This window comes from Gallinula chloropus (genome assembly GCF_964237585.1).
Source record: "Gallinula chloropus genome assembly, chromosome: 9".
Lineage (NCBI taxonomy): Eukaryota > Metazoa > Chordata > Aves > Gruiformes > Rallidae > Gallinula > Gallinula chloropus.
The window spans coordinates 4166250-4304661 of record NC_140094.1 but is presented as its reverse complement, the minus strand read 5'-3'; the positions used below and the strand labels follow the sequence as shown (position 1 = coordinate 4304661).

The following is a 138412-nucleotide window of genomic DNA, read 5'->3' as shown; positions in this document are numbered from 1 at the left end:
CAACCAGCCTCCCAGCATCCCACATCTCCACCTGAACTAAACACTTTTATCCTATTTCCTAGCTATCCCAGCAGCCACAGGAGTCCAAGAGTCCACAGGAACCTCTCCAACCTCCTCCTCAGTAAGTGCACAGGGAAACACAACCCAACAGTCAGTCCACTCTGATTGCAGCAGAGGGAAGCCCTGTCCTGGAGAACATCGTTGCTTTCTCCAACATCAAGTCCAAGACAGATTGAAGTCACCATCACTGTGCTGCTGACTGAAGGACCAGGAATTTGCCCTCCCTCTGCCCTGTACTTCCACAGGCTTGTTGCAAGGCTACAAGTCACCTACTGGCTTCTCCAACAGCATTTGGGACTTCTGCCCTCAAGAAGCTACAAGGATTGCTCAGTGGCGTTGCAGGAGACTTCAAAAGTCTCCACGAGCTCCCAACAGCGCTGTCTTAATTAATCCTTGTCTACAATTAGCTAGCACCAGCTCCAGAACAAAGCCAAGCACGGGGTGAGGAACACACCCCGCCGCTCCATTCGGGTGCACGTGGCGAGTGACACCCATTCCTTGGGGATGAGAGGGCGCGAGTAGATCCCTGCCATTAGGGTTATTACAAAGCCAACCTTTTGTCCTACTCCACACTAACGCTCTCCTGAGGGATCTGACCGGGTCAGAGGCTGCAGAGAGGGTGAGCCAGCCAGCCCTGCACCCAGCTATAAGGAAGAGGGAGCAGGAGTGCCCACGCTCCCAAGGAAGGCCCGCGGCTCTGACATCACGAGCCTAACAGCGCTCGTGGGCAAAGGAGTCACCCAGCAACACGACTGTCCATGTATTTAAAGGCTGAGCACCCTTTAACCCGGTGAAGCTCGCCCTTCAGCCACACTGAAGGTGCCCCAGCTCCACTGAGAAGGAAGACCCAAGAGCTGTGCATAGACATTCCAAATGGAGCTCATGGGCCGGAAGGCATCTCGGTTTCTTTACGTCAACACCCACCTCAGGGAAGGGGTGGCACATCCAAACAAGGAAGCTGAACAGGAGAGCACCCAGAGCCTGCGCCACGGTACAATGATTTACTTCAGGAGTAAAAGCCAATAAATCCTTCCAGCCACCCTGCTGTGGCTCAGGTTCAAGCCAGAGCTTGGGGAACGTTCCCATTCTACGTGAGGAACGAGGGGATGTGCCAGCCAGCCCCCACCACTTCCTACTAGCAAGGCCAGGTGACAAAAGCCTGTCCCCACCCCACAGAAAACACCTACCCACAGATCTTTTGACCCGTGGCTCAGCAAACACATCTCCTCCCACATCCATACGGATGGGACTGCAGCATCTCAGGAACACACATGGCTCTGAAGGCAGAGCTCACTTCCCATCCTTTCCCAGCCACACACAGACAGCACCGGGCTCACCCAGAAATCCTGCCCAGCAGCACGATGGCTGAAGCAACACACAGAGGATTCAGCCCACGTCAAGCCTGGATGAGAAGCCAGGAACCTCACTTAGCTGCCAGCATGGCATGATGCTGGAGGCCACCAACTGTGGCCAGAGCAGCAATGGTTAACAGGCACAGCATGTGATCAACCCGGTCTCAGCACTAGCTGAGCTCCAGAATGTCCCTTTCCAGAAAGCCTCACTGCTCAAAACCTAACATTATTGGTTGAAAGGACCCTCAGTGCCCTCCCTGCCACGGGCAGGGACACCCCCCAACCAGCCCAGGGTGCCCCAAGCCCCATCCAACCCAGCCTTGAGCCCTGCCAGGGATCCTGGGGCAGCCCCAGCTTTTCCAGGCACTCTGTGCCAGGGCCTCCCCCATCCCAGGGGAGGATTTCCCCCTTATACCTAACCTCAGTCTACCTTCCTTGGGCCTACAGCCGTTACTCCTTGGCCAGAGGACCACGGCCCCTCTTGAGGGGGGAGACTTAAGGAGTCCAGAAGAGTTGCTGTGAAGGACGAATGACCACAGAAGAGGCGGTCGGATGCCACAGACACAAGAAGGAGCCTTTTGAGCTTTTGGCAGATAATTAACCTTTTTTTTGTGTGTTTAATTAGTACCTCCAGCCACAGAGCCCATTTCCCGTGACATCTCCTTGACGGCATCAAGCCATCAAGCCAGGCCTGAGGCTTGGAAACGCGCACGTCCTCTTGAACCCAACAGACCGCGGCTTTGCGCGACGACGCGGCCGTAACAGGGAAGCCGCCGCTGGGATTGCTGCCCTTCCTACCAGGGAACGGGCTGCAGGAAGAGGTTATTTATCTGACAGAGTGCCAAAACCAGGTGGACACAAAGCCTTTGGGGTGTGGAGCTGGGCACGGACGGGTCCCACACACCTGTACTGTGGACACGCTCCTCTGCATCGCTTGACGTAACCTTGGCAAAGCCGTTTCTTCTCGGCACGCTGCCAGCAAGCAGCGCCTCTGCCCAGCCCTCAGCGGCCACGGCCTTCAGATAAAGGGGTCCTACAGGGCCGTGGGAGAGGAGCCACAAAGATGCTCAGGGGCTGGAGCCCCTCTCCTGTGAAGCCAGGCTGGGGGAGCTGGGCTGGCTCAGCCTGGAGAACAGAAGGATCTGGGGGAACCTAATTAGGGCACCCCAATCCTTAAAGGGGTCCTACAGGGCTGTGGGAGAGGGGCTGGTCACCAGGGAGTGCAGGGACAGGACACGGGGCGATGGCTTCAGGCTGGCTGAGGGCAGGGGCAGGTTAGACCTGAGGAAGGAATTCTTCCCTCTGAGGTTGGGATGCCCCAGCACAGGGTGCCTGGAGAGGCTGTGGGAGCCCTGGGATCCCTGGCAGGACTCAAGGCCGGGTTGGATGGGGCTTGAGGCACCCTGGGCTGGGGAGGGGTGTCTCTGCCTGTGGCTGGGGGCTGGAGCTAGATGGGCTTTGAGGTCCCTTCCCACTCAAAGCGCTCTGTGATTCTATACATCACGTCGGCCAGAGAAGCCCCACAGATGCCCAAAACCTCTTCCTGCTGTCAGTGAGAGAGCACAAGGGTACACCAGTAGCCTCACCAAATGTTTCCCCCATCACTTTTCAAAGCGAGGAGCAGATGAAAAGCTTGTTTCAGTTTCAGAGTGAAGACTGACACGCCTGAGGGCAGCTCGTGATGGGATGATGTTTGCTGCCTTAGAGCACAACACCAGCTCTTCCATCACATCTGGGGGCCAGGAATATCTGTGCCAGCCTGAATGGAGACACACCATTTCCAAGGCACAGTGCTTGGAAGTTTGGGGTTCACCAAGACACTTTCTGGGTCCCATGCTGCAGCAGAGAAGGTGGCTCTACAAGTCCATTCCTCATCAGCTCTCTCTGGGAGCTGGCACAGAGACAGTTTTTGGATCTCCTGTTGTTACTTTACTAAGTTAGCAACCAAACCCCCAAATAATGCTAAAAAACTCCCAAACCTCATCATCTTTAGGCTCAAGGCATTTAGAGTGGTATCGAGTTAGGGCATGGAAACAGCATTAAAATTCCAACCTAAGGGACACTGCCCTGCTCCAAAGTCTTCACCTCGCCCAGCACAGGGCCCTGATAACATGAGATGAAGGAACATAAACCTCAAAGCACACAAGAAGCTCCAGCACTCACATCCAGCTCACTCAAGGAGAGCTTTGCTCCACAGTGCACTGAACCTGAGAAGTGGCCAGGAGCAGGTTGAGAGCCTGTGGGTCAGAATTAGGGATGGGGCTAATAAAGAGCAGCTGGTGATAGGGGTCTACTACAGGCCACCTGATCAAAGAGAGACTACTGGTGAGGCTTTCCTCCTTCAGCTGCAGGAGGCATCGTGGTCACAGGCACTCATCCTGATGGGGGACTTCAACCACCCAGATATCTGCTGGGAAAACCACATGGCAAGCTGCAAGAGGTCCAGGAGACTCCTGGAGTCTGTAGATGACAACTTTCTGGTTCAAATAGTGGATAGACCGTCCAGAGGTGATGCACTGCTGGACCTGGTGCTCATCAATGTGGGGGAGATCATTAAAGGTGTTAAGGTTGGAGACAGCATGGGCTGCAGTGACCATGCCCTAGTTGAGTTTGCAATCAAGGAATGTGGGCCTGGAAAAGAGTGGGATCAGGACACCGAACTTTAAGAGAGCAAACTTTAGGGTTTAAGGACTTGTTGGCCAAGATCTCCTGGGAGGTGGTCCTTAGAGACAGAAATGTTGAGGACAGTTGGCTACTCTTTAAGGATGCCTTTCTGAGAGCTCAAGGACTCTCTGTCCCTCTGAATAAGAAAGTGGGCAGGAGGGGCAGGAGGCCAGCAAGGACCTGCTGGTCAAACTGAGGGAAAAGAAAGGCAAATACAAGCTCTGGAAGCAAGGGTGTGTAGCCTGGAAAGGATACAGGGATGCTGTTCGGACTTGCAGAGACAGGATCAGGAAAGCCAAGGCGCAGATGGACCTGAACTTGGTGAGGGATGTTAAAAACAACAAGAAGGGATTTTACAGGTACATTGGCCAGAAGAGACTGGCCAAAGAGAACGTACCCCCCCTTGGTAAATGAGAAAGGAGAATTGGCTGCAACTGATGAAGAGAAGGCTGAGGTACTGAATGAGTTCTTTGCCTCGGTCTTCTCCGGCAGTCAGGATTCTCATAATTCTCAAATCCCAGAATCTTGCATCCCTAGAACTCTAGGTGGGAACTGGGGGAGCAAATCCCCCCCCACTGTGAGTGCAGAGCAAGTCTGAGACTGCCTCATGAGACTGAATGCCTACAAGTCTCTGGGGCCGGATGACATGCAGCCCAGGGGCCTGAAGGAGCTGCTGATGTGGTTGCCGAGCCGCTCTCCATCATATTTGAAAAGTCGTGGCTGTCAGGAGACGTCCCTGGGGACTGGAAAAAAGGTCACATCACTCCCATTTATAAGAAAGGGAGCAAGGAAGACCCAGGGATTTACAGGCCGATGAGCCTCACCTCTGTGCTGGGAAGATCACGGAACAGATCCTCCTGGATGACATGTTGGAGCACATGAGGGAAGAGCATGTGATCCGGGACAGCCAGCACGGCTTCACCAAGGGAAGGTCGTGCCTCACCAGTCTGGTGACCTTCTCTGATGGAGTGACAGCATCGGTAGATAAAGGGAAGGCGACTGATGTCATCTACCTGGAGTTGTGCAAGGCCTTTGACACAGTCCCCCATCACATCCTTATCTCTAAACTGGAGAGATGTGGATTTGATGGGTGGACCATCCAGTGGATAAGAAACTGGTTAACAGACCGTAGCCAAAGGGTAGTGGCCAATGGGTCTGTGTCCAGGTAGAGGCCGGTGACAAGCGGGGTCCCCCAGGGGTCTGCCCTGGGACCAGTGCTCTTTAACATCTTTACCAATGACATCGATGATGGGATTGAGTCACCCTCAGCAAGTCTGTGGATGACACTGAGCTGAGTGGTGTGGTTGATGCAATAGAAGGCGCAGAGCCATCCAGAGGGATCCTGACAGGCTGGAAAGGTGGGCACGGGTGAACCTGATGAGGTTCAACACTGCCAAGTGTCAGGTGTTGCACTTGGGCTGGAAGAATCCCAGACACAGATAAAGACTGGGAGAGGAGCTCCTGGAGAGCTGCCCTGCTGAGAAGGACCTGGGGGTGCTGGTGGGTGAGAAACTCCCCATGAGCCAGCAGTGGCTCTGGCAGCTGGGAAGGGCGATGGGATCCTGGGTCCATCAGCAGAGGGGTGGCAGCAGGGACAAGGAGGGGATTGTCCCTCTCTGATCTGCCCTGGGGAGGCCCCAGCTGGAGTCCTGTGTCCAGAGCTGGGGCCCCAGTACAGGAAAGATGTGGGACTGGTGGAGAGGGGGCAGAGGAGCCACGGAGATGCTCAGAGGGCTGGAGCAGCTCCCCTACGGAGAGAGGCTGAGGGAGCTGAGCTGGTTCAGCCTGCAGAAGAGAAGGCTGTGGGGGGACCTCATTGCAGCCTCCCAGTCCCTGAAGGGAGCTTATAAGCAGGAGGGGATTTTAAAAAGGGCAGACAATGGCAGGACAAGGGGGAATGGATTAAAACTAAAGGAAGGAAGGTTTAGATTAGATATTAGGGGGATGTTTTTTTTACAGAAAGAGTGGTGAGGTGCTGGAACAGGCTGCCCAGAGAGGGGGTGGATGCCCCATCCCTGAAAGTGTTCAAGGCCAGGTTGGATGGGGCCCTTGTATAGCTCCAGGCCTGGAGGTTGGTGTCCCTGCCTGTGGCAGGGGGGTTGGAGCTCTGTGACCCTTTGGGTCCCTTCCAACCCATGCCATTCTGTGATTCTATTAACCTGAAGCTCTCCAGGAACAAGAGCTTCATTTGGAGAAGGGACCCATTGGTCCCGGATCAACAGATTTCCCACCTAAGCCTTCCACACCCAGATGGGCAAACAAGGCGTCTCCGGACCGTTCCTGATATACAGGGAAGTCTTTGCAGGAGGCCTGACTGCTGTCAGTGTGAAGCTTTAAACAGACTTCTGTTCCAAGACAAATCAGGGCTATGGGTTAGTAGAGGACGTGTATGGGTGGACTCGATCTCCAAGATCTTTTCCAACCCAGGGATTTCCATGAGATATATATATATACACATATATAATTGTTCAAAACCCTCAGCTAGAAAAGGAAAGCTAGCAGGAGCATCTTCATGCATTAAAGCCTCACCTCAAATGAGTGAGCTCCCAAAGAACAGCCTGCCCAACGGTTCAGATCTGTGAGCAGATGAGTTTGTGGCAGGAAACATCCCTGTGCTCTTCTGCCGAGACATACGGAACAGCTCTTCGGGGGGCGGGGGGGGGGGGGGGGAGAGTGAGGGGGGCCTGATTCAGAAAGTCCCACCTCCTGTTCTGCTCCATCTGATTTCACAGCAGAACATGTGGGCCATCCTCCCACACCCAGCACTGATGATTTTGAGGACCCCACCTAAGGCACCGCTGACTGGGGGGTGTCAGCCAGACATAACTAACTGCACCTTGTTGTGGGGGGGAGAGTGAGAGCTGAGCTGAGGGCAGCATGATGTGCCTATCAGTGCTGGTAAATAAGTGATATTACCCATCAATTATCAGCCAATAGTGAAACCTGCATGTAGCATTGTGTCCAGTTCTGGGCTCTCTGGTGTTAAAAAGCCAGGGATCTCCTGGAGAGAGTCCAGAGGAGGCTACAGGGATGGTTAAAGGCCTGGAGCATCTCCCCTGTGAGGAAAGGCTGAGTGAGCTGGGGCTGTTCAGCCTGGAGAGAAGAAGCCTGAGAGGGGATCTGATCAATGGTTATCAATAGCTGAAGGGTGGGACACAAGGGGACATGGGCAGCCTCTTCTCAGTGTCTCGCTGCTCAAAGCCTAACATTATGGGTTGGAAGAACTCTCAGTGCCCTCCCTGCCACAGGCAGGGACACCCCCAACCAGCCCAAGGTGCCCCAAGCCCTATCCAACCTGGCCCTGAATCCTACCAGGGTTCCGGGCGCAGCCCCAGCTTCTCTGGGCACCCTGTGCCAGGGCCTCCCCATGCTGAGGATTTATCCTTCCAACAGCAGCCCCTGCTCCTGAAACTCCCAACCCATCTGATACAGGAAGAGCCCACCACCCAAGGAGTGTTGTCCCACTCCCTTCCAGACGATTTAACTCACCCCCTGAACCCACACCCGCTGCAGACACCTCACAAGAGCCCACAGCCATGAAGAGAGCACGAGCAGAGAGAAGGGAGCGAGCCACCAGCTCCCAGAGCACCTGGACCTGAATGTTTCGAGGGGGATTCTGATCCCTCACTCCCTTCAGCCCAAGGAGCACAAGCTCCAGGTGCCCCTGCCCAGCACAGGCTCCCCAGGCTGCCTCAGAACCACGCCCCAGCCGGAGCACACCCGGCATCGCTGCGGGCACGGTGCCCTTTGCTCCCTGGCAGGGCTGTTTGCACAGCTTCAGTCCTTCTCCAAGGAGCCCTTCCCGGTGACGTGAGTCACGTGGCCGGTACACCCCCAGCATCTGCCCAAGGAACATCTCCACTCCCAGTCCATCAGGAGGAGAGGTGACCCCCTCCTCCTCAGGCAAGCCTAAATGAAGCCCCAAATGCTGTTTGACTTATTGGAGGCAGCCACCTCCAGCCTTGCAGGCTCCCAGCCCAGCCTGGACCACGCAATGGCACTGAAACCAGGAGAATTCCAAGGAGTTTCCTCGTAAGACCCCTTTGATTCATGGCTGAAGATGAGTCTCTTCAGTTCCTCGTAGGCTTTTGAGGAGAAGGGTGATGGAGCTCTGCTGGAGAGCACTTGGCTCTCCTGGCCTGCACAGCAAACATTGTCTGCTTGGCATTCCCCTGCTTGCTACGCTGGCTCACTAAATCATTAACAGGCTTAATTGGAGGCTCTTTAGAACAGCCTGCTCAGCTGACACTCCTCTTCAAGCCAAAGCACAACCCCAGCACAGGTATCTGAGATCCTTTTTCCCCTACCTGGCTGGCTCAGAATGCTCAGCATGTCCTCTGATGACACCCTCAGAAGGGACCAGGTGGCACTTCCCAAGAAAAGCCCATTCATCTGCATTCACCGAGGCCTCTGCTGCTCCTCAGGAGGTTCTGGAGACTTCTGCAGGTTCCAGTTGTCTCTCCTGGCATTCTCCCCCATTCCCAAACCCCATTTAGGGGAGACAACCCACAAATGCCCCTAAAGCTGGGAAGATGCCTGCCATCTGAAGCCTGCCCCTGGATGAAGAAAATACTTCCGAAGGAAAACCTGAGCATGTTCTCCATAAAATGGAGCAACCAAAGAGCTGTGGCAGCCCCCAGCAGGAATTCCTGCTGGTGTCTTGTCAGCCCAACTTGGGAATGAGTATAACTCATTCCAGCAACAGGAGACAAACCAACCCAAGGATGTCTGGAGAGCTCTGTGCCAGGTCAGAGTCCAGCTGGCTCTGGAACAGGTTTGATGAACACAGGGGAAAGGCAGGAGCAGAGCCTCTCCTCTCGGGCACAGAGGTCACCACCACAGCCACACAAGCTGCCAACACTCCACATTCCAATGCTGAGCCAGGTAGCAAACCCCAATTCTCCACGTTTAGGTGCAAAACTACACCCACAGCTCCTCAACGGTGCTGAAGGACCTACCTGAAAGGCTGGGTTTTAGCAGGCTAAGAAACTGGAAAAGTCAATCCCCAGCTGGTCAAGCACGACAGGAACGTGAGCAAGACAGCACCAGGGAAGCACTGCAATCATCACTGTACGTATGGGCCACATAATTACAGGACATTAATATGCACATGCTTCGCTGGCCGTTGTTGTGTCGACCCAGTTCTGGGCTGTCAGCCCATCGCCGCCTGCAGAGGAACGCCCAGCCACTCACTGGTCATGATCCCACACTAGGAAAGCTGAAGAGAAGCATTATGAACATCTCCTCCAGCTTTCTGCATAAAAAGGTGGAATTTCAAGAATTTTTCCCCTTTTAAAGAGACCAGGGACTTCATGGACGGTTACTTTCTTCACCCCTTACTTCTGATTTTGTATTTGCCCGGTTTCAGGTTCTCCATACCCCCCCTTAAAATGGTATCACAAATAACCTGGGGGGTTTTGTACCTCAAACCCCCTTTGTGCAGCACCAGAGCCCCGTAGGGACATGCAGAACACAGGGAAACACCCAGATTCTCCTCCCAGCAAGCCATGCCGTAGAGCTCTTCAGCAGTATCACCTCCTCAGCCTGCCCCAGTATTCCAGAGGGTCATCAAGTTGGAAGAACTGAGATGAGAAAGCCTTTCCTGCTATTGTATCTCTATCCAGAATGACCACAGATGCCACAGGGAGCAGGAAGCTTCCACAGCCTCCTCCAGCATCCCATTACAGGTGTCAGTGTGAGCACACCTGCCCAGCCCTATCAGTAGTCATGGACCTCCTGACCAAGGGGTTGTCCAAACACTTTCTGGACACATCTAAACCCATCACATATTCCTACAACAAAGATAACAGAAGTTTGTTGCCCACTTTTAAGAACCTTTCCAGCCCTAAAGAGTCTTGGGCATTTTAGGCTCCCCAAGCCTGGTAGCTGCTCTACCACCTTCAACTCAACTTCTCTGTAGGTTTTCCACCCCTGCTGAAGGTGGAAGGACCAGAAACCCACAACACAACAGACTGAGTCACACGCTCACCTACTGCACTCGCTACTCAACCACCTCAGTCCCTTCATCAGATGAGCCTTTCAGCCCACAAAACCAAACCACATGTGCTACCTGTTCCACACAAGCAACAACCACCAAGTCAGCGCCAAGGAGATGAATCCCGGCGATCCCAAGCCGTGCCCAGACCAGGCTTTGCCCACTCGCCTGCAGAAGGAGTTGCTGTCACAGCGCTGAGAACCCACACCGCTCGCCGCGCTCCTGACCGTGAGCAAGAGCCATGGCAGACACCTGAAAATCCTGTTTGACTTCCCAGCAACAGCTCTCCCCATCCTGCTGGCAGCATCCCACCGACTTGGTGCCGGTTGGTGTTTCTCCAGGATGGCAGAAGATCTCCAGCAGCCCGTCTGCACGTCGGAGGCACCTTCGTTATGCTCACAGTATGAATTCTGTATTTAATTAGAAGCAGCCTTAACGAAATACTGCTAAATTTGAACGTGGAGAGTGAGTCTCACGTTGCACCAGGAGGCGAGAAGCCCACCCCAGGACGCAGTCACCAGGACCATCGACCTCCATGTGCCATCTCACGCCCTCTAAAGCCTTCACCCAAAGCTGGAGGAAAGACCAACTCTGCACCCACAACCTGAACTTCACCTCAAAGGCAAACATCACCCTTCACCCAGCCTGGAAGCTGCAGCTGTACCAAACCTCTTTGATTCCACTTCCGCCTCTGCGCCCTTATCTTCAGCGCAGCCGCCGCCAACTCCAAACGGTCATGACCAAGTGATCTGCCCTCCCAGCCAAGTCACATCTGTCCCCTGGGAGGCCCAGCACGCACCAGTGAGGGTGGCTCTGTACCAGCACATCGCCTGCAGACCTCTGGAATGGCATTCAGACCCGGAGTTAAATCGCTGCCAATAGCAGCGCTGGAAGCATCATAGAGTTGTCCTGGGTGGAAAGGACCTCTACAGATTGAGTCCAACCATCACCATAACCTGCCAAAACCACCAAGCCACGTCCCTCAGCGCCGCACCCACCCATCTTTTAAATCCCCCATGGGATGGTGACCCCACCGCCTCCCTGGGCAGCCCATCCCAACACCCAACAACCCATCCTGGGAAGAAACGTGTCCTAACATCCAACCTAAACCTCCCCTGGTGCAACTGGAGGCCATTCCCTCTTGTCCCATTGATTGTCACAAGGGAGAAGAGCTCAACCCCCACCTCTCCACAGTCTCCCTTCAGGGAGTACTAGAGGGTGATAAGGTCTCCCTGAGCCTCCTCTTCTTCAAACTAAACACCCCCAGCTCCCTCTGCTGCTCCTCATAACATTCATCTTCCAGGCCCCTCAGCAGCCTCATCACCCTTCTCTGGACATGCTCCAGGATCTCAGTGTCCTTCCTGGGATGAGGGGCCCAAACCTCAACACAGTACTCAAGGTGTGGCCTCACCAGTGCCCGGCACAGGGGACACTCACTGCCCTGGCCCTGCTGGCCACACCATTGCTGATGCTGGGCCAGGATGCCATTGGCCTTCTTGGTCACCCGGGCACAATGCTGGCTCATGTTCAGCCAACTGCCAACCAACACTCCCAGGTCCCTCTCTGCCAGGCAGCTCTCCAGCTGATGATCCAACACAAAAAGCTTTTCAACACCACCAAGCCCCAAAGCTCCATCCACCACAGAAAAGCAGCCTTTACACTTTGATGTAGACACAAACAAAGCTGTCCTTGTAGCACGAGGTCATACCTAGCTCGCTGGAAGACTAAATTTAGCCACCCGTGCCTCAGGCGAGTCTGTGAGTTCGGGCGAGCTCAGCTACTGGTGTTGAGCACCAGTCCAAGGCCAAATTCCTTGGAAGACTCAACTCCACTTCCCTGCAAATGATCTCAAAGCTGTTAATGGGGAGATGTATCTGAACACCACACAACGCTGGCATGGGGACACCGCAACACCGGGCCGGCTGTTGGGTACCACAATGAGGATCATAGAGTCACAGGGGTTGGAAGGGAGCTCCAGAGATCATCAGGTCCAACCCCCTGCCAGAGCAGCTCCCCAGCTCATATTGCACAGGTCGGTGTCCAGATGGGGCTGGAATATCTCCAGAGATGGAGACTCCACACCCCCTGGGCAGCCTGTCCCAGGGCTCCCTCACCCTCACTGGGGAAAAGTTCTTCCCCATGTTGGTGTGGAACTCCCTGTGCTCCAACTTGCAGCCATTGCCCCTTGTCCTGTCCCCACAGACACTGAAAAGGGGCTGGCCATTTCCCCTGCATCCCATACTTCAGATACTTATAAACATTAATAAGGTCCCCCCTTAGTCTTCTCCTCTCCAGGCTGAACAGCCCCAGCTCACTCAGCCTTTCCTCACAGGGGAGATGCTCCAGGCCCTTCATCATCTCCGTAGCCTCCTCTGGATTCTCTCCAGGAGATCCCTGGCTTTTTTATCTCAGGGAGCCCAGCACTGGACACAACACTCCAGGTGGGTCCTGACCAGGGCAGAGCAGAGGGGGAGGATCCCCTCCTGTGACCTGCTGCCCACACTCCTTTTGATGCCCCCCAGGGCCCCATTGGCTCTCTTAGCCCCCAGGGCACACTGCTGGCTCATGGCCAACCTGCCTGGGGGGTTACCAACGATGGTAAGAGAAGAGCTCAAGAAGGTTCAACAGCTGGGGCTTCAGCACAAGCGTCTTTCCCAGCACCCCCTCTGGAAGTGTCCCTCCTCCTCTCAGCGCGAGGCGTGCTTCAGCTCCAACGCGCGGCGCAAGAGCAGCTCAACAGGAACGTGGGGATCACTCCGACGTGGAGCAGCGTGTGAAGACCAGCCCCAGTTTACCACAAGGTGTCAGAGTGAACGGCTTTGTCAACGTTTAACAGCTCTCCAAGCCAAGACAGACATGCTAACTCAGGTGCTTCAGCTGCCTTGGGTCTCAGCATCAGGAACACGGTGCCCAACTGAGGTCCCACAGTGGGGATTCACTGTGAGCATTCCACAGAATCTTCACATAGGAAAACCAAGAATTGGGTCTCAAGGCACCACTGGGGAACATCTACACTCTACCTAAGGCAGCCCCAAAGGCCGACCCTGAAGAACCTACTTTGATACAAGAAGCTGGAGTATTAGCCCAATCACAGCAAGAAAACCAGGAGTACCAAGATGACAAGGTTTCTTGCACTAAATGTTGAGTTTCTACACCCCAACCAGACACCCATAAGTCACCCTCCATCCCCACGAGTCTCTGCACACAGATGGTACCACAGGAGGCTGCCACTACACCCAACAGTCACCCCACACGGAGCCACTCATCTGCCCAAACCCACCCCAGCATCACCCCCAGCTGGTAGGATGCTGAGACCCTCCAGCCTCGTTGCATCTCCCACCAGTGCAGCTGAAGCCAGTGCTGCACCAAGCTTCTGCAGACCTAGAAACCTGGCAAAACCTTTCCAATCAGAGGAACCAGCTGTGAAGCAGGATCAGATGCCAAGGTGGCTGCAGGCCTGATCTGAGCTGCAGGATGATCATCCAGAGAACCTGAGGACCTCCAAACCCAGCATGGATACTAAACCAGCTGAGACAGTCCATGGCTGGGGAACTGGCAGTGCAACCAGGGAGCAAACAGCGCTCAAGGGTGGGGAAGAACCTCACTACCTGATGGACGCACTGATAGCAGGTGTTTTGGAAGGGTTTGTTTCCATCAAAGAAGTTAATGAGTGTGTGTGTTGCCACAGTCCCTCCCTCCCAGTGCAAACCAGTGTGGCATTACCCGCTGCTGCGGCCCTGCCAACCAGCAGCAGCAAGAATGAGTCTTCCTGAGCCTCCTGAAGGTGAGACCTTTGAAATCCAACTTGGACTAGAGAAGAGATAACACCAAAGGACGTGGTCTCTACTGCATTAAGATCAGACAGCACAGGTCCTTCAGTTTCATGTGTTCAGGGAAACTTGTTCTTTCAAGATCTGGGGAATAAAAACAAGCTGCAGAAACCAGCCATGCATGGTACAAAGGAGGACCCAAACTTCACAGAGTTTGGCCAGGAAGATGCTCAGAGGGCTGGAGAGAGGCTGAGGGAGCTGGGCTGGTTCAGCCTGGAGAAGAGAAGGCTGTGGGGGGACCTCACTGCAGCCTTCCAGTCCCTGAAGGAAGCAGAGACACAGGAGGGGAATCAGCTTGTTAAAGGGCAGACAGGGGCAGGACAAGGGGGATGGGGTGAAGCTGAAGGAGGGAAGAGTTAGAGGAGATACTGGGGGGAAGTTCTTTGCAGAGAGAGTGGTGAGGGGAGGGAACAGGCTGCCCAGAGAGGTGGTGGGTGCCCCATCCCTGAGGGTGTTCAAGGCCAGGTTGGCTGGGGCCCTGGGCAACCTTGTGTAGCTCCAGGCCTGGAGGTTGGTGTTCCTACCTGTGGCAGGGGGTTGGAGCTCTGAGACCCTTGGGGTCCCTTCCAACCCAGACCAGCCTGGGATTCACAAAAGCTGAACTACAGGACACACAGCATCCAGCAAAGCAACACCCAGCTCCTCATCACTTCTACAAATGAGACATTACCCTAATTATGGGTGCAACAGAGAGGTGTTTCAGGGGAAAAGACCACCCCACCAGCAGGTTTCAGCCTCCCAAGCACACGAGGTTTCCTGCTACGTTAGATGAGGCAGAGCCGAGGGTTAGGATGGAAGTGATCGGATTTCACAGCATCAAACAAACAGCATCAAGAAACACCCACTTCAGGCTGGTTGGCTTCACCAAGAGGTCAAGGAGGTTCCTCCTACAACTTCATGAAGTGAGCTTCTACACCAGAGTACAGCGATTCCTCGTGGGTGGGCAAGAAGGAGGAGGTCTATAGAAAGCAGCAACTCCAGAGGTTTCACAGCATCATCACAAGCTGCGTGGCCTCACCAAGCTCCATCCACAGCCACGAACACACGGGGATGGGGAGGGGGGATTGAGTCCCCAGAGCCTCACCTCCTCAAACCCCTCCACAGGTGGAACAAGAGTCAGGCATGGAAAACAAATCTGGAGCTGGGAAACATCTATAGGAGTAAAACAAGATGGAAGGAGCAAACCCAAGGTACCAGCGTGTTTCAACACCAAGGGGGAGGCCTGGGGGGGAGGCCTGGGGGGGGGGAGACCTTGGGGGGGGAGGCCTGGGAGCAGGGCTGACAAACCCTGGCTGGAGAGTGGCAGTACAGATGGAGCGGGGTCATCGGAAACATGGCATTGGGAAGACAGGCCCACGGGATGCTCAAAGCCTGCGAGGACTGAGGAAGGTTCTAGAGGGTCTCAGCTTTCTCTGGCTTACTCCACCATTGGAGCCACCTGAGCTTGCAGCAGGGAACACCCTGCAGATGGGAATTCCAGCCTTAACCTGGACACACACAGCATCAGCCAGCCCAGCGGCTGTCGCTGGGACAAGCAGGAGCTGCAGCAGGACACAGGGACTTCAGACATCCCCTGGAACCCATGTGGTGCCTGGGGATGGCCTGGCTGAGGTCAGGAACACTGGATGAAGTTCTGAGGTAGCACCAAGCAGCTTCTCCCCAGCAGTGGATGAGAGGAGTGGAAACTCCTGCCTTCCCCCTGAACAGCAGCGGGGACACCGGTGTGAGTCCCAGCTGGGTGAGCTGAGGCAGCAGAAGCTGATCCAGCTGGTGCAACATGGCTCAGGGTTCCAGAGGGGAACCAGGTAACAGTCATTAAGACTGGAAAGAAGTCCTGGGATTCCTTCCTGGGAGACAACACCTCCTGAAAGTTAAGCCATGCTTTACACCCAACGTGCTGGGCTTGGCCATCTCTACTTGCCCTGCTCCAGCCAAGCAAATAAGGTGTCAGCTGGCCAAGGACCCCAAAGGACCACTTGGAAGAGAAGGTGACAGCAACAATCACCTCACCTGCCATGCACAGTCATCTGGGAGAAGGATGGGGAAGTTCCACGCACAGTTCCCTGTGTCCAGCTCAGGGGTTTCCAGGACAGGAAGGACACGGAGCTGTTGAAGGGAGCCCAGAGGAGTCACAAAGATCCTCAGGGGCTGGAGCCCCTCTCCTGTGAAGACAGGCTGGGGGAGCTGGGCTGGCTCAGCCTGGAGAAGACAAGGACCTGGGGGAACCTCATTGCGGTGCCCCAATCCTTAAAGGGGTCCTACAGGGCTGTGGGAGAGGGGCTGGTCACCAGGGAGTGCAGGGACAGGACACGGGGTGATGGCTTCAGGCTGGCAGAGGGCAGGGGCAGGTTAGACCTGAGGAAGGAATTCTTCCCTCTGAGGGGGAGAGGCCCCAGCACAGGGTGCCAGGAGAGGCTGTGGGAGCCCTGGGATCCCTGGCAGGGCTCAAGGCCGGGTTGGATGGGGCTTGGGGCACCCTGGGCTGGGGGAGTGTCCCTGCCCATGTCAGAGGGCTGGAGCTAGATGGGCTTTGAGGTCCCTTCCCACCCCAAGCGCTCTGGGATTCTATGATGCTCAGTTAAAGCTGCACCAGGGCACCCTGAGGGAGTCACACACCAGCTTTCCCTGAGCGACCCCGAGGTGTCAGAGCGGTGGCAGCCCAGGAGGCCACACCAGTTGGTGCTGCCCCAGGACTGGGCTCAACGGACACAGGGCTAATTATATTTTCTGAAATGAAATCACGTCTCAGGAGTCAGTCAGAGGGAGGTCGGTGTCTCTCCGTGCTCCTTTCACAAGAGGCAGAGCACACAAAGGAGGAAGCCCTGGATGCTACGCTTCACCCAAAAAATCCCACCAACCCCCCACCAACCCAACCTCATCAGGCCACAAGGTCCTCCTGAGCCCTCTGGAGACCAAAACTCCAAAGGATAAGAAGGAAAATCCTTCATGTCAACAACCCACCGGTTAAAAACAAACCCCCACAATAAAGTGGGGGGCAGAAAGGCATCACGGGGGTCGCAGCGTGGAGGACTCAGCCCCTGCTGAGCTCCACGGAGCTGGGTGAGGGATGGTGGCGCGGGGATGGCGGCGTTCGCTACCCTGAATAATTCAGCACGCGCCGTAGACGCGAGCGAGGGCTCCCAGGAACTGCAGCGCAACCGCGGGATCCGAGGGGGTGACACAATTCCAAGCACAGAGGGACGGGGCTCCGGGGCTGGGAGCCCACAAAGAACTGCAGCTCCCTGGGGTTATCCCATGAGCAGCATGTCTGTAGGGACAGGGACACCAGGTCTTGCTCCTTATCACCTCCATCAGTGCCACTGATGATGGACTTGAGGAGCAGCCCCACTGGTGACACCGAGCTGAGTGGTGTGGTTGATGCAAGAGAAGGAAAGGAGCCGTCCAGAGGGATCCTGACAGGCTGGAAAGGTGGGCACGGGTGAACCTAAGGAGGTTCAATGCAGCAAAGGTGTTGCACTTGGGCCAGGAGTGCCAGACATACTTACAGACTGGGAGAGGAGCTCCTGGAGAGCTGCCCTGCTGAGAAGGACCTGGGGGTTCTGGTGGGAGGGAAGCTTCCCATGAGCCAGCAGTGGCTCTGGCAGCTCACAAGGGCGATGGGACCCTGGGCTCCATCAGCAGAGGGGTGGCAGCAGGGACAGGGAGGGGATTGTCCCTCTCTGCTCTGCCCTCCAGAGGCCCCAGCTGGAGTCCTGTGTCCAGAGCTGGGGCCCCAGTACAGGAAAGATGTGGGACTGGTGGAGAGGGGGCAGAGGAGCCACGGAGATGCTCAGAGGGCTGGAGCAGCTCCCCTACGGAGAGAGGCTGAGGGAGCTGGGCTGGGTCAGCCTGGAGAAGAGAAGGCTGTGGGGGGACCTCCTTGCAGCCTTCCAGTCCCTGAAGGGAGCAGAGACACAGGAGGGGAATCAGCTTGTTAAAGGGCAGACAGGGGCAGGACAAGGGGGATGGGGTGAAGCTGAAGGAGGGAAGGGTTAGAGGAGATACTGGGGGAAGTTCTTTCCAGAGAGAGTGGTGAGGGGCTGGAAGGGGCTGCCCAGAGAGGGGATGGGTGCCCCATCCCTGGGGGTGTTCAAGGCCAGGTTGGCTGGGGCCCTGGGCAACCTTGTGTAGCTCCAGGCCTGGAGGTTGGTGTCCCTGCCTGTGGCAGGGGGTTGGAGCTCTGTGATCCTTAGGGTGCCTTCCAACCCAGACCATTCTATGACCGTTCATCTGATCAGCATCACCCCTGACATTCCCCCTTCACTCATGGCAACCCTCCAGCCAAGCTGGAGCAGAGCTGGCAACAACACAAAGAGCATGGAGAAGATACGTGGAACAGGAAGTCTAAATGGATGAGGAGAATCCCACCCCTCCGAGAGACCACCAGGAATGGGAAATGGGAGTCTCCTAAAGTCACAAACATCACGGAGAAAACGAGCAAGGAACTGGCTCTGGGCTCTTGTGAGGTCCTGTGGACACCCCTGAGTAGGCACAAGCAGTTCCCAGCAGGCAGGACACTGGGCAGGTGGATCCCCCACTCCCACCTGGCACTGCTCTTTGGGGCATGATGCTGGATTTAATCTGTCACCCCAAGAACAGCAGCAACTTCCTCCAGGGGAACTGGAAACCAGTTTAAAAGCCACCATGAAGGGGCAACCCCTCCTGTAGCAGGGGTCCCCAAACCCACCCGATCGGTCCCACCAGAATATTGTCCCTTCACCAACTTTTCACAGCAGAATCAGTGTCCCAACAGAGCTGGAACAGCAACAAAGCTGCAGAAGAGCAGGGTGGATGGATGGGCAAGCCCTTTAAGCCAAACAAAGGGAGACAGGCAAGGTGTTGGCTTGTCACCATGACCTGCAAGCCACCATGGAGACGGGAAGGACACCAGCACAAAGAAATGACCTGCAGTATCGCACTGGCTTGTGACCTCCCTGGGGCTGTCCCATGCCCTGCTCTGGTCAGGGATGTTTGGGAATGGGCTTTGAGCAAGAAAAGGTCTACAGAGGACCTGGAAAAGTGTGGCCACGAGCCTGGTTGGACAATAAGAAGCTGAGTGTTGCATGCTCTCTGGAAGCACCGAAGAAGAAGAGGTCTCCAACCATCGTTTTCCAGGTGAAATACACAGTGTGAAGCCCAAACTGCACCCAAACTGGGAAGGGCTGCAAGGCCTGTGGCTGGAAACATGCCAGTGGAGACTCACGGAGTTAGAGCAGTGAGCTGTGCCTCACCTTCCCCTCAGCACAGCACCTCTCCAAAAACAATGGCAACACCAGCCAGACCCTTCACTGAGCCCAGGAACAGCACACACAGGACAGGACAGGAGGTTCTGACTAAGCAGAGTGTGAGGACCTGTGCAAGGACTGGCACTGATTTCGGCACAGAGGTGGTCTAAGGTTCCACCAGAGTCAGTGGCATCTTGCCAACACGCTGACCGGGGCACCGCTACACCGGCCACCAGATCCTCACCGTAGGGAAACGGCCTGTCCTGGCTGTTTCTCCCCACGATCCTCCGTGTCTCCTAACCGTGCCAGGGCTTGGAACTCAGAAGTTTTCTTCTTTATTTATTCCCCCCACAACTCCCAACATCTCAATTCCTGTTCAATCTGGTCACACCTTACCAGTGGCCACCAGAACTCTGGCTGCTGGTTATCACTGGCAGCACCTCCAGCTCATCCCCGACCCAAAGAGCTCTGGTATCAGCCTTCACATGCAGAAGGCCACCCCGTAACTCTCTAGGATGGCAACATAAACGCCTCCCCATGCACCCCCAACCCCAAATTCTCCTTCACCACACCAGCAACGCTTCCAAAGCTCCCACAGCCGGGCAGGCAGCGAGGAACCCTCCACGGCTTCGGCGGCACGAAGGAAGCACCATCTCAACTCCCAGCTCAAAGCAGCTCTTTGTGTTTTTGGGAAGGCGCCCCTGGGAAAGCACCGCTAACGGTCCACAGGGGCTCCTGGAGGGGAGCAAAGCACACGCTTCCCAGCCCTCCCCCAGCGGGTTGGCAGAGGCCGCGTTCCCAGATGAACCAGGGATGGAGAGATGGTTTATTTGGGCGAGTCGCAGCCTGGGAGACAGGAGAGGTGAGTCCCCAAGAGCCAGGGGAGTGGCAGCCACAGGCTGGTGACACATGCGTGAGGTCACCGATCGAGGGAAATCGACTCTGAGGTCGTGGCTGTGACAGACTCCGGGGCAGGCAGCTGTCAGCCTGGTGCCAGGAACCTCATGCTAAGTCGGGATGCGGGAGGCAGGAGGTGCCCTGAGCAGGAGCTGGGCCCCGTGGGCAACACTCCAGCCATGGGCAGCGAGACGGATGGGGAAGGGAAGGGGACAACCCCGCGACTGAGGAGCTTTGGGCAAGGCACCCCCCAGCCCTTGGAGGTCCACAGCGTGTCCACAGGAGCGCGACGCACAACTTCTTGGCCCAAAGAAGCCGTTGTAACGCCCGCGGCTTCGCCCCCCCAGGCCTGGGCGCACGGCGGGGCCTGGGACGGGCCCCCCCGCGCCCCGAGGAGCCCCCAGGCAGGGGCGCACCGCCCCGCTCTCCCCCGAGCCGCACCCCCGCCCCAACCGCCGCCTTCCCGCTGGGTCCGGGAGCGCCCGGCACCGCCGCCCTGCCCGGGCCCGAGCGCTGCGCCCGCGGCCCCGGGGCGAGGAGGGACCCCGGGACACCCCCCCCCCAAAGCGGGGGCTCGGCTTGGCAGCAGCCGGACCCCCCGGGGGCTCTCCGGGGACGCTCCAAAGCGGCCCCTGCTCCCGCCGCCGCCCGGCCCCGACCCCGCTCTCAGCGGCAGAGCCGAGGCCGCCCCAACGCCCCATCCCCGCGCCGCCGAGGACTGAAGCGGCGGCGGGAAGGGAACGGAGGGAGGCCCGGCCCGGCCCGGCCGCCTTCCCGGGGCCGCGGAGCGAAGCGACCGCCCCCGCCCCATCCCCGGAGCGGCCCCGCTTGCTCCCCCCCCCGCCCCGGCCCCCCGCGCTCGTACCCGTACCTCGCTGCTGCTGCGGCGGCTGCGGCGGCGGCGCGGAGCTCCCGGCGGGCTGGGCCGAGCCGGGCCGGGCCGCGCTGGGTCGGGCCCCGCCGCTGCTCTCCCCGCGCCCCGCCGCGGCTCCTCCCTCCGCCGCTCTGCGCGGGGACGGCCCCGACCCGGAAGCGCTCGGCCCTGGCGCTCCGCCCCGCCCTCGCCGCGCGCCGGCGCTTCCGGGGCCGCTCCCCCCTGGCAACCGCGTCGCGTTGCTACGCGGAAGTAGCGGCGGGGAGGGGCCGGGGCCGGGACCGGGGGCCGAGACCGGGACCGGGGGCCGGGACCGGGGGCCGGGACTAGGGGCCGAGACCGGGACCGGGGGCCGAGACCGGGAGCCGGGGGCCGAGACAGGGACCGGGAGCCGGGACCGGGACTGGGACCGGGAGCGGGGGCCGAGACCGGGACCGGGGGCCGGGACCGGGGGCCGGGACCGGGGGCCGGGACTAGGGGCCAAGACCGGGACCGGGGCCCAGGACTGGGGGCCGAGACCGGGACCGGGGGCCGGGATCAGGGGCCGGCGCTCAGCTCCCTGGGCACCCCCGCCACTGCCCGCCCGGCGAAGAGGGGACCGGCCGAGGCGGGGGGAGCCCGAGGGGTGCCGGTGCCCCCGGCTCAGCCCCGCTGCGGCCACCCCTGGATGTCCCGTCCGGTCCGGTCCGTTCCCCTGGGCTGCGGGACAGGGAGCCCCTGGGAAGGGCCGGCACAGGGCCACGGAGGTGATGAGGAAGGGGAACCCCGTCCTTGGGAGGAGAGGCTGGGGGAGCTGGGGCTCTTTAGCCTGGAGGAGACTGAGGGGTGACCTCACCAATATGCAGAGGCTGAGGATCAGGGGCCAGAGCCAGGCTCTGCTCAGGGGTGGCAGCGACAGGACAAGGGGCAGCGGGTGCAGCTGGAGCAGAGGAGGCTCCATGGGAATGAGAGGAGGAACTTTGTCACTGTGAGGGTGATGGAGCCCTGGGACAGGCTGCCCAGAGAGGCTGGGGAGTCTCCTTCTCTGGAGACATCCAAACCCACCTGGATGTGTTCCTGTGGGATTTAGTCTGGGTGATCCTGCTCTGGCAGGGGGTGGGGCTGGGGGAGCTTTCAAGGTCCCTTCCAACTCCCAACATTCTGTGATTCTGTGATCATCCAGTCCCACCCTCTGCCATGGGCAGGGACACCTCTCCCCAGCCCAGCCTGCTCCAGGCTCCATCCCACCCAGCCTCAAACACCTCCACGATGGACGATCCACCACCTCCCTGGGCACCCTGTGCCAGGGCCTCTCCACCCTCAGAAGGAAGAATTTCTTCCTAATATCCCATCTAAATCTCCCCCTTTCCAATTTAAACCATCCCCCCTCATCCTGTCACTCCAGGCCCTTCTAAAAAGTCCTTCCCCAGCTTTCCTGGAGCCCCCTCTGGGACTGGGAGGTGCTGTAAGATCTCCCAGGAGCCTTCTCTTCTCCAGGCTGAACCGGCCCAACTCAGCTCGTAGGAGAGCTGCTCCAGCCCCTGATCCTCTTTGCAGCCTCCTCCAGCCCCATTCCAACAGGTCCCCGTCCTTATGTTGGGGACCCCTGAGCTGGACCCAGCACCCCAGGTGGGATCTCTGGAGAGCAGATGGGCAGAATCCCCCCCAGACCTGCTGCCACACTCCATCTGCTGCAGCCCAGGACACGGTTGGCCTTGTGGGCTGCAAGCACGTGCTGTCACCTCGTGTCGAGCTTCTCATCCCCCAGCACCCCAAGTCCTTCCCCGCAGGGCTGCTCCAACACAGCATCCCCCAGCCTGTACTGATGGCAAGGACTGTCCCAACCCTGGCACGAATCCATCATGGGTTGGGATCTCCCCTGCCTGCAGCAGCACCCCTGGGAGTTATTCTTTGTCACAAGGGCTCTGAGGTGCTCTGGGAGGGAAAATGGGGCTCCCAAAACACATCATGTCCTGCTAAAACCTGGGGTTATCTCTGATTTTAGTACCCACTGAAGGAATGTGGCCAGAACGGGGCAGAAACCCTCCAGGGGCCGTCACCCTGATGCTCCTGGTGAAGCAGAACCCAGTGTTTTCCCAAACCAATGCCCTAAATCAGCACAGCAAGCCCTGACAGGGGTTAAACTGCCCCATGAGGGAAACCCTCATCCCTGGCTGCCTGCTGGCCCTCAAGCCTTGTTCACCAGTTCTGTCACGGCTCCTCAGGGACCAGCCATGGATTCATTTGGGAAAATCACCTGGAAACTTTTATTTACACCCAGAATTCAGGTGTTCAAATCACACATCACCTCCACTGCTTCACATACCTGAGGCTGGGCTGCTTGATTTTCCCTCAGTGCCACAATTAAGCAGAAAATCAAGCCCAGTTTTAGGAAAAACTTGCTAATATTTGGCTTTTGCTGGTTCACTCAATGCTGCTTCTAATGCCCATGTCCAGTCTGGGGTGGCTTGGCTATGATAGTGCTCCTCCTAAACTGGTTTAGTCCAGCCTGTCCCAGCACCTCGGGGTCCAACATGATCCTGAGCCTCCGTGTCCCGGCACCCTGGTGTCTGACACGATCCCAAGCTTCTGCTCCAGGATGGGTTTGGTTTATTTTGAAGCTGGTAATGAAAAAGCCCCAATTCAACCCAAACCCAGCTCAGCATCAGCCCATCTTCGAGCCATGGAAGAGGGACCAGGGGTGAAGCCCTGGTGCAGTGTAAGGATTCAGCCCTCCTGGGTTTTTTGAAGGAGAAAACAGTTTGAATTCACCCCATCAGCAAACTGGTGAGGCAGGAGCATCCCCCTTCCAAAATGGCTTTGTTGCTCAGGTCAAAGCTGTGGCGGCACCTGGCTATTCCCTTCTCCCTCTGAACCCCCCCCGAGAGCTCCCAAGCAGCATCTTGAACCTGAAGGGTGACCCCAAAAAATGCTCTGCCTGAGTTACAACCACCCCAACAGAGGCTTTCACCAGCCCACGCTCAGCTCCTCATCCCCAGGCAGGACAGGTGAGGCTCCAGACCCGACTCTATTGGGAACAGAAAGGAAACATCCCGCTTTTATCCTCCAAGCCGCATCTCCGGTCGGGATGAACCGTGGGGCAGCCAGCTGGAGCTGGTGGGCAGGACAATACTCCTTTGTCCAGGCAGTGGGAAGGACAATGGAGCTCCTGTTTGGGATCAGGCACAGGGAGGCACCACCCCGACGCCGGAGCAGGGTGGGCAGGGGGGGGACACCCCACGGGACACGAGCATAAAATGACCTCGCAGCCTTTTCGGTGACACTGGCTGGGGGTGTGTGTGAAGAGGAAAAACCCCAAACAAAGCTAAGGGAAGGATAGAAGGAAGGCTGGGCCAGGGGGTTGTGGCAGGAAGGTTGGGGAAGGGGAGTGAGGAGGTACCAGGCTGCCTTGGTTTTAATTATTATTGATAGGAAGAGCCTTGAACATCAGAAAAAGGGCTGGAAACAGAATCCCAGAATCACAGAATCCTCTTGTTTTACTTTGAAGTTGGTAATGAAAAAGCCCCAATTCAACCCCCACCCAGCTCAGCATCAGCCCATCTTTGAGCCATGGAAGAGGGACCAGGGGTGAAGCCCTGGTGCAGTGTAAAGATTCAGCCCTCTTATCCAGGGGGTGAGGTACCCAAAGTTTGGTTTCCCAGAGCGAAACACGCAGCCTGACAGCTGATAACCCCTTTCCCCCCCCCCCTCCCTCCATCCCCTCTGTCTGCATCCCTGCAGCAGGGACATCTGCTCTCGCCGCCCAACAGCTGCCCTGCTCCGCGGCCCCGGCTGTGGGGGAGACGGGAGATGCTGCCAGACCAGCCCATCCCATCCCAGCACATCCCATCCCAGCACATCCCAGCCCAGCCCAGCACATCCCAGCCCAATCCCAACGGAAACCTCCTGCCTCTCCCGAGCTGGACACGAATTGGGAAGGACTCTGTTGGGAAAAGCCTGGAAATGCTCTGGAGCAGCAGGACTTTGTGTCATCCCACATCACCCGACGAGGGAAAGGCCTGAGGCCGTGGGGATGGAAAAGGATGGGGCCCATCCTGCCCGACTCTCCCACCCAGACAAACTTTGCCCCCTGAGATATCATGTCAGAGCCTCTGGATTTCTTTGGGCACCTTGTGCTGGGGTGGGAGGTGTCCCCCCACATGCTGGGGAACTCAGAGGTCCCTTCCCACCCAAACCAGTTCTGAGACCCATGAGCACCTGCTGAGCCACAGGGTTGATGGTGCCAACAGTGAGCCCTCCATGCTCCACATCCCCCCTGCCTTGCCTGCTCTCCCCCCTTCCCATCTTCCTGCCCATCCAAGCCCCAGCGTGGATGGAGATGGGAGTTTTGGGGCATCCTGTGGGAAATCAGCCTGCCAAAGAAACTTGTGTCCTGCCAGCTTGAGGGACCAAGAGCTGTCAAGGATCTGACACCAAAATGAACCGTGTGTCCACTCACATCCTCCTGGAGAAGTCTGGGTGCCCAAACCTGGGTCACAGGGGTCTCTTGGACCTCGCAGGTGTGGAGAGGAGGCCATCAAGGGTGGTTTGATGGGTCTTGGTGCTCTTGGGGCTGCGATGTTCTGGAGATCAGGGATCAGGAACTGGTGGGTGACTTTGCTGACGCCGTTTTCCTGGGAAGACCGTGACCCAGTGAGGCAACGAGAAATCTCAGCCCCTCATCCAAGCACTCTCATGTTCCCTTCCCAATCCCTGGACAACTGTACTGGAAGAGGGGGGGGGAAAAGAAGCGTTGAGCTGGCCCCCAGCACAGTCAGGCGCTTGGAGAGGGCGCTGCTGCTGACATCTATTGTCAGCTCAGGGTATTTCATTTTTTTTCAAAAGTAGATGTTTCTGAGCATGGTAATTAATTGAGATTAGTTAATTGGGCAGTGCTGGGTTGCAGAAGTGGGTCTCACTGCTGCTGTGAGATCTCAGCTCCCTCTGGGCTTTGTGTTCCCCTCTTCCCCCACTCTGTCCCGTAAAGAATTGGAGAGCCGCAGCGCTCAGAGGGATTTATCCAAAAGTGGCCAAAGAATTCCATAAACTTCCAAGGAATGAGCTCAAAAGTGACTTCATAGTGCTGGAGTAATGACATCTGATGGGTTTGGTGGCTGATTGCTGCCCTTGAGGGGTTCTCCAGACTGTTCTGAGCCCCCAGGCAAGTGGTATTCCTCAGGGCTCGGTACTGGGACCGGCACTGTTCAGGTGACATGGACAGTGGGATCGATACACCCTCAGCAAGTTTGCTGATGACACCGAGCTGCACGGTGAGGGCAACATGCTGGAAGGAAGGGATGGCATCCAGAGGGACCTGGAGAGGCTGGAGAGGTGGGACCATGCAAACTGCATGAAGCTCAACAAGGCCAAGTGCAAGGTCCTGCACGTGGGTCAGGGCAATCCCAAGCACAGCGCCAGGCTGAGGGGGGAATGGATGGATGGAGGGAGGAATGGATGGATGGATGGATGGATGGATGGATGGATGGATGGATGGAGAGCAGCCCTGAGGAGAAGGACTTGGGGTTCTGATCAATGACAATCTGAAAGTGAGACAGTAGTGTGTGCCGGCAGCTCAGGTGGCCACCCGTGTCCTGGGCTGCACCAAGACCAGTGTGGCCAGCAGGTCTGGGGGGGATTCTGCCCCTCTGCTCCACTCTCGTGAGACCCCCCCACAGTGCTGTGTCCAGCTCAGGGGTCTCCAGGACAGGAAGGACATTGTGCTGTTGGAGGGAGCCCAGAGGAGCCACAAAGATGCTCAGGGGGTGGAGCCCCTCTCTTGTGAAGCCAGGCTGGGGGAGCTGGGCTGGCTCAGCCTGGAGAAGAGAAGGATCCAGGGGGACCTAATTAGGGCACCCCAATCCTTAAAGGGGTCCTACAGGGCCGTGGGAGAGGGGCTGGTCACCAGGGAGTGCAGGGACAGGGCACGGGGCGATGGCTTCAGGCTGGCAGAGGGCAGGGGCAGGTTAGACCTGAGGAAGGAATTCTTCCCTCTGAGGGGGAGAGGCCCCAGCACAGGGTGCCCAGAGAGGCTGTGGGAGCCCCGGGATCCCTGGCAGGGCTCAAGGCCGGGTTGGATGGGGCTTGAGGCACCTTGGGCTGGGGAGGGGCGGGGGGGGGGGGTGGGTGTCCTTGCCCGTGGCAGGGAGCTGGAGCTAGATGGGCTTTGAGGTCCCTTCCCACCCAAAGCATTCTATGATTCTGTGAAATCCCACTGCACAGGGAAAGCCTCAGCTACACCGAGTACAGCAGGGCCATGGTGTTTTACCATGCAAAGCCTGGCTCATAACCATAGTGCCAGATCAAAACATGTTGTGGCTGTGGATAGAAACTGTTTGGAGACACTTTTGGGACAGCACAGCACCAGAAGAGCTACCCAAGCAACCAAAGAGCCACATGGTGCTGGTTTGATGAGGAGGGTTCTTTTATTAGAGCAGGGATATCCTGGGAAAACCCCAGGGATGATGGGGAAACCTTCAAGACTTTGAGGCCTTTACCTAGAAACTTTGTTTTGAGTAGCCTGGAGCCCTTTTGCTTCAGTAATTTCTCCTCATTTTTGGAATAGCTGAGTGTTGCTCCAGTTTCAGCCTGCAACAGTGGTACAGCTGGAGCCGAATCAGCTGCCCCCACCCTGGTGCAGCATCCCTGCTCACATCCCAAAGGTTACACTCTCCTATTCCCACCAGGCTGGGAATGCACCAGAGCAAACCCCTCTTTCTGTGCTTTGCCCAGGAGCTGGTGTCCTGTGAGAAAGAACCAATGGCCTCGGCGTTCTGACCGCGCTTCCCAGCACAAACCCCTGTGTCCCCTCTTTGCCTGTGTGGAGCGAGTGTGTTCCTTTGAGAAGCAAATCCAGCTCCAGCAGCCGCTCAGCACCAGGCATCACTCTTCCATGAGGACTGATGGCAGGGCTGATGCAAGCCACCTTTGGGCCAGACCTGCTTTTGTGTGTGATGTCCGAGTTATCCGGAGCCTCCTTGCTGAGATCTTTCCCAGTATCTGTCTCTGTCATCAGCCCGGGAGAGCAGCCTTGATTTAATTTTGCTGGGAATAGCTCTTTGTCCTTATTTTGGGTCTGCATGGCAAGGTTTTGGGAGCAGTGGGGGCTGCAGGGGTGGCTCCTGGGCAAAAACCGTGGAAGGATGGACCCAAAGCTGACCAAGGCCGAGCCCATCAGCCATGGCAGCAGCTCTGAGGAACGGAGTTAGGAAGGAAAAGAAAACAAACAGTGGAGCTGGGGCTAGAGAAGGGAGTGAGAAGGTGTGAGGGGCTGTGCAGGCACCAAGGGCAGGGAAGGGGGATGAGGCCAGACAGAGAGATGCCCCTGCAGCCCCTGGAGAGACCCATGGTGGAGCGGGTGTCCCCCCACAGCCCGTGGAAGATGATGGGGAGCAGAGATCCCATCTACAGCCCGTGGAGAGACCGACCCACGCCGGGGCGGGTTTGCTGGGGCACTTGTGACTCTGGGGGGTACCAGGCTGGGCCTGAGGGACTGAGAGGCGTCCAGGCCCGGAACGGTGCCGCTGCGGGCGGGTTGCCGGGGGGAAGGCCGTGCCGTGGGGGCGGTCCGGCGCCCTTTCCCTTCCCCCGGCGGAAGATGGCGGCGTCCGGGACGCTCCTGGCCTGGTGCGTCCAGCAGCTGCGCGGGGACTTCGGGCTGGACGTGGGCGAGGAGGTGGTGAGGTGAGCGGGAGCCGCGCCCGGCTCCGGGCCGGCCGGGTCCTTTCTTCCCCCGGGCTGTGGCGGGGAGGGGATGGCGGGGGAGGGCGGCCGGCGTTTTCAGAGCCGCTCCCGGAGCTCCGCGTCCCGGAGGGCAGCGGGAGGCGGCCGGGCCGTGGCCCTGCTGTGCTGGGGCTGCTCGGAGGGGCGGGTTCGGGGTGGGCTTCCCCGTGCTGTGCCGGGGGGCTGGGGCGGCACATCGCTGGGGGCTGGAGCAAGATGGAGAGTTTTGGGGGGGGGGGGGGGGGGGTGTTTGGGTTTGGTTTGGGGATTTTCCTTCCCGGTGAGACAGCCCCAAGGCGGTGCCTGAAGTGCCGCCACCAGCACTGGCGTGGGGGGGGGGCTCCCCTGAGACACCCGCCTCGCGGTTTGACCGGCAGCCCCCTCTGCGGAAGGAAGGGAGGTGACAGGTGACCCCCCCCATGCGAGCGACAAGCCCCCTCACCCGTGTCCCTCTGTCCGCGTCCCCTCGCAGGTACATCTTGTCCATCACGAACGAGGACGAGCTCCGGGAGTATGTCATTGATCTGCTGCAGGGCACGGACGGGAGGAAGAGCGGCTTTGTGGAGGAGCTGCTGGCCAGGTGGAGGAAGGCCTCCCACCCGGCGCCGGAGCCCTTGCCGGCCTGTCGGAGAAGGGACGGTGAGTGGTGATGGGCAGGAAGGAGTTGGTGTCTCAAATGAGACATTAACGTCCCTGTTACGCTGCTCAGGAGCAAGTATGGGCTGGGAAGGCCCAGGACTGGTCCCATGGCTGCTCGTTGTGCCAACACAAAGCTCGTTTTCCCACGCAGCAGTCTTGGGAAATCAAGGAAGCGCAGGATCGCCTGGGTTGGAAGCAACCCTTTAGATCATCAAGTCCAACCACAGCCTAACCCTGCCTGGCCCACCTCTAGATCATTTCCTTAAGCACTTAATCTACACCCCATTTAAATCCCCCCAGGGATGGTGACCCCACCACCCACCCCAACACCTGTCAGCCAGGTCAATACTGAAATTATTCCTGACCTAAATCTCCCCTGGGGCAATTCTAAGCCATTCCCTCTTGTCCTATCACTTGTCACCCAAGAGAAGAGACCAACCCTGACATCTCTGCAACCGCCCTGCAGGTAGTTGTAGAGGGTGATAAGGTCTCCCCTCAACCTCCTTTTATCAAGGCTAAACACCCCCAGCTCCCTCAGCCACTCCTCACAGGACTTGTGCTCCAGACCCTTCACCAGCTTCGTTGCCCTTCTCAGCATCTCAACATCCTTCCTGTAGTGAGGGGCCCAAAACTGGCCAGAGCACTCGAGCTGCAGCCTCCCCAGAGCTGAGTACAAGGGAACTATCACTTCCCTGCTGCTGCCTGTCACACCATTCCTGACACAAGCCAGGATGCTGTTGGCCTTCTTGGCCACCTGGGCAGACTGACAGCTCACGTTCAGCCAGCTGCCCACTAACACCCCCAGGTCCTTCTCTTGACCTCCTGCCTGTGTTGGGTGGTGGTAGTGTCCTTCTGAGGATGGTGCACATCTTGCTTTGGGTGGTGGTAACCCAGCCTTTCTTTGTGCTTCAGCAGAGACTTTGGAAGTGCCTCGGGCTGGAGACCAAGTGAAAAAGGGGAAGCGCAAAGGGAGGAACAGGCAGGAGATGCCTGCGTACGCTGAGCCCAGCGCGCACGTGGAGGAAGTGAAGACTCCCCTTGACCTGGCCAAGGTGAGTGTGTCATTGGTGTGGGCAGCTGTGTGTCACTGGGTGCTGAGGGAACACTCAGCACCTGTCTCACGGGCCAAAGTGACAGGAACAGTAACCAAAGACGTGGTTGGAAAGTGGAAATGAATGTGCTTTGAGAAATGGGCACCCCTCGTTAAGCAGAGCGCTGATGAAGGGGGTGATGGGCCTGAAAACAATGTGTTGGTGTTTTCCAGCTCCATCTCTGGGTTGAATAAATGCTTCTCCCCCTGCTGCAAACCCTCTCCTAGGTACAGCACGGCTTCTGCACGGCATGCTGTGGTGGTGTGACCCTGGCTGGAGGCCAGACACCCACCAGAGCCTCTCTGTCGCTCCCCTTTGCAGCTGGACGGGGGAGAAAATAGATATCACGAGTCTTAGGAGTGAGATAAGGGCAGGGAGGGATCATTCCACAGTCAGCATCACGAGCAGAACAGACTCAACATTGAATAAAGGACAGAAAACTCTAATTGATGGCACTGCCCTGCACCCCCAGTGCAGAATGGGGAGGGGGGGCACAGGACTGGAACTGCTGCACCCACTCTCACTGAACCAGCAGCCTGCTGCTCTTGAGAGCAGAGCTGGGAAAAAGCCACTCAAGGTGTCCTGGTGGCACTGGGGACAGCAGTGTGGGAGTCTGTGGGCTGTAGCGGCGCTGAGATGTGGGTCAGGGAGTGGGACTGATCCTCTGGCAACAGTTTTTCTGCTGAAGCTGGGGTCTCTGGTCTGAGTTCTGTTCCAGACAGGCAGAACAACTCTTGCCTGCACCTCCCCAGCTCCTCATCACTTTCTCCTTGCCTCTGGTGTTGTGCTGGGGGGTGCTACTTGTCGAAGTTTTGTTCTTGTTTTGCCCCTCAGGCCCAGGAGCACGGCAGCGGAGGCAGCGGCGCTACCACCTCCTCCAAGAAGAAGCCCAAATACGTCAGCCTGTACACCAAGGAGGGTCAGGACAAGCTGGCTGTCCTGATCCCCGGGCGCCACGCCTGTGAGTGCCTGGGCCAGAAGCACAAGCTCATCAACAACTGCTTGGTGTGCGGGCGCATCGTCTGCGAGCAGGAGGGCTCCGGGCCCTGCTTGTTCTGCGGCGCTCTGGTCAGTGCCGGCGCGGGTTGTACCTGCCCTGCTCCGGTGGGGTGTAGTTTGCTCAGGGCTTAGGAGCTGAATGAGCCCCTCGGGTCCAAATTCCTCTAGGAAAGGGCTCCAAGCTCTGAAGCCGGGTGGGGAAGGACCTGTGCTGTCTCCTAAGGGAAGGAGAAACTGGTGTTTCCCTCCTCGTTGGCGATGAGGAGGGAAATGGTGGGCGATGGTCTCTTCAGCCAGGGGACAGGAGACAGGACAAGGGGCAATGGGCTCAAGCTGTGCCAGGGCAGGGACAGATTGGATATTAGAAAAAAATGTTTTACTGAAAGAGGTGTCAGGGCCTGGAACAGGCTGCCCAGGGAGGGGGTTGAGTCACCTTCCCTGGATGTGTTCAAAAAAAGGGTAGATGAGGTACTTAGGGATATGGTTTAGCACAGGATGGGAATGGTTGGACTCGATGATCTTCAAAGGTCTCTTCCAACCTTGTGATTCTGTGATTTGGAGCTTGCCTGGTGGAAGAGTCTCCTGGAGTTGTTCTGTACGCTGCAGTGGTGTCTGAAATGCACATGAGGCTTCAGCCCCATCCTGGGCATGGCCCCGGTGGCCTGGTAAGGGGCAGGAGACACAGTTGCAGCCAGCGTGCTGCCTGTCCTTCCTTCGGCATGCGTGCTGTATGCATCGTTTGGGATGCCTGCTGCACCCTGTGCTTGTTTGCACGGGTGCCTTTTGGAGAGGGAGGCACAAGTTAATGGCCACAGGTTCAGTGAAGTCAGCTCCAGGAGAGAGGAGAACGTTGGTTGGGTGAAGAAGATGTTTTAAGTTGGATTGGTTGCTAGTTTAAAGACCTGCTATATCCAGCCAAGAGAGGAAAGCTCTTTGTTAAGCATTCGTGATCTGCTTGGGGAGGCTCTGAGAGCATTTCTCATCCTGTCAGATTGCCCAGCACCAAGAAACATCGGGCTGGACATTTCTCACAGGCTGCTTTTAGGAAAGATGAAGCTTTGGGGGTTGGACCTGATGATCTCTTGTGGTCCCTTCCAACCCCTACAGTTCTGTGATCCTCTCAGGATTCTCCCTGTGCAGCTAATGCCACAGGGAAGGGAGGTGTGGGCCACCTCTGCCCTTCTAAACAGTTTGTTGGGCAAAGCGCTGAAGCTGGCCAAGCCTCCTAAATCTTCATTTTCTCCTTAGGTGTGCACTAAAGAGGAGCAGGACATCCTCCAGCGGGACTCCAACAAGAGCCAGAAGCTGCTGAAGAAGCTCATGGCAGGTCAGTAACGATTACCTGCCTGGAAGGTAATGAATCTCTTTGGTTTTGTGACAGAAATCTAAGGGTCATTCCCTCTTGGGAGCTGCCACTCACATGTTTCTCTGGCACACACGTTGCCAGGACAGGTTGTGATCCCCTCTTTGCTCCAGAGCTCCCTGGGTGTTAAAAGGGTGACCAGGACGCCGGCTCCTTGTATCCTCTCCACAGCTGTGGACTTCAGCAGAGGTGGTAACCACATCGAGTGGCAGCGTGTAACATCCTTACCCAGCGGCCCTGCGGCCGCTCGTTAGGCATTCCCCAATCAATCACCCCAACTGGACCCCTGCAGAATGCTCCTTGAAAATGAGGATGAGGCTCCTATGGAATGTGTGCTGTGGAAGATGAAGTGCTGCTGTCTGATCACCGGGCCCAGAGAGGTGCCGGTTAATGTTTTCTGATGACTCTTCTTGTCTAAAGCTTATCTCAGGAGCTAAGAATAGGAATGTAGCCAAGGAAAGCTGGAGGAGATAAACCCCACTCTCCCAGCACAGACCTGTGCCTTACGAGGGTGTTTGTCTGAGTTCAGCTGAAATACAGCCAAGGTCACAGTGTTCCTTGGTTGAAAAATACACTGTGCTGAAGAAACAGGGAAATATTTACTCCAGGTCTTGGTGTCAGCTTCTCTTTGGAGCTGCCGAGGTGGCAGGAGGTCCTGGGAGTTCTTGAGCTGGTTGCAGAGTGGGTGTGTTTATAATCTTCCCATAGGGGTCAGGATCCCCTTTTCTTACCTGTTTTATTGGCCCCCCTCCCACCCCAGCAGGTCTTCCTCGTGTGTGGGGGGCGTGTGGGTGAGAGCTGAAGCACGGGGAGCTGGTTGTCTTGGTAGGGAGGAGTGTGGGTTGGGAATGCTGAGGGACTATGTACAGGCTTCTTTGTTCTCCTGAACTAAAGGTGTTACCTGGTGTGATGTCAGCTGTGGAGTAACATTGTTTGGCTGCAGCTCCGATGCAAACCTTCCCCTTCCCCACCCCGGCTCTTTTGGTGGGGTGGTTGGGTTTTGGGACCCAGCCAGAAGCGGTGGGAAAGAGGAGATGGTGGCTAGGGATAGGCTTCTCCATCTCCAACAACAGCTGGTCTGAGAAGCCTGCTGAGGTGTGATGGAGAGGGGGTGGATTTAATTGGTGGGAGGCTCATCCAGCGGCAGACATAAGGAGGTTGTCAGTGACCTGTCGTGACCCAAGAGCCTCTTCGTGGAGGTAATGACACTTCAGAGAGAATTTGGCTTTCAGGAGAGGACTCAAGGCCTGTGGTTGACGATGAGCTGAATTTGGACTGCCCAAATTCTCAGGGAAAGGGGAGGGAGAGCCAAAGACCTAGACCTTCCCTCTAAACACTACCTAGACATTGTCACAGTAGTGGTTAAATGCTTGCAAAGGGGCTGGCCTCGGCCTGAACCTCTTCTGTTGGCTCCTCGAGTGGCATTTGGTTTAGGGGCTGTTTCTGGAGCCAGCTGGGCCTTAAACAACCACCCTGTCCCCAACTATTGAGCTGGGATTTATCCTTCTCTCTCAGGTGCTGAAAGTTCAGGGAATTTGGATGCTGGAAGCAAGGATTTACTGCCTCGACAAGAAGCTAGGCTGAAAGCAGGCCTGGAGATGGCTCTGAAACACAAGGACAAGTTGTTGGAATTTGACAGGACAAGGTGAGATGCTGGAATACTGTGAATGATCTGGTGGCTGAGCTGCCTTTAGCAGAACTGTTAGAGGGTCCCTTCTAAAACCTGGGCTTGCAGCCACAGGCCCCTTAACATTGGCACTGGGTGGGAACAGGCCCTGTTTGGATGTCTTGGCTCTGTGTCCACGATGGACCAGCTCTGGAGAGAGACCAGGAGGGAGCTGTAGGTGGGTTTGGGGTGGGCAGCGGCCGTGCCACTGCCTGGCTCTGCTCACCCTCTCGGGTTGTTTCTCACAGTGTGCGCCGCACCCAAGTCATCGATGACGAGTCGGATTACTTTGCCACGGACTCCAACCAGTGGCTGTCCAAGCAGGAGAGGGAGGCCCTGCAGAAGAGAGAGCAGGAGCTGCGGGAGCTGCGCCACGCCTCGCGGCTCGCCAAGAAGATCACCATCGACTTCGCCGGCCGCCAGGTCCTGGAGGAAGACACCAGCATGGCTGAGTACCACAGCAAGTGAGTGCCAGCTGGCAGGGAGGGGGCAGTCTGGCTGAGTCTAGGAGAACCAAGTGTGAGGAAGGCAGAGGGAAACAGCTAGTCTCTTCTCTGTGTCTGTGGGGACAGGACAAGGGGTGATGGGCTCAAGTTGGAGCACAGAAAGTTCCACACCAACATGGGGAAGAACTTTTCCCCAGTGAGGGTGAGGGAGCCCTGGGACAGGCTGCCCAGGGGGTGTGGAGTCTCCTTCTCTGGAGATATTCCAACCCCAACTGGACACCGACCTGTGTGACCTGTCCTAGGGACCCTGCTTTGGCAGGGGGTTGGACCCAGTGTGCTCTGGAGGTCCCTTCCAACCCCTATGGTTCTGTGATTCTATGAAAGCTGAGCAAGCTGTTCCCTTGAAAGGGCACTTCCCACACTTTAGATGCAGTTTTGTGTTCCTTTCTCCCTCGAGGAGCTTTCTGGCCTGCATCACATCCTCTCTTTCAGCACAACCCTGCTGTGACCCCTCCAAAGCCCAGCTGTGCGAGGCTTCCATGCGGTTTCGGTGGCTGGTGGGTCTGCCAGAGATAGAGCTGCCCTGGGAAGGGGTGGCACAGGTACCTCAGCAGAACCAATCCATCTCAAATCCAAACTGGGATGAGTTTCCACCATGGATATGCAACCATTGGAGTTAGGAATGGGAGCTGGCAAGGAAATCAGTTCCCTAGGGGAGGTGGTAAACAGTGCTGCAGGCCAGAAATGTTTGTGTGGGGAGGGGGAGATGCTGCCAGGGGGAAGCAGGGAATCTTCATGACTCTTGGCTTTGCTTGCAGGCTGGATGAAGCCATCGAAGCCATTACCTGTGGCACGCTGGGCAAGCCGGCTGGGAGCCCAGAAGCGCAGACAACGCTGAGTTCTGGTGCTCTAGTGAATCCCCGTCTCCTTCAGCCTGCTCCTTTGGTGAGTACAGGTAACAGCAGAGTAACCACTGGCTCTGGGAGGGCTGACTCATGACTCTGAATTCTAGAATGTGTGTGGGAACTCTTTCCTCCCCTCTGCCTGAGAGATCCTCAGTACCCACCTGAGCTAGGGACAGAGAAGGTCTGTCAGTGCCCTGCTCTGTGCCCTGCCCTTGGTGGGTTTGATGTATCTGAGCTTTGCTCTCCTGCCTCCTTTGGAGGAACTTACCTGCCTGAGGGTAGGGAGGATCTTCAGAGGGATCAGGCCAGGCTGGATCCATGGGCTGAGACCAATGGGATGAGGCTCAACAAGTCCAAGGGCAGAGTGCTGCACATGGGACACAACAGCCCCAAGCAGTGCTACAGGTGGGGGCAGAGCGGCTAGAAAGCTGCTGGTGGAGAAGGACCTGGGGGTGTTGGGTGACTGCAGGCTGAATATGAGCCAGCAGTGTGCCCAGGTGGGCAGGAAGGCCAATGGCATCCTGGCTTGTGTCAGACACAGTGTGGCCAGCAGGTCTGGGGAGGGGATTGTGGCCCTGGACTGGGCACTGGTGAGGCTGCACCTCGAGTGCTGGGTCCAGTACTGGGCTCCTCACTCCAAGAAGGACATTGAGGTCCTGGAGCAAGTCCAGAGAAGGGCAACCAGGCTGGGGAAGGGGCTGGAGGGCAGATCCGCTGAGGAGCAGCTGAGGGAGCTGGGGGTGTTCAGCCTGGAGAAGAGGAGGCTGAGGGGAGACCTTCTCTCCACCTCCCCTGCCCTGCCAGGAGGGTGCAGAGAGGTGGGCGATGGTCTCTTCAGCCAGGGGAGAGGAGATGGGACAAGGGGCAATGGGCTCAAGCTGCCCCAGGGCAGGGTCATCTCAGATGGGAGGGAAAAGTTCTTCCCTGGCAGAGTTGTGGGTCTGTGGCACAGGCTGCCCAGGGAGGGGCTGAGTCCCCACCCCTGGGTGTGTTTAACAGAGGGGAGATGAGGTGCTCAGGGATCTGGGTCAGCACAGGACAGGGACAGTTGGACTCAGTGATCTTAAAGGGCTTTTCCAACCTGGTGATTCTGTGATCCTGTGAACTTGGAAGAATTTCTGAGAGCCACCCTATGTCCCTTTTCCAGCTTATTTATAAAACCTTTTCTTCCAGATCCTCAGTTTCCAAAGGGGATAGTCTCTTCCCTCTAGTTCCACTTTACTCACGGCGTTCTTGGCGTACGCTGGGTGTTTGGAGATTGGGCCATTCCCAGCTTTGGGTGCTGGCAAGGAAGGGTGACACCTCTGTCCTTGGGCAGAGGAAAACTTAGGTGGGATTTACACCTGATACACATTTTTCCTAGAAAGGAGCTAAACTCTTTTCTTGTTTCCTTTGAACACGCTGAAGTGGGTGGATCAAACTGGTTTGCACAGGAAAACTGCCCATTCCACAGATGCTGGAATTGAGCCTGGCTCGGAGCGCAACAGGTTGCGGATTCAGGATCGAGAGTTGCTGGAGATCTCAGATGATGGTTGGTGCCTCAGCTTGCACCAGCCTTGGGCTTCCTTACTCGTGAGAGGAATTAAAAGGTAATGGCTGAACTTAATTAAAAGAGGGTGGGCTGAAATTAAAAGGGACGGGCTGAACTGTGACGTATCCTGGCCAGCTCTTGCTTTGGTGGCAAGGTGGAGAGCTGTGTTCCTCAGAGGATGGGCAACTGTCTGCCTTGGAGGTTGGGCAACTGTCTTCCTCAGAGGTTGGGCAACTGTCTTCCTCAGAGGTTGGGCAACTGTCTTCCTCAGAGGATGGGCAACTGTGTTCCTCTGAGGATGGGCAACTGTGTTCCTCTGAGGATGGGCAACTGTGTTCCTCTGAGGATGGGCAACTGTGTTCCTCAGAGGATGGACAACCGTGTTCCTCTGAGGATGGACAACCATGTTCCTCTGAGGATGGGCAACCATGTTCCTCTGAGGATGGGCAGCTGTCTTCCTCAGAGGATGGGAAACCATGGTCCTCTGAGGATGGGAAACCATGTTCCTCAGAGGGTGGGCAACTGTCTTCCTCAGAGGACCTCTGTGGACTCCCTTGCTTTGTGTGGTGACCGATGACTACTGCTAGCTCCAGGTCTGGAAGCCGTGCTTCCACATCTGCTGTGCAGGTGGTTTGAGGGTAGCTAACCTGGGAAGTACAGATCTCTTCTCCGAGGCTGAGATTTCCACAGGCCAGTCAGGACAAACCCTTCTGGAACTGGAAAGGGAAATAAGCCAAAAATGTGGCTTTTCACTCTAAAAAAGCTCTAAACCCTGATGTGCCCCAGCTCCTGTGTCCATGTGGTCCGGGGATGCTCTCAGCTGCTCCAAGTGCCCATGCTGGGATCTCCACGAGCTGCAACTGATGCCCACCTTGCATGGATGTGTGGCTCCCTAGTGCTCCCTAGATCCCAGGCTTGCCAGCTGTAACCTTATGGAGCTTGTAAGGGAACTGTGCAAGCAGATTGTCTGACAGACTTGCAGGGGATTGATGGGCTTGTTCTCCCCCTTCTTCCCCCTTCTTCCCCCTTCTTCCCCCTTCTTCCCCCTTCTTCCCCCTTCTTCCCCCTTCTTCCCCCTTCTTCCCCCTTCTTCCCCCTTCTTCCCCCTTCTTCCCCCTTCTTCCCCCTTCTTCCCCCTTCTTCCCCCTTCTTCCCCCTTCTTCCCCCTTCTTCCCCCTTCTTCCCCCTTCTTCCCCCTTCTTCCCCCTTCTTCCCCCTTCTTCCCCCTTCTTCCCCCTTCTTCCCCCTTCTTCCTCCTTTCTTCTTCTCTTGGCACTGCCCTAAAGCAGTGAGGACATGACCTGCTCGTGGCATTACTTCTCACCCACCTCAGCTTTCCTCTGTAGCGCTGACACATCGCTTGAACTTAAATAGCCAGGGGGAAGCTTAGCAGTAGGAATTACATAGAGAAAGGTTTGATTGGGGGGGAATAATCAGTCCACATGGGTGATTTCTGCTGGAATTTAAGTCCAAAATTCTCCTTTGTTCTCCAGGGTGGAGGGCAGGACCTGGTACACGTCTCACAGAGGGCGCTTGTGGATCGCAGCTACCGCTAAAAGACCTGCCCCTCAGGAGATCTCTGAACTGGAGACCACCTACAGAATGCTGCTTGGGAAAGGTGAACCCCTCCCCTTGGATCTCTGTATTCTTTGCTACGTTGAGCAGTGTCAGGAAGCCCTCTGTGCTGAGCAGTTATCCCTGCTTCCCTTTGTAACCTCCTGGTCTTGACACTCTCCTCATCCTTTCCGTGTTCCGCCAGCCCGATGAGTACAGTGGAATAATTTAACTCCATTCTTCAGTCACACACCCTGAGCACAAACACCACTGTAGATTCCCCCTGACTTCTGTGGTAGCAGGAGGACTTCCATTCATGCCCAGCACAAGCAGCACGCTCTCAGCTGTGTGCTGGTGTGTGCGTGAAGCAGTTTGTGCTCCAGTCTGCTCACAGTGATGGTCAAAGCTTTCCCTGTGTTCCAAACTTGTGGAAACACTGTGAAGTGTCAGGTGTTGACTTCGGCTGCAGGAGTCCCAGACATGGATACAGACTGGGGAGGACCTCCTGGAGAGCAGCCCTGCTGAGAAGGAATTGGGGGTTCTGGTGGGAGAGAAACTTCCCATGAGCCAGCAGTGGCTCTGGCAGCTCGGGAGGGCAATGGGACCCTGGGCTCCATCAGCAGAGGGGTGGCAGCAGGGACAGGGAGGGGATTGTCCCTCTCTGCTCTGCCCTCCAGAGGCCCCAGCTGGAGTCCTGTGGCCAGAGCTGGGGCCCCAGTACAGGAAAGATGTGGGACTGGTGGAGAGGGGGCAGAGGAGCCACGAAGATGCTCAGAGGGCTGGAGCAGCTCCCCTACGGAGAGAGGCTGAGGGAGCTGGGCTGGTTCAGCCTGGAGAAGAGAAGGCTGTGGGGGGACCTCACTGCAGCTTTCCAGTCCCTGAAGGGAGCAGAGACACAGGAGGGGAATCAGCTTGTTAAAGAGCAGACAGGGGCAGTACAAGGAGGATGGGGTGAAACTGAAGGAGGGAAGGGTTAGAGGAGGTATTAGGGGGAAGCTCTTACAGAGAGAGTGGTGAGGGGCTGGCACAGGGTGCCCAGAGAGGGGGTGGGTGCCCCATCCCTGGGGGTGTTCAAGGCCAGGTTGGCTGGGACCCTGGGCAACCTTGTGTAGCTCCAGGCCTGGAGGTTGGTGTCCCTGCCTGTGGCAGGGGGTTGGAGCTCTGTGACCCTTGGGGTCCCTTCCAACCCAGACCAGTCTGGGATTCTATGATTCTATGAAGTCAGGATGGAAAAGCTGCAAGTCCTCAGGAAGATGTTACTCTGGTGTGGTGTAGGAGGATGCCACTGGCCACCTGGCTGTGTGGTGTCTCCACACATCACCCAGCTTAAATCACGCTCAGCGGGATCGGCCGCTCCCTGTTCCTGCACCGTGTGTGGCTCTGCCTGAAGCTGAGCAGGGAAGGGTGCAGACACACATAACTGGGTCTCCCAACCTCCGTCCAGTCACAGAGCTGGAAAAAGGACAACAGGGTGTTAACATTGCTGGGTGTTCCCTAAAAAGCAGGAGTAGGTAGTGGGAGGGAAAGGCACCTGGGGGTTAGCAGACCCCAGAGACACATGTGGGGCTGCAGGACCCCTAAAAAGGTTCCTTCTTTTGATGCAGATGTGGACTTTCCAAGTGATTATCCCTCGGGCTGCCTCCTGGGCTGTGTGGACGTGACCGATTGCTTGTCACAGGAGCAGTTTAACGAGCAGGTGAGTGCAGTGACTCGACCTTCTGGAGCATTCCTTAGCCCCCAGACTTACAAAGCAGCGTAACTCACCTCGGTGAGGTGCTCTGGAGAAGGCCTTGAATGGAGATTCTCTGTGGTGTTGAGAGAAAGCACAACTACTACACGGTCTTACGTAGCTCTTACGTGGAGAATGTACCAAGGAAATGCCTTTGAGTGGTGGTGGAAGGAAACACTGGGCTGATACAGCCTAAATCCATCCTCAGCCACTCTGGGAGTGAGGTGGTTTGGTCAAACTGAGTTTCTCCTGGGTTCTGAGAGTCTTTTCTTGACTCAGGACTCAGGCCTGTTTAATTAATCCAGCATAAGATAATGAGGGCTCCTGACAGCCGCTGCTTCCCCTGCTGCAAGGGTGGATGTGCCACGGGAACGTGTAGCACAGGAACCTGTGGTGCATTTCTGGGTTTCACTCTTGTTTGGCAAACTCAGGGGCTTCTGTCCCATCCAGACATGGTTTCTACAGCACAGATTGTTTCTTTAAAGGAACTTCATGGGGTTGTAACAGGAGGGGTCGCTCCAAGGCCTGCCCAGGGTTTTCCTACCACCTCTGGGTATGACCGTGCAGATCTTCCTGTCTCAGGGAGGAGTCTGGATTAGGAAGAGGTTGAGTACCTGTTTGGGTGCTTCTGGGGTGCCACAAGCACCTCCTTGGGCACAGCCAGCAGTGACTTTGCAGTTATTGCAGCAGAGGGTGTGAAATGGCCTGGAAGCATGGAAAACTCCACAGCAGTGGTGGTGATGGGCCATGGGACCTTCTCCCTGGCCCTGTGGTGTCAATGGGATCAGCCACTCTGGTTTAGGAGAGGGTAGCTTGGCTCAAGCAGGGGTGCTTGTGTCTGTAGCTGCTGGGATGGACTGGTGGTCCTTCCTGGAGCTGGAGGTCACAGCAGCCTCACTGCTGAGAGCTGTGCTTTGCTTGGGGTGCTTGTGGCACCAGGAGAAAAGCTCCACCAGGGAGGACAGACAGGAGAGCCACAGGGTCTTCACGGAGACCCTGCAGAGAAGACACCCAGAGCTCCTACATACAGAGAAGGAGGAGCAACAGGAGATGACAGTGGATTCAGACTCCTGAGGGAGCCAAAGGACATTAAAGTGTCCTACTTCTGAATGAGGCAGGTGATTCGGAGACCAGGGACTCAGATAAAGTTATGGGGATGGGGAAGAGAAGGGAAAAAGCTCGTGGGTTGAGATGAGGACAGTGTGATGGGGTAGTGGGGATGATGGTGACGGTCATTACAGCAAAGTGGTGTGTCAGTGTCATTGCTCACTGCGTGCAGAGGGAGAAATAAACCCAACCTGATGCCTGCCCTGTTTCTGAGGAGCAATCCCACCTCCCAGCTTGCTCCCACAGTTCTCTCCGGAGCGAGGCATGGCAGGGAGTATCCTTCTCCCAGTCTGGGTCAGCTGTGCTGGCCGGGCTCCTCCTGCTGCTTCTGCACCAGGCAGAGTGTGAGAAGCTGAAGAGTCCTTGACTTGTAGACAACACAACTGCTGAAACCACCGGTGTGTTATCAGCTCCTCCTCCTGAATCCGAAGCGCAGCACCGCTCCAGCTGCTAGAAATACATCAACCTTGGTAGAAACAAAGACAAAGGGTCACACATTGGAAGGGAAGGTTTCAGCCTGACTTCAGGAGCAGGGGTCCCTGTGGAGGACCATCGAGTGCTGGAGTGGGTGTTGGGTTGTGCAGTCTCCACCAGTGAAGGTTTTCCAGACCTGGCAGGACGAAAGCCATGAGGAAACACTCCTGAATTCGGAGCTTGATCCAGAGGTTGGACCAGAGACCTCCTGAGCTCTGAGTCTGTGATGCTGCAAATGACATTGTGCCCCAAGTCTGGAGCAGCAGCTGACGCTGGGATGGGTTTTATTAACCCCCAAAGCCTGCCCTTGGCACCAAGGGGCGCAGCACGGCTCTTCCTGACACTGCCTCATGGCTGGTCGCTCCACGGTCCCTGGCGTGAGTCAGGGGTGGTCTGGTGAGAAGCACCAGACCATGGAGGGCTTGATAGCAAACCCAGATGGTCCTGAGAGGTGGACTAAAGGGATTCCCTGGGATGGAGGAGAAGGGCACACCAGAACTGTGGGCATCTTGCCAGGAGCTGTTGGAGAGGCAGAGACATCTGCAGGGGGGCTGCTCTTCTGGATTCTCCAGAGCCCGTGGAATTTTTTAACAGAGGGAGCTAGAGATGGGGCTAGAGGTGAGGAGACAGCTGCAATCCTGTCTCTTCCTGGTCATGGGTGGAATGGGGAGAGGTTGGAATGCGAGCAGCAGAGGGAGCTTTGGGACCGGAATACAGGGAAACCTGCAGGAGAATTCGGTCTTGTATGGGAGCGAGCCTTGGGAGAGGGAAGAGGAGAGGACACTGGGGCCAGTGTAGGGTTGGGGTTTTTCTCCTGTAGCACCCACTCATTTACAGTTCAGCTTTGAGTGTCTCCAGGTCTCTCACAGGCCTCTCTGGCTTTTAGCTGCTCCCACGGTGGGTGCTACCTACAGTTCCTGCTCCCTCACCTCCTCAGCAGCGTCTGCTCTTTCCAATTGACTTCGGGGACGCGAGCGCCCTTCGGAAGTTGCTTCATGAGGAGTTGTGTGTGTGTTCCTGGGCTTGTCGTGAGCAGCTTCCAAAGGGAGCAGAGGTTAAATCAATCGTGGATGGTGCCAAGGTGAGGAAGCATGCAGTGCCAGCTCGGGAATCCAAGTTGGATCTCACTGGGAATAGGAGATCCCTGTTGCTCATGCTGATGATTCAGCCCAGGTTCATCACCAAACCAGCACTAAAGCCACTTGGCAGCAGCGTGATCCAGCCATTTCTCCCGGCGTTCCGGGACTCCTCGCTCTGGGAGGGGGTGGTGTGTCGCTGCCTCTTAGTGCCGTGCGAAAAGCACCGAGGGTCTTTCTGAAGGGTGAGGAGTGAAGGTGATGTGATATAGCAGCAGGGACCTCTCGGAGGATGGAGCCACCGCAGAGCTCTTTGCAGCTCGCTGTGCTTTGACTCACACCTCTCCTCCTCACCAGCTCTTTTCCAAAGCTTCTGTGTTTTCCAGAAGAAATCACTCCACGAGCGCAGGGCGGGCTGCACTTAGGGGTTATACCGTCCTGCTCGTTGCCTTTTGATGCCTCCAAAGTTTGTTTTGCCTCCTGTGACTGTTCATTTCCACACAGGCAAGGGAGACTCCTCCTCTTCCATCCCTCCTGTGACTTTTCCATTACTTCCCAAGCCTTTTGATGCCATCACCCACTCCCTATTCCATTCCACCGCAGGTTTAGTTTCCATGCTACTTGTGCCCTCTCACAGGTTGCTAATGAAGACGTTAGTGGCACCCTGAGGGTATTTTGCTGTCATTATCCTCATTTCATAAGATTTTATTGGGGGTTTTTTCCACACTTGTGCTCAAAAAGCCCCGAAATCGGGCACCGAGGTCCCGTTCCACTGGATGCTGCTCCAGCTGGCTCATACCATATCCATGTCGTGTCCTGTCACCCCACAAGCTCTTGCTTTATTATTAGGAGCCAGTTCCTTACCCCAGTTCCTTACCCATGTTATTACTGGCTGCATAAGTAACCCTGTAAGACTGACTGTCATTGTTGGGGTGTTTGCAGATCCTGGGGGCCCCGTGAGGAGCAGCACCAGGCCAGGGATGTGCCGTGCTGGCAGGGAGCAGAGGAAGCTTCACGGAGGAGAGGTGTCCTTGCGATTAAAGCCAGCGTCACATCGCATGACGTTGGCCTAATCCCAGTTGCGCGACTTATCTGCGCCAATGGGTTAAACCCCTTCCCCAGGTCTCCTTCCCACGTGGAAGAGGAAGCCGTGCTTCCCGTCAGGGGCTGCACATGCCTGATTTTGTGGCTCTGAGCTCTGGTCCTTGTGTTGAAGCTGCTTGGGGAGCAGGGCGCCAGTATCATTTGGGCAGGTCTGCCCCAGGCCCCACGCCTCGCAGGCCCCACGCCTCGCAGGGTGCTGAGGCTGGAGCCACTTTCTGCCTCAGGCCCTGTGGCTGCAGGCGGGTGGTTGGCGGGTGCCGGGAGGTCCCCCCCGGAAGGCTCCCACCCCGCAGTGTTTCCAGTTGAGCTTTGTACATCTCACACCTCCTCGGAGCGCGTTCTGGGCTTGTTTCCTTCCCTTCGTGGCAGCCGCCCAAGAAGCCTCAGCCGGGACCAGAATGATGCCTTTGTTAGGCTGTTCGGTGCTAGAGGTGACCTGGAAACTTCCCCTCACCCCAACTCCCCCCTTCCCAGTGAGATCCGAATGTTGAGGACGGCTTTTCCTTGCTCCGGGGCTGACGTCGCCGACACCTCGAGCAGAGCATGGAGCTGCCTTTCTTCCCCCTGCCATCTCCCCGTGAGGTGTCGGTGACCTCAGCAGCGCTCGCTGGGCTTGGCAAGGGCCTGGAGCAGGGAGGGAGCGATATCCATCCGTGCCGGTTTAACACGCTCTGGAGCCCGCGTTCGTTTTGCTAACGACTCTGATCCCAGAGGCTGTTCCTGTAGCTGGGAGAGGAACTTTTCCACTGCTGCTCTCAGTAGCTGGTAGGTGTGCTCGGGCGCACTGTGAGCATGGCTCACTGGTAGGATTTTCCCAAGAAAGAGAGAAGCAGGAGGGAAACCCACCGGCACGTATACGTCGCCCTGTGCTGCGGGGAGAAGTGTTACATTACATAGAGCCTTTCTACGAGGCCCTCCTCCCCAAAATGAAGGCTCCCTAGCCAGACCAACACGCAGTGCGGTGCCGTGGCTGGCCTGGCACCATAGCTCACCACCCCCCACCCTGCCCTTCCTCACCAATGGGGCAAACCTCATTCCAGAGGTTTGGTTATCTCACCTCTCCCCGCGCAGGGGCTGGAGCTGGTACGCTTCCTCCTGCACCGATCCCAGGGGCTGTTGTCAATGATGGCAGCCGCCGCGAGGACTTTGAACCTCACAGCCCCCTGAGTTTTCCCAAGCTGGATCTGTCTGTTGCCTGCAGCCCAATGCCAGGCCAGGCAGAACTAGACCTTAGCCAGGCTGATGGGGGCCAGCGGGTTACTCGTCGCTTTGGTTTCTCACCGCCTAAAGCATCCGCGTGCGTGTGGTGTCGGCATCCGCGTTGCCCTCCCCATGTTCGTGGTTCCAGGAGCAGAGCAGAGCGTGCAGCTGGGTTGGATTAGAGCCGGGAAGGGCTGGGGGAGTCTTTCCGCCTGGGAAGCGCTTTGCTTTCCATCAGAGGCTCCTGCGAGGCTCCAGCTGCCTCCCATAAGCTGGCAGGTTTGCCCAGGCCGTCGCTTGGGCTGTTGGGATGAAGGAGAGATTGTCACTTGATGATGATTAATTTAGGAATGCATTAACATGCCAAAGAAATCGAATGATAGAGGCTAGCGTGCCCTCTCCTCTGGTTTCCTAGGCCCTAGGGAAAAACCGAAGCCAAGGCTGGAGCGTATGACTTAATTAACGATGACTACGGCCTTACCCTCTGCTACCATGCCAGCACACCGGGCGGTGAGCTGGGATGGGCGGCTTTGGGTTTGATTTATTCCCTGCTTTCAGATCAGGGCAACTTGCTGCCTTTCCTGGTGCTTGGCTGAGGGTTTGGTGAAGCCGGCGTCCAGCTGGGCTGCTGCTCAGGTGCCCCACACCCTCACCATCTGGTCACAGCTCCACCGGGTTGAGCCGTGACCCCCATTTCGGCGGTGACCCCAACCGCCGGGGGAGCTGGCAGCCACAGAGGCTTTCTCCAGCCTGGTGTTGATTTCCCAACCCTGAACAGACCAGTCGCTCCAGCAGCGTATCCTGGTTCTGCCGCACGTCAGGCTGTGGGAAGTCACACCCCTCCTCAGGGAGCAGCAGCGAGGGGTGGCATGGGGAGCAGTGGGGCCGTGCGGGCTGTATTGGCACAGGGCTGTGTTCACTGGAGTGAGGGGTTTTTTACCCTGAAGTTTGGCTGATGTCTGTGGCCTGCTGTGCTGTTTTTACCCTGGGTGCTCTATCAGCATCTCAAGCCCTTCCTGTGCTGCTCATACAGTTCCTACAGGTGGATGTTTTCTTGGGCTGCAGAAGGGTGTCAGCAGATGCAACGCTGGTTCAGGGAGAGAAGGGTGGGTTGCAATGTGCCCCGTGGACTCACAGAGCTACCAGGTTGGAGAAGGCCTTTAAGACCATCGAGTCCAACCGTCCCTGTCCTGTGCTGACCCAGATCCCTGAGCACCTCATCTCCCCTCTGTTAAACACACCCAGGGGTGGAGACTCAGCCCCCTCCCTGGGCAGCCTGTGCCACAGCCCCACAACTCTGCCAGGGAAGAACTTTTCCCTCCCATCTGAGCTGACCCTGCCCTGGGGCAGCTTGAGCCCATTGCCCCTTGTCCCATCTCCTGTCCCCTGGCTGAAAAGACCATCACCCACCTCTCTGCACCCTCCTGTCTGGTCAGTGGAGGTGGGGAGAAGGTCTCCCCTCAGCCTCTTCTTCTCCAGGCTGAACACCCCCAGCTCCCTCAGCCACTCCTTGGAAGGTTTACTGACCTCCAGCCCCTTCCCCAGCCTGGTTGCCCTTCTCTGGACTCACTCCAGGACCTTGATGTCCCTGTGTGTGCCCACACTGTCGATGGCCTGCAGGGAAACCTGGAGGGAAGATCCCCAGCAGGCTGAAGCGCAGCAGCTCGAGTTGGAACATTAAATGAAGATTTCAAAGCCCCGTTAGTACTTAATACGTTTTAATTGCTTCCCCTGCCCTTGGAATCCAAGCACGGCTTGTGCTGTCGGGACGCGCCGAGAAGCCGGGCTGGGGGCTGGGAGGCCGAGAACACCCACTGGAGACATCCAACCGGCCGCGGCGGGAAGGATCCCGTGGTGATCCCAGCCTGCCGAGCCCAGATCCGCTGGTGTAGCAGCTACGTGTGCGAGGGGCAGAGCTGGCAGGGAGAAGGGCAGAGGAAAGGCAGGCTAGCAGAATTCCTCGTGCGCCCTGGCGAAGGGAGCCGGTGCCAGCGCAGGATCTGCCAGCAGCAGATGTAAGCTCTCAGAAACAGCGGGGAGGATGTTGACTGCAACAATGCATCAAGGCTGCGGTTTGTAACCTCAATAGTGAGGCAGTTAACTTTTCTCTTTTCTTTTTCCTTTTTTTTTTGGTAACAAAGACATCCTGATTGCCAAATCCATAACCATTAGCAGCTGTGGTTTCGAGCTGTTCCTTCCTCACACGTCTAGGTCTAGACCTGACAGGCTTTCAAACAAAAGTTTGGCTGCCGGCTTTTGTTTGTGTTTCTCTGTGATCCTGCTGCTTTTTTTTCCTTCTTTCTTTCTTTTTCCCCTCCCTTTCCCCTCCTGTTTGAACGTTGGCGGGTCCCTTCTTCTGAGCCTCTGCTGGGTGGCTCCTCCACATCCGCACGGTCTTCTTCCGTGGCTGAGGGTGGCGTGGAGAGCTCCTGGGGTCCGTGTTCACTGGGTGTTTCTGCCTTGGGCTGGAGGATTTGGTGTCTGTGATGGGGTTTGTGTTTAGGAGAACGTTATGTCCCTCAAGGGCCTGTGGCTGGGCTGCTGCGCTGAGGCAGAGGGAAGGCAGGGGGTGCTTGAAAGATGGTGCTTGGAAACATGCTCTGAGTTGAAAGGGCGATGCAAGACCGTGTTGTGATGGAGACCGAACCTCAGAGGGAAGCGTTGGATGCTCTCCAAGCTCTCTGCAGAGCCAGAGGGCTGAGGCAGGAGAAGGTGGCACAGGGCAGTGGCTCCTGTTGCCAGTTGGTTGTCACCTTTGTGATGCCCAAGGTCAGGTCTGGGTTGGGATATGGGCTTAGATAATCCCCACAAGCGAATGTCCTCGTGGAGAGACACCACCACCCTGGGAAACGATGCTTCCACTCCGCTGTCCTTGGATAAGCGAGGAGGACGGACGCCGCTTGGGCACGGCCGCTCTCCAAGGCTGGTGCCACAGATTGTGGGGATGGATTGGACTGTTCTCCTTCTTGATAGGAAATAATTCCCACCTGCACATGGGCTGCAGAGCCAAGGACGGAGCTCTGAGTGCTGGGTCAGGTCTGCCTGCAGCTGTATCTGGGCATTTCCGCGGGATATACGTGGGCAGGAGTCGGGGTTGTCGCTGGCTGGGGGTGCCCAAACCAGAACTGGGGGGGTTCGCAGCCAGAGAAGCAGCACCTCTCACACTTCTGAGAGCTCTGGTTCTCCTGCACCCGTAGGCGTTGTGGGTGCCCTGCTTTGGCTGTGGCACCCCTGTTTGCTCACCAGAAACTCCCCATGTTCTTTTCCCCTTTGCAAACCACTAAAGAAACATCTTCTAGCTGGATGGTGAGCGATTTCCCTCCGGAGAAGAGGGAAAAGATGGCTGCTTAGTGGTTAATTACCTGTTACATTAGTCTGACAGCCGTGAAGCTTCTGAGGCGTGGAAGAAGAGCAGATCCGCCTTTCCCACAAATCACCAAGGAAAGGGGGTGAAGGATGCAGCGGGACACCTGGTGGCATCCCACTCCTCTCCCTCGCACGTGGGGCTTCTCTGAATGCCCCAGGGAAGAGCCCGCTGCCTGCTGCAGAGAGCTGATTTATCGCCCTGCTCTTTCGGGGAGGGGACGCCGCCTCTGCCAAGATGACTTCCTCCCTTCCCCAGCCTTGAAAGCGTTGCCCGGTGAGCTCTCTTGCCAACACATGGGCTCCTCTCGCTTTGATTCTTTCCAGGCAGCGATTCTTTCCAGCCCAGGCTCTTGCAGAGCAGCGGGGAAGCGCAGGCTGGAGCTGGTGCCCGGGCAAGCCGTGTTTCCCCTCTTGCTCACTGCGGAGGCGCGCCAGGAAAATGATGGGAAGCCTTTCCGTTGTTAACCTCCTGATGGAACGCCTCAGCCGCCCCCTCGCCGCTCGATGCCAGCGCCTCAAGGCCGCTGTAAGATGGAGAGGGTGGCAGAGACCTGCCAAAGGGACTACAGGTTCCAGCGTGCAGTTCTCTGCTGAGATAACGCGCTGGAGCGGAGCGGAGGAGAGGAGAGCTCAGGCTGTGTTACGGGGCTCAGGAGGCCAGGCTGCTCCCGCCCCATGTTTGTGTCTGGTCTCTGGCAGCGTGTTTGCTCCAGGTCCTTTTGTGCCCAGAGAGCTTGATGGGAGCGAAAGATGCTCCTGAAAGGGGAGTGTTGTGGCTTCGTGCTGCGCGGGGCCGCGGCTCCATCGCACGCGGTGCCTTTGTTCCCCCCCTCGGATGCACTCGTCTCGTTAGCGATGCTTTGGCACTTGGGCTCTCTCTGCTCCCCTGCCTTCAGTTCATGGCACCTGGGTTCCAGCCTAACCCAGTTTTGTCTGGGAGGGGTGAAGGAGCCAAGGGGCTTGGGACAGCCCTTCCCCACTGCCAACGCTGCAGCTGGGCCGAGGGGTCCTGAACCCCAGATTGTTACTGGGGGCAAGCCTGCACGGCCCCTGCATCCCCGCATCCCGCTGCAGGTCTCACCCAAATCAGGACAAAAAATGCTTAGCAGACTGGAGGAGGGGGCAAAAAAGAAATAAATCAGTAGGATTTTAGCAGGGTTTGGGTTTTTTTTCCCCCCTCAGATGCCAAAGAAGAGGGGTGCTTGTCGCTGCTGGCTCCAAGCCAGCTTGTCCCACCCCCCTTTGCTTCTCGCTGGGGACTGTGGAGAGGGAGGCTGGGCAGCCCTGCTGCTATTTCTGGCGGCGACGGGAGGCGAGGGATGGTGAAAACAAAGTGGAGGGAACATTCATGAGCAATTATCCCTGCTCACAGCTTGATTGGGGTGGCTGTCGGGGGACATCTGATAGCCACTTAATGTAGCTTCAAAGCGCCGGCTCCGGTGAAAGGGCAAAATCTGGTGGCTGGTTTTTGGCGGAGCCCAGTGCTCGGGTCCCTTTTCCAGCCCAGACTCAGATGTTACACTTAACCTTGAGCTCTTCCCGAGGGTGTTAAGCTCCCTCCAGAGGCGCTTTTTTCCCCTTCCCCCCCTGCTAATCTCACAGTTACAGACCTTGCAAACCTGTCGCAGCAAAGCGAAGCCTGAGGCTCTGGATACGGCTGCAGAGAGGGGACGAGCACGGATGCTGATCCTTGGAGAGCCTACGTGGGGTTGGCACCAGCAGTTGGCAAGCTGGTGCTGGCTGCTTGCAGCCCACAGAGCTCACCATCCTCTCAGCCCACAACACGATGGCACAAGGGCTGGAAGGAGGCTGAATCATCCATTTTTCTTTTCTATTTTATGTTCCATTGTGGAACTCCTCTCTCTTGAGCTTCCTGCTCAGCTGCAGGATTGGAGGAGGGTGGGCTTTCTCCTCCTCAAGAGACAGCCTGGCCTCTGGACCTCTTTTGTTGTAGAGGGCCTCTCAAGCCACCTTCTCCTTAATGCTGGGTGGCAGGAGGTGACGCTGAAGCTTGGAGTACCAGCACCCATCATATTTACACCCTCCAAGATGATAAAGCTGAGTGTCATGGAAATTAGGGAGGCATGTTCCCTGTCAGGCTCCCAGCTGGGTTTGATTCTCGCCCCTTCATAGAGGGGGGGAATGTGGGTTCACCCTAAATGGACCCTTTACTGAAAGAGCTGCTGCTGCAAATCCCCTTCCCTGGGGTTCTGCTGCCATCTCTCTCCCTGGCACACTGGTGAGATGAGGCTGTGGGTAGCTGTCTGGCTGTGTCTGTTCATGTTGTGGACTGTGGTTTTGAGAGACACGAGGGGCACATCAGCCTCTTGCAGCTCTCTTAGGGAAGGAGGGAAGTCGCTGTTCCCTCCAGCCACTCGCCTGCTTCACTGGACAGTTCCTTGAGTGCTTCAGCCCAGTAGGAAACAGGTCTTGCCCAAAATCTCCCTCGATTTCTGCAGGGAGAATGGGTCAAATTGACTTGGGGGAAGGGGCTGGGGTGAGAGCGGAGGTTGGCTCAGCCCCGTCTTCTCCTCCTGAGAGCATGTCTCCAGGCAGAGGAAAGCTGGGAGGATGTGTGGATCTGCCTGAGGGTAGGGAGGCTCCTCAGAGGGATCAGGCCAGGCTGGATCCATGGGCTGAGACCAACAGGATGAGGCTTAACAAGTCCAAGGTCAGAGTCCCACACATGGAACACAACAACCCCGAGCAGCGCTACAGGCAGGGGCAGAGCAGCTGGAGAGCTGCTGGCGGAGAAGGACTTGGGGGTGTTGGGTGACTGCAGGCTGAATATGAGCCAGCAGTGTGCCCAGGTGAGCAGAAAGGCCAGTGGCATCCTGGCTTGTGTCAGACACAGTGTGGCCAGCAGGTCTGATGAGGTGATTGTGCCCCTGGACTGGGCATTGGTGAGGCTGCACCTCGAGTGCTGGGTCCAGTACTGGGCTCCTCATTCCAAGAAGGACATCAAGGTCCTGGTCAAGTCCAGAGAAGGGCAACCAGGCTGGGGAAGGGGCTGGAGGCCAAATCCTCTGAGGAGCAGCTGAGGGAGCTGGGGGTGTTCAGCCTGGAGAAGAGGAGGCTGAGGGGAGACCTTCTCCCCACCTCCCCTGCCCTGCCAGGAGGGTGCAGAGAGGTGGGCGATGGTCTCTTCAGCCAGGGGACAGGAGATGGGACAAGGGGCAATGGGCTCAAGCTGCCCCAGGGCAGGGTCAGAGCAGATGGGAGGGAAAAGTTCTTCCCTGAAAGAGTTGTGGGGCTGTGGCACAGGCTGCCCAGGGAGGGGCTGAGTCCCCACCCCCGGGTGTGTTTAACAGAGGGGAGATGAGGTGCTCAGAGATGTGGGTTAGCACAGGACAGGGACGATTGGACTCAGTGATCTCAAAGGTCTTTTCCAACCTGATGATTCTGTGATCCTGTGAAAGGGTTATGGCTTTTTCTCAGCTCGGCTCCGTGGGCAGGAATGTTCTGCTTTTGTTGTCCACCAGGATGGGACAGGAGATTTCCGGGTTAAGGAACAATAGGAAGCCTTAAATGTGGCAGCTCCAGGCCGGGAGGGGCTCCTTCCCTGCCTCCTGGGAGTGAGATGCCAGAGGAAGGACCGAGGCTGTTGAAACACAGGCCGTGGTCGGGTTTGGCCGGCGCACAGAAACGTACCCTGGGAGGGAAGATGAAAGGCTGCGGCGTGGAAGCCTAAACCCAAGTCGCAGCTGCGGCATCCGCCTTGGCCTTGGGATCAGATTTGAGCTGGAAGCTTTTGGAGCTGAAGGTTTGGGGCTGGTTTTACCTGGAAGCTGTTGGTGGGGGAACCTGCCCAGCTCTCGCCTCTGCCCTGGATGCAGGAGGTGTGTGAGGATGCGGCGCACGGTGGGGCCTGGGGCTGCCTGGGAGGCAATGGCTGAGGAGATGCTCTCCAGGTGGTAAGGTCTCTGTGTCACGCTGGTGCAGGGCATGCAGCATAGCTGGAAGAGTCCCTGGCTGGACCGTGTGGAGGGGAGCAGGGCTGTATCACCCCTGGGATGAGGTCTGGAGGGTGACTCATCCCTCACTGCTCAGCAGTGTGACCTCAGCACGGGAGCTGCTGGTTGAGCCGGGCCATGGAGGGGTCACCAGCCACCCGCATGACCCCGAGAGCGGTGGGGTGACACCGGCGCTTCGCACTCACCGGGCCTTGGCCAGGGATGTTCACAGTGGCTCTTTCTAACCTTCCAAGATCCTCCTTCGCTGCAGATGGGAAGTGAGAATCCTTGGCGTCGGTGCGGAGCGGTGGAAGCGAGTCAAGCAGTGTGGCCCAGCCAAATAAAAAAGGGGGGGGAGAAACCAGTCTGCACAGACCAGGGCAGCTCCTTCTCCCCCACGGTGGGCATCATACGGAGCAGCTTGTACGTCTGTCCTGCTTGCTGAGCAGCTCTTACACGCTGTTGTAAAATGAGAAGGGTTTGGAACTGGTTTTGCACCCCCCCCCCCCAGTTGATTCAATCCCAGCGTTGGGCTTCCGTAAATCTCCGCTAACCGCTGGCAGCGCTGCCAAACCCCACTGCCATGGAGGCGGGTTGCTCCCTGCTCCCCTCTCCGTGCCCAGCTGTTCCAGGGCAGATCCAAACTCATCTTGGCAGGTCAGTGAGAGCTTTTCCAAACGCTCAGCCTTTGGAGTCATTTGTTAGTAACAAGCGGGGGATTTGCCAGGACACGCTGCTCCATCTGCTCTGGCATCCCGGCCCCGACAGCCGCCACGGTGGATCTGCTCGAGGAAGGCAGGGGAGAGGGAAAAGAAATCAATACATCAATAAATCCCAGCAGTTTTTCCCTGGGAGGGGTTGTTGGAGCAGGGTTTCCCGGGCTGGAGCGCCTTTGCTGCGTGCCCTTGCCTCTGTGCCTGTCAGCATCTCCCGCTCTGGGGACTTTATTTAGCCCCCCTCCTTCTCCACCCCCTCAGAGGGAGTGACCTGTTTATACTCCTACTATACAATTCCCCATGCCTTCACCACAGGGAAAGCTCTCCATAGGCTCCTAAATCTCAGAGCCCTTGGGCATGGAGTGAGCTTTGCGGGGAAGAGCCGTGGGGGATGTAGCCATAGCTGGGACCGGTGTTTTGGTAGACGAGGTGCTCACCTTTCGGTGGTCATCATCGTGTTGGGTTGGCCAAGGTGTTCCAGTTGGGGTTTGGAGCTTAAGTTGGGCTTTAGAGCTTATGTTAAAGCCTGACACTGCACCTCTGAGGTGGCCGAGGTTGGCACTAAAGGGGCTAAGAAGGGCTATGGGAGGGGGGGGGGCACATGGAGAAGCAGCTCTGTGAGCAGGTCCAAAAAGGGAGCAAGGTCTGGCAGAGCCACATCTACGGGGGCTCAGCGAGGGGCTCACTGGTTGAGAACCAAGCCGCTCCCCACCGAGCTCGTCTCACACTCGTGGCCGTCTGTCTGACTCTGTTTTGCCGTGTGTCCATGTTCACAGCATCCAGATCTGAGCCAGGAGTCCGAGTCCCCGTTTGTCTTTCTCTGCACCAATCCCCAGGAGCTGGTTGTGAAGTTCCCCATCAAAGGAAAACACAAAATCTGTAAGTAGTCAAGTTACCCTGCTGCCCCCCTTGGCCCCCTGTGCCTGCTCCCATCGCCACCTCTGCTTCCCCACAGCCTTTGCCCCGCGCTCTTTGATCTGGAGGTGCCTGTTTAAGGACTCCAACGCATCTCTATTAGTCTTTCCTTTCTCTTCTTGGCATCTTGGGTTCCCCTTTCCCCAGCTGCTGCTCCCTTCCAAACTCCCATCTCTTCTCATCAAGGAACACGCCAGGTCCACAGCCGGTCCCGCCGCTGGCATCAGCCCGGAGCTGGCGTGGCGATGCTCGTGCAGGCCCCTCACTAGCTCCTTGCCCATGGATCCAGCTCACCCTCCCGCCCGCGAGGGCTTTGAAGCAGCCGGAGCCGCAGGGCCAGATGGATGCTCTCCATCCTCAGGCCGGCAGGATGGGATGTCCTGGCAGAGCTCGCGGGGAAGCGCGGCAGCATCTGTCCGCGCTCCGCTTGCCAGCGTCGTTAGTCCCTTTTATGAGCCACCAGCCCCTCTGCGGGCTGCCAGTTATTCCTGCCCGCTGCTGTAAAAAGGATGGAGCAGGGAGGCAGCAGCTGGGGAGCCCGGAGTCAGCTCCGGCCTTATTAGCGGCCTCTGCGGCGCGCAGCCCGGGGAAGGCTCCGTGCACGCTTCCCAGGGATGTGAGAAATCAATTTGACGGGCTAAAAGCAGCCCAGGCAGAGACAGGCTGGGCAGGTTGTGTCGCGGGGCTGTGACTGGGATGTCTCCTGGTTTATGGCCCGGCTCTCCGGGAGGAGTTACCTCGCGGCGTGGGAGCAGCAGGATCACTCGGCACTGGTTAACGAGGGTGTTTGGAGCACAGCGTAGGGTTGTTCTCCGTGGGTTCCAAGTGGTTTCTCCCCCTCTCCGCTCAGGGAAGCGCTGTTCTCCCACATCTTCAGTCTCTTCCCAGGGAGTAGAGGTGGGGATGGATACCCTGCCAGCTGCAGGCATCATCCTCCCTCCAGGCACAGGTCCTTCCCGGCATCACAGGGTGAGCAGGCAGGGCTGTGCCCCAGTTATTTAGGACGCAGACCTCCTCGCTGCGGCAGAGCAGCCTCGTCGCTGCCGTTGGAGCTGTGCTGGAGCAGCTGCTGCAACCTGCTTGGCTTTGGGGGTGGGTGTTTTTATTCCCCTTCCCCTTGTTTCACCCTCTCGGCTCTCTCGTGCCGCGGGGGCTTGAAGGAGAAGCTGCCGTGGTGGTGCGAGTGCGGGGCCGGCGGCTTCGGCGCGTCTGCCTTCCCTTGGTGCGGGCGCTGCCAGTCCCTTCCCCATCTGTCACATCAGTCTCCTTTGTGCCGTGACACTTTCCTGCTTGGAGAAGGATCAGTCTAACAGCCTGGAAGGCAGCTGGCTGCGCTGCCTGCTCCTGCTGCTGGCCCTGCTTTTCCTGCCCTCGCTCCAGATCAGAGCGGCCACGAGAGCGGCGGAGGGTCGGGGGGAGGCTGCTGAGTTCCACGTTTCCCCCTCCCCGAGGGGACGTCATCTGTCTGGGTGATATTTGTGACAGCCCAGGGAAGGAGGAGGGAAGGCTTTGAACTTTTGTGGGGATGAAGGTGCTGGCGTCACATCCGAGGCATCGCCGGGCTGGGAGCAGAGTGAGGGGAAGGGCTCCAGCTCACGGCCCTGCTGGAGCTCGCCAGCTGCCCCGCTCTCCCCAGAGCCCAGCTCAAGCCACGACCATACATGGGAACCCCAGATGGATGATGCTGGGGGGCATGGATGGGGTGCCTGCCAGATCTGGCTCCAGCCACCTCCCGGGATCTCGCTGCACCGGGCTGTCCTTGGGACCAAGCTCTGATCCCTTTGCTTCTCCTCCTGATGGTGTGACCAGGGTGGATGCCCACAGAACTCTCTAGGGACAGGGTTCACCCTCCTCAGCCCACCGTGGTCAAGCCCCATCCCTGCTTCTAGCCCTGTCCCTACTCCCAGCCCCGTCCCTGCTCCCAGCTGCAGAGGCAGACGGGATGAGCATCCCTGGATGAGCATCCCTGGTGTTCAGAGGATGGGAAGATGAGGAGATGTGGCATTAGCAGAGGTGGCTGGAGCTGGCTGATGGCAAAGCCTGTCTAGGAGGTCACCTTCCTTTTCCCTCTCCCTTTTTTTGAGGGACCTTTGCCTGGGGGAGCGGGAGCATCCTTAGTTTTTACAGGTAGGCAGAGGGGGACGAGGACGCTCCTCTGATGCACCCTGTCACCTTCCTGACTTCCAGGCCTTGCCTGGTCTTTCATTTCCACAGGAGCTGTCCAAATCCCATGTGTAGGTGTCCCACTCTTCTCCCAGGTGGGCACATGGCGGTGAAGCTCTGTGGGGTGAGGGGAGGCAAGGTTTTATCTCCAGGTCCCACCAAAAACAGCCAGCCACGTGCGCCTGGGCTCCCCAAGGTGCTGCCGTGTGGCAGGGGCATCATGTCCCCCATGGATGGTGGCCTCTGAGGTGGCCACCAACCCATCCTGTTCCACGCATTATCATCCCCAAGCTGGGGCTTTCATGTCCCCAAGCCTGGCTTTCCACCACCACGGTGCTTGATGGTTCCCCATCTCCTTCAGATGCGTCGGCATGCATCCTGCGGGTGAGCGAAGGGATCAGTTCCTCCCCCCCCCCCCCCAAATTCCCACCCCTGGTAGCGGCGGGTGGGTGCTGGATGTTAATTTCCTCTTCTCCTTGCTGAATTTCCCCCTCTCCGGCGTCTCTGTGCCGCGTCGGCCGCGCTTGCCCCCGGCTCCCCGGTGTCGCGCCTGCGGAGGAGAGCCAGGGCGCCTGGAAACGCCTGGCTCCTCAAGCATGGTAATGGAATGTGACAGGAACACACTGACGAGGAGCCCTCGCTGCCTCCAGCTGATTTGCATTGCAAATAGGATTTAAAAATACGGACTGACGAGGGGGTTTTGGGGTTGTTTTTGTTTCCTTCTATCCGCTCTTTCCAGGGAAGCTGGATGCAAAGATCCATCAGGGAGCAAAGAAGGGGTTAATGAAGCAGAAGGCGACGGGGTGAGCCAGCAGCCAGAGCAACACCGAGTTCCCACGCAGCACCTGACTGCCACTGAAGGGTGCTGGGACTGTCCTCGACTCCGGAAAGCCAGGTGCAAGATGGAATCCTGGAGTGCTTGGAGGTTATTGTGTGACCTGCTGTATTCCCGGAGCATTAAAAGAGAAAGACAGGCTGGCTTTCCCAGAACACTCACCCCGCAGCCCCCAGCTTCCCAGGAAGTCACCGAGCCCTTGTCCCGTGGCCCCCAGCTTCCCAGGAAGTCACCGAGCCCTTGTCCCGTGGCCCCCAGCTTCCCAGGAAGTCACTGAGCCCTTGCCCTACGGACCCCAGCTTCCTGGAAAGTCACTGAGTCCTCGCCCCGTGGCCCCCAGCATCCCAGGAAGTCACCTAGCCCTCATCCCATGGCCCCCAGCTTCCCAGGAAGTCACTGAGCCCTTGCCCCACGGCTCCCAGCTTCCCAGGAAGTCGCCCAGCCCTCGCCCCGTGGCCCCCAGCTTCCCAGGAAGTCACCCAGCCCTCATCCCATGGCCCCCAGCTTCCCAGGAAGTCACTGAGCCCTTGCCCCACAGCCCCCAGGTTCCCAGGAAGTCACCCAGCCCTCGCCCTGCGACCCTCAGCTTCCTGGGAAGTCACACGCTGCACTGCTGGGCAGTGGCAGGTGGGAGATGGAGCTTGGTGGGCTGGGGTTCACCCAAGCACTGGCACCTCCAGCTCCCAGGAGGGCAGCCAGCCCCATCTCTGTGGGTGGGAGGTAGGGCTCCAGCCTGTCTTTGGCAGCGTTTCCCCTCCCCAAAATGGTCCTCAAGGTCTTTTGGCTGGGTGAGGTCTGAGCTGTCATGGTGCTGGCCCCACAGGGGAGTAATGGGGGACCAGGGGGTGGCTCCGAGCAGCCAGCGAGCCGGAGCCTTTCCCAGCCTGTGCTCTGGGAAGCTGGACTCGGGGTGAGAGTTGGGCTCCATTCCTGCTCAGAGGCTTTCTGCTCACGGCTCTTGTCATCCACCCTGACATCCCTCTCTCCAGATTTGTACCAAAGCAGCGGCCACCCACAAATGCCACCCCCTGCCCCCCCCCAGCAGCCCCCACAGACTCTCACACCCAGCATCTCCACCATCACCGCATCTCAGCTGGTCAGCGCTGTGCTCGCTGGGCTGCAGCCTTCCATGCCACGCTGCTCTGGGCTCCTCGGTCCCCTGAGCCTGGCCTGCTCCAGGGGTGTGGGGGACACACACACAGAGTGATGCCCCGAGCACTGCCGGAGTCTCTCCTCCTCCTCCTGGGGGGCAGAGCAGGGCTTCCTGCTTGGTGTGGGTTGTCCCAGCCTTCTGCTGCTGCTGCTCCATCCCAGAGGAGGAGGAGAAGGGTGCGAAGGCTTCGCGCTGGCTGCCCACCCACCCTGGAACTCGGCAGCTGGACACTGGGGTTCTGGTGCGTGCCCTGGGAGTTGTTATCTGGCTCTTTCACGGGATCTCTGTGATGCTGGGCCTGGATCCATCCCTTGCTTGGGAAGCCCTCGCAGGCCTTGCGGCTCGGAGGTGGCCGCACTTGGCATGGACGAGATGGGAGCTGCAGGTGGGGATGGAGTTCTCCCACCTCCTTCCTCCTCAGGCTGCATCCCACCATCCCTCATCTCCCACTGGTATAGTCCTGATCAGCTGTGCTGGGGCTCCTGGTGACATCCCTGCGTGCGTCCCTCTCCTTGTATCGTTGAGGTTCTCCTCTCTTGGAGAGCAAGGAGAGATGTTCCTAGCGCGGCGTGTAGGGACAGAGCCGAAGAGGGGTAGGAGAGCTGGGGTGACACCCAGGATCCTGGTGCCATGGGGAGAAGGAGGTGGGAGAGGGGTTGGCCTCGGTGGCTGGGTGGGAAAGAGGTGGGACATGGAGGTGGGTTTGGCCAGGAGAACCTCTCCTGGAGATGGAGGAACCCCCAGGCAGCCAGCCTGAAGGCAGCGCTTGTGCCACAGAGGTGGGGGAGACACCACTCCAGGCAGAAGGCACCATGGACAATGCCTTTGATGGCTCTGCTGACCAGCATGGCCTGGGATGAGTGGGATGCACCTGGCATGGAATTCCAGCTCCTGAGCCTGGGACCAGGCCATGGCAGGGTGGGATCGCGTGCCACCCCCAGGGGATGCCGAGATGGTTTCCCAGCATCGCTGGGCAGCACCTTTATTTACCTCCTGTATTAATGATGTGGTTTCTGTTTGCAGGGGCCTGAGCAGGCCAGAGCAGCGCCCTGGCCCCGGCTGGCTCTGTGTTCCTGCCCTGGTCCCAGCTGGGGCTGTGTTCCCAGCAGGAGCTCCTTTTCCCACCCTCAGGAGCATCCTCCCTGGCCCGGGATGCACTGAGTGCTCAGGATGCCTTTTGCCTGGGTATTTTGGTAAAAGCCAACCCGAGTTTGGTACCGCAGCACCCTGGGGCTGGGCCCTGCCAGGGCAGCTTCTCCTCCTGCTCCTCGTTGGGGGTGGAGAGTTTATTTCTCATCTTCCTCTCTTTTGGGCCAAATGAGCATCCTTCTCACCCCTTGTCTCCACCTGCTCTAAGCCGGGTTCCACTCCCACCTGCCCCAGCCCCAAAAGTCAGAGGAAGGAGTCGTTGGCACCCAGACCCCGGCCCCTTGCGGGGTCCCAACACCTTCTCCGGGGGTTTGGGTCTGGCGTTATCCTCACTTGGGGGCAAGGAACAGCTGGGAGACCATGGCATTTCCCTCTGTGTCTTCCAGAAACCGCGTCCCCAGGGTTTGGGGCGCCTCTCCGGGCTGGGGTGCCCCGAGCTGCAGATGGGGCAGGTGGGTGGGTGGGGGCAGGGGTCCCCTGCTGCCCCCATGGACCTGCGCCCTGCCACCCAGGGAGGATGATACCCCTGGGGCGAGGAAGAATGACCGTGTGGGGCGTGACGTCACGCGGTTTTGGGGTGGGTGCGGGTGCCCCGAGGCACGTCCTGGGTGGTGATACCCCCTCTCCACATCCCCCCCCTCCTTCATCCTCCTCCCACCCGCGCCCCTGCCCACGAACCAAACCGAAGAGTGCGGCCGGTGCCGACAGCCCAGCCGGGGGGAGCCGCGCCGGGCAGAGCTCTCACGGGGGGTGTGTGTGTGTCCGTCCCCTCAAAAGCCTTGCGCTCCCCCCGTCCCGCCCCAGGGGCGCCGCTCCGGGCTGCTCCGCTCCGCGTTTTCCTGCCGCCGCCGCGGCCCTTTGTGCGTCGGCCGCGCCGGGTTTTCCTACTCTTCCGTCCGTCCCGATCCACGCTCCACGCTCCGGCTCTTCTCTCCCGCCCGCGGTACCCCGTCTCGGCTGCCGGCCGGGCCGAGCCGAGCGGTGCCGAGCGGAGCCGAGCGGAGCCGCCGAGCGGAGCCGAGTGGTGCCGAGCGGTGCCGAGCAGAGCGGTGCCGAGCCGAACCGAGCGGAGCCGAGCGTAGGAGCCGAGCGGAGCCGATCGGAGCCGAGCGGAGCCGAGCGCCCGCCCAGCGCCCGCCCCGCCCCGCCCCGCCCCGCCCCGCCAGGCGGACACCGGCGCGGCCTGCGCGGCGCGGCGCGGCCCACAGGCGCGGGCGGCATGGCGGCCCTGGCGGCCGGCCCCTGAGGAGCTGCTGCCGGCGGCCCGGAGGAAGCGGTCGGGCGGCCCCCATGGAGGAGACTTAGGGCCCGCCCGGGGACGGGGGAGAGGAGCCGGGTGAGTGCGGCGGCGAGGCGGCGGTGGCGGCGGCGGTTGGGGGGGGGGGGTAGGCGGCGGGGGAGGGCTCCTGCGGGGCCGGGCCTCGGCCTCACACTCGACCGTTGGGCCCCGGCCGTTCGCCCCACCGGCCGTTGGGGCCCTTCGGCCGCGGGGCCTCCCCCCCCCCCCGCCCCGTCTCACCCGCCCCGCGGCGATCGAGACGGTTTCCACCCCCCCCCCCCCACTTCTCCTCGGTTCGGGCCGTTGGGAGCGGCCCCTCCCGGTGCGGGGTCCCGCGGGGGTCGGGTTCCCCCCCCCAAAGGCTGCGGGCCGTGCTCCCGCCGCGGGGAAGGTGACCGCCGCGGCCACCCGGGGGGGGGGGGGGCGGAATGGGTTTCCCCCCTCCCCGGCTGGCCGCGGGGGTCACCTGCCCCGTGGCCCACAACCCCCCTCCCGCCCCCACCCCCGTCGTGTGTGGGGTCACCGCCGGGGCAGGTTGGAGGGGGGGTAACATCGTGGTTTGGGGGTGCGAGGGGACAGCCGTGTCCCGCGGGGAGGAGGTGGGGGGGGGGTGTCTCCTCCCCGTCCCCCGTCGCCGTTGTCGTCCCGTCCTCCCCCCGCGACTTCTCTGTTTGTGGTGGGGGACAGGTTCCTCTGGGATGGGGCTGGGGGGACGCGGTCGCTGTCCCTCCTGGGGTGTTTTCAGCCCAAATCTGCGGACGGGGGAATTTGTGTGTGTGTGTGTTTGGGGGGGGTGGTGCACACCAAACACTCCCCCGGCGAAACGCCGGGCTCTAGCCCTCCCATAGCCCCGATTTGGGGGTGCCCGTGGGGGTCCCTACGTGCGCCGGTGACCGGGTACAGCAGGACGCACGGGTGCACGCGTGGGGCCGATCCCGACCATGGGGGTTGGTGGCTGGCGGTGTGTGGGGGGGGGATGTAGATGAGGCGGGGGGTGACACCCCGAGTGACAACGTGGCTGCGACATCGGCTGTCCGGTGGCGGCAAGGGGGATGGCGGGGGGGAGGGTGGGGGGGGCGAAGGTCTCCCACCCGTGGCGTGCACGGGGAAGGTCACCGGTTCAGGTCTGGGCTGCCAGGCTTGGCTCCCCTCCATCTCCCAGCAGCCGCCTTTATTTCCCTATTATTTTTTCCTTCCCTTCCCCGCACACCCCCCCCCCTTCCCCTTCAATCTCTGTTTCCTCGGAGGAGGTGTGAGACGCACGCGATTTTCACAGCACCCACAGAAGAGCTCACAGGGCCCCCACACCCCCCTCTCCCAACCCCCCAACCCCCCCCCTCCAAGATGCCGGCTTTCAGGCCCCGCTGCTCTCAGCCTTCCTCGCCTGGACATCCTCAGGAAAACCTATTTCCACGCTTTGTGCCGTGACTCCGGCGTCGGATTATGCTGCACATTCTACCTCTTTGTTGGCAGTACGCGGCCGCGCGCGCACGGCGCTGGGGCAGGGAGAAAACCCAGGCCAGCTTCTTTTTATTGATCAGCTCTTGACCAGAAATCATTCCTCCTTTATTATTTGGAAGCTGTTCCAGGCTGGGAAGCAGCAACCCCTCACCCTTTTTACCCCCATCCTGGTCCATCTGGCGGTGTTTTCCCCTCTCCCTGCGGGAAGGGAGGCGCGGGCAGCCCCGGGGGAGGGAGCGCGGCCGCCTGGGTGCTGCGAAGGCACCGAGGATTTAACGTTTCACCTAAACTGGCCTCGCGCTCCGGACGGCGGCTCCCAGCCAGCTGCAGCCACCGGAGGAAATTAATTATCAAGCGAGTTGTAATGAGCTGTAATCGAGCACGGCCGGGACTTGGGGAGGGGGTTTTCACCTTTTTCCTGTGGTTTGAGGGGTATTTTAACCCCCCTCTCCCCCCCTCCTTTCCTTTTTTCCGCTCGGACTTGGTTCCAGCCAGAGGGTCTGTGTGGGTTGCGAGTCGCCATTAGCCGGAGGGGCTGGTGCGTGCGCGTGTCCGCACGTAGGTGTCTCGTAATACACGTGTTATCCTCTCACTGCGTGCTAAAAACGGCGGTGGGTATTATTTTTGGGGGAGGGCGAAGGTGGGGAGAAGCTGCAGTGAACAGGGGCCGTTTGTCTGTCCGCGGGCTGGGCGGCGGCGGATCAATCTCCTCCTTGGCCGTTGCGAGGTTGCAAAGTCTCCTCGCTGCACCCTGCGTGTCGGGATGTCAGCAGGCACAGCACCTCCTGCTGCTTTTAAAGCTTCCCCCCCACCCCCCCACAACCCTACTCCCCTTTCCCCCTTTTAAATCCTTAGGATTTGGGATTGGGGTGGGAAGGGTCTGTAGGCATTTGGGGGGTTCCGCATCGGAGTGGCCTTGCGGCTCATGGCCCATGTTAGGTGTGAGGGAGAGGGGAGGGCCGGAGCTGTCTCTGCCTCATCCCCTTGCTGAGGACCCAGCCACCTTACACCAACATTTGCCTCCAGGTCACACTTGCAGCATCTTTCTCAATTTAATGGTGTAAATTAAAGGAAATCAGGAGCCACCTCGTCTTTGGGCACGTGGGCCTTGCGCCTGCTGAAACAGAAGGCGATGTCTGTTGGCCGTGGGGGTGTCCTGGGGCAGGAGGGTGGTTGGGGACCTGGCACTGGGCTCCAACTCAAGGTTTCCCAGGTGCCTGCTGCCTAAAAAAGGGATCTTCCCCACTCTGGAGGGGAGGCTGGGCTCCATCCCTCCGGCTGCTCTCCACGCGCCTCGCCGCCGTCCCCCTGCGCCAAGGGGCTGCAGTTGGGATTAGGGCCTCTGGGCGCTGATGCAACGCTAGTCCCTGCTGTAATGCAGTAAGCCTCTTTGTCCCCTTGATCCAGAGTATTATGTAAATAAGATGGTATTTACGGTCCCAGGTATGTTGTTTGGGGATGGGTGATGGTGCAGGCACCACTGTGCCCCTTGAGTGCTGACGTGGTTGCGTCCGGCCGGCTTCTTGTTGGGAACGGATGCTCACGGTGAGGGGAGCATGTCACGTCCCAGCTCCCCACTGAAAGGAGCTGAGCCCACAGGTGACCTTGCTGGCAGCAGGTGACGGTTGAACCGCGCTCGGCGACCGGCTTCGGGCAGGCAGCGGGAGATGGGGTGGTTTCCCACAGAGTTCAAGGTGAAGCCTGTGTTTGTCTTGGCAGGCTCACCACGGGACACAACCCGCCCTCTCCCCATCCCTGCGCGGCGAGAGCCCGTCCCCAAACCTCCCCCGTGTTTCTTTGCAGCTGAAGGTTTGTGGGGAGATGTTTTTCTTCCTTTTTGTTTTCCTCTCTCAATGTACCAAAGCCCTGGAGCTAAACAGGTCTCTGTGCTGCTCTCCCGCATCGTCCCTACTTCCGACACTTCATGGGCACAGATGGAGTGTGGGTCCCATCCCCATGGAGCTTGGCTGGTTATTCAAAAAAGTCCTAATTCGGATGCTTGTGGAAAGTGATGCCATGGCCAGGGGGTGCCTGACTCTGGCGGGGTTTTCGGGGGGTGGGGGGGGATGTTGTGGAGCTTATTAGGATGTTGAAGGATCTTCTGGGCTCATGTGTAGCTACTGAAGCAGAGCTTTGGCCACCACTCTGCTCCACATCCCCGGGCCAGGATGGCTCAGCCGAGGAAAAGAGATGCTGCTGGGTTCCAGGGAAGGGGATAAAAATGAATCCCACTGGGATGTGGCTGCTTTGGCCGAGCAGTTGCCTGGAAAACAAGCTCTCCTGCTAACGAGGTTCAACAGCGCGATGTGCTTTCGGAGGAAGGAGGAAGGTTTTGCCCTGACATTCCTATGGGAAAATGAATAGGGAATGGCTGCCTGCTTGGGAAGCTCGCTCCCTGCCTCTGGTCACTGGTGTGATTCCCTGTATTTTCTGTATAAATCTGTATCAGCCTCTTGAGCTGCCTATTTCACTGCTGGGTTTTGGAGGAAAAATAAACCAAATCCCTTTTCCAGGTGATTTTGCTGCAGCTGAGTGTCCTTCCCATGCCCAGGAATTCCTGGTGTGGCCGCCCAAGCATCAGCTCTGATGTTCCCGGGGTGGGGGGGTGGGGTGGGAAGGGTGGCAAAGGATGTGGGTGTGTTTTTGGGCATGGATGAGGACAATTTCAGGAGGGTGTTTTGTCTAAAAGCATTACATGAAAACAGCAATAAATTTGCCCCACTTTTCTTGGGGATTTGGGTTAGATGGAGTGTTCCTGGTTCCAGTGAATCCAAAGGTTGGGCTGGGAGTTCTTCCAGTGCTTCTCCAGCAGGAGAAGGGGCTCCTGGACACTGGAGGGTTTTGAAGGCATGAAAATGAGGTGTGTGATGACTTAGCTGCTGTGAATTCAATGGGAGAGATGGAGTCCCAAAGATATCCTGTTTATTGCAGTCTTAATCTGTACCTGTTGCCTTGAGCAGGGAAAGGTGTGATAGGACATTTGGGAATAGGCCTGGTGTGCTCTGGTAAGCATGGCTCTTTCTGGGTTTTAGTGTGTTCCAGCTGATTCATGAACTTTGGGCAATTCACGATGGGTCCCTGTCTGCCTGTGCTTTCCTCCTCCTGGTTGGGGTTTTTTATTCCCCTCTGAAGCCTCCCCAAGTTGATGGTTGTGGCTGCACAGATGGTCCTGTGCCACAAGTGAAGCCACGACTTCTGTGGCCAAGGTGCCCTCACAGGTTGTTTGGTGAAGGGAATTAAAGGCGTCTTGATTTTTGGAGCAGCAGAGGGGTGGCCATCCTCTCCTGGAGTGTGGGATGCAGCTGGGACTGCTGGTGTTCTCTTCTCCCTCTTCCCAAAAAAAGCCATCAGCTCTCCCTTCCCTGGGAGTGAGCCAGCGAATAGGTGATAGAATCATAGAATCCCAGACTGGGCTGGGCTGGAAGGTACCCCAAGGATCACAGAGCTCCAACCCCCTGCCACAGGCAGGGACACCAACCTCCAGGCCTGGAGCTACACAAGGTTGCCCAGGGCCCCATCCAACCTGGCCTTGGACACCCCCAGGGATGGGGCACCCACCCCATCTCTGGGCAGCCTGTTCCAAATTATCTTCTCCAAACTGTGCCCCTGTCCCGTGGCGGTAAGGCTGGGGCTCGGAGCTGTCGCTCAGCTGGGGTCATTCCCATGGTGTTCCTTTGGATGGAGAAGACGGAGACAAGACATTGACTTGGGCTCCGAGTGCTCCCCACGTCGGCCAGCACAGCTGGTGGTTTCCCCTTCCCTCTGTAGGTTGGCAGAGTGTGATCCGCATCAGAAATGCGTGTGGTGGCAACTTGGAGAGCCCCAGCTTGGGCCTGGGACCACTGCAGGGATACTGGAGTCACTGGGAGCATGCTGAGGAGCCCCACTGACTCCAGAGCCGCGTACAGGAAGGACATGCCTGGCTCTGCTCCCACCGACGCCCAGAGCTCGGGCTGCTGCCAAAACCTTGGGTGCCTTTCCGCAGCCCCGCTGATGGCAATGGGCAGGCGGGGGAACAGGGCGAGAGGGGGTTCTTCTGGCTGCCCAGAGAGGTAGTGGATTCCCCGTCCCTGGAGGTGTTCAAGGCCAGGTTGGATGGGGCCCTGGGCAGCCTTGTGTACATCCAGGCCTGGAGGTTGGTGTCCCTGCCTGTGGCAGGGGGGTTGGAGCTCTATGATCCTTGGGGTCCCTTCCAACCCAGACCATTCTATGATTCTGTGATTCTATGATTCTGTGATTCTTCGTGCCCCTCAGTTGTCTTTTGGTCTTCACCAGCTCTTCTTTCTTCCCTTCTCTGTGAGTGATGCTTCAGGGATCTTTCCCAGCCACGTCCATCCTGCTGCTGCCTCTCTCGTGCTGACAGCTTGGCCTGTGCCAAGCTTCAGCTGAAATTCCAAAGCTTTTTTGGTCCTTTTTAGGTGCTCTCTGCCCCTTTCTAGGCTGCTTGCGAGCATGGGCTCAATCTACAATCATTCTACATCATCTCTCCCTCATAAATCGGTTCCCTTTGGCCTCAGCCACCAGTGGTGGCCTGTGTGTCACCAGCTGAACCCCCGTGGTGCTGCCCACGTGTTGGTGACACCTGCGGTCGCACAGGGTGACATGGGAATGGTGTGGGGAGCAGGGGTTGCCGAGTTAGGGTGAAGACAGGGCTGTAATTCTAGTTATTGTTAAACCATTGTGGGCAGGTCTGGGCACGGCACTTGGACATTGGTATCTTCTGGCACGCAGGCACAACGCTGAGGGGTGAATCCCTGCTGGGCATCCTTAATTCAGGATTGATCCGTGAGCTGTGCTTTTGGGGAGGAAGCTGGCTCCCTTGCTTACCCACCAACCCCTTTTTCTGCTCTGCACCCAGGTTTCTTGGTTCCCCTTTCCCAGCAGGACTGAACATCGAGAGTGCTGGGTGCCAGGTTATGGTTATGGATGTGGATCCGCTGCCGGGTTCGCTGGGAAAGCTCCTGGCTGCTTTCCATTGGAAAGCTCCTGGCTGCTTTCAGCTGTTGGAGTGTTTGAGGTCTGTAAGGTCGTGCTTGCTGGAAGAAGTCTAGCCCGGCGTTTTTGGATGGCCAGCCAGCATCCAGAGGAGGAGCCAAGCATAAGCTTGGAGCTCTTCTGCTCCCTCCTGCTGCTTTATCCCGCGCAGACCTGGCTCCTGCCTGGCAGGACGTCTCTCCGCTCTCCACAAACAAGTATCTGGACTTCAAGGGGGGCATCAAAGAGGATGGAGGCTCTTTGCAAGGAACCACTTGGAGAAATCAGGGGGCGGCTGGTACGTGGTGCACTAGGAGAGGTTTTATCTCAACAGAAGGCTGTGAGAACAGTAATTCACCGAAACAACCTCCTGGGGACGTGGTGGAGTCCCCGTCGCTGGAGGTTTTCAAGATGTGAATGGATGGAGTGGTAGGTCATCTCATCTGGGCTTCCTTTCCCACGAAAGGTTGGAGCAGGTGACCTTTGGAGGTCCATTCCAACCTGCCCTGCTGTATGGTTCTCTGGCTCGAGCCGCATCCATTCCTGCTTGTGTGTGCTGATGGTGTTTGCTCGACTTCCTGCTGGAGGAATGGCCCCAGCAGCGGGGGGAAAGCTGGAGGACAAGAGAAATTGATGTTTACCTGCCATCCTTCAGGGGGTGAAATGAAGTGATGTCCGTCCGTGTGGGTCTGTAGGTGCTGGGGTGCCTCCTGCTTGAGCCGAGGACCTCGAGTGACGTTTGTCTCACTGTGGAAGCTTCCCTGCACATTGGTGGGGGAAAACAGAGTCATGTTGGTTTGGTATGGAGGGAGGTAGCTGGAAAGAAAACTAAAAATCCCAGGGTTGAGAGACATCAAAGTCAAATAGGTGGAAATCTGAGGAGCCGCCGGCTCTGGAGGCACAACAAACGGAGAGGGGGCCTTTGGTGGTGATGCTTCTGAGAGCGATGGGCGGATTAAAGAGGAGCTTGTTCCAGTTCTTCCCGCTTTGTGATACATAGGAAGGCCCCAAAGGTTTCCTCCCTTCGGTTTCCCCCCTTTTTGTGTCCCTGGCAGTGGGCACACTGCCGCTGGTTGAGTTTGGCGATCTGCTGAGGGTGGCTCTCTCAGTGAGCCACAGCCAAGAGCTGGGGGGCTTTCGGCCCTGCATCGGGGTTTCTCCACTCCCTCTGCTTGGCTTGGAGATGAAGGAAGGTCAGGAGGAAGTGAGCGCTGAGCTATAGCTCGTCTGGTGAAGCGTCTTCTTCAGAGGCAGCTGGGTTGGGGTCTGGCACCGTGGGCCCTGATCTTGTGCCTGTGGCTTTGCTGGGCTCTCTGTGTGCTGTAGACTCAGTGAACGTTGGTCTAAAGGTCGTGTTTTAAGGCCGTGAGCAGAGCGGGGTGGACACGTGAGGTTGAATTCGGATCCAAGCCGTGTCTTCTGACGGACGGTGAATGTCAGCTCGGCGCTTGAGCATGGGTGTTTGTGGTAGCAGGTGGGTGTTGTGACTGATGGATCTCCAGAGGTCCACTGCAGGTAGTGTGATGGACACAGGGGTGGCGAGGTGAAGAGGTCTTCGCTCACCTCGCCCATCATCTTCCATCATCCCTTGACCTCCTCCATCCAGCTTTTGTGGTACCCAGACTCAAACATTTTGGGCTTTCCTCAAGAACACCGACAGATGACACGCGACTCGAGTCCTGCCCCGCGTCAGGTTCATCACCAGCACCAAGGCTGAGCCTATGGAAACTCAGGAGTCCCACCACAAGTTTCTGGACATCTCTCCAGGCGCTCCGGTTGCAGTGCATGCTGGAAGATGTAGTCTCAGTGGGGTGGGGTGCACCTCCATATTAAAAATAGAAGCAAGAAGAAGAAGAAGCAGCAGCAGAAGGATGGCTCCATTTTATTCAAATTGGGTTCAGCCTTCTCCCTCCTGGCAGCGCTCCGGCGCCGTCCCGCTCGGCCCCGGGAGCCACCGAAGTTCTCCCGGCGCCTTGTGTGAGCGAGAGGAGGCGGGAGCGCGGCTCCTCCATTCAAAAAAGAAGAAGAAAGAGAGCAAGAAAGGAGAAAGAAATCTTGCTTAATTCCACATTGAGCAGCTTGTTTTGAAGCCCTGCGCTTGGCCGTGTTTTGCAACAGCTCGGACTCCCGCCGGGCAAAGGCGATTGAGGGCTCCTGCCCCCGTTGGGTGGCAGTTCTGGAGGGTGTCATGGTAAATCTCCTTTGTCTACCACGGCTTGACTGATGTATGGGGAGAGCAAACCCTCCTCCCCTGCGTGATTTCTTGAGCTGAAAGCAGCAAGTGAGTGAGGAAGCTCCTTTGTGCAGATTTCTCCGGCTCCTCTCGTGCGTGCCAGCTGGCTCCCGTTCAACATTTCCCTTTTTTTTCCTCCTATTTTTTTCTTTCCTTTTTTTCCCCCCCCTCCTCCTATTTATTTTTCCTCCCTCCTTTCTCCTTCTCCCCCATCTCTAGAGAGAGGGGGCGGGGAGAGGGTGGTGGTGGGGGGGGGGTGGCGGGGGGAACCAGCCCAAAAAGAAATCCGCAGAAAAGACATGGGAGTTACTTAACAAAAATCCAACCCAAACAAGCCCAGCTGGGGGATTACAAACGCGGTGGTAGGAGCCGAACAGGGAGCGAGCGCGGCGGCTCGGGAAAAGGCAGGCGTGTTGTTCTCCCCCCCCCACCCCCCCTTTCCCTTTCCCTTCCCTTCCCGCCCCGAGTTTCTTTAGTCGTAAAAGGAAACAAAAAGGGATCTTGTGCGGAGGCAGCGTATGGGGAGAGCTGCCGGCTGGCTGCCAGCGGCGGGGCGGGAGGAAGGGCCTCGGCACCACGGCCCCTCGTGCCGCTGCGCCGGCGGATGCGGGGCCGGCAGCTCGTGGGGAGCCCTTGAGGGTCTCAGTGAGGTTTTGAGGGCGGCAGCATCTTTTCCATGGGCGCTCTCCTCAGCGCTGCCTTTGCTATCCCCAAGCAGTGGGGGGGCTGTTTGTTTGTGGGGGTCGTTCCCGGACGGGGCAAGAGCATCTCTCTGAGACCCTCGCAGCCTCGCTGGAGGAAACGCTGCGTCCTGGAGAACTGTGTTGTTTTTTATTCTTTCCTTTTCCCCCCCCTTCCCCTTGGTCCTTCTTGCGGGCATTCCTGAAAGTTAATCAGGGTGAAAATTGCAGTCGGTCATGTCTGGAAGCCACCAGAGGCTGATCCTGGAGCGCTGCAGGCTGGAGCACATGGGTATGAGACAGTCTCCCTACGTGTGGGCTGGTTGTTGCCAGGAGAAGAGCTTTCTCCACTCAACTCGCTGCCCCTGGGCCTTCAACCCTTCCCTGGTTGGTTTCTTGGCCTCTGGTAACAGGCAGAGAAAGATGGGGTGACACAGGCTGCAGCCCCAGCATCCCCCCTGCGTGTTTCAGCACAAAGAGCCAGGGCTCCACGAGGTTTCCCTGCTCAGATTTTGTGGGCCTGCCCTGATGTTTGCACAGCTTTCCCCAGGTGTGTGTGTGTGCAGCTCCCAAAGTGAACTTTCAGGTTTGTCTCTTAAGGCGTCTGGCTCCAGCCCAGCCCCTGGATGAGGACTGGAGAGGTCTCGGCACCTAATGGAGCTGAATTATTCATGTCTGGTGCTGTGTGTGTGCAGCATTCCCAAGCAGAAAGCTGTCTCCTTGTAGGATCCGCGCTCCAGGACTGCTCTTAAAACGCTTTGTTGGCAGGTCTCCAGGCCAACAAGTGAGCACATGCTTTTCATGTTGCGCGGGGATCAATCCCACGATGGCAGGAGGTAAGGGGAAGGACACGTTGCTGGCTGAATCAATCTCCTCGCTCTGCTTTCTGAGCTGCGGTGATTTGTGGCAGCGTTACTCCCTCCCTGGCAGGAGAGCGGGAAGGATCCGGACAGCAACCTGGTGCTTCTCCAGCTCAGACTAGAGTGGTGGGAAAGGGATCTCCTTCTCCTGACCCAGGGGCTGTGGTAGCCAGGGGGTTCCCAAAACAGCAGCGGTGCAGCGGGTTGGGAGGGTGGGAATTTCAGGGTGGGAGTGGAAGGGAAAGGGTTGTTTGAGCTGTAGCAAGCACCATAGAGCCACATGCGATGGGTGACTTGCAGGGGATCCCCCCCACCCACCCCAGATGGTGTTCTGGGATCCTATCCCTCAGCCCCGGGCTGGAGGGGGCTGCTGGCTGCTCCGGTCCCTCTCCCCACAGTGGCACATCTCGAGGTCTTTTGCGCCACGCTCGTCAATCCGGCCTGTTCTCGCCCGGCCTGTTTGCGGTTCCCTTCCCGCGGCTCCCTCGACGCCTCCTCCGTAGGGTGAATGGGTTTTTTTCCTCTCTTGTTTTCTAACCCTTTAATTGTTGCTGGCACTGAGATCGCTGGGGACCCGCAGGACTTCTGGGCTGCTCCTTCCTTTTGTTGTGGTAGGGATTGGCAAGCGCTGCCGCTCTTTGCATCATTTCAGACCCGGGCCCTGCTTGCCCGCTCCCTCCTTCGGTCTGGGGATACAACATTGGTGTGCCCACCCCAAACAGCGAGGCGAGCTCCCTGCCACCAGCTGAGAGCTGGCTAAGCTGGTGGCGTGGGACAGGTGATGCTGTGCATGTCACAGTCCAACCTTGTCCTGGTCTGTCTGTCCCTCTGAGCCAAGCTGGCCGTGGCCCTTTGTGTGCTCCCACCTTCGGGTGGGGGTTAGAGGCTGAGCCTCGTCTCCTCTCCCGGAGGAGCATGTCCCCGAGCCCTTGGGTCACATGTGGCAGGACACCATGCCCAGACTTTGGGCTGGGAAGGGGCTGGTACCGCCTAAAAATCTGGTTCACCCACCCCATGACCAGCTTCGCCCGTCCGGACAAAGGAATGGCCGCGGATCTGCCGCACAAAGGGAACCGGATAGGGAGGGCTGTGCAGGGACACGATGGTGGCCCCCAGTCCCATTGGTGATTTGGAAGGGGGGTGTCCAGAGGGAGTTGGGCGCTCCAGCTCGGGGTTGGGGTGCTGGAGCAGGAGGAGGAGGAAGAGGAGGAGGCAGGCGAAGCACACGCAGCGCGGCTTTGGGAAGCCGTTAGCGACTCTGGCGTACAAAGTGATCTCCTGATTCGGCACTTTGTGTGTCGCTGAAACGAGAGGTCAGTGCTTTTCATTTCCAGCTCGCATGCTAGCCCCCGGCTCCTGGGGTTAAAAATCTCCGTAATGACCTGTCAGGGAGCGGATTATTAGCTGTACAGAGCCGAGGATGCTGTGGGGAGCAGATGGAAAATGGTCTGGCTGCGGCAGCCTGTCTGATGAAAGAATCCCTGGCATTTTTACAGTGTTTGCATCTCTGGAAACGCACCACGGAGCCGCTTTCCAGGCTCCTGCCTGCTGGGGTTTGAAGAAATCTGTGTGTGGTTTGGGTTTTCTGGGGGGTTGTATTTTTGGTGGGGTTTTTCCCCCCCACTTCTCCTTTCTCTTTGTCACCTGTTTTGGAAGCATCGCTCGTAAACAGTGTGAGGAGCCGGCAGGCCTATGGCTCAGCTCTGTGGGGAAGGGGGGGGACAGTGCTGATGGAGAGGAGCTTCCTCCAAATGGGTGGCCAAGGCTTTGCCGAGAGCAGGCGGCTGGAGCCCAGTAGCTGACCAGTTGGCTGCTGGGAAGAAGCCGTTTCATGTGTTAATTATGTCTCGTCTGTGTAATTGCCATGAGCTAATCTCAGCCTGTGACTCCGGCGCTTTTTCGGGTAGCGCGTGGGTGTCTTGGTGGCTTTTTTTCTTTCCCCTTTAATTTTTATTTCCCTCCCGCCCCCCTCTCCCTGCCTCAGGGGACGGAGCAGCGTACGATGCGGCTGAGAGCAGGGAGGGCGAGGGGGCTGCACAGCCAGGACAAGAAAATTTGGGCTAGCTGGGGTCGACCACGGCCCATGCAGGTGCAGCTGGTCCCTCTTCTCTCTGCTGAGAGCGGGTACCCTCCGTACCTTCATTTCCCACCCTTTGTGTCCCGCTGAGTGAGGTGGAGGTGGCTAGAGGTCCTAAAGCTGGGTGCTGTGTTGTGCTGCCTGGGAGTGCAGGGTGGAAACCCCGCTCTCCACTGCTGTTTGCCCTTCGGTGACCAATTTGATGTGTCTGAGCGGCGCGGGCTCTCCGAAGCCTGGGATTTATTTCCCACCAAGGCACTTGACTTTCCCGGCGAGCAGCTCTGGTCCCTTGCAGCGAGGCTGGTGTGGAGAGGAGCCCTCCCCCCGGGTGGCATCGGCGGGAGAGGAATCAATCCTCCCTCCCAGGGGCAGCGCTCGATAATTCAGAGGGAAATGGCGAGCGGGGAAACGTGTGAGTAATGTCTTGTTGGAGCCGAGAGCCGTGACCTGCCAGGGCCGGCATCGATCGAGGGACTGGTGCCAGATGGCTGCTGCTGCGGGGACAGCTGAGGAGCAGCCCCCAAGCCCAGGGAGGTGGGGGGGCGTTGGCAGGAGGATGCTGCCTTGTGCCATGCAGTAGGGGATTTGGGAGGTTGCGGAGGGCTTTCGCCCTGCCTGGGACCCCTCCTGCCTGCCCATGGTGGAGGCAGATCTGCCTGCCCCAGAACTCTTCACATGTAACCTTGTTGTCTTTGCTCTCCATTCCAGCAGCGATGCCGTCACCTGGGCAGACCCCGACCGCTGGAAGCCCCCGGAGGACGTAGGTGACCCCCAGGGCGTGGAGGCAGGGAAGAGCCTTGAACTGTGAGGGGCTGTTAACTCTAAGATGTCCTTGAGCAGCGGAGCTTCCGGAGGGAAAGGAATTGATGCGAACCCGGTTGAGACGTACGACAGCGGGGATGAGTGGGACATTGGCGTAGGGAATCTCATCATTGACCTGGACGCTGATTTGGAGAAGGATCAGCAGAAATTGGAAATGTCGGGATCCAAGGAAGTGGGGCTCCCGGCGCCCAACGCGGTGGCGACCCTACCGGATAACATCAAGTTCGTGAGCCCGGTGCCGGGCCCGCAGGGCAAGGAGGGCAAATCCAAGTCGAAAAGGAGCAAGAGTGGCAAGGACAGTGGCAAGCCAACCCCGGGGACCTCCTTGTTCACTCCTGGTGAGGGAACTGGCGGCAAGAAGGAGGCTCAAGGACGCTCTGGGGATGGCGCGAACTCGGGCGGCTTGGTGCCCGCCGTCACCCCAAAGGGCTCGGAGAAGTCGGCCAAGGCGTCTCGCAGCGTGGCCGGCTCCAAGAAGGAGAAGGAGGGCGGCTCGTCCAAAAGCAAGAAGGAAAGGAGTGAGGGCGCGGGGGCTGTGGCTGAGAAGGAGCCCAGCGTGCTGCAGCCCCTGGCCCTGGCAGTGAGGGTGGGACAGTATGACGGGGGCCAGGGGACGGAGCCTGCTGCTGCCGAGCAGCTTGGGAGTATAGCTATTGACACGGGAGCTGCGCTCAACCCCTTGGGAGTTAAGTCGGAGCTGGAGGATGGGGAAAGCGAGTGCCGGCAGCTGAAGAAGGTGAAGTCGGAGAAGGTAAGAGGCGCGTCGGGGTTGCTCCTGCGCCGGGATGTGCCGCTGTGGGTACCGAGGGAGTGGGAGCCTGCAGTGGGACTTGGGCCGTTGGGCACCAGCAGCAGAAGGCTGGTGTCTCCTGCTCCTGGCGTGATGGGAGCTTATCTGTGTGACATGGCAACGGGAAGGGACTGGTGAAGCCGTGCCTGGCTGCTGGGAGCCATGCTACGGCGAATCGCCCGCGGTCACGGTGTGATCCTGCTGTTCCCTAGGGGATCTGGTTTCTTTGGTGCTGCGCTTGTGCCCAGTGGGTTCACACCCCTCCTGCTCCTGTCGCTTGGCAGAGATGACATCCAGGTCCTGTCCCAGCAGAACAGGGCAGCGCCTGTGGCTGTTGTGCTCTGCTTCCCAGCAACTTCACCTTGAGCCTCAAAGCTCTCCGTGGTTCCCAAGGGGCAGATTTCTCCCCAGTTGCATCATTTGCTGAGGAGGAGCCCTGACCGTGGCAGTGAACATGGGACCTGTGTGGGCAGCACGCGGTGTGGGGCTGGCAGGAGTCACTCCCGTCGGGACGTGGGCTTTGTCCCGCTTGTGGTGACGCCCCGCCTCGGGCCCTGGGCTTGCCATGGGTTTCTGTACACATCGCTCCTCCACTAAGGCACAGCAGCCATGCTGAGCTGGCGAAGCTGCTCTCCTGGGTCACCAGGGGCATGAAGAACCGTGCTGGTGGGGTGGGATGCTGGCTGCCCATCTGAGTGGTGGGGGGTTGACCTGGTTCTGGATGTGGCTGTCGGAGCGGCACCTCGGTTGGCTCGTTGTGTCTTCGTAATCGTGGTGGCTGATGCGGTTCCCCAGTGTCGCCAGCACGTGGGTCTGGGCTGGCTCAGCCCCGTGCTGGGTGCCTGCGGCTGCTGGCGCCCCAGAAGGATCTCTGTTTTGGTGTGGGGGGTGCTAGTGGTTTTGGAGCAGTTTCCAAGCCCATCAAGGTGTTTGGGACAGTGTTGGTATTTCCCATCCACCGCAAGAGCGTGTGCAGACGGAAGGCCAGTTGGTGATGGGACAGCACCCAGAGTGGTGCTGAGGAGGTTGGTACTTCCTCTGCTTGAGAGGAAGAATCCTGGGGCAGGCGGCTTGGAGCCTGTAAAATGAAGGAGTGGTGTGGTGACGATGTGTCCGCATCGCTCCCAGCAGCGGAACCGCAGTGAATGAACACGGGAAGAGGAGCAGGTGCTTCTCTGTGTGATGGACTCAAGCAGGGATGCTGGAAGTCCCCTGGTCCTCTGGGTTTGTGGAGGAGGAACCCGCTGGGGGGTTGTACAGCATAGTGTCTTTCTGCTTGGGGACAGCTCAAAGAGGGCTGGGGCTGGGCAAGTGATGTGGGAAGTATCTCGGCATGCTTTTGCCTGTTAGGTTCCTCAATGGCCATCTGCTTCTGTCTGAGCCAGGCGGGGCTGGCTGCACCTTGGGGCACACCCTGCGTGGCTTTTCCCAGCTTTTCGGGTGGTTTGACTCCTCAGGATGTAGAGGTGGGGATGCCAGAGGGAGGTGGGGATGCCAGAGGGAGGTGGGGATGCTGAAGAGAGGGACCAGCCGTCATGGGCCTCAACAGGCCTGAGGAGGGGGCTTGTGTGAATCTTGGGAAGCTCAATGCCGAGGGCAAAGTCCTGCACGTAGGTCAGGATAGTCCCCAGCACAGCGACAGGCTGGGAGGAGAATGGATGGAGAAAAGCCTGGAGGAGAAAGACTTAGGGGGTTTGGGGGACAAGAAGCTCTAGGTGACCCCGCACTGTGCACTGGGAGCCCCGAAAGCCCCCTGTGTCTTGGGCTGCACCCCCAGCAGCAGGACCAGAAGGGCTGGGAAAAGGGGGATTCTGCCCCTCTGCTCCATTCTGGGACACAGACCCCCCCGTCAGCGCTGCCTCCAGCTTGGGGGTCCCCAGGACAGGGGGGACACAGGGCTGTGGGAGTGGGTCTGGTGCAGGGCCATGGGAATGGTCCAAGGACTGGAGCAGCTCTGCTCTGGAGCTGGGTTGGGAGAGCTGGGCTGGCTCAGCCCGGAGGAGTTTCTGGGGGGGACCCCCAAGCTCCTTTCCATACACAAAGGGGGCTCACAAGACTTTCTTCCAGGGCCTGCAGCATTGGGATGAGGGGTGGTGGCTTTGCAGGGAAAGGGAGGAGGTTTGGCTTGGCTGTGAGGAAGATGAGGGTGGCGAGATGCTGGCTCAGGGTGCCCAGAGACAGCGTGGATGTCCCACTGTAGGAAATGTTAAGGCAAACCTGGTTTAGTGGAGGGTGTCCCCGCCCATGGCAGGAGGTGGGACTAGAAGGTCTTTGAAGGTCTCTTCCCACCCATACCAGTCTGTCATCCCCGTACTGACACCACAGGAGGATATCTCTGCCATTTTGCTTGTCCTGATTCAGGTACAACCACGTCCATGAAGGCTCAGCCTGGAGGGTTGAGCCCGTCTTTGGGAACTGATGTAAGGTCTGGATCTGCAGGAAAACGTCTCAGGTTTGGGCTTGGGAGGAAGTGTCAGTCTCCCAGAGCCAGCTAGATGGCTTCCTTTGGGTTGGGAAAGCCGTGGGTGAGAGGAGAAAGGCGTCTGCGCGGCGAGCGGTGGGAAAGCAGCTTGGAGAAGCAGCTGAGGATGGGCTGGCGGCTGGGGCAGGGTGGGGTGAGATGGAGTTGAGCAGCAGCATCAGGCTCTTCCCATCTCCCAAAAGCTTCAGGGATGCCCTGAAACCAGCACGTGGGTTTTGAAGGACACGCGAAGAGCGAAGGTGTACGTGCTGGCTGTGGGAGGGCAGCTCCTCGGAGGAGGAGGCGGTGACGGGTTCCTGCAGGCCCGGGGACAAACCCCGCCTGGGAAGCGAGAAACTTGTTCAGACCGAAACAGGAACGGCCACAGCGTGACTCAGCCCAACCTTTGGTCCCCGGCAGCGTGTCCTCTCCTTAACCCTGGGCTGCTCCCGCTTCCCTTTCGGGCACGGAGGCCGATCTGTGTCTGAGAATGAAGAGACTGTCACCCCCTCTGTCAGCTTCAGCTCGGGACAGGTGACCTCCCGGTACGGATGGACGTGTGTTGAGGCACCAGGCTCCGGCCTGGAGGTTTTGCTGGGTCTCCTCGCTGTAGCAGGGAGGAGGCTGCCTTGGCAAGGGGCTCTGGTGCCACAGGGAGCTCGTACCTGCCCCTCCTCCTGTGTTTGTGCTCCTAGAACCCCTTGCTGGAGGGTTTTGCCACCCTCTGCTCCTTGCTGGGTGCAGGAATGAGCTTTGGGGTCTTCTCAGGCACCCCTTCATGCTAATGGGTGCTCCAGCTGCTGTGGTGGCAATCCACCTTGTGCCCGTGTCTGACATGGCAGCACCAGGGCTCACTGGGACTGGTGTGACCGGCCCTCCTCGGGGTGCAGCCTTGGGAACTGAATATCCCCAACACCCCTTCGCTGCGTGCGCATCGGGGCTGTGTCCTGCCTCTGCGCCCTCCTCTAACCCTACGCTGCCGCCGCCGCGTCAGGATGCGAGCACTGACTTCACCAGGGGTGGATGGGGCTGACAAAACCTGGTGGAAATGACCCCTCTGAGACCTTCCAGGGTCATGGGGGGTGAGACCACCATGGAGTGGTGCTGGAGCATGTTTTTCTAGGGGGGGTCACCAGCAGGAGCTGAACACTACTTGCACCCAGGAGCGAAACGGTGTCAGTGTGGACCAGCACGGATGACAAGCCGTGGGTCAGTGGGGATGGCCAGAGCTGAGCTGGGGTTTGGTTTTGGGGAGATACCCCCCTCCCTGGTGCTGGGGAAGGAAAGGGCTGCTAGCAGCGAGCAGCCACGCGCAGCAAAATGGCCGTGCACGGAGCAGCAGCAGCCGCAGCGCCGGCCAGGCTTGGGAAGCCGGTTTTTACCACCCGCCGTACCGGCTCCTTTCCTGCGGTCGAGCTGCCCCCCCCCGGGGTCCCTTTGGGGTCCCTTTGGCGGGGTGGCGGGCGGGCACGCACTTCCTTACCGGCTCCCCAGCCTGGCACGGTGCCGGTGCCGCTGGCATCCCGCTCCCAGCCACTGGCACCCGGCTCCCAGCCGGCCTGGCCAGGGGATGCTCAGCGTTGAACAAAAGAGCCACCCCGCTCCTGGCTGCCTCTCCGGCTTTGTTTTGGTGGAACGGTGGTTCAGCGGGAGGGGGGTGGGTTTTTTTGGTGGGGTTGGGGATTTTTTAATGTCTGTCTGTCTTTTCTTCCCCCCCCCCACCCCGGCCCCCCCACACTCCCTGCCCGCCCCCGCCACCCCCTCCCTAGCGAGCGCCCAGATGCGACGCCGCTGCAGACAAGGGGAAGGCACAACAGAAGCTGCCTGAGAGCAGAGATGAAAGGACTCTGTGGGTCAAGGAGCTGCCCTTCTGGGGCAGTGAGGAGGGTGGATTCGGCCACGATGCTCCCCAGGAGAGGGGGGAGCAGCCACTTGTGCATTTTGTGCCCTGAATCCACCCCCCACCCACGCCTCCCACCCATAATTCTTTACCATGAATTGAGCACAGTTGTTGCCTTCTCTGTTTTTTTACTGAGGACTGAGGGTAGATGGAGCACCAGGGCTGGGACAGGGAGTGCTTGGATGGCTTGGGTTTAGGTGAGATGTTCCTAGAAAATAGGTAGCTCTGCCAAGCCTAAGGGCAAAAGGAGATGGCCACAGGCTCTCAGGGACGCTTCTGCACATCGGGTGCTGTGTTTCCTTCCAGCTCTGCCCCTCAGAGAGGGAGTGATGACACTCTGCAGGCAGCCTGGAGACCACCATGGCCTTGGCCCCAGCGTGGTCATGGAGGCAGCTCCATGCATGTGTCCAAGGAGATGTGGTCGCTGATGCTGTGCTGCTGCTTTATGCCGTCCTTCCATGGGTGTGAGGGGCCCCAGCTCTGCTGTGGCCTCTTCTGTTGCAGCATCCCACCCAACGCCGGCTTCTCACTCTCCCTTAGCCCTTGTCCTCTTCTCCTTCGCTGGCTGGTGGTGTCACCAGCACCGCAGCCCATCTGACTGACGTTGCTCAGAGCTTCCAGTGGATCCTTTTAGGACCTGATCTCGCCCTCCACCAGCAGCTCTTGGCGTCTTCCTCCCGTAGGAGCGTGGCTTTGCTGCGGAGGAGCAGTGTGGGAGCGGGGAGCTGCTGTGCTGAGAGCTCCAGCCTTCTGCGCCCCGAATAGTGAGACGTTAGACACGAGGCTTTGGCAAAGCCCTTCCTGCTCTGACCCGAAATCCCCACCGAGGTGAGGATCTGGCCTCTTTCCTTGGGGCAATGCTGGAAGGGGACCTCATGGGCTGGCCCCAGCCTGATGCTTTGAGGATTTTGACCCAGATGTTGATGGGTGACACCCGGCACGGGGTTCCTCACGGTTTGGGTGGTGAAACTCCCAATGGATGCATTTGTACCAAAATACCCCAGGCAGAAGCCATTCTCCTGCCATCCCATCACCCCTTCCCAGTTATGGCTCTGTGGGGTTTGGCTCTTTCCAGGGAACGGCATCTGGAGGGGCGCAGGCAGCTGCCTGCTCTCCCCTGCTCTTCTCTCCGTGGTTTCTTTGCTCCGGTCGTGCTGGAATCAGCCGCCTCCAGAGCTGCTGACAGGGTTGTGTCAGGAGGCTTTGGGAATTACGCCGTTGGTTTCCTTATCAGCCCCGGCCCTGCTGCCTGGAGCCTTCTGCTGCAGGAACAAGGCAAGAAGGGGGCACGCAGCCAACATGTGTCAGGAGCTACAAGGGAGGAAATTGGCCTCGTTCGCTTAAAACCGTGGGGTTAGGCTTTGAGTGTTGGCTCCTGCTGAGAGGTTATTTATATGTGGGCTTTTTTTTTATATATTTTTATATATATATATATATATTTTTATAACCACTAGATGTAGCAGGCTGGGAGCTGATCCCACCTCTGAAGGTTTTCCAAGGGGAAAGAAATGGGGTTTCTCCCTCTCCTCCTTCCCAGCTGGTGGTGGTGGGAAGGACTGGCAAAGGGGTGAGCTGGGTTTTGGTGCCCGACCTGGTGGCGTCGCCGTATCCCATTGAATAGGTCACCCTGTGGAAACACAGTCCCGTCTCTCCCGGAGCGGGAGGCAGGACCTGTGGTTCCCTGTCGAGGCTGCGACGGTGGGAAAGGCGGAGAAGATCTCCTCAGTTCCTGAAGCATGAGCAGGATAGCAATGTGCTGGTGAGGATGCTGATGGAAGGAAGAAGGACAGCTCCTCCTCAACCAGGTCTGGGCATCCTTCCTTGGTGCCAGGCGAGCCACGAATCTGCTCCCTCGCTGCTTGGATTAGAGATTTTGATTCCAAAGCCAGTGGGTGATGGATCCTGCTGACTCATGGACTCTGTTTCTGCTCCGATGGAGGCAGTCACTGCTTGAGATGGGTCAGATTCGGAGGCTAACAGGCTCCAGTAGACTCCATCGTGTTTGTTCCTTTGCTTCCAGGCTGGTGGCGGCTGCTTATTAGCCTAACGACCCTGCTTACCCACTGCCATTCATCAGCCCCAGGGAGGTTTCCTTAAAGGAAGCTCCATGCGACCCCGAAGGCTTCTGAACTCAGTGAGCTGCTCCCTCCTGTGTGCCAGGAACAACCCGCTAATGAGCAAAGCAACTCCTCCACTGGGAAAAGGTGGCAAAATTCCCAACAAACTGGCTGCTTTTCCCTTCCCCTGCTTTTCAAGGCCGGTTTGTTGGGAATTTTGCTGCCTTTTCCCAGTTTCCTGTAAGCCTGATGGCTTTGCTGCCTTGCTCTGCCACCGCTCTTGGAGGATGCTCTGGGAAACCCATTTCATCTTGTTGGCAGGTGGCCTGGGAAGTCCACAGGGTGCGGGAGAACCCGGCTGTTTGGAGCAGCCCTGCACTGGAGAAGAGGCAGCTGGGTGGTTGTGGGTGGCTTCTTGTGATATTCCCACCTCCTTGGTGATCCAACACCTGGGGCTGGAAATCTTTCGAGGGAAAAAGAGGTCTCAGAGGTGCTGAGCCAGGGCTGGAAAGAAATCACCAGGCTCTGGAATGATTTAAAGCTCCCGGCAGCCTGGTGACACGCTGTATGCGGTGACAACATCTGCTGGAGATATTCCTGTCCCTGTTACTCATTCCTGCCCACGGAGCGGCTCAGGGAACTGATCTGATGTAAATAAACGTGCTCGGGGGTTTTCCGGGGTGAGCTCAGGTTGCGGGGCTGGCACGGGTCGCTGCCATGGATGGGGTCAATGGGGGGGGGGGGTGCTGTGTGGTGGTGTGAGGGGTCTGAGGCTCTGCCCAGCCACTGCCACCTCGCAGGGCTCGTGTGGTCCCTCCATCTATCCTCCTTCGGTAGCTGAACGGTGCCAGCTCCATCCCCACACTGTGGACAGGATAAATCCTGTCACAGGTAGGTGTTAAGCCACAGAGCTTTCCTAGGGCCTGGCCATGGCACACACCTGCGTCTGCCAATGTCTCCCCTGTGCTTGACACTGAAATTGGTTTCAAACTTGGTAAGTGTCTGTGTGTGTGTGAAAACACTACCTGGCCCCTGCATGCTTGGGGTCTCTGGACATGTGCTGTGATGAATAATGCAGGGAGCGAGCCCGCTGTGCCAGCTCCAGCTGCCATTCTGGTCACGACACCAAGGTCACCTCGTTTAACGTCCTGTCAAGGGGATGAGATGGGATGTGGCTCAAAAGAGCTTTTTATCCCAATGTTGAAGGAGCAGGAGTGGCTGTTGTGGCTTTCAGCTGCCCATCCTTAATGTGACTGCTGCAGCCTCCGTGCCTCAGTTTCCCCCATCTTGCACAGAGGTCAGATGCTCCCCGGTTAGACATCAGCGTGGGCTTTGCTGGGGAGAGCACCTGGGGTCTGACAGCTGTAAACCCTGCGGCTGGGTTGGGTTTGGGTGGTGGTTTTGTTTTCCCAAGCCAGAAAGTAATTTAATTCCAAAGAGCTCGCTCCCCAATTAGCTATGGAAATGCTGTGTGGTGATTGGTTTGGTTTGCTCTCTGGGCACTACGCAAACGAGCGATGTTCCCAGACCCCCCAGTCGCTGGGGTACAGGTCTGCTGCCTCCTGCTCTCGCTGCATCCCACTCTATGGCTCATCCATGGGGAGCAGCGAGTGGAAACGGCGGGTGTGTTGTCTGAAAGGGACTCCTTCCCGAAATTAATTGGTGCTGGGATGCTGCATCACCAGTGTGGTGTGGTGAAGGGGCTTTGGATGTCTCTTGGAAGGAGACCAGCCTTTGGGTTGCCTTGGTCTGGGGAAGGAGCTAAAGCCCCCCTCGCTCACGTGTGCTTCGCTCCTCGGGCGCTAGACCTTGCCTCAAAGAAGCTGGATGTGAAACCACCTTTGGCATTAAAGGGTGACCAGAGGTGCTGAGGCTCTGCCTGGTTCATTCAGATGGAGCCCCCCTGCCTCTGAGGGGCTCACGGCCGGGAACGCGGGAGCTGGTGGTGCTCCCCGTGGTGTTCCTCACAGTGGGAGCTGATGGGAGCTCAGTCTCTGTGGTGTCCTGTCAGGAAATGGGTTCAGTGTTCCCCCAAGACTGTGAGGAGGCACATGGCATTGAAGAAATGGGAATTTGGGGATTCCTGGGCTGCATGCTCCGCAGTAGTGCCTTGGCTCTGGGCAGGAGCACCTCCCTCTGTGGGGCCCATCTGAGGTGGAGGATGTGGAGAGGGCAGCAGCAGATCCGGTTCTGGTTTTTCTCGTTGTGTGAACAGGGAGTTTTAGGGTTCCCGATGTGCCGTCTCCGTACCCAACGCTCCTGGTGTGCTCGAGCCCTGGGGTCAGACGCATCTGCCTTCCCATAGGGAAGGGGCTTTCCAGGGAAGGGGCTTTCCTCAACCGCTCTTGGCTGGGGGGAGAGGGTGGGTGAGATGCACCACGTCTTGGTGGCGTCCTCATGGTCTCCAGCCCTTGGCCGCAGGAACGAGAACGACCGGACTTGCAGGTGCCTGTTGTTTCTGGGCAAGAAACCACCAGCTTCATCTTCCAGGCCACGGCAGCAGCCAGATTTTTCTGGGCAAGGAGGGGGATCCAGTTTGGCACCAATCCTAAGCCGGTAGCATGAGGAGCCCTTGATGAGAGGTTGGCTCCTCTTCCAAAGCCGCTATCACAAAGCAGAGCGCGTGGAGCTGGGACAGAGGAGCTGGGTTCTTGTTGAAGTGGATTGTTCTGGGCACGGAGACCTGCGTCACGGTGCCGTGCTTCACTCTCCACCCGCTGTTCCGCCATCGTGCGTTGCCCACAAGCCTTTGGGAACCATCCACATTGGCCAAGCCGCTCGGAACACAGCGCTACGGCAGTGCCTGGCAGGAGCTGCCGCCTCGGCAGCCCACATGAAGCAGACCCATTAAAACCCAGTCTCCTCTGGGAGCTGATGGTCTGATACTGGCGATGGGAAGAGAATCGCTTTCAGCTTCCCATTGGTCCCAGCGAGGCGGCGTGGGAGCCTGGGACAGGGCCTGGCTGTGTCGGTGGCCGGCGGCTCGGGCACTCAGGGCGGCTCTCGGCTCCGCGGTCCTTCTCTGTTGGAGGAAATGGAATGAAGAGCAAACCACTTAGGGGGATTTTAATCACAACTTGGCAGAGGAACTTAAGGAAACCCAAGAAATCTTCTGAGAGCCGCGCTTCTCGCTCGGGTTGCTGGTGAATGGAAAGGGCAAGGATGGGGCCGTGGCTTTGGGTGGGTTGGGTTTCTTCTGGCCTGGTTAATGGGGGTGCATTAGCATTGCTGCCCCCCTCTCCCTGGGCTGGGTGAGAAGGAGGAGAAAGTAAGAGTTCTTCAGCACACCAGAGACTTGCTGTCAGCTGGCAGTGGGGCAGAGTCCTCAGGGAGCAGTTATCACAGTCACTCCAGACCTGCTGGAGGTGACAGTGTGTCTTGGGGGGAGAAGATTGCTTAATTTATGGGAGTAGTGGCCTTGCAGCTTGGGGCAGTAGTGTGGTATGGATGGATGCCTTCGAGAAGTTGACCTTCACAGGGTTGAGGAGCAGGCCATGAGGGCCTCGTGGAGCTCAGTCCAGGCCCAGGGCAAGGTCCTGCACGTGGGTGGGGACAGTGCCCACTGTCAGTGTGGATGGGGTGAATGGGCCCTATGGAGAAGGACTTGGTGGGGAACAAGCTGGGCATGACTAATCCCAAAAGCCCCTCATGTCCTGGGCTGCACCCCCGGCAGTAGGACTGGCAGGGCTGGAAAGGGGGTTTTCTGCCCCTCTGCTCTGCTTTGGGACACAGACCCCCTGGCAGTGCTGCCTCCAGCTTGGGGGTCCCCAGGATAAGGAGGGCATGAACCTGTGGGATTGAGTGCTGAGGAGCCCCAGAGAAGATGCGAGGGCTGGAGCCCCTCAGCTCTGGAGCCAGGGTGGGAGAGCTGGGCTGGCTCAGCCCGGAGAAGAGAAGGCTGCTTCTGGGGAGAGCTCCAAGCCCCTTCCCCGGTCCAGGAGAGCTGGAGAGGGGCTGGTGCCCAGGGCAGGGAGGGCCAGGCCCAGGGGAATGGCCTTCAGCTGCAGGAGGGGGATGGAGAGGGGCTGGGAGGCAGAAATCCTTCCTGGGGAGGGGGAGGCCCTGGCACAGGGTGCCCAGAGAGGCTGTGGGAGCCCCGGGATCCCTGGCAGGGCTCAAGGCCGGGTTGGATGGGGCTTGGGGCCCCCTGGGCTGGGGGGTGTCCCTGCCTGTGTCGGGGGGTTTCAGTATCACAGGATGGTTTGGGCTGGAAGGGATCTGTGTTGGAACTGATGATCTTCAAGGTCCCTTCCCACTCAAACCAGCGATTCTGTGGCGCTGAGCTGTTTATATGGTGAATGCTGCTGGGAATGGAAGGTGATGCTGGGACGTTCAGAGCCCTACTGGGTGATGTCTGGCTTCACACTGTGGTGTGTCAGGGGTGCATCCTTACTTGGACCAACCTGGTGCTCTTACTTGGACAAACCTGGTGAGCAGCACGAATCGGCCAGGCAGGGGAAGGAGAGTTGCTGGGAGAGGTTCTCACCTTCACATCCCACAGGTGGGAAACCCAAACCCATCCTTTCCTTCCTATCCCAGGCAAGGTGAGCATGTAGCTTTGGGTTATGAGTGTGGGCTGGTGCTGCTGAGCAGAAAACTCCCAACGTTGTGTTTATCTGTGATGAGGGCTCCTCGAGCCTACGTTGTGCCCTGGCTTTTGGTTCTGTTGATATCCTAACATCTGGAGCCGCCTTCTAAACACACTTTGATCCAAGGAGAAGTTCAGGGAGTGAAAACTCTTCTGATAAAGCTGCCAAAAATAATCTTCTCTCCAGCCTGAAGGACCACTCACGGGTGAGCACAGTGAGTGTCCCTGGGAAACCCCCAGGGGGGTTCTGGGACTGTAAAGTCTCTGTTGAGTGTTTGAGTTTGTCACATGCTGTGTGAGATGATCTAATAGCAGAAACCATGGTTGAGGTGACTGAATCCTGGAGAAGAGGGACCCACACATGGTTGGGTTGATGGGAACAGTCTGAAACCTGCTGAGGTGTGCATCCCTCTTCCTTGCTCCCTGCAGTGACTTGCTGTCACTCCATGGGGATGATCTGGTGTAAGGAGCCTCGGAGCTGCCAGAGCCTTCTGGGTTGAGGGTGCAGCCAACGGTGACACGCGGCATGGATCATGTGAGGGCAGTGTGGAAGGAGGAGGTTGGTGCTCCAGAGATGCAGCTTTAGAATCATGGAATGGTTTTGATTGGAAAAGACCTTCAAGGTCATCGAGTCCAACCATCTGTCCAGCCCTGCCAGGTCCAACACTAGACCATGTCACCAAGCACATCTACTCGGGTGTTTTCTGCCTGGGGGAAGGAATCTTCTATCAGTGGGTGCTCTCGTGAGCACGTCAGCAGTACACACCTTCCTGGGCTGTTTACAGCCAGGTGGTGTCTTGCTTGGAAGAAGCCACCTTCTTGGGCTTCACCTTCCTTTATCTGGAGGGGTGGCAGAGGAGATTAGGTTGGGTTTGCAGCTTGGTTTGAAGAATGGAGCTGGAATCCCAGCAGGACGTGGGGTGCTGGAACATGGGTCCAAGCCTGCTACCTGGGGAAATTGGACTTGGCTTTGGAGGGTGGTTGTTCCAGAATGGCAGTATCTTGTTCTGCAGGTCTTCTCCCAGCATCTAGGCCTGTTGTATCATTCATGCCCTCTGCTATTCCCACCCGTTGTCTTTGTAGGGGAACTAGGGAGGTCAGGTTTGGTTCCACCTTTGGGCATGGCAGTATCTGACTTGCAAACCCCTCAGATGGGTGATGCTCTGCAAGAGCCTCTCATGCTTGAGATGATGTTCAGTGTGAAGGCTTTGCTTGGGGATGCTGGATTGGGCTTCATTGGTGTGGTGGTGTGACCCTGACTGGAGGCCAGACACCCACCAAAGCCATTCTGTCCCTGCCCTGTGCAGCTGGACAGGAGAGAAAATAGATATTGAGGGGCTCAGGAGTGAGGCCTCTCAGGCCCAGAGTGCTCCAGCCTGGTCCCCCATGGGGTCACAAGCCCCCTCAGCAAACCTGCTCTGGCACGGATCTCTGTCTCTCCACAGGCTGCAGGTCCTGCCAGGAGCTTGCTCCAGTGCAGGCCACAGCATCTTCCATGTGTCCCCACCTGCTCCACTGGCTGTAGATGGGATCTCTGCTCCCTGTCATTATCCATGGGCTGTGGGGTACACCTGCTCCACCATGTGTTTCTCCAGGGGAATGAATCTCTCTTGGGCACCTGGGGCTCCTCATCCCCCCTTCCCTGGCCTTGGTGCCTGCACAGCTCCTCACAACTTCTCACTCCCTTCTCTGGGGCACAGAGCAGCTGCTGTTGGGTTTTTCTCCTCCCTGTGACTCCAGAGGCGCTGTGACCATGGCTGATGGGCTCGGCCTTGGGCAGCAGTGGGTCTGTCCTTGACCCAGCTGGTGTTGGGTCTGTCAGGCCTGGGGGAAGCTTCTCATGGAAAGCCTGTGTTTTCTTGATTGCTCCAAAAAGCTGTTCCAGGGTCAGGAGTGGGCTGCTCCAGGGTCAGTAGTGGGCTGTTCCACCTCTGCTGCCGTGTCACAGCCTGTTCTCTGTGCCAGTGTCTCCAGGTGCCTGCACACAGCTTGTCTGTGTGCTGGGACTCACCACAGCTCTTTGCACCTGTGTACTTCAAAGTCAGGTTGCTCCAGGGGATGCCAGGCTGAGATGCCAGGTCCAGCCAGCCTCTCTGCTGCCCAGGAGAAGACTACTTGGTGCCCTACTTTGTGGCTCTTGCCTGGAGAAGGAAGCAGGGTACATGGGGGCTGGAAGCAACACTGGGGCATTACTCTGCTTTGGGATCTCCAGTCTTGTCCTGATCTGCTTTTGGGTCAGCCAGGTGTCTGGAGACAGCTTTCCAGGCACAGCAAATATCCCTTGCAGAAGGGGAGATCTCACAGAGTTCGGGTTCATCTTGAGCTTGGGCACAGGAACTTTGCTGCTGCCTCATGTGATGGTCAGAGCTTTGCCATCAGGAGGTGTCCTACAAGCTCCTGGCCACCTCCTCCCACACCAGTGCTCAAGGCTTTGTTGCAACCATGTGGGGAACTGGGTCAGGGCAATGATCCAATTAAAAGCTGTGTCCAGCCCCACCACAAGCAGGCTTTCACCAGGAGGCTTTGCCAATGCTGCACAAGTGCTTGTGTCAGAGAGGGCTCTGGGCCAGGGTCGGAATGGGCAGCCTTGGGTGGGATGGTTTCTTCTGGTGGCAGTGCCAGACTGTGAAGACATGCCCTGCGTTGGTAGGCAACCACAGGCACAACAAACCAGCTCCTGCTGGGATTTGGGCTGGTGAGGCTCCCTCTCCCTCTTCCTCTCCCTCTCCCGTGGGCTGAGGTTTCAAGGCAGCTGTTGTTGGTGGACAACCTCCTCCCCATGCTTTCCTTGGGCTCCTTCTCTCCCAAGGACACAGGAGGGGGATGGATGCAGAGCTGCCCGGTGCCCATGCCCATCCTGGCCCATCCCAACCAGGGGGTTGCCTTCAGTAATCCTGACTAATCCTTTAATCTCTATCAACACTGATAGGTATTAAAAGCAGCAGATAAGGTTCAGACCAGGCTTGGAGCTCAGCGATATCCCCACCCTCTTCCAGCTAAATCTCTGCTGGTTGTGCTCTCTCTTAAGGGGACCGTGCCGGTCACTGAGCAGCCGGAGTGGTTTGAGTGGGTGGATTAGCTGCTCCCAGCTGGAATTTGCCCTCCTTGCTGGGCTCCAGCTTGCCAGACAAGCCCATCGATCTGTCTACATATGAGCCTGAGGAGCAGCATCCTGCAATGACCCCCTGCTGTTGGGTGTTCCTCTGCCCATCTGGAGCAGATCTGATGCCTCCTCCTGCTTTTTATCTGTCAGCATCTGCCAGGATCCGAGCCTGACTTGGCTGCTCCATGGAGATCTTGGGTGAGGAACATGAAGCTTTCCTGGATCAGCCAGTGCTGCCGATTTGTGGGTCCTTGCTGCCTGCTGCTCTGTAATGATTCAATGAAATGTAATCATGCATCAGTAGCAGGATGTCCCTCCTGCCCCACCTCCAGACCGGCACTCCCACCACCACATCCTTCTCCCCCAGGCCTTCCTCACTCCCTCTATTTTTGGGCAGTGACTGAGGGCTGAGATGTTTTCATTTGTACAGCACCTGGGCGCCTTTGGCTCCCCAGACAAGCTCTCCCATGAAGGTGGGACTCCAGAGCTGTCCACTGTATTCAGTGAATGGCAAGTGAAGGTTGTTCACACCTGGAAGAGCAGCTCCTGGTTGAGTTCCCTGCAGAAACCAAACTGTGCCTGGTGTTTATGCCATCGTAGACTCATTCCTTGTTGTCTTCCAGCTTCTCCTCATCTCACAGGCTTGCTCCGAGCCTGCCACCGGTTCCCTCGTCAGCAAAGCCATGGTTAATCCATCCCTTAAATCCTTTAAGCTGGCAGCAAACAACCCCCTTCTTAAAGTTCTGACACGCAAAGCCTGGCTGGGCCGGAGGCTGGCTCACAACCCCAAGGTTGTAGTTTTGTTCCCAGATCCATCAGCTCCTGGTCCTGGTTTCGGCCAGCGCTGGATGTTCCCCGCGCTGTCGCGGCGGCTCGTTTGTGCGCGGTCTGCAGTGATGTGTAAAGACTGTCAGCTTCTCCATGATGGAAGGACAGGTTCCAGGTGTGTCACAGAGTTGGAAGCCATGGGTGAAGAGTTGGTGCTTGGATTCAACGTGGCTGAGGTCTCACCTCGCCGAGGAGCCCCCTGTCCTGTGAGACAGCAGGTGTTGGATTCGCCTCTAGTCTCTGTGGGGTGGTGAGGTCAAAATAGGCTGGAAATGTAGGGTGGGGGTTGGACTCGATGATCTCTGGTTCCTTCCAACCCCTACAGTTCTGTGGTTCATTTCTGTGATAGAGCTTCTTCCATGCCTCCCCATGCCTGAACCCTCAAATCAGGTGCAGACCCAGAGCTGCTTTGCTCTGGGGATGGTGCAGGTGTACGTTGGTTTGTCTCTTCTGGATTTGGGGGCTGGACTCGATGATCTCTGGAGGTCCCCACCAACCCCTACAATGATTCTGCGACTTGTTGGTTCCTTCAAAGCCTGAGGTCCTGTTGTTGCTTTGGGTCTTTCAGCAATGAGGTTAGCTGAGTTGGTTGTACCACATGGTGGCTTTTGGAGGGTCTCTGAATATCCCCTCCTCAGAAAATCTGGATTGTCCGAGGTGTCTGGGAGAACCCAAGGGAGCCAAAAGAAAAAGAAATCAAGGCTCAACCTTGAGTTTTTCCCCTGGGGGATTCGGTTCCTGTCTCAAAACTAGATAAAATACACTTGGAAAGCAATGGGACATGCACTGCACCTGCTCTCTAGGGCTGCCAGCTGCTGTGGAGCCTTTCCCACTCCTGATCCCAGGAGGAGGAGAGGCTGTGAGCCTCCCTGAGGAATGTCGGGTGGCACCTTGGCGCAGAGTGGCTGCGCAGAAGCCCGTATCCTTGGAGCTGCGGTGGCTTTGGCTCGGCGGCTCTCGGGTGCCAGTGTCTCTCTGTTTATCCCTCTGGGCTGGCAGAGGAAGTGGGATTTGGAGGAAAAGTTGTATTAAATTGGAAATTCTGAAAAATCGATTTCTTCAAAAGCCTAAATCAGTGTGCTCGTTAGCACGGCCTAATTGCAGGAGCCACGTGGCTCACGCGAGCGGAGGGACCTGCGACCATCCTCCCTTTGCTCAAGCAGCTTTGCTCCTCGCCCACAGCGCTGGGGAAGGGATTCACAGAGCCATCCAGCTCCTGTCCCACTGTGATAAACCCCTGGAGCTGAAATTGGGGTGAGCGAAGGCGGGAGACGCCCTGGGGCGGGTGGCGGGCAGCGCTCCGTGCCTGCTCCTCACCATCCCTCTCGCCAGGGCAGGAGCAGCTCCAGGCACTCCTTGCTTTCACCCAATGGGCTCACTCACCAGCAAGCACAGGCTTGAACAAAGGCTGGTTGCCTTCATCTGCCTGGTGGGTTTTTATATATCTATATATGTATTATTATTTATTTTTAATTATTTCCTGTTTCCCTTTGTGGACAAGCCAGGGGCTCTCGCCTCGGCTCCGGCACCGTGCCTCGCAGCGTATGGCGGATAATCAGCCGGGCTCCTATCGATAGGTGACCTGGAAAGGCGCGTCGCCGTTACCAATCGCCGCCTGCCACCGCTGGGGCTCTGCAGCCCCTCTCCTCCTTCCTGGTAAATTAAATATCTGCTGCCTCAAAGCTGCTGATTGCTCCTTGCTGCTGGGCGAGCGCCGTGCTGGCGAGTGGAGCCCAGCCGAGCGAGGAGGGAGGGCAGGCTCCCCTTGCCCTCTCCTTCCTCATTCCCTTCCCGTTCTCCCCCTTCCCATTCTCCCCCTTCCTCATCCCCTTTTCCATTCTTCCCCTTACCCCTCCTGTTTTTCAGTGTGCTTTCCCAAGGGACAGGCAAGAGAAGGCACCAGTAAGCTCCAGGTCTGGTGGGCCGCTCCACCTGCACTCCTTGTGCCATGGGGGATGTCCCCTCACAGGCACCAGGAACTGCTGCCCAACGCCAGCCAGCAGCCGAGACCTTTCAGGGATGAAGATCGAGGTGGGAGGATGGTTTTGGTTGAGTTTTGCTGTAGCAAAGCTCAGAGCTTGGGCAGCTGCCTGGTGAGCATGTTGCCAGCTCATGGGGGCTGAAGGTTCCTCTGCCCCGTCAGTGAGGTGAGGAGGCTGCAGAGTGGGTGGTGCACCATTCCTACAGACCCTTCCTCCTGCTGGCCTTTCAGAGCTGCCTTTTCCAGCCTGCTGCTTCAGGGTCAAGTTGAAGTATCTAGAGCTGTTGGCTAATCTGTAGTAGTCCTGTAGCTTCCAGTGTAAGTTCTGAAAGACAGGCCTGTTGGTACTGGGGAATCTTCTTTAATGGGTGTCTTTGGGTCACGACACTGATCCAGGACTGGTGTGTGACAGTGACACTCTCAGGAGGGACTCTGGTGTCCTGCCATGTCCCACTTGCCATGGTTTTGTAGTTTTGAGGATGTTTTTCCTCCCCAAGAACCTGGACTTGAAAAATAATCCCTCATCAGGGATTGGAGGCCCAGAAATGCTGTGGGACTGGGTTCCTGGAGGTCCTGGGGTCATGGAGTAGTGGGGCCTGTGTGTGGTAAGTGACCAGAAGGATGGCTTGAAGGGCACCTGAAGCCTGCCCATGGCCCCAGGCCAGCTCCGAGCCCTCAGCATTTCTTAGGTGAGACAACTTTTAATCATCCCTCAAAGCCAGTGGTTTGGCTTGGGAAGCCTGGGAGCAGATGGGGTTCCCTGAGTGCTCCCCAGCCCTGGCTGAGGCTGGAGAGGAGGATGGAGGAGGGGGAGATGCCCAGCTGGCGGGTACCTGACCCCAGCACTTGCTCCTTACTGACGTGCTTTGCTCTAGAAGAGCTCTTGGGCCACAGGTGTTGGGGCACAAGATCAGCACCCCTTGCCAAGGAGTCCCCCTGCTTCATACCTACCTTGTTGGGCATGAAGAACCTCCACGCTCCACCTCATGGCTCCGTTGTGCCTTCCCAGACGTGACTCGTGTTGTGCTCTGTAGATGGCCTGCTGGGGCCAGGAGCACTGTGATCCTCCTTGGCCCCAGGGCAATGTTGATTTTTGGTGATGGGTGTCTGAGCTGGGTGCTGTGGTGGCCAGCAAAGCCTGGTATGCATCAGGGCACCTCAAGCACAATGTCCTTGATGCTAAACCACCTGGATTTATGGTTATTCCTCTCCTTCTCATTCAGGATCGCTCTGCCTTAGCCAGCTGCTGATTTGAAGAATCCATGAGATTCCAGCGGGGTGGGGAATCAAGTCTGTGAAGGTCTCACCTTTGCTCATGGTGGTTCTGTCACTGGCAGCATCTTTGCTTGATTTTAGGGATGCCAGCTGCAAATCCAGCTTGTTGGTTGAACATAACCCTGGGTGGCTTTCAGCCCTGCCACACATGTGTGGTGCTGGGTGGAAGAAGCCTCGGTGGCCACTGCCCTGTGGGCTGGGGTTGGTATCTTTGGTGGTGACTGTTTTTCATCTCATTTCGCCCAAGGGTTGGGCTTTGCTTTGTGATTTCTTGTTAGCTGGAATGGGGTGACCTGTGGTTATCCCCATGTGCAGCCTGAGGAGCACCAGGTTAGAGGCTAAAAACCTTCCCAGAGCTTAATTGGGTTGGAAGAAAGCTTCAGCTGTGGGTGGTGTCAGCATCTTGCTTGGGGGGGGGCGCTTATTTGGCTTTCAGATCCAAGCTCTTCCCCTCGCCACGGTCTGGAGGAGCCGGGGAAGCAGCCACTTGAAGCTATTTTTCTATTTTTACATGGAGTGCTCTCAAGGAGGAGGATGGCTGCGGGCGGCGTGGGCCCGTCACGCCAATCACGAAGCTTCTGCTCCCTCGGATGCGCCGGCTCCGTCCTCCTCCGGCTGGTCGGTAGCTGCAGGTGTTGAGTTACTGCCTGGCTCAGCTCCTGCTCCTCTCCTCCTCCTCCCCGGCGGCTGAGCTTCCCCGCGAGCCATCGATCCATCCTCTGCCGTGGTGCTGCTCAGCCGCCGCCGGCTGTCGGCTCTCAGCGCAAAACCCAGCGGGTGAGACCTTGAGGCACCACAGCCCAGCTGTGCCCAACATCTGGGTCGCTGTCTCACAGTGGCACAGGATTTGTGGTGCACCACGGTTGGTGCAGGGGTAGAGGGTTGTGGTGAGGGCAGCGCAGGAGAAACTGGACCCAGGATGAGTCCCAGGGACTGGATGCATGTTGCGTGAGGAGGATGGTGGGAGCGGAGTCACCGTGCTCGGCACCGTGGTGCTGCAGCCAGGCAGTGCTGAGTGCCACGAGGCTGCGGTTATCCACCCTGCCGGTGCAGAGCAGCCCTGTCCTGCAGGCAAAGCTTGGCTCCGGGTGGGATGGTCCCAGCCCGGCTCCAGGTGGGATGGTCCCAGCCCGGCTCCCGGTGGGATGGTCCCAGCCCGGCTCCCGGTGGGATGGTCCCAGCCCGGCACGGTGAAGCCCATGCTCCTGGGGCAGATCCGATCTCAGCTTGCCTGCCTCTTCTTTTGCCCGGAGAGTCATTATATCCCAAGAAAGGAGAGTGGCTTTCCATGTCTGAGCCTAGAATCAGAATCCAGAGCAGTGGTAGGTGATGGCACCCTCTGGGTTCCTGGCACAGCTCGTGCCTCTTCTGACTCACTGGTACAGATTTCATAGAGTCATAGGGTGGTCTGGGTTGGAAGGGACCCCAAGGATCACAGAGTTCCAACCCCCTGCCACAGGCAGGGCCCCATCCAGCCTGGCCTTGAACACCCCCAGGGATGGGGAATTTCATGGCAATGCAAGCACACACCAGGCTGCTTTGGGGTTGTTGGGTGTGACCAGCCATCATTCTGCTCGAGGGGGTTAGAGAGGCAGCAGCTTGATTCCAAAACTTACAATTGACTTGAGAAACCTCCTGTCCCCCTGGCTGGGTCCTGTGGGCAGCGGCGCCTGCCTCTTCCCAGCGGGAGCGACCGACACTGGGCGCTGCTTCTCTGGGTGCTGAGTCCCCAGAGCCTCCATGCTCATGTCCCTGCTCTGTGGTCACCTCCTATGGGGCACACACAGCGATGGGCTCCTCTTGCTTGGCCGTGTCCTTGTCTGTCATGTGAGTGGGCTTCTTGCCATCCTCCTGCAATCCAGCCATTGGACAGAGCTGATCCACAAGGATCTTGATGATCTTTAAAGGTCTCTTCCAACCTTGTGATTCTGTGATCTCTCCAACAAAGATGAGAAGATGAGAGCCAAACGTGGAGCCTCCAAGGGCTGGGATGTGAACTTCCTAGTGGAACAGGTCTTTACTACAGCATAGGTGGCAGGAAGATGTCCTGCAGATCTTTGGCTGGGTGCAACCTGTGGTCTGGACGGGGGTTACAGACGTGACACTGCTCAGCGTGTGACCAAGGCAGGTCTGGACACTAGCTGTGGTGCCTTGATGCCCTCAAAGCAATGCTAGGTCTCCTCCAGCAGCTGGTGTGGGGGGCTCAGGAGATGCACCTTGTTTTGCAGAGACCTTGGGTTGTCTTCTCCACGCCCCCACCCCTTCCCCAAGCGTGTTTTATAGGTGTGGGAGCTGAGGTCACAGCTTGGCTTCTCATGCCTTGGAGCCCACCAGACTTTCAAGACCAAGTGTTGGTTGTAGCCACCAGCTGTTGGGTTTCTTTGGGGAAATACTCTGGCTCAAAGACTCCCAGAGAAGCTGTGGGTGACGTGTTGGTGATTCGGAACCCGGGATGCGGGAGACTCTGGGGTGTCAGCAGCACTTGGGTGCCATGGGGAGAGATGTGGGTGCTTTGTGATGCTGACAGAGGGATGGGGGTGAGGGGAAGGAGAACAGGGAGGGGATGAAGCATTTTCCTAGCTGGAAAACAGCAGAGTGCTTGGGAATGATTTCACTGCTGGGAAGCAGAGCCCAAGGGTTTTCTTAACGTTCCTGTCCTTGATTCATTCCATCCTTCCTCACCATCACCCTCCTCGTCGCCCTGCGGAATTCCTCTCTCCTGGTCTTTCCATCCCCGTGTGTCTGTAGGTTACAGCAGTGTCCCCATGGAACTGTTGCTGAGCCATGTTCTCCATGTTTAGCTCTTTTCATCTCCTCTTCCAAACCAATCCCTTCAGCCTCCTCATTATCTTTATCCCTGTTCTCTGAACTTCCTCCAGTTTGTCTGTGTCCTTCTCAGTCATGAGATGTCCAGAGCTGGGCGCAGTCGCTCTTGGAAGAGCCATCAGGGCACAACTATTGAATTCCTCCTCTGATGCCGTGTCCAAGCTGGATTGGGATTGGGAGGTGAGAAGGGCTCAGTGTAGACATGGCTGAGCCAAGGTCTGTTTGCTGCTCCTGGCTCTGCTTTGGGATCTCCTCTGCAAGCTGGTCCCACTGCATTAGCACCTGCTTTCCTGGTGGCTATGGAAGATGGGACAAGTGTAGCTGGGCCAGCTTGGTGACACCTCTCTGGGCTTAGAGGAACCTTCTAGGCCATGTTGCATGGACCAGGACCAAGAGAGGAGATTGAGATTGGATGTAGCAGTTTCTTTTTTGGGAGGGAGGAGGGATGCGTGTGAGACAATGGGAGAGGTTGCCTGGAGAAGTTGTAGCTGCCCCACCATTGGAAGTGCTCAGGGTCAGGTTGGATGGGGCTTTGGGCAGCCTGATCTAGTGAAGGGTGTCTCTGCAGGGGGGTTGAATGGATCAAAGTTCCTTCCAACCCGAATCATTCAGTGATGCTAAGGTAGCATCTTGGAGATGATTCCCATCTAGATAACCAGCAGGACCGCTTTGGACAATCCTGGTCTGACTTACGGATGTCCTTAACTCCATATCCCCACTGCTGCTCTGACATGTGAATCCCAGTGTGACTGACACTTGCTTTTGGACCTATTTGCATCCCTTGGATGTTGGGAGACACAACCCATTGCTGTATTTCTGGCTGTCACAGAAGGTGTGACCATTTCTGTACCGTGTTTGCAGTGCACACTGGCTTTACGGCTTGGTAACCTGACCACCTGCAAGCCAACTCCACCTTTTCACCCCAGACCTCCTCTGCTTTTTCCAGACTCATCCAAAACTTGTGGGCCTCTTTTCCCATCAGCTCTTGTGATTTTTTTTGGTGGTGTGGTAAAAATCTCATCAGTGCATGTGGTTGTGTTGTCCCTCATGGACCTTCAGCTTGGCAACAAGGGCAGAGCGGTCGTGGTGGCTTGTGGGGTGGCCTTTGTCCCATCTCCCCTGGGAATGGGCACCAGCAGTGCAGGTCCTCTGCTTACTGAGATGGGTGGGGAGAGAGGTGCTCCCTGGACCCTGCGCCCGGCAAGCAGAGGAACCCCTCTTAGATAGGGCAGTACTGTGGCTTTCCAAAGACCAGAACTTTGCATGAGACAATGTGCCTGGCTGGGCATCATTAATTAAATGATGTAATTATGAAAGCTCAGAGTTGCTGCCTAGGTGTGCGTGCTGGCGCGGCTGTACCCCGGCACGAATCCGGGGACCCAGCAGTCACAGCCTCCATATCTTGGAGGTTGACACCTTCCACGTGTCTGCCTTGGCTTGTGAGCCTTGGTTGTGCATCCTGCTCAAGGATATTGGTGGCTTCTGGGTTGTCATCATCTCCAGGGGCCCTGTTTTCAGACTCTTCTGTGTGATGCCCAGGAAACACCATATTTTTCTGACCTCTAAGAAGGTGGTGGAGCAGTCAAGTACTGTCTGAGAGGGACTTGGCTGTATGGGGACCTCTAACTGCCATGGGAATCTGCTCTCTAGAGCTCATGCTGGTGTGTACCTGGCACGGGCATGGCGATGCTGGCAGTTGGAGCTTCAAACATAATATTCTTCTCCTTAAAACCAGATGTTAACTGCTTGATCAATGGTCTCCTGGGGGTTTCAGGATTGCCCACACATCCTGGCGACTCTGCTCCATTGATCTGCCTAGATGGAGATGCCAAGCTCTGTCATATTCTTTGTGCTTGTGTGTTGGGTCATTCCTGGATGGATCCCCTGGCCCTGGTGCTCAGGATCCCAGTCAGGGTGCTCTGTAGCACGAGACAGACCCCTTTGGTCTCGTTGCACACTGGGCAGTTGGCAGGGTTGAAGCAGCTGACCACGTAGAAGCTGCTTTCTCATGTGATTTCCCTTCCTGCCTTGTGGATTTGGGTTTTAGGGTTGCCTCTGGCTTTGTGTCCTCCAGCTTCGTGACCTCCACATCCTTCAGCCAGGCTTTATATAGCCGGTGGTTATCAGCAGGCTTTTAAGCGCGGCTGGAGCTGCGTCACGCCGCGGCAAGTGGTTCGTGAAGGCCTCCCAGATTGATGTCCTCCTTCCAGGAGATTGATGGACCGAGGCACTCAGGAAAGCTTTTATCTTGCTCCTTTGCTGGCTCTGATGTGCTGGTTGGAGAGTGCTGGCATCACCGGTGGCCGTGGGCGCTGCTGGGATTTGGGCCTGAATTTCACATGATCTGAGGGAAGAACATGTTTCTGCCTCGCTGGCGTCAGGGCTTTGATCCTCCTGCTTCTGGTCTTCCTTCAGGAACAGATTTTAGTGGGAACAGGCTGGAAAATCAGTGTGGGGGTGGGACGGCAGCTGGAGGAGCCTGGTGTAGGTGGGCATCAGGGGCTTTCAGGGATTTTGAGCTGTCCTTTGCAAGAAGGTTGGAGAGGGCTGGGACCTTGCTGGGAAGCCAGCTCCCGTGGAGAAAGTGATGGCTTTCAGCCCAGAAGATGGCTTGCATGTCTCTCAAAGGAGACTTTGCACCAGAGCTTTCCTGCTTGGACAGCACTGCCAGAGGGGAGGATGACTCCAGTGATGAGGAGCAGCAGCACTGACGAAGGGGCCAACGGCTGGTTGGTCAGCATGGAGGATGCTCAGACACGTGTGGTTGGGCTCCGTGTTTCCTCCCTTGATCCAGACACATCCCTAGTGCCTTCCCACATTTGACTCAGTGAAGAAGGTCAGCCTGGTGCAGCTGCTCCGTGGGGTGGAGGTGTTGGTGGTAGGTGAACCAAGACCCCCAACACCACATCTTCAGTGGGACAGATGTTTGTAGGTCCCAGCTTGGATTTCTTCTTCTCTCTCAGGTCAGCTGTCCCCTTTCATCGCTGCTCATCGCTACCTCTCTACTCCGAGAGGCACTTTCCTTCCCTTTGTCCCTGGAGATCTGATGGTCTTGTGTGTGGTTGGAGCAGGTGACTTGGTGCCAGCATGTCTGCTGTGGTGGATGCTATTCCTGGCTTTATCAGAGGGCTGCAGAGGGCATCCACCGCCTCTCGATTGCGAAGCCCTGAGATAAGACTCATACCTGGGGAGGGAAGGTGGCTGGCTGGCTGGCTGGCTGGAGGTCCTGCTGGGTGATGTTTGAGGTGCTCCAGCTGCCTGCCTGGGGTTGATATGGGTACACCTGTCTGCACTGCCTGGGAGCAGCGCCCGGATTGCCCCTCACGGCTGCTTGGGTGGGAGGTTGTACCTCCAGCATTAGCAGATGGGACTGTGGTGCCTTGATGGTGTGTGGGGCTTTGAGCTTTGTTCAGAAGGTTCTCAGCACGGCTTTGGGTTTCGTGGCGTGCCCATGAGTGACTGGGGCAGACTTCTGGTGGGGCCTCCCCAAAATGCCCACGTAAGGGTGGCTCCTGGTTTGAAAAGCACCTACAGACCCCAACCTGGGGTTGTGGAGACCCCATTTGTCTCCTGGCATGTTGCAGTTAAGGGGTTGTGACCCATCTTTCGGGTTACTCCAAGCATTTGTTGCCTGAAGCAACAAATTGGAGTTGAAGGATACTTCTCTAGAAGAAAACCGGCTCCTTAATTGGGGGATACACTGGGAGCACAACTGTATCTGGGGTACATCCATCAGTGGTCTCGTGCTGACCACTGCCAGGTCCTCACTGCAGCCAGGGTGCAGCGCTGCAGGTGTCCTGCCCCAGGTGGCTGTTCCCACCCTCCCCACACCCCTCTCTTGGTTTTTGGTCTCCCTGTTGGCTTTAATTGCTCCGAACCACGTTCTCTCGCCGGGTTGACCTTGATGAGAGGGAGGAACCCAAACTACTCCTCAACAGGAGTGGGAGCTCCAGGCGGGTTCGGAGTTCCCATGGAAATCAGTACGTGTTGGTTGTTGCTGTGCCCTCTTTCCCCCGCGATGCCCCGTTAATGATGCCCGACGCTAACGAAGCCGCGCTGGCACAGCTCTAAGATGGCTGGAGCTGCTTTGTTTGTGTCTCCCATGCCAGCACCCAGCACTGCCCTCCCCTTCCCCATGGCTCCTGGGACCCCATCCCATCTTCAGCGTGGGCTGTGACGAGGGGCAGCTCTTAATTTGCCACCCAGCGCCCTTTCCCCGCCACCAGCATCGCGGGTGCTGTCGGCAGCGCTCCGGCCTCGCTTCCCCCATGGAGCAGGGCTGGGGCTGGCGGCTGCCTGGGCGCTTGGCTCCGTTCCACTTCTGTCCTCGGCGGTGGAAGCACGTTCCTCGTGATGGGAAAGCCTCTGCCAGGCACACAAAGGCCTTTCAGTAGGAGAGGCAGCAGCAGGCAGACATGGACGGCCAGCGCCGGTACGGGGAAGCTTCACCCCGCGTCACTCCTCCACGGGGGCTGCCCGAGCCATGCGAGCTCCTCTGGCATGGAGCACGCAGCCGCTGCGCTCGCGCTGCCAGCGTTTGATCTTTAGAGCCTCCCCAGCAAGGGAAGAGAAAGAGATTCTCCTCCTGCGAAGGGGATTTAGGGCCCAGGGGCGTTAAGTGGTTTGCTTGAGGGGGTTGGGGGTGGTGGGGTGGAGCATGTTGGAGCTGGGAGGCAGGAGGATGCGGGGTTTGCTTTGGGGAGTTGGGAGATCTCCTCGAGCTGTGTCCTCCATGGCTGGAGGAGATGGGGAAGGCTGCAGCTGGAGGGTGTGAGTGCTACCTTGCTGTCCCTGTGCTGGTGTCTCCCTCGGTAGCTGGCCAGGCAGAGGGAGATGGGGGTCCGCGTTGGTACCTGGGGGTGCCTCAGCTCCCCCCTCCAGCCACCAGCGCATGGATCTCCTGGCCCCTCACTCCCTAAAGCAGGAGGATGAAGAACCACGGGGTGGGGAGGGACGAGACACGTGCCAGGGCAGGGAGGGTGATGAGTCCAGGGATTGATCCGTGTGCCTCTTCCTCTGGCTTATCCCAGCTGGGTTCTGACCCTCACCCTCAGAGAACCACCCTGGGCCTTTTTGGTTTGCTTTTGAGCTTTGGGTGGGGGAGCAGGAGAGCCGCCCCGTCTCCCCACGGCTGCTGAACGGAGTATGGAGAGGGGGGGGGAGATCTGAAATCCCCTCAAGCCGCCTGGCTCGTTAGAGAGATCTCAGCGAGCTGCTTATTATGCACCGTGGCGTAGTGCAGATTACGGATGTGACCGGGCGATAATTAGCCGAGCTGGAGCTGTAATTAAACGCTCCTGTGCCGCGCGGTGGGTTCTGCCGGCGAGTGGGAACAAGCCGGATGGTTCCCAAACCCACGGGGCTGTGGGGCTGCTCCCCATCACCACCGTTGCCCCCCTCAGTCTGGGGGAGCTTCCTCCTCCTTCCTCTCCAGCCGGTTCCTTGCTGGAGATGGGCTCTGGTTGCACTTTGCTTTCTCCAGGCCCTTCCCAGGAGCCTCACGCTTCCTTCCAGCACCAGGGTGTGCCACGGCGTGCAGGATGAGGCTGCCGTGGTTTGGGGTGAAGGGGGTGCTTCATCAGCAGGAGTGCAGCCCCCCCCCCCCCCCATCTCACAGGATTGTCTAAGCCAAAACCACCCTTCCCAAATCCTGTGGGATGCAGCTGGGCACCAGCCATGGGGTAGGCTTGGAGGTGGGTGGGGATGGAGAGCTGGTCCTGCTGGTGGGAGCTCGGAAGTGGCACATGGGGGAAATAGCTGCAGAGCATGAGCTGTGGTGCTGGCAGGTGGGATCCTGATGTCTAGGTGCTGCTGCTCGAGACCCCCAGGTGGTCTTTGAGGAGGGCTGGAGGTGCCATCCAGAGAGAGGACGGATGCAGGAGAACAAGGAGAGGGCTGCAGGTGTGTGGGCAGAAGGCGCTCTGTGTTCTTCTGCTGTTCTGCAGAGACAGAAGGTCTCCAGATTTCATGTCCCCTGCCTGTGGCCTGCCCTGTGGGAGCAGGCAGAAGCTGCTGGGCAGATGCCACGTCCTCCTCTCAGCCCCTCTGCCTGGAGATTTGCCTCTTGCACCTTCTCCGCTTGTGGATGGTGTCTGTGTCCCTGAGGACATGGAGAGGCTTTGTGGGGTCATGAGGTGATGGGGAGACAGGATGCTCCAGCCGCTTGTTGCAGATATGGGAAGGTGAGGTTGGACAGGTGAACTTCTGGAGTTGTTTATCTGGCTTGAAGGATGGAGGCACAAGAGCAGGTAATGTTGGCAGCCAGTCAGGACCAGGGCATCAGGTGAGGGAAGGAGTCTGACCAGCTGGTGACTGTCAGCAGCATTGGCCAAGGAGAGCCAGCAGCAAGGTTGGAAGCGGTTGTGGGCTGGTGTCCGTGTCTGCACTCGGAGGCCAGCAAGCTGTGCCTCTCTGGCGTTATCACCTCTACTCAGCTGAGGCTTGGGAGGACATCTCAGGGTAGTGCTGGGTGCTTTGGAGGGGTCTTACCCTGCTTGAAACTGAAACCCAGCAGAGCGCTCACTGATGGCTCCATTACTTCCCTTGGGCTGCTCCTCATTTGATACCTTCCCAGGATCAGACCCCAATGAGGAAGGATGAGCAGGTAGGCCCCAAACTGCTGCAAACCCTCATGACTTTGCAGGGGAGGGGATCACCAGCCGTGGCTGGCTTGGCTGATGAAGCCTGAAGGACAGGAAGGTCTCCACCTTACCCTTCCCCTGGGCCAGCAGCAACTTCAGCCCATGGGCCATTCTCCTCCAACACCACTGGCATCTGCCAGCGTGGCAGAGCCGCCAAGGACCTTGGCTTGTCAGCGTGGGGTGACTTGGCTGGAGTTTCACTTGGCGCCGTTGGCTCGTTGGCTTTCCAAACCCGGCTCTGGCCAGGAGATGTGGTTTCCATGTGCAAGGAGAGGACAGTGCCTGGCGCGGTTGGCTCAGCCATGGATCGGGCTTGGATGCTTGCACGGAGAAGGGGGACGTGATCTCAATGATGCCTGCACCTTCAGCTGGCCACAGGGTAGATCGGGGAGGAGGAGGATGTTGGTGTTCCTGGGCGCTGGAGGGAGAGCTCCTTGTTCCTCCTGTCCTGCCAGTTGAGCAGAAGCCTGTAATTGAATTTTTTTAAATTCTAATGAGCCATCAGGTCCAAAGTCGTTGGCTGTGGTTAACATCAGAGCAGTAGCCAAAAGCCACCCTGACCCAGGATGATTACCCTGGCAGGAGCTGCAGGGGAAGGAACTTGGCACAGCCTCTGTGAGCAGGAGGGCAGATATCTCCTGCGGACGGGTTTTTGGGTGTGATCCGCGCGACTACAAAGCGCCGGCTCCGCAGGGTTACGTGGGGATGGGCACGCCAGGCTGGGAGAGACCTGCCAGATCCTTCTCCTGCCACGGGGTGTGGGACCCAAGCTGCCTGCTGGCACAGGCACGGAGAAGGTGCCAGCCTTGAGGTTCTCCAGGAATGCAGATGCGCGTTGATACTCGCTCTCCTCCCCGTGTTCCCCCACGCTGACCGGCGTGTTTCTCCTTCTCCACAGATGGAGTCTCCGGTCTCCACGCCTGCAGTGTTGCCCTTGCACCTCCTTGTCCCCGTGGTCAACAATGACATCTCGTCGCCTTGCGAGCAGATCATGGTACGCACCCGCTCGGTGGGAGTCAACACCTGCGACGTGGCCCTGGCCACCGAGCCCGAGTGCCTGGGCCCCTGCGAGCCCGGGACCAGCGTGAACCTGGAGGGCATCGTCTGGCAGGAGACAGAGGATGGTAAGTGCCACCAGAGAGTTCTTTCTTCTCCTGTGATGTCGTGTCAGAGTCGTGGCAGTCCCTTCCTCCCCGTGTCCCTGCTGTGGGGCATGTCCTGGGCATGTCCACATCATCTGGGTGATGAGACCACTGAGGAGCCCTTGATTTGTCCAGCCAAAACTCACATCAGCCCCATGTGTTGCGTTACCCCCTTGCCCAGCTGGCAATAACCAGAGCTGCTGTTTCCTGCCCTTCTGTAAGACCTGATTGGTTTTGGAGGCACCATCGGAACGGCTGTGCCGACCCACGTGGGAACTCAACGTGGGCGACTTTGGTTCTGCTCAGCTCCCCCCAGGCCTGTCACAAAACCACTCAGACCCTGGGAAGCAGCAGAAATCTCCTGCTGGATTCAAAAACCCCAGCAGAGCTTTCAAAATCGGCTCGGTGGGAGATGGGGCTCTGGTCTCCTTGCCAAACCAATTGAACCTGCTTTCTTCTCCTCCCTCCGGAGCTTGTCTCGTCTGTGCACAGCTTGGTTTGCTTTCCCAGGTCCTTTGATGGGCTTTCGTTGCTCTTGGGGTTCTGCCAAGTAGCACAGGGATGAATAGGTGGCTCAGCGGACCGTGGCGAGGGCTGGAACCCAGCCTTCCCTCCAGCCTCGTTGGGATGCTGGAGGTTTCTGCTTCAGGGGGCTCGGGGTGAGCTCCTCCTCCTTGGGTCTGGCTTCAGCTGGGGTCTGGAAGCAGAAATGAAGCCTGGAAACCTAAAAGTGAGAAGGGGCAGCGGAGTTGGAGGTCAGATGATGGTTCACCTCTGCCTGGTAGCCAAGAGCTCCTCTTGGACGTCTGCTCCTGCCCTCCCATCGCTGCTGTGTGTAGGCAGCGAAGCTGTTGGCCATGACCCCCTGGCCACTCCTCATGCGATGGTCTTCGCTATCTTTGTTCTCTCTGGTGGAAGCTGAACTGAAACGCACGTTCACACCAGCTGCTGCTGGGGTTGTCCCTTCTTACCCTGTGCTTTGGAGTGATGGGGATGAGCCCAGTTTGCCTTTCCTCTCTCCCTACTGGGAAACTGGTTTTGAAGCTGCAGTTGACACGGGGCTGAGTGCTGCTGTGACTCCCCATGTGGAGCTGGGGACCACCAGAATTGTTCCTGTTGGGAAAAGCATCATGAACTGGGAAGAGAGGAGTGCAGAGACCACGCTGGGGGAGGCTGCTAGCTTGGGGTGGGGGACCTCCACTCTTCCTACCCTCTGCTCCTCACTATCTGTCCAGTATGGACAAACTCATCCCCATTGAGGCAGCCTGGAGCTGTCAGTTGGTTTTTTCTTCTTTCTGCTGCTCCAAGGCAGGAAGATGCCCCCATGATGTACAACCAGACCCAAGGATCCTCTTCTCTGAGCTTTAACTTGCTGGTGGGGACAAGGAAACGCAACATGCGGGCAGTCAGGGCTGGAGGATCTGCTGAGGTGATCTGCTTGGAGGAAACCTCTGCATGGTCTTTGCCCCCACGGATGTGCCATCCTGGTGTGATTTCCTGTGACCCACAAGCTCTGGAGCTGTGGAGTTGGCTGAAAAATCCCAGGACTGCTGGACACCCCATGGGCAGGGTGAAGCTGATGAGAGCTTGGACCTCCTAAGAGGCTTCTGTTGGACAGAGGTGCCCACCTGGCTGTGCCAGGAGGGACCACCAGACCACCCTGAGTGGAAAAATACCCTCCCCTCCCACCTGGCCTGGAGTCGGTGACATGGGAGAGGGTCCTTCTCCACCAGCTGCTGCTTGGTGATGGCTTTTACGGCCAGCTCTGCAGAAGACAAACCCCACCTTTGCCTTGTTTCGCTTCTGGTCTCCTCAGTGTGTTGGCTCCTGGCCAGAAGTGAGAAGTCCAGGTGGAACAGTCCTTTCTTCTTGCTGGGTGTCTCTCTCCTGCCTTCCCATCATTGATGGGGGCAAAGGGGTCGAGGGTGCCTGGAAGAACATCTCTCCTCCTATGCTGGAGGAGATGCTGGACCTGACTGTCTGAAGCTGGAGCTCGTAAAATGCATAGGGATGCAGCAAGCATCCTTGCCCAAAGGATACAGAGGAGAAGGTCACACCAAAGGCATGTCTACGAAGCCAGCTGAGGTGCTGCCAGCACCTGTGAGCAGAGGAAGGCCTTGTGGTTCTTCAGCCAGAGCTCCCTTTCTGTAGGATGTGGTGTTTGGGGTGGCCACAGGGTGTGAAACTGGGAAAAAAGGCTCCTAAAGCCAAAGCCTGGCAGCATTGGAGGGACCTCGGAAGGACATGCTGGAGCTGACCCCTCTGAGATGGGAGCATGAAGCTCTGAGGACCCTCACGACGTCTCTTCTGCCTCAGACACCGGCTTCCTCCTCTCCCTGCTCTGGAAAACCCACGGTGAGACCACTGTTGCCTCCACAGTCATCCTGGTGCCGGTTCATGGTCCATCTGCTCCACCACAGCTCCAGGTTGGTGGTGGGTTGAGGTCCCCCCTTGCCAGCAGCCAGCAGTGGTTGTATGGACCCTTCTGTGGCTGCGCTGGTGACGCTCTCCGCCTGCCAAGCCCATCTTGAGCTTTACTGCGATGCCCTCGGTGGGAGCAGCCAGCTCAGCAGTTCCCCTCATCCTGTGAGGTGGGATTCTGGTCTCCAGGAGCTGTTATGGGATCTCAAGGGATCGCTCTGCTCGTTTGCCTCGTTAGCTGCCATGTCTCCCCCACCCATCCTCCATAGAGCTGGTGTCACCTGGCTTGGAGCACGTCACCTCCTGGCATGGTGCTGGTGCTGATGTGACCCAACCAAGGGTCACATCACACCCACATTGGGTGTGCAGACCCTGTCTCCTCATCCCTTCCTCCAGCAGCAAGTTGCCTGTGGCCAATCATGGCTCACTCCAGGGGTTTGGATTGAGCTTTCACAAACATCTCCTGAGGATGTGGTGGAGCGTGAGTGTCCTTGGGGTCTGCAGATGCCATCATGGATGTGTCCTCACATGCAACAGGAGAGATGCTGTAGGTTGGGAGAAGATGGGGAAGGTTTTGGGGGATGAGGGCAAAGACCAGGAGATTCTACCACGACTGCAAGGACACCTGACCCCAAATTTGCAGGCTCTACACGTTGAACAGGCTGCCACATTGTCACCTGCAGCTGTCGGCGGTGACTCCGGTTGCTCTTTGCCCCTGGGGATGCTCTGAAGGGGAGGATGCACCCAGATTGCACTGTTGATGGGTAGGCTTTGGGACATCAGGGGGTGACACCACCCCGTTTCTCAGAGCTGCAGGTGCTTAGACCCAGGAACAGGGGGCGAGGTGTTAGGGTGACGCTGAAGGGCCGGGAGCAGGACCAGGGATATCTCATGGGCTTTGATGGTGTTTTCCAAAGCAACAAGTAGTTGTAAATCCCCCCCAAGGTTGGTGGGCATCTTTATCTGAAGGTTCTGGAGATGCTGTGCCCAGCTTCCCTGGAGCTGGGGTGCTTTTGGTTCCTCTGCCTCCCTTCTCTGGGGGCATCACACCGGGACATCAAGCTGGGCTGCTTGGGGCTGTGATGCTGTGGTCGTGCTCTGCATGTCCCACCAAGCCTTGAGAGGCACTGTGGTCCCCAACATCCTGGAGGTGTCTTCTGTGTGAATCTCAGGCTGTGGGGAGGGTGCTGTGGTGCCCAGGCCCGCACAGGATGAGGTCAGGACCTCATCACCCTGTTGAAGGTGGGCGCTTGGGCAGGGTTTGGGCAGCAGAGGGTGCTGGGTGTGTTCAGCAGGTCCTGGCAGACTAAATTCTGTGGGAAGCCTGTTCCATGGGATTAGCACCCAGTGTTGTGACTTCCCACCATCACTTTGGTCCCCGGGACCCCCCGACGCAGCCTGGCTGGCTCCCTGTCCTTTGGTGGGACCCAAGCCGAAGGTTTCCCTGCTGCTTTTTCCGTGCTTCAGCATCAGAGGCCACTCCCATCCGCTGGAAGAGCAGTGACAGAAGCCCACCACCCATCCCTGAGTGGTTGAGCAGAAGGATCCTGTCTCCCCCTGCTCCTGGACACCTTTGAGAAGACACCAGAAGCTGCCCCATGTTGGATGGAACCAGCTCCAGCCACCTCTGGGACGGACCCATCGTTGACCAAGGCTGAGCCCGTTGGAGACAACAGCAGCACCCCTGGGATGTGCTTAACCGAGGGTTGAAGATGCTGGGGGGGTGGATTGGAATGTGAGAGGAACCACGGTGCTGCCCTGGGTCTGAGCAGTAGGAGGTGCTCCAGAAGAGATGCCCCTGTGGCCTGTGGAGAAGATCATGGTGGAGCAGATTGTCCCCCTGCAGCCCATGGAAGAGGACGGGGAGCAGAGACCCCACCTGCAGCCCATGCAGAGGCCCCACGCTGGAGCAGGTGGGGACATACAGAAGACACTGTGACCCACGTTGCAACAAACTCCTGGCAAACTCCGGAGCAGCTTTGCTGGGGGGTGACATGGAGATGCAGGTTTGCTGGAGAGGTGACATGGGAGATGTTCTACCAGGCACCCGCGCGGTCCCTGTGATGCTTGAGGACCTGGAGACAGCTTGGTAGCATCATGGATGGATGGTGTGGTGTTGAGGCACATGCTGGACATGCTCACTGTGGGTGTTGGCACCCTGGTTTCTCAGCAGGCTTTTGAGGTTTTGGATGGGCTTGGAGCTTCATCTTTCCAAAGGGGGGTGTCCCAGCTCCGTCAGGCTGGGATGCTGAGCAGTTTGCACCCGGATTTGGATGCTGCCCTTTGCTTAAGAGCTGTAAAGGTGCCACTTTACCCACAAACCCAGGTGTCACCAGAGTTACCTGGGTGAGATCCCTTCTCTGTGAGAGCATCTCCAGCCTGAGGGACGTGAGGACGTTGCCTGCTCATCATCCTGCCGCCGGAGCGGGTGAAAAAAGCCGCTTAGGATCTATCCCTGGGGTTTAAATTGTCCTGGGTTATTGTGGGAGGATTAGGAGGGGATTTGGGATGATTGGTTGCAGCGGGTTAAATATAGGCTGGTGTGTGGCGGGGGGATGGCGCTCCAGCCAGGAAGGCAGGGAGAAGGGGAGGGATGGAAGGACGGCGGCGCCCTGGCTCCCTGCTCCCCTTTGGCTCCCATCTCCTCCCGCCGTGGCACATCTTGTCCCTCGTGGCGTGGCCCTGGCTGCACAGGGGCCTCAGGTGGCTCCTTGCATGGTCCCCTCCCAGTGCTGCATGGTCCTTGCTGGTGGCACAGCAGGGTTGAACCCAGTTTGGGGCTGCCAGCCCCTCGGCGGTCACCCAGACCCTGGGGACTCGGTGCCCTGGGGACAGCAGGTTGGGCTGTGGGATGCGTCCTGGGGTTTAAGGAAAGGGGGGGGGAAAGGCTCCCCCCAACCTGCTGCAGAGACCTGCACTGGGAGGCCTGAGGGGTGAGGACCTGGAACCAGCAGCCCCCTCTATCCCAGAGTTGGTTTCATGGCTCGTTGTCTCCTGCATTGCGTTGGGGCAGGTTCCCGGCACCTCTCTGAAGACAGGACCTGGCCTCACCTCCTCCTGAGCCGGAGGTCTCGACTGGGGGCTGGCACCACGTCTGCCACGACCTGCTCCCACCACAGCACCCAGCCTGTTCCAGGAGGAGAAGGAGGAGAAGGAGGAGACCCACATTTCATTTCTCTCCCCGAAGGAGACCCGTGTGTCCGACCTTGTATTTTATCCGTGCTTTATCCCGCAGCTGGCTGCTGGCACGGCACCACGGGGGCCGCGGGCTCAGATTTATGGACGTGCTTCAGGCACAGCTGCTCCGGGCTCCCTCTGCTCCATCCATCTCCTGTGGCTGTGTGTATATCTCACTGCACTCCTCAGCCCTGGCAAACGAGTTTCCCAGCTCCGCTCACCAGTCACATCAGAACCAGAGTGGTTTGTGATGGGGGGGACACAGCTGGGTGATGCTGAGGAAGATGTCACCCGCCACGCCTCCAAGGAGAGATGCTGAGCACTTGCATCCTCTGCCTGAGCCAGGCTGGGCTGGAAAAGCTGGGAGCCACTGAGTTTTCCCACCCCTCTGTGCCTTTGCTCCATGATGGAAGAGGAGATACGGCTCTGTGGATGGTTCTCCAGGCAGAGCTACTGTGCTGACGGGGCTCTGGGGGTTGCAGGAGCAAAGCAAAGCCGGGGGACACGAGGGCTGTCCTGCCCCCCCTGCGAGGTTGGGGTTCCTGCCGGGGTGCTCGCCTGTGTGGGGATGCCGAGCTCAGCTTGCCATCTAGTGGCAATCACGGCCCTTTCAAGGGAGCCAGGGGGCTCCTGGCTGCACATGGTGGGCACAGCCCTGCCAGGGGCTGCAGCTTCCTGACAGGACCCCCGGCCTTGGTGGGGCTGTCTGCGTCATCCCCCGTGCCCCAGGATTGCTGTCTCATCCCTGCCCAACCACACATGGAGCCACCATGGATCTTGAGCCCCCAACCCCAAATCTTGCAGCCCCTCAAGGGTTGCTGGGTTTTGGTGAGGTTGGGTGAGGGGAGATCATCACCTCTCCTGGGGTCTCACTTCTCCCCAGAGCCCAACTCCTCCTTTTCGCCTTTCTCTGGTGCCCGCTCCTGCCTGTCCCAGGGGGCAGAGCAGCCTTCACCCTGGCACCCAAGGCTGGGGGGGGGGGGGGGAGGAAGACACCACTGGGTGACCCCTGGCTGACCATCTCCCCTCACCTTACAGGTATGCTGGTGGTCAACGTCACGTGGAGGAACAAGACGTACGTGGGGACGCTGCTGGACTGCACGCAGCACGACTGGGCACCCCCCAGGTAAGCAGCTACCGGGGTTTGGCAGCACCATCTCAGCACCCCCACAGTCCCCATGGCACCCGGTGGGGCTGCACCCAGGGGTGGCATCTCCTCCTTGCTCAACCCAGATGGCTTTTTGTCCCCACAGCCGCTCATCCTGGAGACGGTTGAGCATTTCCTGGTGGATCTCTGGTTGCTCCGTGCTGGAGCGGTAGGAGGGTGGGATTGGGAGCGAGGGGAGGGGGGATTCCCTGCCGTGCAGTGGGACACGGATGTGTCACTCCAGTAAAACCTCTTTGTCCCCTTCCTGGCAGGTTCTGCGACTCTCCCACCAGCGACCTGGAGATGCGCAACGGCCGGGGCAGGGGCAAGCGCATGCGCCCCAACAGCAACACCCCTGTGAACGAGACGGCCGCCGCCTCGGACAGCAAAGGGACCAGCAACAGCAGCAAGACCCGGGCAGGAGCCAACAGCAAAGGGCGCCGGGGAAGCCAGAACTCCTCGGACCACCGCACGCCGCCCGGCGGCACGGCGGAGGACGTGAAGGCCAGCCCCTCGTCCGTCACCAAGAGGAAGAGCAAACCCCTCTCTGACATGGAGCTCAACTCCAGCTCGGAGGACTCCAAGGGCAGCAAACGCATCCGCACCAACTCGATGGGCTCGGCAGCCGTACCGCCCGCCGCCGTCAAGGTGGAACCGGCCGTGCTGGACCGAAACTGCCCTTCTCCCATCCTCATCGACTGTCCCCACCCAAACTGCAACAAGAAGTACAAGCACATCAACGGGCTGAAGTACCACCAGGCCCACGCACACACAGACGACGACAGCAAGCTGGAGGCGGATGTGGACAGTGAGTACGGCGAGGAGCCCGCCCTGCACACGGACATGGCGAGCTGCAATGGCGCCGCCGCCTCTCAGAAGGGCTCGCTCTCCCCGGCCCGCTCAGCCACCCCCAAGGTGCGTTTGATGGAGCCCCACAGTCCCTCCCCATCTAGCAAGTTCAGCGCCAAGGTCCCCTGCAAGAAGAAGCTGGGTGGGGAAGGAGACACCGACCCGGGTGCTCTGTCCAATGATGGCTCTGAGGATGGTCCCTCGGTGGCCGATGAGACGAGCAATGATGGCTTCGACTCACTGGAGAAGCGATGTGTGGATAAGGACAAGTCCAAGAAGGCATCCGGTGCAAAGCCGGAGAAGATCCCTTCCAAAAGCTTGAAGTCAGCCAGGCCCATTGCTCCAGCCATCCCCCCACAGCCCATTTACACCTTCCAGACAGCCACCCTCACCACAGCCGCCCCTGGATCCTCCGCGGGCCTGGCCACCACCGTGGTCCAGCCCATGCCCAACAGCCCACAGCTCAAACCCATCCAGCCCAAGCCCACAGTGATGGGCGAGCCCTTCGCCGTCAACCCCGCCCTCACCCCTTCCAAGGAGAAAAAGAAGAAGGATAAGAAGAAGAAGGAGCCCAAGGAGGTGGAAAACCCCCTGACTCCTGGCAAAGCCTGCAGGGCTGAGGAAGGCAAGAGCCCCTTCCGGGGGGAATCGGGCGAGCTGGGGGTGAAAGGCGAGGGGCTGCTCAACGGCTCGTCCGACCCCCACCAGAGCCGGCTCGCCAGCATCAAGGCTGAAGCGGATAAAATCTACAGCTTCACCGACAACGCCCCCAGCCCCTCCATCGGCGGTGCCAGCAGGCTGGAGAACACCAACCCAGCCCAGCCCATGACCCCGCTGCACGTCGTCACCCAGAACGGGGCCGAGGCGAGCTCGGTGAAGACCAACAGCCCGGCTTACTCGGACATCTCTGATGCTGGGGAGGATGGGGAGGGCAAGCTGGAGAGCGTGAAGGCCAAGGATCCGGAACAGCTGGTCAAGGAAGGCGCCAAAAAAGCTCTTTTCCCCCCACAACCACAGAGTAAAGAGTCTCCCTACTACCAAGGCTTCGAAACCTACTACTCCCCTGGCTACCCTCAGGCAAGCCCGGGGCCCCTGAACCCCGGCGGCCAGGCCGCAGCCGAGACACAGGCCTTGAAGCTCAAGAAGGACGAGGAGCAGGAGAACCCCGAGGTGAAGGTGAAGAGCGAAGGCTGCGAAGAGAAGAAGTCGGAGCTCGGCGGCTCCAGCCAGCAGCCCTCGGTCATCCAGCAGCGTCCCAACATGTACATGCAGTCCCTCTACTACAACCAGTACGCCTACGTGCCCCCCTACGGCTACAATGAGCAGGGCTACCATGCTCACCTCCTGAGCACCAACCCTGCCTACCGCCAGCAGTACGAGGAGCAGCAGAAGCAGCGGCAGAGCCTGGAGCAGCAGCAGCAGCGAGGGCTGGAGAAGAAAACAGAGCTGGGCTTGAAGGAGAGGGAAGCAGCGCTCAAAGAGGAGTGGAAGCAAAAGCCGCCCATGCCCCCAACCCTCACCAAGGCTCCAAGCCTCACGGACCTCGTCAAGTCAGGGCTGAGCAAGGCCAAAGACCAGGGAGGTCCTGACATGGCCAAATCTGTCATCATCCCCAAACTGGAGGACTCGGCCAAGCTGTCTGGCAGCCAGGTCACCGAGGGGCTCAAGGTGAAACTGAGTGAGACCACCCACCTTGGGAAGGAGCCCACCGAGACCAAGGCTGGCTCCGAGTGCGGCCGGCAAGCAGAGGTGGACCCTGTGCTCTGGTACAGACAGGTAATGCCCGCCCAGCAGTGGGTGGGCTTTCTCTTGGAGGAAGCCCCTCACCATGGTTTTGCTGGGAATGTCACCATAGAGAACATGCATTGTCCTCCATGCTTGTGGTGGGAATCCATGAGGTTCCCTTGGGGCTCCATGAGGTTCCATGAGGTTCCTTTGGGAGGCCACATGTGGGCCAAGGAGAGCCCGGGGAAGGGGGGTGAGGGAGTCGCTGGTCTCCTCCAAATCCAGGCTGGTTTTGGGAGAGGCAGGGCTGGGGGAAGCAGCCACTCTGATGGTTGGGCTGTTTCTTGCAGGAAGCTGAGCCCCGGATGTGGACCTACGTGTACCCGGCCAAGTACTCGGACATCAAGACAGAGGACGAGCGGTGGAAAGAGGAGAGGGACCGAAAGTTGAAGGAAGAAAGAAATCGAAGCAAAGAAGCCTCGTCCAAGGAGGATGGGAAGGAGAGCACCAGCTCTGAGTGCAAACTGACCCCCACCGAGGAGGCTCGCATGGTGGGGAAGGACCCCAGACCCAGCGTCCACGTCCCTGTGTCATCCCCCCTCACGCAGCATCAGTCCTACATCCCCTACATGCACGGCTACTCCTACAGCCAGTCGTACGACCCCAACCACCCCAGCTACCGGGCCATGCCCACCGTCATGATGCAGAATTACCCAGGTAGGGAGCTGTGGGACCAGCCCAGAGCCATGTGCTCCTTCTGTGCTGCCCAGAGCCTCCTGGTGCCCTGATTTGCTTTCTCTCCCCAGGCTCATACCTTCCCTCCAGCTACTCCTTCTCTCCGTACGGGAGCAAAGCGTCCGGCAGCGATGACAGCGACAAGTCCCGAGCCAGCCCCAGCGTGAGCTGTAAATCCAGCTCGGAGTCCAAGGCCCTGGACATCCTGCAGCAGCACGCCAGCCACTACAAGAGCAAGTCGCCCACGGTGAGTGTGGGGAAGGCGCTGGCTTGGTCCAGCTCTGTGCATGGGCTGTGGGATGGGCACCCACATCCCTTCGCCAGCCCCGAGCAGCTCTGCCTGTGGTGGGGTTTTTGCCAATCCTGGTGCTTGTAGGAGATGTGGGGCTGAGGAGTGATCCCACAGCACAACCCCATGGGGCAGGGCTGGCCCAGAGGAGAACCGAGGCTCCTCCAGGCCCTGCAGCCACCGGATGACACTTATCCTCAACCCTGGGAGGGCTCATGGGTGGGATGCAGGAGCTGTCTCCATCCCACAGGTCACAAGCTGCCTGAAACCTGTGTCTGCCCTGCTGCTTTTGGGCTGGTCACCAGCCATCCCCTCACCTCCCAGCAGCGTGGTGGGGAGCCTGTGGGCAAGGGCAGTGAGAGCAGCGTCCCACCGGGGCAGCCCTGGGGCGGCAGGTGGTGTCCCTCTGTGTGGATCATCTGTCTTCTCTCCAGATAAGTGAGAAGACGTCTCAGGAGCGGGACCGCGGCGGCTGCGGGGTGGTGGGAGGCAGCGGGAGCTGTAGCAGCGTCGGAGGAGCCGGCGGGGCGGAGAGGAGCTCAGACCGGCCCCGCACCTCTCCCTCTCAGCGCCTGCTCTCAACACATCACCACCACCACCACCTCGGGTACTCGCTGCTGCCGGCACAGTACAACCTGCCCTATGCAACAGGTGAGAGCCGTGTTCCGGCGCTTCCCGGCTCCCCGGCGGAGCTGGGAGCCTGTCCTGGCTCCTGACACCACGTCTCCTCCGCAGGTCTCTCCTCCACAGCCATCGTTGCCAGCCAGCAAGGCTCTGCTCCCTCCCTGTACCCACCTCCCCGGAGGTGAGACCGGTAAGGCCGCCGGCGTGACCACCGCCCCGCTGTGCGCTGGGTGATGTGCTGGGGTGGGGTGGGGGTGGGGGGCCCAGGATGGGTGCCCAGGGCGGGTGGGCGCCCTCGAGGGTGCAGCGGGTTCAGAGCTGACTTGCCCTTGGGTCGTGGCAGGACGTGACGCGCCGGGACGCCTGGGCTGTACCAGACATGTGACTGGCTCACATGGGGAAGCGCCGGAGACTCCTTTAGACATCAGTTGAATGGTGTTAATTGTTCTGCTTGACGTTCCTGCCGCGAGCCGAGGCAGACTGTCTTCTCCCCACCGTCGGACACACACTGACCCCCCCCCACACACACACCCTCCCCTTGCTCAGCGGGCGAGCTGGTACCTGCAGGAATATTTATTCTACTGGGCACCGGCGCTGGGGATGGAGGTGGCTCGGCGCTGGCCTGGTGCGTATGAAGAGGAAACGGAAGCACTGAGGTTTCTCGATGGATTTGGGACCCCGCCGTGTCTCTGTGAGCCACTGTGTCACCATGGGGCTGAGCGTCACCATGGGACTGAGCGTCACCATGGGGCTGAGCACCACAGGACTTGGGATGGGCCAGGCCACTGCCTCCTGCCAGCTCCAGGCTGGGCTGAGCGTGCGGGGCCGGGCCGGCCGGCGAGCCGCAGTCTCAGGAAAGGAAGGGCGGTGTGGGAAGGCTGGTGCGAGCCAGGGGGGAAGGGGGGGACATCAGCCTGGGCAGAGAGGGCTGTGGGGCATGGGGGACACACTGCATTTGGGGTGCACCCTCTCCCAGCCCCATGGCACCCACTGCCCTGGGCCTGTGCGGGCAGGAGCTGCCAGCGCATGGGCAAAGGCCAGAGCAGTGGGTTGGGGGGAGCCGGGGGCTGCTCTTGGCCTGGGTGAAGCAGCTTCTGTGTCCTCCCCACCCCCTCTGCGTGGTTGGGGCTTTGGGGGGCTGCACCCATCACCCAGCCAGCTGCCAGGGTTTCCCCCTCCCCAGTGCCTTGCACAGTCCAGAACCTCCTGAAGCTCCTGTCTGTGGCTTTTGAGTTGGTTTCTGAGCTGTGACTCTGCAGTTCCCCCCTCCCCGCACCCCCCCCAGCCTTTCCTCTGTCCCCCCAACCCCAGCCAGTGCTCCCCAGTTTCCAAGCAGTGCATCCTGCTGGGCTGGGCTTGTGGGGGGACGAGGGCTGCGGCTCCCCTTTGCATCCACCTTCTGCTTTCAGGCGGTTTCCCCAGGCTCTGCCGGAGCCTGGCGAGGAACATGCGTGACCAGGGCCAGAGGCTCATGGGGGCCAGGCCGGGCCCTGCTCCAGCCTTGTGCCAGGGTTCCTGGCACCGGGCACTGGCAGAAGCTGGTTCCTGCTCCTGGCTGCTCCCTGGCACCTGAGGACAGGGGCTTTCTGGTCCTCTGCCCACCCCAGCCCCGAGCGGCTCTCCCCAGGCCGATGCTCTACCTCGGCCCCGCAGCAGCTGGGCCGCCCCAGCTCTGGCCCTGCGGTTCCCCGCTGCCCAGCCGGGGGGAGCACGGCAGGGGGGCCATCAGTCTCGGTTGTGTGTGTGTGTGTCCGTGTCCCCGCGTCACACCCGGCCCCGAGGGGCTGCTGTACGGGATGCTCTGCCTGCCGGGCTCTGTACATACTGTAAAAAGCAATTGTTTGAAAGCTGTTGTTTTGGGTTTTGTTTTCTTTCCCTGTTAGCCCACCCCCTCCCCCCCCCCCCCCCGCCCCATCCCACTTTACCCAGTTGGAGAGGAGGCGCCCGCTGGTCTCAGTGTGGCCGCAGTCTGCTTGTGTTGGGCCACCCAGTTTTCTTCTGCTCTTCGTTGTCTTTGGCAGGAGCCGGTGTGGGGGCCACGTGCCCCCCACACTCCCCAGGAGCAGGGCAGGTGATGCTGAGCGGTGGCTCTGATCCCCTTCATCCCTCCCCTGCTCCCCCCAGGCCGGTGCTGGGGACCAGAGTGGGATGATGTGGGAGCCCCGCAGCCCATGGAGGAGCATCCCAGCTGGTCCATTGGCTCCCAGCCCGGAGGAGGGTGTCCGGGCTGGGCAGGGGGTGCCGCAGGCTTTACCTGCAGTTGAAGGGGTTTGGGGGTATTTTGGGGGGGGGGGGGGAGGGGGCTACTCCCCATCTTCCCAGTTGGGTCCCAGTTGAGTCTCCCTTTAGATGTTAAACAACGGTTTAAGCAGAATAGGTTTGAGGTTTGGCGGTTTTTCTCGGGTTTCCCTGGTCAGCTCTCCCTGTGGGGCTGGCACCCCGGCCCTCTGCGGCGGTGCCGCTCCCCTGCCCATGGGGTGGGTGCCCCATGTCCCCCCACCCCATCCCACCCCGCCCCAGCCCTCCGGGCCCCGCGGGCGGCCGGCCAGGGCGTCAAACCGTTGGTGTTTATAGCTCTCGTTTCCATTGGCGTTGCTGTGTTGGGTTTCATTTCAGTCTTCCTGACTCTGCCCTTCTGTAAAGTGTACATTATTCCCAGTTCCTTGTTTTTTATATATATATATATAAATATATATATATACAAACTGTACTCTTCTTGCCTTTGTACATTTGGGCAGGGAGGGAGAATAAATCTTTTTAAGAGACAATCACAAACCTGTGAGGGTGGCTTTTTCTTCCTGCTCCTGGTCCTTCGTCTCCCCAAACACTGGAGAGGGGAGGTTCCCCCTGCTCCAGGGTATCCGAGGGGGCTCTGCAGACACATGGGAGCCGCTCGCTGTCCCCTCCAGGCTCCACACACAGCTCTGCCCGTGGACGATGCAGCTGGTTTTGGGTAAGAACCACCCCCAGGCTTGAACCCTGGGTACCCCCAAGGTGTCCCACTTGGCAAAGCTCATCTCTTCCCAGTAAACCCAGAGGCACCTTTGGGATTTTCCACTCTGAGACACCTGGAGTTCTTGGAGCGAGCCCAGCAGCCCCGGGGCCGAGCAGCGCTGACACAGAGTAGGGACCAGCTCCTGCACGGAGCACTGGGAACATCACACCTGCCCAGCAGCTACCAGCAGTGAGGAAAGAGCAGAGAGGCTCCCAGCCCCTGGTGCTGGGGACATCCCTCCCCCTGAGGAGGGGAAAGGGGGGTCAGAAACACTCCAGGGGCACCTGGCAGCCCAGGGAGAGCTCAAACACAGCTGGTTCAAGAGCCAGAAGTAGAACTTGGCCCAGCAAGGCCCCCACCTCCTCCCTGCCTGGGAACCCCAGGGGTCCCGTGGTTAAAGCTGGGGCAGGGATGGTCCTCAGGGTTCAATGCCCCGATGAGGAGCGAGTAGAGGCACCGGCCCTTCTGTTCCTCGGAGGGGAAGAGGAGGGGAAGAGGAGGGAGAGAGAGACACAAACTTTAGGATGATTTATTCACACCAACTTGTGCCCCAGCCCCACCTTTTTTTCCCCCAAAACAGAGAGCACTGCCCAGCTCGTTTATGGCATGGCTCAGCTTTAGCCTTTAACACCCCTCTCCACGGCAGGGCAGGAGCACAACAAAGCACACGGGGACAGTTCCACACACGAGCAGCTCAACTGGGCCGCTCCTCCCAACACACTCCAGGCTTCTCTCAGGCTGCTGGAGGAGCAGAGCACCAGCCCAGTTACAGCTGCCCAGCCTGGAGACAAGAGCACAACCTCCTTCTCCAGCATTAGGAAGGGGCGGGGGGGGGGGGAGGGGGAAGCGAGCCCCATCCCAGCTGCTGAGAGCATCCCCCCACAAGCAGGGAGCTGCCCCCCACACCCACAACCCCCTTTGGTTTGGATACAGCCATCAGCTCCGTGTCTGGAGTCTTAGGATCATCTCTTCGGAAAGGTGAGGAGGAAGAGGAGAGGCTGGAGCCCAGGCCCATTCCCTGCCTGTCCTCGGGAGGATCGAGGTGCCGAGCTTGGTTTGGCTCTTGGGACCGTGGTGCCACAGGCAGGTAAGGAACTGCCCCCCCCAGCACGGAGGCACAGCTCCCACCACACACTTGAGCCTCCAAAACCATTGCAGGGAGCCCCCTGCCCGAGGCTCCTCCTTGGAATAAGCAGCCCCAGGTGAGCGAGGTTCATCCGAACGCCCCTTTTATTAACGCTGTGCTAGTGCAGTGGTAACACGGGACAGAGCTGAGAGCGCTCACAACAGAAGCTGGAAGAGCAAGAACTCAAAAAATAATCATCATTAAAAAAAAAAAGGGTTAGGCCAGTTAAAAGAGCATCGGTCACCCCAAAGCAGAGACACGCCGCGGGGCCCCGGGGGGGTTTAATGTAGTGTTAAAGGTTAACTGGAGCATCTCTCCTCTGCAGGCTGCCACCCAAAACACGCCTTCTGCTTCAGAGCCGGAGTGGAGAACAACGAGGTGGTGGGTCAGCTGGACACGCCTCCGGTCGGGGGTGGGAAAAAGGACCAGCAGTCTCCCGGAGGCAGGGCCTGTGTGCTAACACGCCGCAGCTCCTGCTCCCAGACATCTTCCACTTGCTCCCCCGTGATCCGTGTGTGTGTGTGTAGTTCTCTAGGCAACACGTTTGGATGGGAGTCAGCTCTGCGATACACAGGCCGACTGGACAATGAGAAACGCGGTTTCAGTCCAACAGAAGCTTGTTCTCCTTTTCCTCCAGAAAGGAGACGTAACCCTCTCTCCCCTCGGCAGCATTTTGGGTCAGGCTGGAGTCCCCTCCCCGCCGCCGCAGCTATTCTTCATCGGAGGAAGAGTTCTGATCCAGGGGGTACACCATGAACATCACGTCTGGCCGCGACGGGACAGAGGGGTGGCCGGGCCGCACGATTTCGAAGCCCAAGAAGCTGAATGTCTTCAGGAGTGGAGCTACCAAAGAGAGGGAGATTTGTTACCACCAGAAACCATCCTCTGTTCCCTGCGCCGCCGCTGAGCGCCCTCCCTGTGAGCACAGCCAGAGAACAGGAAACCAGCCTGATGTGACAGCCCTCTCAGCGCGGTGGCTTTGTCTCTTCCCAAGCACGACAGGGGGTTTTACCCACACAGCAGAGCCAGTTGTTCCATGTTCACATCACCTCCCCAGGACATGTGGGAGCTACCCTGGCACAGAGTTGTGACACCCCGCAACAGGTGGCTTCATGCCAGCCAAGGGCTGTGCGGAGGAGCTCCTGGGTGCTTCCAGGACTACGTGGAATTTCGACCCCACAGACAAGGAGCCGGGACCTGGAGCACTCCTCAGGCAGAGAGGCTGGGTCCAAGGGCAACACACAGCCTGTTCTTAAAAGCAAAACCCAGCCCCAGGTGTCTCCTGTCACCAGGCATGAGGTCGTCACCTCCACAGCCCGCGGTGTGCCGGCGTTACGGCAAGAGCTTAATCCGGAAGTTATTCTCGGCACCGTGACACGGAACGACGTCCTCCTGGGCTCAGCACAGCTCAGCTCAGCACAGCTTAGCCCTGACACCGCGCTCCGTTTGGGAGAAGCCAGCGTGAAGGAGCAGAGTAAAATTAGAATGAAGGGTTGAACCCCCCCTGCCATGGCCACTGCTGGTTTCCAGCCTGATTGGAAGTGACACGTCCATAGCTTGGTACCTCCCCACAAAGCTCCTCCGACTTCCGCGCTGTAATCCAACGCCATCTATCTATAGCTCCTAACGCAGCCCCCATAAGCCTTAAGCATCTAGAGCCAGGGGCAGGATTACCCGTAGGTCTAGGAAGGGCAACAGCACCAGTAGATCTTCCGAAGGGAGATGAACACCGGGGCCACGAGCTACAGGAGTTCACTGACCGCATAATAACCCCTCCCTAGTTTCTCCTTCCAAACCACAGGAGCCCGGAGCCAAGCGGAGACCTTCCCTCCGTATTGAAGGGGAAACACTAACCCGTCTCTGGCCAAGGAAACGCTCCGAGAGTGCTGCCCTGGAGCTGCTTTCCCAGTGGGATCACAACGGACCCATGGGTCAGCAGAGCGTGCCCGCTGGAGAAACCAAACACGCTCCCTCCTCACCCTCACTCTGAGGAAAGGGCTCATTTTCTGCAGGAGAAACGAGTTCCACTGCTGATTTTATTCACTGGTGAGCTAGAAGCAAACAGGTGGGTGTTTGCTGACTGAGATCAGAAGGGGCCATGTGGACCTGGAGCATCTCCCCTGTGAGGAAAGGCTGAGTGACCTGGGACTGTTCAGCCTGGAGAGACACAGACTAAGGGGGGAACCTTATTAATGTTTATCAATATCTTAGGTGTGGGATGCAGGGGGAAATGGGCAGCCCCTTTTCAGTATCTGTGGGGACAGGACGAGGGGCAAATGGCTGCAAGTTGGAGCACAGGAAGTTCCACACCAACATGGGGAAGAACTTTTCCCCAGTGAGGGTGAGGGAGCCCTGGGACAGGCTGCCCAGGGGGTGTGGAGTCTCCATCTCTGGAGATATTCCAGCCCCGTCTGGACACCCACCTGTGCAATATGAGCTGGGGAGCTGCTCTGGCAGGGGGTTGGACCCCATGAGCTCTGGAGGTCCCTTCCCACCCCTGTGGTTCTATAGTTCTAAGAACACGATGACAGCCACAGGCGTAACGTCTGCTGCATCCTGCCAAACCCTGCCAGTTCTAGGGAGCAAACCCGGCAGCGGGGGGTTCTCACCTCTGTCCTCTCTGCTTTTTCGGAAGCAAATGAAGACGTAGTTTACTTTCATCTTCTCTTCCGCGAACTCCAGCAGCGCTGATAACCTGCAAGGAGGAGGGAGACAGGAGAGCGTCAGCCACAGGAAGTCCTGTCCTGAGGAAGCCTCAGTTATCAACTGGATGTTTTTGGGCAAGGAGAGCACTTGTTTACTAGACCCCTTCTAGTGAACAATGGGTGCAGAAACAATAGGCTTCCTGCTCCGCTACACACAGAGCCGGGAGCCATCCTCCCACCAAGTCACCATCCCCTCTCTCAGCACCAGCTCCCACCAGCCCTTCTGAGTACCACAGCCAATCCTAAGCCAGGCTGGGAACGAACACGGGGAGGATCTGCAAGTCTCAGAAAAACCCAACCCCCAAACTGCCCTAAACCCAGGTAAGAGCTCCCACCAGGCAGAGGAGAAAACCATCACTGAAGCTGTCTCTGGATGGCACCCTGGATCCACACTCCCCACCCCTGTGGCTAAATTATCTCTGCCCCCTCTTGAGGGAGGCAGCGTTGCACTAACCCCTTTCTGTGCCCCGAGGCAGGGCCGCACTAACCCCTCTCCAAGCCCTGGGGATCGACCTGGCAGAGCCACATAACCATTTGTGACACTGGCTGCTAGAGCAGCGACAAGCAGGGCTCCCGTTGACATCTCATTAAAGCAGCAGCCAGAGAGCCCAGAGCGCGGCGAGGGAGACTGCATTTGCAAGGGTTTTGTTAATATGGTAATGAGCTGTTTTAATTACAGCCTCTACTTGGCTGTTTTACCTAGCCCAAAATAATCTGGGAAAATCATGCTCCAAGTCCTGATGACACAGGTGGGTAAACACCCTCCCAGCAGAACCCGCTCCCAGGAGAACGGGCGCTCGCGCAGCCCAAGGGGTTTATGGAGCTGAAGGAGCTGCACAACCCAGGAGTTGAATGAGATGTCAGTGAGGCAGCAAGAACACCAGCAACCTAACGCAGGTGCCCAGCAAGGCGGGTTTGGTTCCGTGGTGAAGCCCACTCAGAGCTTGAGGAGAGCTTCAGGGAGCTCCGCGGAGGAACCTGGTAGAGCCGCGGCAAGACCGGAGCGCTGCGCGCCAGGGGAGGTCTCTGGCAAAGCCCTTGGCAGGAAGTAGCTGCTCTGGAAGCCACGTTTACACAGACTTCCCAGAGCGGAGCTGTCTGGACAAAACACACCCATGTTCTGCCAACGGAGGGGGGAAGAGAGAAATAAATCAGGAGAGGCTGGCAGAGCCCCGCGCCTGCGCGGCCCAGGCGCAGATCCACCTCCCCACGGGAAGGAGGGCATCCATGTAATGGAGGGGTGTTGGGTTTTTTTGGCTTGGGTAGGGGTTTTTTTTTGGTGTGCCCCCATGAAAGAGGAGGGGGATGCCTGCCAAAATAAGCTGGCTCAGCCAAACAAACACAAAACCAATGATCAGCAGAAGGCTTGTGGGTTTTCCATACCGATGTACGTGAAGAATCGCCCCGCTCACGTACTGCTGGGTTTCTCCTTTCTCTTCATTAGCACAGGGACTCAAAAAAACCTTCACCCACCCAAAGTGATCACTCAGGGTAAAAAAAGAAATCTCTAAAAATCCTATCTGTATGTGTGGGACTAAGGGGAGGAGAGTTCTGTGATGAGAAGGGAGCAAGGGCACACTTCAGGCACACAAACCAGCACGGAGCTGCATTGTATCTGGCCCATTCTCCACACGCACGTGGCATCACCCACACCCAGCTCCCCAGGAAGCCAGAGGCGCAGCTCTGGGATCATCAACTCACCCTTCTTTGCTTCCATCAGCTAATAATCCATCAGGGATTTCCACAAAGAGGCTCTGATTCGACAGCACTGCATCCCAGGAGGAGGTCTTCACCTCGGTGACCTTGTACTGGAAGTGGACCACGTGAGGCTTCCCTTCGTGCACTGGGACATCTTGGTTAACAGTGATCTTCTCGTCCTGCGCAGGGGAGGGAGGAGAGTGCATCAGGCACCAAAGGAAACCACCCAGGAGACTGCAGACCTGGGGGTGAGGAGATGGTGCTTCAGCGAGCGCAGAGGGACTGCATTTTCAGCAGGAGCACCCTCCCAAAAACACCCCCACCCGCCCAACCCGGCCCTTATGAAGTGCCACGTGTCCTGGGCGTCACTAAAGTTCACTGCCCTGCGACACACGGCCTGCTGCAAGCCCACCTCAGAGCCCCGGCGCTCTAAACAAGTGTGTGGGGGGTTAAGAGCCATCGCCCCGACCTGCACATTGACACCTCGTGGGGAGAGAAGAGTGGAAGAGTCAACTCCCATGCCCCAGGTGGAGTAAAGCTTGGGAGGGGAACACAAACTGAGCAGTGTTGCAGTTCTGCTGGGAAGAACGTGATGCTCTTCCCTGCTCCGCACCACGACGAGCACTCAGAGCGCTTTCCCAGCTGTGTTTCCCTGTGGATGTGCGTGTTGGTGTGACAGAAAGTCTCTGGGTAGTGAGAGTCTGTTCCTTCATCACAGGTCCCAGCCACACCTCTGAAGGATGGCTCAGGAAAGCGCCCCTCAAACACCACCACCGGATCCAACAAGCTGGAAGAGGATCTGCCACTGCCGCAGTCCGACTGATGCCATTGTCTCCCTGGTCCCCAGCAGTGCTGCTTTTCCAGCAGGGATGGCCAGGAATCGCTTTCCCAGATTCTGCTGGTACAGCAAACAGTCCAGCTCCAGAGAGAAGGGACCAAAGGCTGCGAGGGGCCCTTCCTGAGCCCACAAACACACATGCCCCTCTCCAGTGCCAAACCAGGGTGGCGGGCGCGTGGGCAGCGTCAGCTCAGCAGTTCCTAGAAAACACTTCTGTGGTTACAACTCCATTCCTCCTCCTGGGAATCACTTCCAAGCAGCCAGCTCGCCCAGTAACGAGTTCCATGCTTCACCCCGAGGAAAGGATGAAGCAGCTCGTTAGGTGAACATCGTTAGCAGCAGTGGAAGCTCAACCTTTCCCCCCAGCTGGGTGACATGCTCAGCCGCTCCGAGTCCCTCACACTTAGGGAGTCACCGGCACAGAGCTGAAGGGCAGAGCTCAGCGAGGTGACACGAGCCACATCCCCTTTGTTCGGTCCAGGAGAGCTGCCTGTGCCCTTCTCCTCAGCAGGTGGGGTGGGAGGTGGTTTATTCCATCCTGCCTCTGGGCATTTTATTTTAACCAGGGTGATTAATTCAGCAGCTCGTTACAAGCTTCGGATCAGCAGGGTTCAGTAAGGGGGTGGAAACCCCCCCCCCAGCATCGCTGCTTTCCCAAGCACCTTCCTCACTGCTGGTTTTAAGCTACGAAGGTGCCAGAGCTGCTGGAAGGGTTCAGCAAAAATCACCTCCAGGCTCAGCAATCCACATCCTGGCGCTTGAATTCCCATCGCCGCCTGCACTGGAGTAGGAAGGAGCCGTCGAGTATGTTAAGGCCACCATAGGAACTGCCTGGCTTCATTGAGGAAGCTGGGGAAGCTGCAAGCACTGAGGTCAGCAGGGAAAACAAGCTCACTGGAGTAAATATCCTGCAGGAAATAAGGTTATTCATCGAGTCCTTTCTGAAGAAGCTTCTGTGGCTGCGGAAAGAAACACTGCAGAGCCGGGACAGGGGTCACACCAGAGCCCAGAGAACGCTTCCACACTCTGGAGGGGGATTAAAAAAACCCCAATCCCAAAAATCCAAAGGGGGGGTTATCCACGCGTCCTTTGTTAGGAGCCTTTCAGAGGTGTTGCTATGGCACGGGAAGGATCTCTGTCTCAGAACAGATCCTTCTTGAGGGAACAGGCTGCCCAGAGAGGGGGTGGGTGCCCCGTCCCTTGAGGTGTTCAAGGCCAGGTTGGATGGGGCCCTGGGCAACCTTGTGTAGCTCCAGGCCTGGAGGTTGGTGTCCCTGCCTGTGGCAGGGGGTTGGAACTCTGTGATCCTTGGGGTCCCTTCCAACCCAGCCCAGTCTGGGATTTTGTGACTCTATGAAAATACAACTCACAGATGCTTCTCCCACACTTCAGGAAAAGCAAATTTGAGTGAGGAAGTTAAGGAAAGGAGGCTGGGATTGGAGGGGGAACCTGGCAGGAGCTTGTGTTGGGAAGGGGAAAGCTCTCCAAGCCCTTCTATCCCCAGGAATTATGCCTCACGCTCCAAACCTAGCGCAGCTGAAACCCCCTTGACATGAGGGCCGCAGGGAGGATGAGCGGAACCGGTTCCCCTGGTTCAGCAGGAGTTATACACAGCTTGTCTCTGGTGTTTCATTTCCAGGCATGAGAACAGAGATGGGAGATGCCGGGAGAGGAGCTGTTCCTGTGAAGCTACAGCCCAGAATTCTTTGGAAGCTGCTCAAAGCAAAATCCCTTTTGCGTAACAAACGTTGGGTTTTACTTCAGCCCTGCAAAAACTCCTGGGAAAACCCCAAGCCCAAGCAGCCCACAGGGCTGTCTGTGACACACAGACACCCAGACCGCCGGCTCGCCCGCCCCGGGCTCCGTGTCAGCGAAGCAAAGCCGCAGGAACCCGTCTCCACCTGGTTCCAAATTCACAGGGCACAAGATGTTCCAATCCAGCTCCTGGCCCGTCCCGAGGAGGACAGGGAGATGGCGGTGGGGAAGACCTCTACGTGCTGGCAGCGTGAGAGGAGAGGATGTTATGATCCACCATAGCCAAGTGCCTGGAGAAGCCCGCGCGAGCGGCCTTCCGTTGGCAGGCGCTGCCCCCGCGGCCTCCTGCCAAGCCCGAGCGTGTCTGGTCGCCGCTGTGCTCCCAGCCCTGAGTCAAGCTCCCACGATGAAGGGCTGGGGATTGAGCCCCCCCAACAACTGCAGGGAGCCCCCGGCTGCCTCATTTACAGGGCGGGTGAAACAAGCGCTGCTGCGAGCTCCAAGGGAGGCGGGCTGGCTCAGAAAGGTCGTCGCTTCAATGCCAACGGCTGATCCAGATGGGAAAAGGACTTAAGGCTTTTGAATCCCGCCGCCTTTCCAGGTCACGCTGAACAGCTCTGCCCACTGTAACTCCAGCACCACAAATGGGCAGCTGAGGGGGGTGGTGAGACCCCCCCCCAGCCACCCCCCACCAGCCGTTGGGCTCCGTCTGCATCGCTGGGCGGCACAGCCCACGCTGCTCTGGGATGAGCTACACGACAGAAGGGGCTGGTTTTCCAACAGCAGCAAATCCAGACAGAATGACATCCATACTTTCTGGGGTGCAGCTATCCAGGTGACATCCCTGCAGGCAGCAACCCCTGCTCATACACCACTACCAAAAAACTTCAGTGCCAGTTGGGAGGCCACGCTGGAATCAGACACTTCCCAAGCTCCAAACTGTGATTTTTGTCCTTTTTTTTTTTCCCCCTCCACCAGCATCTCTTCCACCTTGAGCCTTTGGAGCTTGAGCCTCCAGAGCTTGCCTGGAGTTTAAGCTGCAGGGTACAGCACAACAGCATTAAGCCAACACCACGTTACCAAGAGGCTCCAGGGCTTGATGTTTACTCACAGGATAAGCAGACAAGGCACATACTAAAAACACACCCAGGGTGCTAGAAACACTCCCAGGCTGCACTAAAGGAAACCCCTTGGAACACCAGGAAGCTGGCAATTCCCTCACAAATTTCAAGAGAGGATTTGGGTGGCTGCGACTGAAAAGGGCCCGGGTCTTTTCAGCCCCTAAGAAGTCTGTCTGCCTCCCATAGGGTAATTAATAAATCAAGGGCAACATAATCAAGCAGCTGAATTCACAAGCTGTGCACAAAGGATACCTCATCTGACAGCACCCTTGTGCCCCCCGGCTTGGGGAAGAGCTGTCCCGGTCCCGGGAGACAGACGAGTGCCACCGTACCGCGACGCAGGGCTGCACAAGCACCAGTACCTACAGCAAGGGACAGCCTGCTCGCCCTGGTCAAAAGGAAAGGTCCCACAGACCAAAAAACAGGCTCCATGTGCAAGCCCCCGGGTGCAAAGCCTTCCCCTCTCACCTCGTCCTACACCCGTGTCCGAGAAGCATTCCCACCTGACGGCCACCTTGCCCTTCCATGAAGGCCGGAGTTACTCTGTACGTGGGTTCAGGCAGCTCCCAGGCCCCAAGAGCTTTACCTTCCAGACTGGGGCACAGGAAGGAGCTTGCCCCCCATCATTTTCTCTCTGCCTTTCCAACAAGACACTTAAGAAGTCATTTCGTACTTCGACAGCACTGGCTCCACGTTCAGCAGCCAGCGGGGGCCTCTGGGAATGGGGCGAGTGATCCGCTTGGAGGAAAGGTCTCTTGTCCCTTAACAAACAGGTGATATTTAGGCAGGAGAGCAGGTCTGCCAGCAGGCTGACTGACTGGAAAGCTAACTGTTCTCTCATGTATTACACCTTGGAGTTATCCACCTTTACACCCAGCAGGCTGTGGAAGGAACCGAGCGCGGCTGCGAGGCGGGTAGGGGCCGTTAGTCAGCGCGTCATATCGTCCTCACCTTATATATCAGAGCTGAAAGAGAAGGATCCCTGCTACCCCCTCGCCCACCGGGGATCTTCGACAGTGGGTGAGGGGCATCAGGAGCACCACAGAGGCCCTGGAACAATGTGCCTGCAGCACTGCAGCTGGGGACAGTTACTCAAAGGTAAAATACTACTGCAAGAGAAAGAGAGACAGAGAGAACAGCACGTTACGTTAACAGGGATGGCATTTCAGGACCCAAACCCCCTTGTACCCCTGCCCTCTCCCCCCAACAGAGGCAGCAGCACCCGGGATGTCTATGTTAAAAAACCCACCCCCTGCCCAGGTGGTGCCTGAAGCCGTTGGGGTTCTGTTAGTGAGGGAGGAGAGTGCTACACCACCACGAACCCAGAGAGTGCTGAGCAACCTCCCGCTAATAAGGGAGGCCTGGAAGGCTGCCGGCAGCAGATGGCTGGGAACGCGTGACCAGCTGAGCGCCCGTCTTCTGCAGACAGATATCTACAAATAGAGCAGCAGCGCCCAGAGGAAGGGGCTCGAGTTTCACCTTTTCCTGACAAGGGACGAAAGGGCCGGGCCCCCCAGGTCCTTCCCAACACGCCCACTGAACATTCCCACACACGAAGGAAACACCGTGTCCCAACGAGACTGTACCCAGACCCTAAGAATTCCAACCTCTCCCCACAGATCCACTTTAAAGAGCAACAGGAGGAGTTTTCCCTTGCAGCATCCAACTTTGTCTGCACACTGGCTGCTTTAAAACCTGCTCCAGCTTCTACCCAACCCGCAAAGGCTGAATTGTTCTACTTCTGGAGCGCTGGCTCTTTCAGCAGCCCTTTGCCGAGGGGCGGCACGGCGGCACCGCTCTAACAAAGCCTGTAAAACCCTCACAGGGAAACCAGTCCCTCCCCAGTGCTCCCAGCATGAAACAGGCCAGCACAGAGCTTCGCAGGCACCACCAAAACACAGGGGAGTGAGGAGGGTTTTTCAGTGAGTGATGAGCAAGGCTGTCAGGGGCAGACTCTGTAGGTGTCTCCACAGCTTACCAACCGGCCTTGATGCTTAAGCTGGTTCCAGGACAGCCTTTTCCCCACCCTGAACCCTCCCCCACGAGGGAGACAGGGGTTTGGTACCCAAAAACTGAGCGCGGAGCCCCGAGAGCCGCCTGCGCAGCACGCCAGGACTCCCCCCACACCGCCAACCAGTGAACCCCAAGCGCCAAACTGACACGCGCCCTTCGGATGGGGGCGGGGGGGGAGCAGAGACGCCCCAAGATCTCAGCTGGCCGTCCCACACCCAAACCACCTTCCTACTGGGAAGACAAATAACTCAGGTTCCTCAGCTTATTTCCTCCTCGGGGTTGGCGAGACGGGGCTCTGCCGCAGGCACGGCGCTGGGAGCAGCTATGGAGCAGCAGCAGGGAGAGGGCTCAGGGCAAAGCAACCCCCTTCCTGCACGTGCTCGGTGTAGCCGCGCGCGCCGATCCGGAACCGGTCCCTCCTGGCAGCACCACGGGGGCCATCAATGGACGGCTGTGTGTTCAGTAGTAGTGGATGTCAAGAGGCATGACAAAGCACTTTGCTGCGCAGCTCCCCACCCCCAGAAAGCTGCTGGCGGCTTTGTTATTCCCTTCCCTCCTCCCTCACCCTCCAGCCGACAATGTACTATTGATAGCCCGCTCCAGCTCGCGGCCAAGGCATGGAGGAGCCGGATAATGAAGTGTAGTTGTGGGAAAAAAGAGAATTAAATAGAGAGGCAGCGGTTTTCATGCAAAGCAGTTCCAGGCACTTCCCAGTTTCGCTTCCTCTGGCACAGGCAGAAGTCAAAACACAAGAATCCTTCGGCCGCTGAGCCCGGCCCACGGCGCTGGGGCTGCACCGGACCCGCTCGCTGCTGCCAGACTCCCCCAGCAGCCAGCTGGGGTCCCCAAAACAGCACCCCCGGGTGACGCTGGGGAGTGAGTGCCCAATTAGAAGAGGTTTTGCGCCTTCCAGACACACATTAAGAGCCCTGGGAAGGAGTTCAGGGCCCAGCAAAGCCTCAGCCCTTCCCACCACCGCGGCTCTGCTCCCCGGGGCCTGCTTAGAGCTTAAAAATTGGGAGGGTGCTGCCTTCTAGCCTTCAAGAGGCCGCTTTCCAGCGGTGGGGCGCAGCACAAGATGTGCTTAGATTCAGCGAGGGCCTTTCCCTGAAGGAGCTCCAGAGCCAGCCCTGCCTGACACGGGAGCTGGAAGCGCGCGGGCTCAGCTGGAGGGTGTAATTTTAACTTGCTAAGCCCCCAGCGATCCCAACCCCGCACCCCGTCCCTGGGAAGCCCAAAGGACAACAACTCCTCGACTCCTGAACCCCCACCATGGCAACCAGCACCTCAGGGTCACAAAATAAACCCACTCTCCGGTTCTGAGAGGGGGTTATTTGGGTTGAACACTTTGGCCCAGCAGAAGGATCCCTGCAGCTCCCTTAACACTATGGAAATTAATCCCTCCCCCGCCTCCCCTTGCTCCGTTGGGGTTTTATCACCCCCTCTCAAAGCGGGCTCGGAGGAGCGGCCGCGCTCAGCCCGTGGGGAGGAGATACGGTGCTGCCGAGGACGGCGGTTCGGGTGGGGGGGGCTCGTAAAGAACCATCCGAGGAACACGGCCCGGCCCGAGCATCTACCAGCGGCCAAGAGACGGGGGCTGGCCTGTGCCCCTCATTGGGCCTGTGACCCTCCTTGGGCCTGTGACCCCTCCTTGGGCCTGTGACCCCTCCTCGGGGCCTGCACCCCCTCCTCGGGGCCTGCACCCAATCTAGGGGCCTGCAACCCCTCCTCGGGGCCTGCGCCCCCTCCTCGGGCCTGTGCCCCTCCTCGGGGCCTGCGCCCCTCCTCGGGGCCTGCGCCCCCTCCTCCTCGGGGCCTGCGCCCCCTCCTCCTCGGGGCCTGCGCCCCCTCCTCCTCGGGGCCTGCGCCCCTCCTTGGGCCTGCACCCCCCCCTCGGGGCCTGCACCCCCCCCCTCGGGGCCTGCACCCCCCCCTCGGGGCCTGCACCCCCTCCTCGGGGGCGGGGAGTGGGGGTATCGACGCCATGAGGCAGCCGGCCGGGAAACGAAACTCCGCGGCCTCGGAGCAAGGGCCGGACCCGCAAGAGAACGGGACCGGCCGCGAAACCCACCCGCAAAGGGCCTGAGCTACCCCGCCTGCTGCCAACAGACCGGCCAGGGGGGGGAGGGGGGGGGAGCAGCCAGGACCACACAGAAAGAGAGGTTTAAAATGGAAATAATTAGTAGGAATCGCCTCAGAGATTGAGGGGGCTGCGGGGGGGGGGCGGGAGGGAGGTTCGGAGGGGCTGGCGGGGCGATGCAGGGGAGGGGTGCAGGGGGAGGTTCCGGGGGGCTGCAGATAGGGGGCTGAGGGGGAGGTTTGGGTGGGGATTGCTGCTGAGGGGGAGGTTGGGAGAGTGCTGAGGGGGGAGGTTCGTGAGGGCGGAGGGGTGATGAGGGGCTGCTGCGGGGAGCGGACGCGGACCCTGCCCGGCCGTGAAGGCTCCTTATCAGCACAAGGCTGCTCAGACACTCACCCCCGACGGGCCGCCGCCTGCCCCGGACACCTACAGCCAAAGACACACCCCCCACCCCCCCCCCCCCCCAGCCCCTGGGAAGGCCCAGTCCGGAGGGGCTTTGCCTCAGGCGAGGCGGGGAACACCCTACCCCCCCCCCCCCCAACCCCCGCGCCGCGCCCCCCGCACCTGTCCTGGGTGTTTATCATCCTCGGCTCGGGCGGGCCGGGCTGTGCGGGGCCGGGCTGCGCTGTACCGGGCCGGGCTGTGCTGTACCGGGCTGTGCTGGGCTGCGCTGGGCCGGGCCGGGCCGGGCTGTGCTGGGCCGTGCCGGGTCCCGCTCCGGGCCGCGCGTGTCCCCGCGCTGCGCTCGCGCCGCCGCCCTCGATCGCCGCCGCGCTGCGACTGACCCCGCGGGCCCGCGCGCCGCCCCGCGCGCAGCGCCACGCCCCCCCCTCCCGGCCCCCCCCCTCCCTTCCCCGCGCGGGGCAGCCTGGGACGCCGCGCCACAAACAAAGGCGCGAGCCGCGCCGCGCGGCCCCCCCTCCCGACCGCGACGGGGTGAGGGGCCCGGGGGCCTCCGCGCCCCCCAGAGACCCCCCCGGGCGCTTTGAGGGGCCCGCTGGGGGTGCAGGGCAAGGTGTGCGGGCCCCAGGGGTGAGCCCAGGGAGCAGGCTGCAAGAGCGGGCCCGAGGAGCTGAGCCTGAGGGTGCAGGCTGCAGGGGGAGGCCGGGGTGGACAGGCCCCTGGGACAGACCCCAGGGACAGACCCCAAGGGCAGGCCCCGGGGACAGACCCCAGGGACAGACCCCAAGGGCAGGCCCCGGGGACAGACCCCAGGAGTAGGCCCCGGTGACAGACCCCAGGGACAGACCCCAGGAGCAGGCCTGGGTGTGTGTGTGTGTTTGGGGCCCGGGTGTGCAGGCCCCATGAGCGGGCCTGCAGGGGCAGGCCCGGGGATCAGGCCCAGGGGCTGAGGCCTAGAGGCTGGAGCAGAACCTTCTGGTCAGGGATGGGAGCAGGTGACCTGCAACTGTGAGGGGGGAGAAAAATGAGGAGTAACGATGCCATGGCAGGAAACTGAAGGGTGCCTGCATTGTTTCTTACAGGGAAAGAGGCCAGGGCCATGGTGCTGAAGGCTTTCTGGAGGTGGTTTGTCTCCTGTTGCTGTAATACCCAAGTACTGAGCTGCTGGGCCCCGATGGTACAAGTACAGAACAAGCTGCTGACTCTCACCTGTGATGCCCTGCTAAAAGTAACAGTGTGGTACTTGAAAGGTAGCCTGGGGAACTGTGTGTGCCTAACCCACCTGGAGTGGGAGCTAGAGTGAGGAAGAGGGGCTGACAGGACCTGGAGCTGCCCTTGGTAGCTAGCGCTCTGTAAATGTGTGTGAGAAGCAGCCTGTACCTGTAAGGGAAAGGCAGGGGTAGAGCCACCTAAACAGAGATCAGGGAATAAGCAGTGGGGTTCAGTCCTGCAGAGCTGGCTGCGTGCCAGGCCTTCTGTGGGCTCAGAAACCAAGCAGCTCACTGGAAGAGCAGCTCTTGAGACCGTTTGGGTTGCAGGCTCTGCAGGCTGGAGCCCTGGGGGTGTCTCACATCTACCCGCCCAGTCTGACACTGGCTGGCTGCTGGCATTCCCAGTGCATTGGGGAATGCAGGGGCTGCCCTGAGCAGGAGCCAAGCAAGCTCCCAAGTGACATACATGGTGACATACATGGCAGCCTGTGGCATGAGGCCCTCAGCAAGCTCACAGGCTCCAGAACCTGACGGGCAGCCTGTGCTTCCTGGTTCCCAGCGCTGCAATGCTGGCCTTTGCTCGGCAGGAAGTGACCAGCTGTTGTTCTGTAAAAAAAAACCCCTGGATGCTGGCCAGAGCCTGAGTTCAAACAGAGCCTGTTAAATGGCCTTTTCCCCCTTCCTCTGCGTTTAAAGCCCTGCTCCTGGCCCTCAGTCTATTTATAATACCCAGGAAAAGCGAGCTGAGACTTTCCCACAGTGCTGGCTTCTGGGGTGATTGTTGTTTGGGAAGCTGGAATGTATGCTGGGTTATTTTTGTATCCCCTCCAGGAGTTGGGGGTTTTTAATGGCATGTCACTGCTTATCCCCCATCTGTGCCCAGGGGAGTTTGCAAAGCACAAGGGCTTTTGGCTGCTGCTTGCAGCTCTTGAATACGCTGTGGAGGCAGCGCTGGTGCCTGTGTCTGTGTGCCCCTCTTGGGTGTCAGGGGTGGGTGCTTTGAGGGATGCCCTAATAGCCAGGGGGGGTCAACAGCCAGAGAGGTTATTGATGATATCCTGTGTTTTATTACTGAACCCTGGCAGAGGGGGCACCTCTCATGTCATTGCCTTGCTCTGTCCCCCACGTGTGTGGAGGGGGGAAGGTGATAATCCTGCTCAGAGATATGTGCTCCTCGTTGCTGCCCTGCCTGGGGGTGGGGCTGGCTATTTTTGGCAAGGAGAAGTGCTGTGGTGTCAGGGTGGCTCAGAGATGCACTGTATGAAGGTGGGCCTGGTGACCGGGTCACGGTGTTGCCATTTGTTGGGGTGTTGCTGCTGGTGGAGTCTGGCAGGTGATTCTTTCACCCTTCCTGGACTTGTGAGGCTGTTCCCTGCGTGGGGACCTGCTGTGGGATATCCTGGGCAGGCTGTGGGTATGGCTGGGCTGAGGCAGCTCCTGTGCTAACCCTGCCTGCAGTGAGCAAGCGCCTGCAGGCCCCGTGCTGTGTGTATTTTAGAGAGCTGCAGAACACCCTGCTAGCAGAGAGAATCCCTCTCCCATTGTGCATCTCCTTAATTGCTCCCATTAATTATTGTGACTGATTGTAGGCTGCATAGCTCTTAAACAATACTTTCCATCAGGGAAAATCCCACAGAGAAGTGTGATATGCTTTTCCCCAGCTGGGGAGCAGAGACCCCCAGCTCATCCGTGACCTCGCAGAGCCCTGACCCTCACGGTGACACAGCTGCTCAGATGAGGGCAGTGGCTGTACCAGGGAGGTGACAGCCTGTCACCTGTTCCCCCAGCCAGTACCCCTGCTCTCTGCACTCCCTGCTGTGGCAAGGTGCTTTGGGGTGCACGAGGGGTGATGTGTACAGCCAGAGCCGTGGCCGCGGTCCCTCGGTACCCACTGTGGACCTGGCATGGTTTGAAAGGTGTTGCCTCATGGAAAAGGCTTCCAAACAGAGGCAGGGAAGGGTGGGTAGCTTGATATGTAATTAATTCCCCATAGTCATTTAAAAGCATCTTTAGAAACACGTTGCTTGGAACGTTCTAGGGCTCTGTGTGTGTCTGGGAGTGTGATTGTGTTTCAACAGCAGCTCTCTCACCCTGTTATTGCTTCTGTTTGCAACGTGAGGATCTCGTTTTGCAAGGGGAAAAACAAAAGCCAGCACTGCCAGGGAGTTTTGTTTCTACACCTTGGTCCTCCCAGCCCAGCTGCCAGCTCGGTCTTCCTGTGCTGACAGGTCTGTATCGTGTTAGAGCCATAGCAGCATCAGGAGCCTTCCTGGGATTTTGGCTCCCTGTGTTTCTGGGTGAGCCTGGGATGGTGTCTGATGTTTGCACATGAGTTGCCCCTCTCAGAGAGGGATTTTCACTGTTCAAGGTGTTGGGCTCTTTAGTGTTGTTACTCTGGGTCTGTTACCCGCTTTTCATCCCTAACAGCAAGAGGGATGGTTCAGAATCCCAGGCTGGTCTGGGCTGGAAGGGACCATAGGGATCACAGAGCTCCAACCCCTTGCCACAGGCAGGGACACCAACCTCCAGACACGATCTACACAAGGTTTTCCAGGGCCTTGAACACCCCCAGGGATGGGGCACCCACCCCCTCTCTGGGCAGCCCCTTCCAGCCCCTCACCACTCTCTCTGCAAAGAACTTCCCCCCAGTATCTCCTCTCACCCTTCCCTCCTTCAGCTTCACCCCATCCCCCTTGTCCTGTCCCTGTCTGCCCTTTAACAAGCTGATTCCCCTCCTGTTTCTCTGCTCCCTTCAGGGACTGGAAGGCTGCAAGGAGGTCCCCCCACAGCCTGGAAGAGGTGCTGTATCCCACACCCCTCCACTGACACCAGGAGACCTACGAAAGGTTGGGATAAGAGTTCCTTCTAAGCCGCGCTCGCAGCACGCTCTGTGGTTCCTCTGTATTCCCAGGGGGTTGAGCTGATTCCTTGGCAGGCCTGCCTGGAGCTGGGGGTCAGGTTTAAGGCACGTTGCTGACATCAGTGGCTTTCTCCTTTAATGAGCTGTGCCAGAGTTTGTTATTTAGCCATTAAGCGGTGCCGGCGCAGAGCTCACGCTTGAGCTGAGCTGACGATCTGCTAGGTGTGAATTAGTGATGAGAGAAAAGCAGGTCAAGGGACGTCATCTTTCAGAGCTGAGCATCCAGCTTGGCTTCCAAGGCCTTGAGCTGGGGTCTGGGCAGAAGAAGGAGCGTAGAAATCACAGCAAGTGATGACTCCCCTCTGATATGCTCCGACGAGGAACCGTCTCTCTGTGTGGTGGTGGGATGTGCATCAAAAAAAGTCCTCGTGCCACATGAATTTGGGGTGTGCTGAGGTGGAATGAGGAGCTGGGTGGTGTCAGGAGAGTGAGAGTTGGTGGTAGGACACTGCAAGATGGGTCTGTCATGGACCTGTGTGTCACTGGTGGCAACAGGACCGTGCTCGGGGCCTTCACAGACACAAGAGCTCACTCTGCTGGGGCGATGGCACTAGCACAGGGTGAGATGCTCCTGCTAAAGACAAGTCCTTAAGAAACCTGCTGTCCCTCCAAACATGGGGTGTCTGGATGGGGTGGAAAAAAGGTGACCTCCTCTGCTGGAACAGAACCTGGGAGGGGAGTGTGATGGAAGGAGTAAGCTGTGAAGTAGAAAGCCCACAGCAAAGCTGGGAATGTGTGGGTGTGAGGTTTAGGCACACGGCTCCAGACCATGTCAGCCCAGAGCTGGCAGCTCCCTGTGAGAGCAGCGCTCTCCCAGCCAAGGTGAGCTGGGGACCTCACCTCTTGGTCAGAAGGAATGCTCCTGTATTTCCCTGCCTCGGTTTCCCCTGAAAGGAAGCTGCTGCTTCCCATCATCCCTCCTCCTCTGCACCTGGAGTCGTTTTCCTTGGCTGCTCATGGAGTAGGTCATGCTACAGGTCGTGGCCAAAGCCTCTCCCACTTCTGGTGGGTGGCAGAGGCTCGTGTGCTGCCTCAGTACCATGTCACTTGCCCAGAAGCCAGTGTGGGCTTTGTGTGTGGTTTCAGTGGCTTGGGATGCGTTCCTGTGGATGGGAATGGGGTTGTGGAACAGGCTGCCAGTGCGGTGTGGGCGTGAAAAGGCAGGGTGAGGATGGGAGCTGCTGCTGGTCCAGCCACAGGTCTGAAAAGCATCTCTTGGACTTGGAATTTTCAGGCCACAAGCTGAGTGCAGCGTGAAAACTACATCTGCTCATGCTGTTTCCCGGCATCTGAGTGATGCTGCTTAGGAATCTTCCGTGAGTGTGGCTCAAGGGAGCTTGGTTTGGATCATTTCTCTCAACCTGTACCTACACTGGGAACTAAGAAATCTTGGAAGGAACATCTGGAGTCCCTGTGGATCTCTGCCCACGGGGATGCACAGGCAGCTCAGGGCTGAGGGCTGGCTCGTGGCTCCAGAGGTGTTTGCTGACACCTCTCGAGCTGGCGGTGGAGCCGTTGGAAAACAGAGAGATGAGAAGTTTGAGGACCTGTCCAGGCAAAACACCTCCATTCCCTATAATAATTTTGTTTTTCTTAATTCTACACCCCCATAATAATGTGCCCAGGCCTGTTCTAACACACTGGATTGCTCAGAGGCTTCAGTATCTCTGGTATCCAGAGATTTCCAGAACCTGATCCTTCCTCTGGAAGAGGTAATGCTGTTCCTCTCTTCCCATGCTACATGGGCAAACGTGGATGTTTTTGGGATGGGATCCCTGTAAAACCCTTAAACCCTTGTGCTTGGATACATCTCTCTGGTGGCTCTCTGCCTGTGGGGCTTCTCCTCGCTGCGTCTCCCTTCCCGTGCGGTCGGATTCATAAAGCTCATGTTTTCCTGGCCCCTCAGGAATCTGCAGGCTCAGTGAAATGGCTGGGGGCTCCCTGCTGAGGCTGGCTGGGTGTTAGACTTCTGGATCATTTGCAAACAGAGGGAAAGAGCTGATGGATGGAAAATTTTCCACAAAGCTGCCACAAGCCTTGCTCACAACCCGGGAGCCGGAGCACAGCTTGTGGCTCCTCTCTGCCACAAGCCAAAGTGCTGCTGCCCTGATTTTTCTGGAGATGGGCTCCTTGATGCTTCCCAAATGCTGTTCAGACTGGTCTCTGGGGGCTTTGATTATAAATGTATTTATGTAGGTGCTTGTCTCCTAGAAATGTGTGGTTCTTTAGTGAAAAAACACCCACTAGAGCATAGACACCAGTGAATTTTTTTCATGATACGGTTAACTAAATGCTCCATACAATAAAAACTTAGGCCTTTCCCTAAAGGAAAGGTTTTTAACCCCCTCCCCTCACAACTGGCTGTTTCAGAGCCGACTGTGAAGCCTTTTGGGGCTGTCAGCACCCATCTGTGGCGCGTTGGGTGGGACGTGCACCCGGCGTGGGAGCAGCTCACGCAGCTCAGGAAGGTTTTGTGTGCCTGTGAGGCAGGAGAGGACAATCTCCCTCGTGTTTCCTTTGTTCACAGGGCACCCAGGAGTGCTCGTGGGTGCCTGCCCTGCCTTTCCCTACTCTCCTGCCCTGTCTGGTGCTGCTGGGCTGTGTATTGTTTTCCAGCATTGTTCCAACGGTGCTGGAAAAGGGGGTGAGGGTTTCTCAGCTCAGAACACATCCAGCTGCCAAAGCTTTCCGTTACTGATTACCTTGCTGTTCTCCTTGTTCCAGGGAAGTGTTATTTGAACACAGCTTTGCACAAAGAATGGAGAGAGGAAAGAAAGGAGGGGAGACAGGAAAAGGGCCTCCCCAGGCTCCGTGCGGCTTTGCTTGTGATTTGGGGTGGGAACACCTTTGTGTGGGTTGCAGGTGACTCCAGCA

General features: G+C 58.3%; 3 protein-coding genes across 6 annotated transcripts; 2 read left to right on the top strand and 1 right to left on the bottom strand.

Moving 5' to 3' along the window:
* Positions 1 to 28470: 28470 nt before the first annotated feature.
* TRIP4 (thyroid hormone receptor interactor 4) lies at positions 28471 to 58036 on the top strand (the record flags this gene model as incomplete). Of its 4 annotated transcripts, none has more annotated exons than XM_084268101.1 (13): positions 28471 to 28556; positions 29068 to 29234; positions 30150 to 30286; positions 31160 to 31393; positions 32573 to 32651; positions 34203 to 34332; positions 34602 to 34817; positions 35618 to 35744; positions 37112 to 37293; positions 38729 to 38853; positions 40394 to 40485; positions 54291 to 54393; positions 57332 to 58036. In XM_084268101.1, 13 exons carry the CDS (start codon positions 28471 to 28473, stop codon positions 57397 to 57399), a joined length of 1746 nt encoding a protein of 581 aa, XP_084124227.1. In that variant the 3' UTR covers positions 57400 to 58036. The 4 variants fall into 4 exon arrangements, with proteins under 4 accessions (XP_084124227.1, XP_084124228.1, XP_084124229.1 ...); XM_084268102.1 differs by having other exon boundaries at positions 54291 to 54397; positions 57337 to 58036; XM_084268103.1 differs by lacking the exons at positions 54291 to 54393; positions 57332 to 58036 and adding an exon at positions 44118 to 44205.
* Positions 58037 to 74096: 16060 nt separating this feature from the next.
* ZNF609 (zinc finger protein 609) lies at positions 74097 to 115534 on the top strand. The gene is made up of 9 exons (XM_084267958.1): positions 74097 to 74866; positions 103464 to 103689; positions 110344 to 110431; positions 110725 to 113077; positions 113377 to 113743; positions 113833 to 114008; positions 114485 to 114701; positions 114786 to 114864; positions 115018 to 115534. The coding sequence occupies exons 1-8, from the start codon at positions 74120 to 74122 to the stop codon at positions 114857 to 114859; spliced, it is 4248 nt and encodes a 1415-aa protein (XP_084124084.1). The 5' UTR covers positions 74097 to 74119; the 3' UTR covers positions 114860 to 114864; positions 115018 to 115534.
* A 3347-nt stretch (positions 115535 to 118881) lies between these two features.
* OAZ2 (ornithine decarboxylase antizyme 2) lies at positions 118882 to 130471 on the bottom strand (the record flags this gene model as incomplete). Its single annotated transcript, XM_084267908.1, is given in 6 exon segments — positions 118882 to 119638; positions 121405 to 121490; positions 123202 to 123377; positions 127864 to 127944; positions 127946 to 128021; positions 130422 to 130471. Coding segments are annotated over 6 exon segments (603 nt in total). The 3' UTR covers positions 118882 to 119504.
* Between the last annotated feature and the right edge of the window lie 7941 nt (positions 130472 to 138412).

What these genes read in the sequence shown, in the direction of transcription:
- ZNF609 (XM_084267958.1), top strand. Translation starts at nt 74,120, where the DNA reads ATGTCCTTGAGCAGCGGAGCTTCCGGAGGGAAAGGAATTGATGCGAAC. An exon ending in CTGGCAGGAGACAGAGGATG is followed by an intron (nt 103,690 to 110,343) that starts GTAAGTGCCACC and finishes CTCACCTTACAG; the next exon opens with GTATGCTGGTGGTCAACGTC. An exon ending in CTGTGCTCTGGTACAGACAG is followed by an intron (nt 113,078 to 113,376) that starts GTAATGCCCGCC and finishes TGTTTCTTGCAG; the next exon opens with GAAGCTGAGCCCCGGATGTG.